The following is a 139,171-nucleotide window of genomic DNA, read 5'->3' on the forward strand; positions in this document are numbered from 1 at the left end:
ATAATTGCATTGAGCCCCGAATACTGAATTACATCCCTAACTTTGTGCGGAGGGTCACCCGACCCCAAATTTTAAATACTCCGCAATACATTTAATAATAACACAATTTATACAATAACAATACAACAATCACATACACTTAAAAAGTAAGCTGCTGAAACCAGCTTTTTACATACATGGTGGCATTTGTTTCTAATTGAGAAGGGAGATCACTGCGTAGGGAATTGACATATGTAATATGCTTTCGAGTACATAATGAACCAGTTCAGGGATCACCTTTTTGATTCACCAAGAAGATACAAAGCTTTGAATGTAGCAGCAAAAAATATAGACATCAACAGCACGTATAGGACGCATCACATTTAACTAAACATACGTACAAAACATCGGACATCGTCTATTAAGATATTGTTCGTCGATGACATAGCCTAATAATGTTATACAACAGAAATGGAACACAATCTACTTTGTGTTGGTGTATGTAATTTAACCATGCGCCTCTTAACAGGGTTATCATTATAAAATGAGGCCGTTGAGCGTATCCCTGTTACCACAAATTTAAAACAGATTGTAAGCATTAAAACTGACACAGCTAACTTCTTACAGCGACTATCAATCAATAAGTAAAATCAATGTTTACAAAGACTGTACGCATTGAAATTGACACAGTTAACTTGTTACAGCGGCAATCAATCAATAAGTTACAGCTTTGTTTACAAAGAAATGTACGCTGCTTTTATCCTTAAGTTACATGTATGTTTACAGAAACTTTATGCAGCCAATTTGACAGACGTAGCACTAAGAAATGAGGCCCGGCTAAGCCATATCAATCATGTGTGTCGCCACAGGAAAGATATCCGAGAGGCCTTTTCACTCGGCGAGATGTGGGCGTCACCCCGTAATTCCATCGCCTTTTGTGTTGTCCCCAAAGCGGGCTGTACCTATTGGAAGCGTATATTTCGGTATTTTTAATTCGTATTATACTGTAGGTTAAAACTGTTTAAACTCATTACTTTCGTTACTGGTTTAAATCTTTAGAAGATTCTTTATAACAAATAACATTGCATTTTGATAACGCACCCTTCCGTTTTAAGAAGTCATATTAACGTTTCACAATCATACCTGTTATGACTGGCTTTTAACATAATGGACATCGACCGTATAATACTAGATGTGATACATAAGGCGTATTTTGATTCGTTGTGCATGCATATTTATGATGCGTTCATTCGATTAGTTTGAAATATAAAACATTGCATGTATTATTACAGGTTTGTTGAGAAAGATAACTTAGCCACTGACGATATACTTCCGAGTGATATTGACAGAGTTCGGGTCCATTATGAAATGTTGTCATCCGTAGTCAAAGTCCATCTAGAGAATACCGAGGAGGAAAATAATATATTTCCTGCTTTGAAGTTCATGTACACACGAGATCCATATGAGCGATTGTGGTCTTCTTATTTGGATAAATATTACCTACCAGATTTTTGGAACATGGCCACAAAAATTGCCAAATCGTTACGACCTAATTCAACGTCAATAAAATGCGGAAATGACGTCACATTTGCAGAACTGCTAGAATACATTGTCAACAACAGACATTTTACTGACAGCGAAAGACGTGTGAATGAACATTTTCAGCCGACGGTGTTTAGTTGCAACCCTTGCAAATATCCATTTGACATTATCGGTAAAGCAGAAACCTTTGCAAAGGACGAGGGTTTGATTCTCGCTAGTGCACGGTTGCTGGGTGAGGTTAGTGAAGGAAAACAATCCGACCGAATATTGACAGAAGTTAATTCTTTAGTTGACTATAACCTTGATTTCAAAGATTGGCTTGGTATAGACATGCCAGACGAATGTTTCAGCTTTATCGACGTCAGCAGACGGCTGTGGAAAGTATTTCAGTTAAACGGCTACATCGGAGATGAAGTTCACTTTCCGGAAAAGCAGTTTGAACATTTAAAAGATAAAGCTTCATACAAAAACGAATTGAAATTCATCATTTTTGAACTACGCAAGAAGGCGGGCATGGAGATGCTTAATAAGTGGAAGCAACAAAAACAGAGATCTATGCATGAGGCATATAAAACACTGCCTGCTTCTTTGCTCGAAAAGTTTACTACAATGTTTTCCTATGACTTTGACTTATTCCAGTACGAAAGACACCCTAACTGGCTCCGAAAATAACATGTTAAATATAGTCTGTTTGTCATTTATGAAGCACCTAGTTAATCAAATGTTTATTTTGTATTGTTTATCTAAATAAATACTGTTTAAACCAATATTGAATCTAAAATATAAACATGGGTCTTTAAGGTTATAATTATATTGTATGGGGTTACCCTAAATTCGCACTAGTATAATGTACTTGACATGAATATATATGGTCACCAGCTTTAACAATATGCTCAGTTTCAACTTGGTGTGAGCTCTGCGAACTAGTTCAGTTTGGCTCTCAGGTGACCGACTCAACCCTGATTTTAACTAGACAATTATGTAGTCTGCACCAATTCTATCGAAGAATTGAAACAAAAGCTTGTACGTTTTATTGTTTTATTATACTAGTATAAGCGGAACAACATTCGATTGAGTATAATTATTCATACAGTGATAATATCCATTTAATTAATAATGTGTATTACGATCGCTAAAACTACTTCGCTGATGCTAACGGTCCGTAAATACCGTGAAATTTACGCGATTTTAATACCGTCTGACATGGCCAATCTAAGCGAGATAACACACACAACTCACCCTACTTGTTCATTATTGTTATCTACCTTTGGTTATCTTAAATACATATATACTCTGTTAATGTAATATAAAAATTGAGCGTTTATAAAAATGATTTATACAAGTCTATTTTAATTATATCCTTACTCAGTATTTATTTTATCCTCTCACTTGAATACAAATCGGTCCAATAACAAGGTGCCCTATAAAATAGTTTACCACTTGATGTTTTATCTACAGTCAGTTGGTCATGTGACCGCGAAAATGGATTTTAGTTCATAAAGTCCCATCACTCTGCATAATAATGACACAAGCAAAAAAAATGGACAGAAAATCTACATGTGCATTTACCCCACCCACAAATGCTGAAAACTTTGCAGCATTCAACGATAGCAAATACCATTTATGTGGTAAATGACAAAATCTCACAACAGAAATGTATGATATTTTATGTCTTGAATTGATATTGACGCATTTAAATGCAATTAGTTTAACTATAAACGTATTGAATAAAATTGAAAAGTTTTGATAACTATTTTGGGCACATCTAAATATAGGTACCTAGTGTGCCGAAGTCAACAGGGTAATCGTCTCCCTTTTTGAAAAAAGGTTAATTTTAAGGTAAATTATCGTATTTTGATAAACAAAGTAACAAGATAAATAGAATACTAGATAAGTACCATGGATGAAGAAATTTTATTTGGCTCGGCTACGGCATTTATCGGGTTCGCTTACGAATATTTTAAAATTTCATACAATCTTTATCATTCACGATTGTATGAAATTTTAAATAATTTGATATGTAAAAATTAACGACCCAAAGTGGATTATTTGTTTTATTATGTGTATCATAGTGTACTAGAACACATTTTTCATGATTCTAAGTCCAAGAAAATACTCTAGGGACCAAATCGCTCGAATCAGGTAGCTCGATTGGCCAAAAATGCAGTCCAAATACCAAGTAACTGTGATATAAGTTATGTCAATATGCAATGAGAAACGAAGGTATATTGTGTCCAATTCACACATTTATACCATCATTCAAATAGCAAAAAGGATAAAAAATAAATTATCATATAATGAATAATAAACCGTGGTAAACACACGAATTTCAAGCCCTTACAGACAAACACCCAATTTATTTTACAATAAGTGAGAAATATAATAATGAATATAACATAGGTATATCATGACAGTATACCCTCGCTTTGATGTTAATTTCGATGTCATAACCAGTTTATATTCGGTGACATAATAAGTGCTTCCAGTGGCGATCTTATTAATATTAATCCATGATCACTTTTATTTCAAAAAGAGATATATCAGTGATAATTGTCCAGTTTAGTAGTATCAGAGTCCTCCATGATCGATAATGAATGGTCTCAAAGTATGGGTTAAAATTTGAAGCTCGCTCCAATCTAGCAAAAATACTAAAGTCATTTCTTAATTTCAGTTCATTTTTCTACTTAACCGTATGGTATGATTCAAGATTACTTATCTTTCACTCTTTTCAAAGTATATAATATTGTGCATTATGTTGATAAATATCATTGCTTACTATCCTACGGAACGATATACTAAAATAACGTATCTATGAAGGAATGAGGGAATGCGCCTTTAAAAAAGTAAATCATGTAACATTTTAAATCATTCCATGCGTTTTTTGGTAAAATAAGTTGAGATTGAGATTGGAAATTGGCTCAAGTATTTTTGTATATTTTTGTAATATTGAGGGCTGTAGGATGCTATTTTTGTAAAACACAGGGTCAAGGTCAACGTCATTGACCATATTTAAAACAAATCCATGTTCACGCTGTAACTTTATTATAAAGAAACAAAAGGCGTTACAAGAGTTCAACGCCAAGCTCTCGAAATGAACTTCTTCTACGCCTCACGTTTCTCCAGGAAAGCGTGCAGTTTGGTACCTTCATATGCCACGCATCATAGTAAACTGCCATACAAACCTTTATAAATATTACAACGACCGTAAGTTTGCGCGATGTTAGGGAATCCCAATGAATTGTTCCTGAGAGACATACCAGTTTGGTTTAAAAAGTTCGGTTGGATAGATTACCATCCTCATAAGAGATCAATCTGTTTGTCTCAAGTTTTATTTCTGTAATGAACCGTTGAAATTACCTCTAATGACCACATCCCTATGCAGCGTTCAGTCTTCGCAAATGTTAACGACCTTTCTACATTAAGGCCATTTAAAAATGTATTGTAAGTCGAGGAGAATACTTGAAATGGCATTAGAATCGGAGAGTTAATTGTTGTATATACCTATTGATGGTATTACGATAGCAATGCAATTCCTCAAATTGCATTTAAATGGCAAAACTTATTGGTATAATTGTTTTATCTATCATATATTATGCATACTGTCAATGCAATCTTGTTCAACGTGTTCAAAGAAATATACTATCATATCTTAAGTGAGTTTAAAAACGCATCATCAATAAGTAAAAGCTTAGAATAAACAATGAAAAATAGGAGCTTTAAGAACGTGCGCCTCAATGTTCGGTCTTAGATTCGGGCTTTTCTTTGAGAGGGATGGACACGTGTCTTTGGGTTTGGTCTTTGACCTACCTGATTTGTCCGACAACAGTTTTTGGTATAACGACCAGGAAAGCAAAACATGAAGTGATCAATGTAGCCGACCTCAGCGATAAGTGTATACCGGAGTGTGCCATACAGTTGCTCGATTACAACTTTATTGGTACTCGAATACAGAGCGACTCGCAACATGGATCCGTTTGTATATGTGAGGGATTCAGGGACGTATACACAACAACACATGCACTTTTGGTGAAAACGAAAGGGAAAATTGTGTTCCAACCACCGGTAAATATCGGACTTAATATATTTCTTTAATGATTTAAAACTGCACTCTCACAAATATATCGTTTTGACAACTTTTTTTTATTCTTTGAATGAGTCAATTCTTGCATAGATGTCTGGAAAGAAGGAATATAAGATTGTTGACAAAAGATAGCAATTGATCACATTTTAGTTCCAAAATCAATGGGGTTTTTTCATCAAAAGGCGATACTAACGGTTTAAGAAAAATAAACTTTTAGACAGTTTTACCTATCATTTGAGACTCGTTCTATTGTGAATGATATAATATGACTGAATTGAAGGCATTGATGCCCAAATAGCCAATCCAAAGACAACTTTTAAAAGTGTCAAAATTGACAATCTGTGAGAGTGCAGCTTGAAAGGCTTGTGTACTGTATTTAAAGTAAACATTTTGTATTCACCAAACTACCTTACAACTTCAATCATTAGTGATAAAGTTTAAATGCTTTTTCAATTCATTTTTAAAAAAAGAATCAGGACGATAGCTTCCTTCATGTACATGTGTATTGACTACGCATCTGTTTAGACATTCATACACTGTATTTGTAAGTTCATGTTTTTATTGCAACATATTTAAGGAGCACCATATAAGTTTTAATGCATTTCAATGTTTGACTCATTAAAGAATTGAAACGGGGGCATTCATACGACCTTGAATGCCCCGCTCAAAATGGCAATTCCGTAAAGCGCGTTAGTAATGATATCGTTACGCAGAAAATATTTTTGTTATTGTTTCTTGTATTTTTATATTTATTTTATCTTTAAACAATTAAAAGGCAATCTGTTTCACATCTTTCATTTAATGACAGCTCATGTCTATTTTTTTAAAGAATTTACTTATACTCGAAAAGTCATTGCGTGAAAAGGTAAGTAAAACATTTATTGTATTTTGACATTTTGCGTTACCTAATTAAAATTCAAGACAGTCCAACTGTTATTCTTTTGTGATTTTACTATATAAATTTTAAAGTTTACCTTCACTCCAGCTGTATAGCTGTATTCCGGTCACACTCGAGTTTCACGACGATGAGTAAACTTACACCAACAACCACGCGTTTTGCCAAAAAAACAACAAACAAACGCGTCGCCGACCTTTTTAGCGAGGCAGCCACAAATACTTTTCCCGCCAAACGTAAAAGCTCTTATAATAATAATAATAGCAATAATAATACGGCTAAGACTAACAAACCATGGTTCGGGCCTCAGTGTAGGAACAAACGAGTTGTTTACAACCGAGCAAAAAGGCAATATAATATTGATAAATCGAAGAATAATAGAATGTTACTCAACCGTAAAAGTAAAGATTATAAACGTACGATGAAGTTCTATATTGGGCGATACAAATTTAATAAGGCCAATACCTTAAGGAATATGCAGAAATCCCAGCCAAAAACATACTGGTCTTACCTTAAAAACATTGAAAAGAAAGTTAATGGCGAAACGCCTAGTATTGAGGATTTTCAAGACTTTTTCAAAAATCTTAACACCACCAACGGTGCCGAAAACCCAGATATCATAACTATTAATATTGATAATGACGAAGAGACACTAACTTCACCTTTAACTTCCTTAGAAATCAAAAATATGATCAATAAATGCAATAATGGCAAAGTTTCTAGTCCATCTGATAATATATGTAACGAATATATAAAGTCAACTAAACAAATACTTTTACCTATATATGTACAATTCTTTAATTGCATTCTTAATACCGGATTTTTTCCGAAATCATGGGCAGAAGGTTACATTATACCAATTTACAAACAAAAGGGATTAACAAAATCTCCTGAAAACTATCGTCCGATAACAATTTTAAGTTGCTAAGGAAAATTATTTACAGCTGTGCTTAACGAACGGTTAACTAAATTTTCGGATAAGTACAGACTTATTTCTGAAAATCAAGCAGGTTTCCGGAAAAATCATTCCACCTCGGGCCATATTTTTACCTTACACTTTTTAACAGAATTATTAAGATAACAGAAACAAAAGCTATTTGTTGGGTACGTCGATTTTAAACGTTGTTTTGACTCCATCCCTAGAATTGAATTATTCCAAAAATTAATTTCAATGGGCATAGACGGCAAGATTCTTAGAATTGTGCGAAATATGTACTCAAACATCAAATCTTGCGTTCAACTAAATGGAAATAGCTCCGCAACCTTTTCTTGTAACATAGGCTTACGCCAAGGAGAAAATCTTTCTCCTTTACTTTTCTCCTATTATTTAAATGTTTTGTACGAATTTCTGGAAACTAGGAATAATGATGGAGTAACGATTAAGTATTTAGTAGAAGATTTAACGAACTATTTAAAAATTATTGTCCTTTTGTACGCCGATGATACAATTATACTGGCCAGATCACAAAACGATTTTCAGAAATGCCTTAGTGATTTTAACGAATATTGTCAGCATTGGAAGCTCGAGGCCAACATAAACAAAACAAAGGTCATGATATTTGGGGCGAACAGAAGATCGTGGAGACATTATAGATTTACACTGAACAGCGAAGAGCTAGAAATGGTTGATAACTATAAGTATTTAGGAATGGTATTTAGCCCAACTGGGAAATTTAATAAAGCCAAAAAATATTTAGCCCAACAAGCAAAAAAGGCTCTTCATTTCCTATACAGAAGAATTAATAAACTTGACTTACCAATTGATCTTCAACTTAAACTATTTAATCATAATATTGTTCCTATATTAACTTACTCTTGTGAACTCCTAGGATTTGAGAATACTGAAATTTATGAAAAAAATCATCTAGATTTTTTAAGGAAAATAACAAATTCAAGGAAAAGTACACCTGCATATATGTTATATGGCGAGCTTGGCAGAGAACCGCTTAAAATTACAATTCAAAATAGAATGATTGCTTATTGGAGCAAACTAGTACTATTCGAGGACTTATATGCATCAATTGTTTACCCCTCGATGGGACAAAGTAACCTAAATTGTAAATGGCTTAATTATATAAAGTTTATTTTTGACTCCACTGGTAATTCAAATTTGTTCGAAAATCAAATAAACTTAAATGTTAAGTTCACAAGTTATAGTATAACGAAAATATTAAAAGACCAGTACTTACAATTTTGGCACAAAAAATGAGATCGTCCAATAAAGGAATATTTTATAATAGCTTTAAGCAAACGATTACCCAAGAGAAGTATTTAACTATCATTCCACTAAATCATGCTTTAAATTTATACAAACTTAGATCATGTAATTTTAAATTTCCAGTTGAAACTTTAGCATGGCAAGGAATAGAATACGCGCACAAGCAGTGTCCGCTCTGTCAGTCAGACATTGACGACAGCTACCATTACATATTAACGTGCACAATTTTCCAGGATCAAAGAAATAGCTTCATTTCACGATATTATTGGCAGCATCCAAATATGATAAAATATAGCGAGCTCCTAAGTACAAGTAATAAAAAAAAACTCTCGTTAATCTGTCAAAGTTCGCCAGATATCTGATGAATCACGTGAAATTTTAACAATTATTAATTACTCGACTTCTTCTTACCTCCAGGCTTATATTCCAAATCACCCAGCGATCATTATCTCTACAAAGTCCATTATTCATAACTAGTTAAATCTAAATAATCTCATATTAAATTTGTAGCAAGTCCAACACCACTTACACCATTCATAAATTTCTGCACGTGCTTTTTGTACCGTTAGCCAACGAAACGAGGCGAATTTCCATTCATAAAATATCCCGAATTTAAGGGACTTGTTTTTACTACAGATCTGTAAGTATACATGCCAAATTTTAAGCTGTACAACTTTGTATTACATTGATTTCCTTTATCATGCCTGTTAGCGATTTGTCACTGTACCCGATGGTAAAATTGCCTCAATTGTTATTTTCCGTCATGTTGTTTACCCAATTGCCTGTATATGTTATTACATGTCTGTTGTAACGATATGTTACCGTGACAAAATAAAAAGTGAATGTGTGTGTGTGTGTGTGTCAACGCGGGAAATTGCGGCGATATATTCCGCGGTAGCCAACTCGGTGGTGTGCGTTATCGCCGCGTTCTTCTCAGCTAACGCGTACGACCTCCGAAAATACGCACGCGGCGTGTCGCCGCGATATGCAAGCACATTTGTATTTCAGCAGGTAAAGGTGGAACAAGATAGATGTAGCGTCTTAATACTTTCACAGTTGCAACGCATATTTTTAAGGGATCAAACTACGTTTTGAGTTCGAACCAAGATTGTTAGATAACGAATCGAGTTTGTATGGGTATAATAAAGCTGACTATAATAATATGTGTAGGACGGAAACAAAGAAAACACCTTCAGAAAACTGACAGCCACCTTAATTATCGTTAATTTACACTTCGCATCGCAGCGTATCGCGGTAGGGCAACGCGGTGGAACGCGGTGAAAGAACGCGGTGGACATTATGCTTCACTCAACGCATGTAGTTAAAATTAGATCAAGAGATAAACGTCCGCAGTAAGGACAAATCGCGGCAATGTGCGAAATGTGCAAAAATAGCATGGTTGGTTTCCAGGATCAAAGAAAAAGCTTCATTTCACGATATTATTGGCAGCATCCAAATATGATAAAGTATAGCGAGCTCCTAAGTACAAGTAATAAAATAGTTCTCGTTAATCTGTCAAAGTTCGCAAGATATTTAATGAATCACGTGAAATTTTAACAATTATTAATTACTCTAATTCTTCTTACCTCCAGACTTAAATTCCAAATCACGCAGCGATCATTATCTCAACAAGGTCCACTATTCATAACTAGATAAATCTAAATAATCTCATATTAAATTTGTAGCCAAGTCCAAGACCACTAACACTATTTATAAATTTCTGCACGTGCTTTTTGTACTGTTAGCCAATGAAACTAGGCGAATTTCCATTCATAAAATATCCCGAGGCAAGTTTAAGGGACTTGTTTTTACTACAGATAAGTTTGCAGATCAACAAGTAGTATACATGCAAACTTCATAAGCTGTACAACTTTGTATTACATTGATTTCCTTTATCATGCCTGTTAGCGATTTGTCACTGTACCCGATGGTAAAATTGCCTCAATTGTTATTTTCCGTCATGTTGTTTACCCAATTGCCTGTATATGTCCATGTCTGTTGTAACGATACGTTACCGTGACAAAATAAAAAGTGAATGTGTGTGTGTGTGTGCGTGCGTGCGTGCGTGCGTGCGTGTGTGATAGTACAATCAAATTAAATATAGTTTTTGAGAGTAAGCAAAGCCGGAAAAAAGCAAACAATTCGTGTGCTGCCAATTCGTTTTTCCATCATTTCTACTCATTTGCTTGAATAAACAATAAGTCTATCCGAATTTTTATCAGACAAAAATGTAAAGAAATACAAATATGCCACGTTGTATGTATCCTTGTCAGCACTGAATAAAAAACGCAGCTCGTCTTCACTGGTCGCGCTTGCCTTCCTTTCAAATTTAAAAATTATACTGTTTGAACGGGTCAATACATTGTGATTGCATAATTCATACTGCACTGTGTCCATTTCGATTTAAAAGCGAAAATTAAATACATGTGATCGTTCCACAGGCAATTGCCGCAAAACCGATAATCGCCGAGTCATAAAGATAATCGTGGAATCCTTATACAAATGTGTTACTCTATATTCTAACATATTTATTACTTGTCTCTGTACACACTAGTTTTATCATTACGTTTCAAATTGCAGTGTGAAATGCGCATGCATGTACCGTTTGCATAATAAGTAGGTCGCCGAAATCACTACGCCGGTGATTCGTCGGGGGCATTCATGCGAACATGGTCGTCACTATTTTTAAACAACTTACTATAAAAAACGGTAGGGTCGGCACCTTTTTCGTAGGTAGGATCGGGATACCCCAACCAAATGTAGTTTTTGCCTAACCTATAATTGGCCTCTTTAAAACAATTAATTGCACTAAAGTCTACATTACCTTATTTTAACTTCCATCTACGACTTTTAACTTTTAATTTTTCACCAGGAAATTGCAGACCTAAATTCAACAGTTATACTAAAGGCTCCATCGGCATATCTGTCCTCACATGATATTAACATTACAGTGGAGGTCATGAGCAGCAACCCATTCAACCACGGGTAAATTTTATCTTGCTTGGTTTAAATACATTTCAAGTATTCTGTCTTTATTCTTTTTCAAACTTTATTTTTAAATCAACGTTATTTCCTGGGATTTCAGCAACAGTTTATCTCAATAGAGTCTGCTCCCTTGGCAAAACATATATGCAGTACAAGTATCATCTTAAAAGGCAAATAAAACTGTGTTAAATGTATGTGTTATCTGCGGTAGAGTTCATTACACTTTTGATGTACGAGCACCGCATAGATGCCGTGTACAAATTATTTCATTTAGAAAAATGTATGCCAAAGAAATTTGAAGGATTTCGTAAAATGTACAACGACTTTGAATAAAGACTTTAACACATGTTTTTGTCCGAATGATATATAAGTAATGTTATCAAATATATATATATATATATATATTATATATTTATATATATATTGCTATAGGAATCATTAATTATATTTGTTTGGAAACATTGTAAATAAAGGTCCTTGACATGTTCATGTTTTCTACTTGTTGTGCTTGTAAGACTATAGAAGAATGATGTTGGTACAACCGAACCCCTTTGGCTCGAGCTAGCTTGGCTCGAATTCCTTGTTGACTCAAGCTAAATGTAAGGAACTGATTGCTTTATACTGAAGGAAAATCTTCCCGCTTTGCTCGTACTTCCTGGCCTCGAGGAGTTTTCGCCGGTCCATGTGAGTTCGAGCCAACGTGGTTTCGACTGTACTTTTATGCATTATTCTTGCTTTATTTCAGATTCAACATAGAACAAATCTGCGAGGTTAATATCACGTATTTTACCAATCTAACGTTCGGCTTGTTAAACGGCACTGTGCTCCACGATAATACGTTTCCGGTATCCGACGGCCATGGTGTAAAACAAACAATATCTATTTCCAGAGACACAAACTCGAATGTAAGTGAACAAAACTGAGGTAATCAATGCCTGTTAATGATACTTAGTGGAAAACGATTGACACAGATCATACTGTATTTGATATAATGATACAGTAGGTCACACTATATCGAATATAATTGACATATGTTTAAAAAAGGTCACACTATGTGGGATATGATTGACATAGGTCACACTATGTGGAATATGATTGACATAGGTTTCACTATGTGGATTATGATTAACATAGGTCACACTGTGTACGATATGATTGACATAGGTCACAGTGCTTGGAATATGAATGACATTGGTCACACTGTGTGGAACATGATTGACATATGTCACACTGTGTGGAATATAATTGACATAGGTCACACTTTGTGGAATATGATTGACATTGGTCACACTATGTGGAATATGATTGACATAGGTCACACTATGTGGAATATGATTGACATAGGTCACACTATGTGGTAAATATTTGACATAGGTCCCACTATGTGGGATATAATTGACATAGGTCACACTATGTTGGATATGATTGACATAGGTCACACTATGTGGGATATGATTGACATGTGTTCACACTATGTGGGATATGATTGACATAGGTCACACTATGTTGGATATGATTGACATAGGTCACACTGTGTTGGATATGATTGACATAGGTCACACTATGTGGGATATGATTGACATATGTCACACTTTGTGGAATATGATTGTCATATGTTACACTGCTTGGAATATGAATGACATTGGTCACACTGTGTGGAACATGATTGACATATGTCACACTGTGTGGAATATAATTGACATAGGTCACACTTTGTGGAATATGATTGACATTGGTCACACTATGTGGAATATGACTGACATAGGTCACACTGCGTGGAATATAATTGACATAGGTCACACTATGTGGGATATGATTGACATAGGTCACACTATATGGAATATAATTGACATAGGTCACACTGCGTGGGATATGATTGTCATATGTCACACTTTGTGGAATATGATTGGCATAGGTCTCATCGTATTGGATACGATTGACATAGGTCACACGATGTGGAATATTTTTACATATATTAAGCTATTAGTTTACACAAATAGTTACGTTGTTCGAACTGTTTACAGATAGAATAGAAAGGTCCATTGACACTTGGATTACGATATTAGAGAAACAAAATAAAAGTGTGAATATAAGTATGAAAAATCCCGAGGTCCAAAAGATGCTTTATTAAAAAGAAATATATAGGAATCAACAACAAATTTTACTCGACAACTTTATACTAATGAGGTAGATAGTTGGACGGAGCATTGCTTTTGCAAACACTATCTGAGCCATTGTCGGACATTTTTTAGCTTTTCGACCGGGAAATATCTGGAGAAACAATGAATTATTTTTTAAAAAAGTCACCTGAAGAAAGTTAAGCTATTGTTTTTATAACAAATGTGATGCAAGCATTTTCGAAGCAAAAATAATCAATTTTATTTAGTGAAAAATCGCCGATTTAATCGGTTTATACTAAATGTCTTATTACCTCCCTTTTTCCAGTTGAAGATAATTTATCTTTTCAGTTGAACTATATTATGAGAATAACCGTGTAAGAATAATTGTTTTTTTTTCGAAATAGTATTTAAATCGATACCTTCTTTGTTATAAAATAGAAATCATTAGTATATAAAGCAACATAGTTTTTTTAATGCCGTTAGAAAGTCACATGACATGCAAATTTCGTGATGGCATTCTGCACGCTAAATTATATGATACGGTCTGATTTGTGGCTTTTTTGTTATAACGATAAATGCATTTATTTATCAAAGAGGAAGTTAACAAATGTAAAAAAATGTTTAGAGAAGACATTTGAATAAATATACAAAAAAGAAAGCTACATGACTAAAACATACTGGAACTTTTACTGTATTGTATGGGAGTTCATGTGTGTGTGCGTGCGTGCGTGCGTGCGTGCGTGCGTGCGTGCGCGTGCGTGTATGTGTGCGCGTGCACATGAGCGCGTGTGTGTGTGTGTGTCTTGACAAATGTCTTTGTGGTGCATATGTTCACAAAAACAGTATCTTCAGTTTATCATGCATCGACCACAGCCGATATTCTCAAATGTTATTTTCATTTTTGTATATTTTAAGAGTAATGCTAATTGCAATACTTTTACTCGTATAACCACCGTTTAATTTATCATTGCCTTTACAGATGTTCGTTGCTGGAATTAAAGTGACCGACGACCTAGAGAGAGTGTGTGGATCAGACTTTGTGGTACTTTCTGTTCAGCAAAACTACGATCTTGAAGTTCTTGTTCATAGTCTCAGTTTTGAAAATTTTGAGGAATGGTAAAATTGAAATTATAAGATCTAAGAACGCCGAAGCTTTCACCTTTATGTCACCGTCACGACTTTGGCTACAATTTCGCACGATAAAAAAGGTGGTGATTGCGGATCCGGATGAATTGGAATAAAGCCATTACCAATGTTACGTTGACCAATTTCTTAATTTTAGCATTTGTTTTCAATTTTTTACTTGTCTGTGTTACATTGTTTAACGACATATTATCTTGAACGTGTTCGATAAACAGTCATTTCACATTTTTCACTCTGGAAATGGCCATTTGACTTTGAACTCTCACTTGAGCATTTCTCCTCCAATCTTTACCAAATTTAGTAGCAATGTTTTAAGACGAACACCAGGGACCCGCGAAAATACTTAAAGCCTCGGAAATTTTTGCTCAAACTCGCTTGGCTCGAATTCCTTGTTAGCTCGAACTAAATGTAAAGGACCGAATTCTTTTTGCTGAAGGTAAGCCTTCCCGCTTGGCTCAATTTTTTCGAGGCTCGAGGTAAATTCGCCGGGCCCTGCGAATTCGAGCCTATGGGTTTCGGCTGTACCTGAGTCCAATTTATAATTTTAGAGTTAATACTGAAATACACATGCACAGTTTGTGATCTAGAAAACTATGCAGGAGATATCTTTATAAACAAAATGCATAGGAGAATGTGTTTTTAAAATAGTAATACATGAGAAATTTTGAGTAATTTTATGTTGATTATGTTATTAAATGAGTTGAACTTGAGAATGGGAAATGAATGAGTATTTTCGTGATATTGAGGCCAGGTGTGTTTTAAAGTGGATGTATTACAACCCGGCATTATTTCATATGATGTGTATTATAAATATTTGGTGAAATTCGTAAACAGTATAATCATACTGTCAGAAAACATTCTTTTGTTCGTGGTATATAGTTTTTATAAGAAGCGTGCGTTAGTTTGTGCGTGTGTGTGTGCGTGCGTGCGTGTTTGCGTGCGTGCATGCATACGTGCGTGCGTGCATGCGTTCGTTCGTGTGTGTGTGCGTGTGTGTGTGTTGTAATTGTTGTATCATTATATGCATATATAAACGCTTGTGATATACCTGTTTATGTTTCAAACAAATATCTATTTTAACTTCCTTTAAACTAGTAGATATGCATGAGTTTATTAAGTGTTATTCATTTTTCATTATTATTCTACTATTCCTAACAGCAATAACGTGACAAATTTATTAAACTAATTCTAAAAATAATGACTTGATACATTAATTCTACTATTGTTTACACTAATGACTTTATTTATTATTCCAATATTGCATACAATACTGAGGTGATTTAATTATTCTACTATTGCTTACACTAATGACTTTATTTATTATTCCAATATTGCATACAATACTGAGGTGATTTAATTATTCTACTATTGCTTACACTAATGACTTTATTTATTATTCCAAGATTGCTTACACTACTAAGTTAGTTTAATTGTTCTAATATTGCTAACACTTGTGACTTAATTCATTTATTTTGCTATTGATGACACATTTTTAAATCGTTCAAGTAAATGTTTTTCAAGCTAGTAACCACATTCAGATCTCTCAGCAATTTCGTTGTTGTTCTTGTCGTTGTTGTTGTTATTATTAGTATTATTGTAGCTTATGAATATTGTTGTATTCTATTGTTTCTATGGCATCATAAATAAGGCCTTATCATAAGATGAAGATTGTTTCGATACTTAAGCATTGGTATAATCCAACGTAAGACTTGATCCTTTACTAAAATATAAAGAATGAATAATCCATTATTAAGTAATTTGACAAAAACTCAAACTGGTTGTTATCACTCATGTTTATATCGTGTTTATTTGCATAGACTCATTTCAAGCTGAACTCTCACTGATTGACCGTTTTAACAACTTTTTTTGTCTATACAATGAAAGAGCCATATTCTGCGAAAATGTCTGGAAACCGGTGATATAAGACTTCTGGTAAAAGCTCATATTGTTGTCATAATAATTACGCTCGAAAAGTAACATTGTATGGCTAAAAGCGTACTATCGCCTTATGAACAATGAAAAATCGGCATTTTTCTAAACAATTGAGATTTGTTTTATTGAAAGGTATCTTATATTATTGAGTTGAAGACATTGATGCCCAAATCAGCTGATTCTAAGTTCAAAAATGAAAAAGTCGTCAACTCGGACAATCTGTAACAGTGCAGCTTAAAAGGCCAAAGTCATCACATTGTTGCATTATGTAATTGAACCTTTTTAAGTCATACTACATAGCAAAAATGAGTGTTTTGTTTCAAAGAATTGGACGAAATTGTAACACCGTCTGGTACGGACAAACTTAGAACTATGCGGTTTTGATCACTCAAAAACTTAATGTTGTTGTTGTTGTTGATATTTCTGTATATTAAATTGCTATGACATGATTTTTTTTCTTATTCTAGTGATTAATTTGCCAATTGTTCAGAACTTTGTTAAACAGTTTTTTTGTAACTTTTAAATGCGAAATATTGTATGATGTGTTCATATATTTCATTCAACAGCTTAAACAGTTGTCTAACTTTTCGTAAGACTTATTGCAGATCTCATGTGTGTCCGTTTGTTTTTCAACGTAAAACACGTTTCATAAGCTAACAATAATGAGTTCAAAACTTTAAAGTGGCACTTTGATTTAAAACATGTATAGCAAACAAAACTTTTGAGTGATAAACCTTTAACTATTTACTGAATAATGCATTTATGGAAAAATTCTAATTACTGATAACAAGATTGTAACCATGTATTTAATAACTGAAAACGCACGGATATTAAATGACTGGTGGGACCTTAAATATTCTCTCTGATTAACTTTCGTCTCATAAGGTAGAGATACCTGCTGCACTTTCTTTCAGACAAACACTGTATCCTTCATAAGAACCATCGTTTCGATATGAATTAATCCCTTTCGGTAAATTAAAACACTTGTATTAATTGTGGTACATCTTATCAGGGATTATGAGTGCATCTTTAACAGCATTCTGAACAACTGATCCAATCCAATGTTCGACTTGGCCCTTTAGGAGACAAGGAAGATTGAATAATCCATAACAGTCGAACCCCGTTGGCTCGAACTCTTTTGGCTTGAATTCCTTGTTTGCTTGAAATCGTTTGGCTTAAATTCCTCGTTGGCTCGAATTCTTTTGGCTTGAATTCCTTGTTTGCTTGAAATCGTTTGGCTTGGATTCCTCGTTGGCTCGAACTCTTTTGGCTTGAATTCCTTGTTTGCTTGAAATCGTTTGGCTTGGATTCCTCGTTGGCTCGAACTCATTTGGCTTGAATTCCTTGTTTGCTTGAAATCGTTTGGCTTGAATTCCTCGTTGGCTCGAACTCTTTTGGCTTGAATTCCTTGTTTGCTTGAAATCGTTTGGCTTGAATTCCTCGTTGGCTCGAACTCTTTTGGCTTGAATTCCTTGTTTGCTTGAAATCGTTTGGCTTGAATTCCTCGTCGGCTCGAACTCATTTGGCTTGAATTCCTTGTTTGCTTGAAATCGTTTGGCTTGGATTCCTCGTTGGCTCGAACTCATTTGGCTTGAATTCCTTGTTTGCTTGAAATCGTTTGGCTTGGATTCCTCGTTGGCTCGAACTCTTTTGGCTTGAATTCCTTGTTTGCTTGAAATCGTTTGGCTTGAATTCCTCGTCGGCTCGAACACATTTGGCTTGAATTCCTTGTTTGCTTGAAATCGTTTGGCTTGGATTCCTCGTTGGCTCGAACTCATTTGGCTTGAATTCCTTGTTTGCTTGAAATCGTTTGGCTTGGATTCCTCGTTGGCTCGAACTCTTTTGGCTTGAATTCCTTGTTTGCTTGAAATCGTTTGGCTTGGATTCCTCGTTGGCTCGAACTCATTTGGCTTGAATTCCTTGTTTGCTTGAAATCGTTTGGCTTGGATTCCTCGTTGGCTCGAACTCTTTTGGCTTGAATTCCTTGTTTGCTTGAAATCGTTTGGCTTGGATTCCTCGTTGGCTCGAACTCATTTGGCTTGAATTCCTTGTTTGCTTGAAATCGTTTGGCTTGGATTCCTCGTTGGCTCGAACTCTTTTGGCTTGAATTCCTTGTTTGCTTGAAATCGTTTGGCTTGAATTCCTCGTTGGCTCGAACTCATTTGGCTTGAATTCCTTGTTTGCTTGAAATCGTTTGGCTTGGATTCCTCGTTGGCTCGAACTCATTTGGCTTGAATTCCTTGTTTGCTTGAAATCGTTTGGCTTGGATTCCTCGTTGGCTCGAACTCTTTTGGCTTGAATTCCTTGTTTGCTTGAAATCGTTTGGCTTGGATTCCTCGTTGGCTCGAACTCATTTGGCTTGAATTCCTTGTTTGCTTGAAATCGTTTGGCTTGGATTCCTCGTTGGCTCGAACTCTTTTGGCTTGAATTCCTTGTTTGCTTGAAATCGTTTGGCTTGGATTCCTCGTTGGCTCGAATTCTTTTGGCTTGAATTCCTTGTTTGCTTGAAATCGTTTGGCTTGGATTCCTCGTTGGCTCGAATTCTTTTGGCTTGAATTCCTTGTTTGCTTGAAATCGTTTGGCTTGGATTCCTCGTTGGCTCGAACTCATTTGGCTTGAATTCCTTGTTTGCTTGAAATCGTTTGGCTTGGATTCCTCGTTGGCTCGAACTCTTTTGGCTTGAATTCCTTGTTTGCTTGAAATCGTTTGGCTTGAATTCCTCGTCGGCTCGAACTCATTTGGCTTGAATTCCTTGTTTGCTTGAAATCGTTTGGCTTGGATTCCTCGTTGGCTCGAACTCATTTGGCTTGAATTCCTTGTTTGCTTGAAATCGTTTGGCTTGGATTCCTCGTTGGCTCGAACTCTTTTGGCTTGAATTCCTTGTTTGCTTGAAATCGTTTGGCTTGAATTCCTCGTTGGCTCGAACTCATTTGGCTTGAATTCCTTGTTTGCTTGAAATCGTTTGGCTTGGATTCCTCGTTGGCTCGAACTCATTTGGCTTGAATTCCTTGTTTGCTTGAAATCGTTTGGCTTGGATTCCTCGTTGGCTCGAACTCTTTTGGCTTGAATTCCTTGTTTGCTTGAAATCGTTTGGCTTGGATTCCTCGTTGGCTCGAACTCATTTGGCTTGAATTCCTTGTTTGCTTGAAATCGTTTGGCTTGAATTCCTCGTTGGCTCGAACTCATTTGGCTTGAATTCCTTGTTTGCTTGAAATCGTTTGGCTTGAATTCCTCGTTGGCTCGAACTCTTTTGGCTTGAATTCCTTGTTTGCTTGAAATCGTTTGGCTTGAATTCCTCGTTGGCTCGAACTCATTTGGTTTGAATTCCTTGTTTGCTTGAAATCGTTTGGCTTGGATTCCTCGTTGGCTCGAATTCTTTTGGCTTGAATTCCTCGTTGGCTCGAGCTTTATGTAACTGACCCGTTTCTTTTAACTGAAGGTAAGCATTTCTGCTTGGCTCGAATTTTCCTAGGCTCGAGGTAATTTTGTCGGACCATGGGAGTTAGAGCCAACGGGGTTCGACGGTATTAAGTACATTGAGGAACACCAAAACACTGGTTTCATTCACTCATGTTTTTATCATGTTTATTCGCACGTATTCGTTTCAGTGCCCTAATCATCACTTCGTTGCAATTTGTCATTTAGCCATTTCAATGCATTCGGAACACCTCGGTTCTTTTCCATCGAAAAAACCTGATGTATGCCAGTACATCAGAAAAGGTTGTTCGTAAAATTTAATGTTATTACTTAAATGTAGTGTGGTGACATGTATTTTGTATTGCTTTGTTTAAATTTATTGCCAGTGAAGTGTATTATTGCATAAATAATTTAGATTCCCAAGAGTAAAGTCGTAAAGAATATTTTCTCAATTCATATTTCAATGCGTTCAATTTGCAGCGAAATTAAATGGAAAGTTTTCAGACATTGTAAACCGTCCATATACATCCGCGGTATTTTTCGATGGAAAATGGCCGAGGCGTTCCGAATGATTAAAATGTTTTTGAGCAAAATTGTGTGTATTCTTTTAATAAATAGAAATGTTACGGACACACTGAGTATGCTGCAGTATTGATCACTTGCAGCTTACTATAAGGAGAATATAATGATAATTTACGTCAATGGCTTATATCACGTCGATCCAGTATTAGGACTAGTAGTAAGAGCTGCTCCGGGGAGTGTCGGGGTTGGCGATAGTAACATCTTCATGACTTATATAACGTCGATCCATTAATAGGACTAGTAGTAAGAGCTGCTCCGTGGAGTGTCGGGCTGGGCGATAGTAACATCTTCATGACTTATAAAACGTCGATCCAGTAATAGGACTAGTAGTAAGAGCTGCTCCGGGGAGTGTCGGGGTGGGCGATAGTAACATCTTCATGACTTATATAACGTCGATCGAGTAATAGGACTAGTAGTAAGAGCTGCTCCGGGGAGTGTCGGGGTGGGCGATAGTAACATCTTCATGACTAATATCACGTCGATCAGTAATAGGACTAGTTGTAAGAGCTGATCCGGGGAGTGTCGGGGTGGGCGATAGTAACATCTTCATGACTTATATCACGTCGATCAGTAAAAAGACTAGTAATAAGAGCTGTTCCGGGGAGTGTCGGGGCGGGCGATAGTAACATCTTCATGACTTATATCACGTCGATCAGTAATAGGACTAGTAGTAAGAGCTGATCCGGGGAGTGTCGGGGTGGGCGATAGTAACATCTTCATGACTTATATCACGTCGATCAGTAATAGGACTAGTAGTAAGAGCTTCTCCGGGAAGTGTCGGGGTGGGCGATAGTAACATCTTCATGACTTATATCACGTCGATCCAGTAATAGGACTAGTAGTAAGAGCTGCTCAGGGGAGTGTCGGGGTGGGCGATAGTAACATCTTCATGACTTATTTAACGTCGATCAGTAATAAGACTAGTAGTAAGAGCTGCTCCGGGAAGTGTCGGGGCGGGCGATAGTAACATCTTTATGACTTATATAACGTCGATCCAGTAATAAGACTAGTAGTAAGAGCTGCTCCGGAGAGTGTCGGGGCGGGCGATAGTAACATCTTCATGACTTATAAAACGTCGATCCAGTAATAGGACTAGTAGTAAGAGCTGATCCGGGGAGTGTCGGGGTGGGCGATAGTAACATCTTTATGACTTATAAAACGTCGATCCAGTAATAGGAGTAGTAGTAAGAGCTGCTCCGGGGAGTGTCGGGGCGGGCGATAGTAACATCTTCATGACTTACATAACGTCGATCCAGTAATAGGACTAGTAGTAAGAGCTGCTCCGGGGAGTGTCGGGGCGGGCGATAGTAACATCTTTATTACTTATAAAACGTCGATCCAGTAATAGGACTAGTAGTAAGAGCTGCTCCGGGGAGTGTCGGGGTGGGCGATAGTAACATCTTCATGACTTATAAAACGTCGATCCAGTAATAGGACTAGTAGTAAGAGCTGCTCCGGGGAGTGTCGGGGCGGGCGATAGTAACATCTTCATGACTTACATAACGTCGATCCAGTAATAGGACTAGTAGTAAGAGCTGCTCCGGGGAGTGTCGGGGTGGGCGATAGTAACATCTTCATGGCTTATATCACGTCGATCCAGTAATAGGAGTAGTAGTAAGAGCTGCTCCGGGGAGTGTCGGGGCGGGCGATAATAACATCTTCATGACTTATATAACGTCGATCAGTAAAAAGACTAGTAGTAAGAGCTTCTCCGGGGAGTGTCGGGGCGGGCGAAAGTAACATCTTCATGACTTACATAACGTCGATCAGTAATAAGACTAGTAGTAAGAGCTGCTCCGGGGAGTGTCGGGTTGGGCGATAGTGACATCTTCATGAACTACATTCAAATAAAGTTAACACACACTTTTGTATTCATGTTCTACACAAGCTATGACATAAACATTCGTTTTGACGTTGGCCTTCTCGTATCTAGTGTGTTTTGTTATTTCCTAACCAGTGTGTGAAGTTGTCGTAACAGCAGGATAGCCTTACAGCAGAACATGTTCCGAGCAGAGCAAATTGTTTTCGGACCGGACAAGTGTTTATTCCAGGGCGGTTGTTTCCTTGAATAACCGATTGGTTTCTCCACAAACCTTAAATTGATTAGTCACCGGGTGTCGTACCGCAACACCCGAATTCTAGCGGTTTATGGTACTCACTAGAGTGGAAAGAAGCGCACAGCTGGTGCCGAGCTCAGTACGATACCCGAATTCCGGCACTTTCGGTACTCACTGGAATGAAACTACTCGCAAAGTTGGTGCCGAGATAAGTACGAAACCCGAATTCTGGCAGTTTCTGGTACTCACTAGAGTGGAAATACTTGCAAAGGTGATGCCGATATGAGTACAAAAACCGAATTCCGGCAGTTTCTGGTACTCATTGGAATGAAAAGACTCGCAAAGTTGGTGCCGAGATGAGTACGAAACTCTCACAGTTCGTTCCGAGATGAGTACGAAACCCGAATTCCAGCAATTTCTGGTACGCACTAGAATGAAAAGACTCGCAAAGTTGGTGCCGAGATGAGTACGAAACTCTCACAATTCGTTCCGAGATAAGTACGAAACCCGAATTCCAGCAATTTCTGGTACGCACTAGAATGAAAAGACTCGCAAAGTTGGTGCCGAGATGAGTACGAAACTCTCACAATTCGTTCCGAGATAAGTACGAAACCCGAATTCCAGCAATTTCTGGTACGCACTAGAATGAAAAGACTCGCAAAGTTGGTGCCGAGATGAGTACGAAACCCGAATTCCGGCACGTTCTTGTATTTATTAGGGTGAATTAGGCGGAGAACAAGCTAGCAGTTGTCATTCAGGGCACGTACATCCACCTAGGAAGACTCGCTAACCCTTTTGAAGTACTTTTCATACTTGGACGTGGAATGCATGAACAGGACTTTAGTCTCAGTCTTGTACTCACTAGAGTCAGGTCGGCGGAGAATAACATACCAGGTGTCATAGAAAAATCGTACACCAGCATGGAAAAACTCTTTAACCCGTTTGAGCCACTTCAAACATGGCCAATAATTTTACAAAACCCGAACACTGGCTACATCGGGTATTAATTTCAGTGAAGTAAGCTGTGTCTTAGAGAACACGTACACCTCCAACCATATATATCAAGGTTTATTTCCACATCCAATAAGCCATGCGGCGTATATCCAACTATGTATTTGCAAACATAGTCACTGGTCGAAAACGAAAGAGTGTCTAGGACTTTTAACATGATGACATTCAAATGAATATACAAATAATTATACAGTCACCACGCAAAGAAATATTCTTTATTCAAATTATACTCGTGCATAGTTGGACGTATACAAGACCCGAATTCAGGCTGTTGTGTCTGGTACTTTCTATTTAGATATATATACGTGAAGTACCACCTCTCAAATATCATAGAGGAAACGCCAGCCTTACATTATAGGTCACTTCCTCTTCCCTCTAGGGCCAAATCTAGTACTGTTATTTTGTTATCAGGAAACCTTTCTTTGAGAGTAAGATCTAAACAATAAAGATGTTTGAACCCGAAGCCTTTTAGGAGTACCAATCAATACAATTAAGTTATAAAGTGTAACGCACTATAGTGAATAAAGATATGTGCATAATTATAAATGCAACATCTGCTTAAAAATAGTAAAATATAACTTTAAATCAATTATTTCTTTGACTCCTCTCATGTATTAAGAAATATGCAAGTGTACTCGGATGTACCAAACATTACTTGATCACTGAACACAATGGAATCATGAGCGCTGCCTTCTGAAATTAACAACATGAATTTGACCATTTTGTCATTTTTAATGGTCGTAGATAAATAATAAATAATGCTTACATTCTTGTTAACGAAAGAAAACAAATCAAATTATACTCATTAGCATTGTCACCTAATTTGATAAGGATTGGACAAGAAATGCTTGAATATGAGACAAGAGTTAAAGTTCATTTGATCAAATTTTGCAAATTTAAGGGCCCTAACTCTAGAGTAAATAGTCTGATTAGGAAGTTGATCGAAATTGTTGAATCATTTTGGCCTTAAACATGTGAACCCTTAGTAGAAAATAATGTGTAAAAATGGACGCAGTGAATGAGGTTAATGTTTAAAATAAAGTGCGATAATTCCATAGTTAATAATATGATTCGACTATTGGTCAATCTCAGTGTGGTATTTTGACCATTAATATTGTAACACATTTTGGAAACGTTTGGGTAATAAATGTTTAAGTAAGAAAGCGGAAAATATGACTTGGTACAATTTTGACAAGTCAAGCACCATAACCCTCGAATATATCGTTCGATCTCTCTGTTAATCAAACGCGGTCCTGATATTATGCCAGTTAACATTGTGATCAAGTTTGATAAAGATTGGATTGTCAATGCGTGAGAGCGGATGATAACGCGGATGACGACGAAGAAGCTGCCACCGGACAACATGATCTCTATATGTTTGCCATGCTTCATAAAAAAAACTAATAATGATGTAGTCCGGGATTGGGATCAAGTCAATGACTTTCAATAATTGCCAGACATAGTAATTTAAAATATGTTTCTTTTAACCATTCTCCCAGCATCACATTATTTGTAAATGTTGTTCATAAGTTCATGCGTTATTTTGGTCATTAATGACACGCCTTGAGGACTCACTTTGAACCCACAAGTCCAAAATGATATTACATCGTGTTTGTGAAACAAGTACTTGCTACTTCAAGAGTATTTTCTGTCGAAAGTCACCAATAGCGAAGAGATACGATGGGGCCACTAGAAAGCAGGCATTACTCGCAGGGCTTGTATTGATGACCGTATTTCCGGGCTGATCAAGGTTAGTTGATTCATGAATAAACAAAGGGCATATTGGAGTTTGACCCTCATTCTGATAGACCAAAAACAGAAACACGGGGTTTGATTTGAAACACTAAAGCATTTCAAGTTGGTAATTTAAATAAAACAATACCAATTCCAGTTAACTTGTCTAAGTACTTGGTCTCAAAGTGGTGAAGAGGCAGGAGCACCAAGAAGGGATTGGACAGGTGCTCGAGCGGCTCTGGTGTGATGAACCTGAACCTAACTTTAAAAGAGACTAGACACCAGATGGTACACTTGCAAGGAAAAAAAGAAAATTGTTAAAAACGTACTTAAAAACAACATCGTTGTGTACATTGAATCTAACTTAATGATGTATCGCATCGCTAACAACAAAAGATCTTACGCAGTTATTGCGCATTTTTCTAATTCGAAATTTACTAGGGTTGTCTACCACGTAAATCCCAGGAAGTTAGAAACTATCGTCGGTTTATTTATCTGTACTCATAAACAGATATGATTTAAACTGGGAAACCACATTATTCACTATTTTAAACGGGGAAACAAAGATGAGACAACTACATGAGTGTTGCGTTTATTATGTAAGGATGTAAAGGGATGGGTTTTTTTGCCCTCTACTAGCTGCTGGGGTCTGCACCAAGGATTTATTAAATAAAACAGATAAGCTAAAATGACCTTTTCTGAGTGTATCACAAATGAAAAATATAGCTTAAAATAACACTGCCTGTTAAATGTAAGGTCGTTGATTACAGGGTGATAACAGAGTAGAGTGTGTTAACAGAAATACGATATACATGTTATGTTATTTAAATAACATTGGTTGGTTTGTTTTATCTATTTCTTTAAACACAAACTCCAACAATGCACGTAGACAAACAGTCAATAAAACAAATATAATTATCTGGTTATGTAGAATAACAGTGTGTGTTTTGTAAATTTTAGTCAAAACCAAATTTTACAAATTACAATTTGAGAAAGCATTGACATTAAGGTAATATCAAAACGGAAGATCAGTCTATGTAGACCAATCTGAACGCGTTTGAATAATAATAAAAAGAAATACAATAACATAAAAAGACAAACTAAAGCATATGAAATCTAATCAAAATCGAGTGGTACATAGCTACTTAAATTTGAACACTTCCTGGTTACACAATGCAAACATCTTTCCTAAAATTACAAGCAAATACCACAAAGCCTCTTATCATTGTTGGTTGGAGTGCATCTGAAACAATCCCTATAGCAAGTTCTTTTCAACTTAACTTTTTTCCTCAAAACACCTCCAAATGTTTATGCCTTATGTAATAAAATATTGAACTTTAAGTTTTGAACGGACTAGTTTTTCATCAGACATCCCCTTAAGGCATCCGACCCAAACATACGCTTGTTCTCTGAAAGCCTAAATTAACCTGGTCAATGATACCTTAATAGTATGGTGTCAGCAGGTATCTAAAATTCACATATATGTGAGTCGAATACCTTTAGCTCCAGAAAAAGGTCATTTTGACCGTGGGTTTAAACTGTGGGTTTATTTTCAAAGGCATTTGCAACTTACTATAGTACAATAAATCATCAGGAACAGAACAATACTCAAATTACAAAAGAAAATAACAAAAATATTCAATGTTAATGTTTCATAACAGAATATCGTTATGTCCGTATAATTGTATACTCTTTCACATGAAGATTTTAAAAGTAATGACATTACATACTAATCCAGTTGTCTGGAAAATAGTCCGTTTTGTTCAAATCTCTATCAAGGGAAGAACCTTTGGTTGGCCACGCGGAGAAATACACTGTTATTCCACCGGAGAGCCAAGCGCCCCACCAACCAAATGACCCGATTGTAACAATCACGTGATCACAACACACCATAAGTGCAAAGTCCAAGACATCGGTTTGAAATGGGGAGAAGAACACGTCTGGTCCTGATGTATTGTTTTTGCACCATTTCATGTCGTCACTAATTATCACAAAGTTGACCCTTCTGTTGTTAAACCGATTTCTGAAGTAGTCCATTGACCTTTTGAGATACGCCGGATCCGAGGGGGTATTCCCACGTTTTATTGTCACCTTCTGAAGCATGTCTCCTCTTCTAACATGTACGCAAACGTTCACAGCATCTGTAATGAACACCGAGAAGGTTATTAGGATTTTTTGAAACCATGGTATGACATAGAGAATACTAGGTTAGTGCCGGCAAAACGGAGGAATGTATCGGGTGAGCCGAGGGCAACAGCTTATCTACAAACAATCATGTATACTATGTAGAATAAAACAGGACGGCTGTTTCTTCAAACGGTTAGAATACTGAAATGATTTATCTTATATTGCGGAATTAAAGCTATAATACATAAAGTAGGTCATGTTCTTTTATTGAAAATATTGCGTGCATATAATTGACAATAGATAAACTTCACATGATCAACAAACCTAATAAAACAAAATTTACACGGCACCTTGTAATTGGATTGAGTTGTATGCAAGTGAAAAGAAAAAGACGAATTTTGATGCAATACATTAAAGACACGCCTGAATAGATTTAATTGTGAATATATATATTTATCAAAATTTGAATTAGGGTTAACATGCATATCGGAAATTTCCTGTTGAATGACCGGAGGGTGGACGATCGTCAATATTCGCCAAGAGGGGATCCTGAATTTCAATATTCTACATTCCATCTCAGTCTCGCTCTGAGATTGACCTTTAAATATAACTTTGGAAAAACAAAACCAAAAAGTTGAAATGTTTGTGCAACTATGAAATATTAGTGTCTACATTTAAGATATAAGCCTTAATAAGACAACTAGGGAAACATCGGGTAACATCGACATATATCGCCACTCGCCGTAATAGATCGCGACAAACATCGGACGTATTCGGCCTGTACCGGATGTTGCTTCTTTTTAGAAACAGAAGGTATTTCCCCGCTATTCATAGGCCAATAATGAAATTTCTACATCGTAAAATTTGGAAACTCGGTGATGTTTTTCTTGTGAATATACGTTTAAAATAAATAAACACTAAAAGTCCACGTTGACAGTTGATTACGATACATCTAACAATTTGAGTCATTTCAGTAAAACATGGATTATAAGTGAATTATACGCGTAAGAGAAGGTTTTCTGTCGAAAAATCAAAATGTCAACAATCATCATGATCATGGGACTGGAATATTCAGATATTCGTGTCCAAGCGTTATGAATGTAAGTAGACATTGAGCAGTTTTTACGTTTATGTGTTCAAAAACGTTAGTGTTTTAATTTATTTTTAGAATTCTTAAGTCATTTTTATTAGCTAAATGTTTAGACAGCATGTTCATATTTTTACATGTACTTTAATATTTACATGTTTAAAATTTTACATGTACTTATGTACATTATTTATGTTTATGAGTATCTCATCTTTAATTTGATTATTTTATGTTAGAAAAATATTAGACTTAAAATTTTGTTTAGTATCATTTTAAGCGTTTTTGTACGTGACTAATTTCTAAGATACCAAGATACATGTACATACCCGTTATTTGTTTACATAATGCATATTTTTAAAGTTAACCAGTGGGAAAAAGTTGTGCGTGGTTTGGGGCTCGAACCCATAACTGCTTGGACACTAGCAAAACTCATTTTGCTTGGTGTAGGTCTCGCCAAAACTCCAGACTGTCTGGAATCCTAATCAACCATATGCACAACAGTTACATATTCGTGCCTACCACCCATTACCCTTGGCTTAAACAGATATTAGTGCAGAATGTATAATACTTGTGCATTCGGATTTTACGGTGGTAGTTTCTGCTGGTTGATGATCAGAAGTCTAATTTATTTCAGGCAGGAAAATGACTGAATATTACAAAGTCAACAACACTGGGTCATAAAGAACATTAAATGTTGGATCCTTTAAAGCCGATTTGACAGCAATGTCTATGCACAAGGCAGTCGCTTCTGATAAAGATGATGTGAGTATTTTATATAAACCATATTTGATTTGTTTTTTGTTGTTTTTTTAACACACTATATTGAATAATAAAGTGGTGTTGGTGGTGTTGGTGGTGATGGTGGTGATGGTGGTGGGGATGATGATGATGATGATGATGATGATGATGATGATGATGATGATGATTTTCATTTTACTAGTATATAAGTATCAGCTTGCTTTTCAAAACAATGTCGAGAAATATTTAACTGCTTATATTTTATTTTGTATATGTATGCCAGTATATTTATATATAATAATTGGTTTGAAAGGCTTCAAAGTACAACCATTTCCTTTACAGCTCTTAACATTCTGATCGGTAACTGAAGGGGCATGAAAACCAAATCAGCATTGACTCAGCATTGAGAAGTTATCATCTGTGCACACTCTACAAGTACAAACGCATGGGAACAGACAGAATTTCAAATGTTGAAGAGTGAAGAATTATTGTGAAAAAATCTAAATGTTAGAATAGCAATGACAACATAAAACAGATGGTCAAACACATAGAGATCAAATTACCCACAGAGATTGTTTACAAGTGAAGAATTATTGTGAAAAAAATCTAAATGTTAGAATAGCAATGACAACATAAAACAGATGGTCAAACACATAGAGATCAAATTATCCACAGAGATTGTTTACATGTTATAATATTAAAATTAGATTTGTTGAGAACTTTCACTTTGGCATACTTGGAGGTTCATTTCCGCCCGCTTAGTGTTCTTGTTTCTTCACATATTGTAGTTTAAAAGTACACTCATTTTTTAAACTCTGTATTCTGAGTTAATATTATAAGTAAAATGCAATTCTTTGAAAGAGTATATTTTATTAATAAGTCCAATTAAGCTTAAGAATTTTTTACAAGAAAATGATTGTTTTTAAGCATTTAATTAGCTAAACAAATGTATGGTTACATGACATTACGTATATTTTCTTCAAAACTGGACGGTAAACTATCATTAATTATCTCTTAAATTGTTCCATAGACATCATAGATAATATTTAAAATGATTTTACCAGCTTGCCTTATATTTAACTATTTTTTTTATAATTTTATGAAACTGCTATACATGTTCAAACATCGAAACACTGCTCTGTTCCGAAGAGGCACAAGATGAATCAAAATGAAAAATAACTTTTTTAATTCAAAATCTTCAAAATTTGGATAAAAGTCCAATAGTATACCCTGATTATAACTTTGTTGATGGTTAAAGCTTTTATAAAAGTGTGTAATACATGGCTAATACCTTAAGCACAATAAAAACAGAAAAAAATGAAGTTGATAACCGTAATGAGAATTATAAATAACAAATGACAATAATGATGTAAATTGCTAGAATATAGTTTCTTGTTCTTATACAATGTACTTTCTTTTATTGGGAATCAGCATTCTATGACGGTTAATTGAATTCCGTCCAGTATTTTTCAAGTTATGCTTCAGACAAAACTAAAACAATGTGCAATTACTCTGTTATTGGCTGAAATATAGTTATAGTTATTGAGCAATGCACCGACTCTGTATAAAGTTAAATTAAATACCATCCAGTTACTTTCAAGTTATGCTCCAGATTTGAAAAAAGAAGGGTAACAAATCCATGATTGTCATGAATATAGTTATGGTTCGTGTACAGTGTACATACTTTGCACTTTACAATTGTATGAAGTTTACTTCAATTCCATCAATTGTTATTATGTTATGCTCCGGACATGTAAAAATAACAAGGAAAATAACTCTGTATTTTTAATGGAGCTATTGTTCTCGAACAGTGCTCTTCATCCCATTATGTTCTCTGTTTTAAGTAGTTTAATTAAATAACATTCAGTGGGTTTCAAGTTATGCTCCGGACAAGGAAAATTGTGTGTCTTCGTTTGTCGGGTGTATAATAATGTATTACAAATTTTTAAAATTTACCTTGCTGTATATATGTATTTATCATTGGAATTTATAATGTTAAATACGGTAGTGCGTTTATATTTGATATGGCACTTTGGGTTATAAAGTTTTACATTTTCCTTGTGGAAATTGCTAGTATTTGATAACTTAACACACTGGGTGTTGTACACATGGCTATTAAAATTATGTTTTTTAATTTAATTGCACAAAGAATATAAAGGTGTTTGTTCTGTCTTAATAACATATATAAATTGGACCTGTTACAATAAACAACGTACGATTGCGAAGATTTTTCTTGTTGAGGACTATGAGTGGCAATGATTTGTATTCATACACTCAATGCAAAGAGTGTTTACAGACATGAGGAAATTATCGATTGCAAGCACATAATGAATTAAAAGCAGCACGTTGGGTTTCAATTTACACAATAAAGTGTATGACAAGGTCATAGAGTACAGGCCATCGAGTAGCTCCTATCTAAGCCTATTGTGATATTGATTTGATAAAACTACTTCTCCTCACATAATACGTAATTGTCTAATTAATTGTTGATTTAAATAATTGATTCCTTCTTTAACAGGTGATGTTGGTATCCGGTCGTTGAGTGCTTGAAAATAATTTATAAGTGTATGTGTTATTTTGGGGATAATTCTTCATTGTTTTCAAGTTGATGCGTGCTCTAATTTGGCTTATATAATCTTTTTTAGTAATAATTGATTAATGATGAGACAAGTCTAAGATTATGGCCATTATCATTTGTTAAAAGCCCACAAAAGACTCGAGTTCCAGTGAACTCTTGTCTCCTTCCAAGGCGGTAATTCAATCATTACAAGGTAAAACAATTTCGATGAGAGTATAGTTTGTTTGTGGTGTTTGTATTTGTGTATGTGGTGTCAGTTTGTTTTTGGTGTTTTTATTTGTGTATGTGATGTAAATATATTTGTGTCTATAGTTCATTGTCGTTCGTAACTTGGCTTGTGTCCCTAAACAGTTTTTTTTTAATTTTCGACTACTTGGCTTAGCTCTGTTTTTTATTATATTTTTATATAGGTTGAAAACGCACAAATCTAGCATTCAACTGTTAAGGGTGGTCAAACTCATTTGAAGAGTAAAATAAAACAAACAAAAGATGACCACTATTCACAGTATTCCAATTACCAAAAGCAAGGCATAAATAAAATTACCCTACGCCAATCCAAGGGTGTGTGTGTAAGGTTTAATGATACTAGCACTCGGGCAAGACCCATTCGGCGAATGCTTCATATAAGGTTATTGGAGCAAAGTGCACAGACAAAATGGAATCCCGGATAAAACTGCCCTATTTCTTTATCTTGCAGAAGTGTATATCAATATCACACGAGGCCCACAATTTATAGAAGACGATTAGTATTTTTATTGGTATGATAGGGAATGGAATGTTCGACCCCTGGATTGAAATTCAAGTGTGTTATCACTTTACCATTGGCTGCCTTAAAATCAACCAGCTCATTTATACCCTACCACTTCGGTAGTGCTCTGGTTTCAGTTCAGCGAACTGCTTCAAGGTTGATCGCTGAATGCCTTATGTGTATTTAATAAGGCTTAGCTATTCAAATGAACAAGTATTTCAGTCGATCATTTATCATTTCAAAGCTTCGTTTACATGCCAGTAAGATGTTCACAAAACCGTGACCGACACTGTATACGGCTGTAGGCGCGACAAGCGTGAACTTACTTTTTTCTGTATTAAAATAGAAATCAGAAATCATGCTTTACTCATTTGACTTTTATTATCAAAAGAAAATAATATGCGTTTGAATTATATACAGATGAAAAAATATTAGCCTGAATACTTTTATTTATAGCTAGGTATTCACAAATTCAACAGTATAAAAGCGTCTAAATATCGCCGATATTTATATTCATCTGTACCTGAATCATATGCATGTTTTGGTTTTGATGAAAAGAAAAGATAAACGCGTATAATTTTCAAGCAGAAGTGAAGTGTTGTTTTCTAAAAAAATCCTGAATATTTATTTTCAAAAGGCAAAAACCTTTAACAAATAAATGCCTATCGTTTGACTGTGGACTGTTGCTATGATGACAGAAAAATGCCGCTTGTTCAAGCATTTTCTATTTTCGGGTCGTTCTGTTCAAAGAATTATTTCTTACATGATACTCAATGTCTATGGAATTTGACCAGATGATGTCGATGATGTAGAAGACAGCCTTAACTTCACAATGTTTCGTTGTTTGGTTTGAAATTATGTATGAAAGTTTTTTGGACCAAAAACTGACAAAAAACAAGTCCAAAACATGATATACACGAACAACTGGATCAGACAAAAAAATGTTAGCCTACTTTGATATGAAAATTATGTGTTTTCAAGTTATTCTCAAGCTTGACTTTAGATATGAAAAACAACAACAAATGAATAAACTTCTTAGTTATTTAGTTTAATGTAGCATAGTGAAAGTTAGGTACCTGGTGACGATATGTTTCTAAGGAATCCTTTAGCTTTATCCGTATATTCGGCCTTTAGAGTAAACATCTGCCGCACTTCATTTGTCGCATTAGCAAAATATCTCCAACTCTGGCGAAATCCACCTAACGTCCAATTGCGAGATGTGTCCAACGTTTCAACCACCGTTTGGTACTCATGCCTTTCTTCCTTAACCAGAATGGAATTTGTTGCCGGGAACCTATAATATATGTGTGGCAATTCAAACCACTTGAATATTCTATGGTTATTAAACGTCGTCCGAGGTAAAAATCCATGTCTCTTGGCCACTCCAATTAAAGCTGCGATTTTAAACAAGAGGTTCCCAGCGCCTCCCTGCGGATCATTTAACGTAAGATATGTATTGCAAGTTCTATTCTTACGAGTAATGTTTCGATTTGCATCAATCATATCATGCAATACTCTACTATCTTCTTGTCCACTGTTTTTCCTTATCTGGTGGTTAGCATACTTTGCCCAGAATATTTCAAAACAATCATCGCCATAGGCATAGGTAGAGTAATTTCTTGGCTTGCTCATTGTGTTATTTCCTTGTTGGTTTATTGTACCATTCAGTGTAAACATATTTTCTTGAAAAAGGTATATAAAACATATGGTTACCAATATTATTAACATGCAGTATTTTCGCCAATGGTTCTTTTTTCCGCTCGTATCCGTCACTTCCTGCATCATTTTCAGTCTTCTCACATGTACTGATAAGTTGTTCCTATCACTATTTCTTGTCGATACGGCCACCTATGGTTATCGTCCCCTGAAGTTAATACAGCGATGCTCGTCTGAAATATATACAATAGTCTAAAAATTATTTTGAAGATGTATTTGAAGGAAGGTTTCATTTTAAACTAAATACAATTTACAAATACTCGTTTTTAAAAAATAGCGGTTGATGGTAAAAATAATTTACATATGTCTTAAAACATTGCTTGTGGCTTGTTTATTTGTATTGTTTATATTGTGCAGGTTCTTGTGTGGCTTAAAGAAGTCGCACTGTCCATCGTATAGATATGAATGTTACATTCTGCTAAAACTGCCGTTGTGGCTATTTGCGTAAAAAAGTCTGAGGATAGAGGCCATGACCAGGTCATGGTCACTATTTCTACCAAATTTTAAGACTATAAGACTACCTCTTCTGGAAATGAATTTTTGAAAGTAAGACAACCTTGATGTTTGGCACACTGATCGCAAAATATGTAGCAGGGGCGGGTCCAGGAGTTGACGTTAGAGAAGTTGTAAGTGTTTAACTTTCGGCCCTCCCCCCGAACCGAAATTTCTTAGGTTTAAAGAGTTGGCAAAAGGATTTTGGGGTTCTCCCCTAAGAAAATTCTTACAATTGCTAGTCTTAAATGGTGCATTTTTAACTATTGTATTACGTTTTATCTTTTATATTGTAATAAAATGTAAATTTGGACTCAATATTTATGTGACAAACTACAGAAACTAGCTCAGTAGCCAAAAGTTTAAACATTAACCCCGTTTAATGGCACAAAGTAAACGCCAAATACATAGAACACAAAAACAAAAAGTCACAAACAAGAAACGTGGAACAACAGCACAAAACTCGACAAACAACGCAGTGCATATTTACTATAAACAAAAAAACTAGGTATGTTTATCAAGGAGCGTAAGGTAACGCCTTGGAACGGTCAGAAAAATGTAAATACTGGCATCTAAAGCGCATTGTTTATATGGAGTGCAAATCACCTTTTAAGTTAAACCTGCCGGTTATTCATTTCCCCTTCCCCTCTTTAAGTCAAACACGTTTATAACGTATTATGTTTGCAACAATGTTTTAAGGTATTAGCCACGTAATACACACTTTTATAAAGCTTTAACCACCAACATAGTTATAATCATGGTACACTATGGAACTTTTATCCAATTACATATTTTTTTAACGTGAATTAAAAAGTTATTTGTGGCTACAAAAAAGCGATAAGTAGCTATTTTGTCTATATTTGAAAAAGTATCACAGTATCAGAGATTAAAAAATAAGCACAGCTTCTGGTCAAGTAAACTTCAATTAACCGAAAACTTAAGTTCAAATGAAAATTGTATTGGAAAAAAATGAAAAAAAATCCTTTTGATTGGTCTTTTCGGAACAGAGTAGTTTTTCGATTTTTGAAAATATATAACAGTTTTATTAAATTCACCAAATAGTTAAAATTTAAGGCCAGCTGGTCAAATCATTTTTAATATTTTCTATGATGTCTATTGAACAATTAATAAGACAATTTATGATAGTTAACCGTCCAATTTTAACGAATATATATATATATATATATATATATATATATATATATATATATATATATATATATATATATATATATATATATAATGTCATGTAACCATACATTTCTATAGCTAACAAAACGCTTAAAATCAACGTTATTCTTATAGAAAATGATAAAGCTTAGTTGGACTTATTCATTAAATGTACTCTTTCAAATAAATGCATTTTACTTATGTATTAGCTCAGAATGCAGTGTTTATAAAAGTGTACATTTAACTTAAAATATGTGAAAAAACAAAAACAATAGAGCGGGCGGAAATACCCCTCCAACAATGCCAAAGTAAAAATTCTCGACTATGTTATAATAACATATAAAAATATGTTTGACATTCTGTTATCATATGTCATTGGAATTCTAACATTTAGATTTTTTACACAATAATTCTTCACTCTTCAACATTTGAAGTTTGGCTTTTTCCCATGCGTTTGTTTTTGCAGAGTATGCACAGATGATAACTAATCAATGCTAAGTTAATACTGATTTGGTTTTCATTCCCCTTAAGTACATTATTCATCAAGAATGTTTTCTTGTAAAGGAAAAAAAAGTTGTACTTTAAAACATTTCTTACTAATTTGTATAGATAATTTTACTGGCATACATATACAAAATAAAATATAAACAGTAATATTTCGCCATTTTATTTTAAAAAACAAGCTGATACAATTTAGTTTGATAATGTTTATCTAAGCTGTTCTACTGATGAAATTTATCGTTACATCAACTCCATCACCATGATCACCACCACCAACACCCCGACCACCACATAAACATGTAGTTGTTGTGCATACGGTTGATAAGGAGTCAAGACAGTCTGGTGTTTTGACCGAATTCGCAAGACCTACATCAAGCAAATGAGTTTTGTTAGTGTCCAAGCATTTGTGGGTTCGAGCCCCTAACTACTCACAGGTTAACTGTGGAAATATGCATTTTGCAAACAAATAACAGATATATACATGTATGATGGTATATTAGAGATATGTTGAGTACCAAAACACATAAAATGATAATAAACAGTAATTAAGTTTAACATTTTTCTTAGATAAAATAATCCAGATAAAGTGTACTTACTCATACACATAAATTATGTAGATATGTACATGTAAAAATATGTAACATGTACATATGTACATGTAAAAATATGAACATGCTTTTCAAACATTTAGCTAATAGAAATGATTTAAGACTTACAAAGATGAATTAAAACACATATGTTTTTTTAAATCACGTACAAAACGACCCTAGGTCTACTTAAATTTATAATTTATTATACCTTTTCTTACGCGTAGATTTCGCTAGTAATCCATTTTACTGTTATAAATCAATTTGTTAGATGTATCGTAATCAATTGTCAGCGTGCCGTTTTAGTGTTTATTTAATTTTAACGAATATTCGTGAGAGAAAAAACCGAGTTTCCAAATGCTTCGATGTAGAAATGTTTCTAAATGTCGATGTACCTTAACCCACACATTATAAATAGAAACGACTGTCTATCGCGTTAACAGGCTAAACAAATTTATAATGTGTTTGGTATTGATTTTAAATAAAAGAGTCACTTTAAGCAAGTAGAGCAATTACATCATGACTTTACGAGTTATCATCTAGTTTGCCTTTCAGATGAATACATGGCTTCATATCCAGATTAACTCCTATATTTCTGACAGCCGCCCCCCACCTCCCCTCTCACAACCTTACCTAATAAGTTATTAGGAGTGGCAACGAGTACCTGAGTTCTCAATCGACCGTCCGAGTACTCGAGTATTCACTTCTCGAGAGTCGAGTACTCGGAAAATAATGTTTAAAATTCACAAAATACAGACGATGAAACAGTACTGGCAAGAAAACAATGTACGGTTCCTTTAAACCCCCTCTATTTACACAATTGACGCTATTTTGATAGTTTTAACGCGATGCTCTCCCCTCGTTAATTTTAGCTCACTTGAAATACATGCTTTGCATACATATTTGTGTAAGGAACATTTTTAAGTAAATATGATATCATTTAATGATTATTCATTTACCCTCCAGCAAAGTCTCATTTATTTGATTTTATTTTCAACGGATAATGAGTTTCTGCATTAATATCTTCATTCTGCAAAATGCAGAATGTTAGTAAATTTACTAATTGAGTTTGACGTAAACGCCAAAGACACAACACAAAATCAAAGAATCACAAACAAGAAACATGGAACGACAGTACATAACTCCTCAACAGCACAGTGCATACATACTATATAAAACAAATAGGTATGTTTACCAAGGATTGTTAGGTACCGCCTTGGAACGGTCAGTAAAATGTAAATTTACTTGGGGTTTAAACCAGTTTGTGTGCACAACCTCACTCTGATCCCAGCAATCCCGAATAAAGAAAAGAAAAACGTAAATGGTCAATCTTATCAAAGTATGCATGAACTTGAAGAAACATTAACTCCGATTATTGGCACATGGTAAACGCAAAAGGTAAAGAACACACAAACAAACCAGAAACATGGAACAACAGCACAAAACATCACTACCAACTCTTAGAAAATGAGGTCTGCAAGTCAAGGTGCGTACCCCATTGGAATGCAAATTGTTTGCTTACATAAACATTTACCGAATTTTAGAAAAGAATTATTAAGTACAAAATTTAAATTTCAATAACATCTGTGCATGTCCAATATATATGTTTATCTGAGAGATCATTGGTAAAAAAGGCTTTTTTATCATTAACCATGCCATATACGTAGTTTTCTCCCTCGCAAAAGTATTTTCGATAAGAGGAGTTAATTTGTTTGTAACTTAAGATTGTGGAATATATGTATATAGCGTTGAAAAGTCATAAGTATTATGCGCTGAGACCTTATATCGTCTCCTTTCAAAAGCATTAACTAAATCTAAAGAATTATTGATAGACCAAAAGAGATTAATTCCAGAATTCTCATTAACTTTGCTTCGGTATTTTTCACATGAAACTAAATAGCAGTTAAGCAGGATGTTAGTAAAATTGAAATTTGTTAAGTAGAACAAGAAATGGAATTAAAAATAAATCGTGATTTATACGGATTTTTATGTACCCAGTGTATTGTAGGAATGTTTTTATTATCATCATTCAACATAACTTGAAATTTAGCATTATAATCAATATGCTTTTTAATAACACTTTCTTCATTGAGTTGGCTAGGAATGTAAGTTCAAGAAAATTGTAACTCCTCAATGATAGTATTTACATAATATAAACGTCAAACTATGATTACATCATTAGCTGCTTTGTCAGCTGGTACAAAAAACAGTGTATATTTTATGTAGGGAATTGATATCCATGATCAGCTTCGGAGTTATCGAAATAGACTTTGGGCGGAGGGCCATTGGATTATTGCTGAAAAACTGTATTTAACACTCACAAACCAGAAACATGGAACAACAGCACAACTTAAAGGTAACATTATACTGTTTGTGTTTATTATACCAATCTTGGATAACATAAGACTATGTTTCATTGTGTTTGTATTTATTTACTTTTGACTTGTACATATTATTGCTACATGTTTATTTATGGTAAATTAAATGTTTCAATACAATAAGATACATTCAGATTCTGAAAAAAATCTGATTCCTAAAAATTAAATAACAGTTGTTGTGAGAGTATACCGTCGGATTAGGACCCCAATTTGCAATTTGCACTGATTTCAATAAGCGAGATTTTGATAGCGGTCTATCTCCTTCACAATTATATTGTTTACCAATTAGGTTTTACCAGACGATGCACGAGCCAATTAGGAGGGACATTTACGAGCATTGATTCGTTAATGAGCGTATTTTTGCAAAGATAGTCACAATTGATTGGTGAATATCTTTAATTTTGAATTATGAATATTCATGATGTTAACAACAATATTAAAATATGAGGAATTAGAAATAATATGTTGTAGAGTAAACAGCTGAACACATATCACAATAGATTGTGTTAGGTATGCACCTCGCAAAGTCCACGGCGAGAATTATAAGCAGCCGACAGAAAATCGGATAAATATACGCGGTTGGTGTCGAGAGAGCATTACGTAGTGCTAGCTTTTCGTATGTGCTGTTTTATTATTATTTGGTTACGTGCTCTTTGTATTTTGAAAAAAAACTATTTCAACAGTCTACGGGTTCTACAGAATATCATTCCTCACTGTAGCTTTTGTTGTACAAGTTTCGTTTTAAAATTCATTTTGCATAGTGCACAAATAAAAATTCCACATATCTTTTTGTCACAAGACTTCCTCTAACATTCCCAATTCATTGACTTTACAAGACAAAACTATTGAATATTTCAATGTTTAATAGTAATTTGTAAGATAGCGCTTGGACAATGATGTTACAAACACATACAAACACATGCAATACAAGCATTTAACAATACATTCTCGTCCAAAGTCAATATACTCAATAATGCTCAATGTATTTGCATTATAAACCATTTCAACATCAATGCATCTGATTGTGTCTGTTAAAAAGTTATATTCATAGTGTTCATAACTAGAGTCCAACGCTTAATGACCGATATACACCAATATCGATGGACTGACCACTTTTCCTATCATAACAAGTTTGTAAATACCAATGAAATTATCATACAGAGGAATTTCCCGCCTGATTCATTACATTCAAACGTCGAAAATACAATTCCTAAAGCTTTTAACAAACTTTTATTACTTGTACCAACACATATTTGCCAAGGTTTCTCTCCAGTGTATATATATTTGACCACCGAACATTCGATTTCCCTTTCCAACATGCTTTGCCTGGTCAACGACTGTTATTTCATCTGCTAGTAAAATAACTAACCTAAAGGGAATAGACACTATGCAGATGGTTTCAACATCGGCAAATACAGTATTTCCTCAAAACAAGCCTATGCATACCAATACGAGCTAGCATGAGGCATATTATACACCATTTTACATGATTAAAAGTATATCTTTGCGCTATCTCTGCTGAGTTTACCCGTTTACAATAGCGCATAGAGATTTCCCAGTTAATAGTATATACATTTAGCATGTGAAACTCATGTGATTAGTACAGATACATAAACCGACGCTATTTTTAAATTTAGCGGGTTTGTTGTGGAATATAAAACCAGTAAATTTCGAATTGGAAATACGCAAAAATTGCGAAAAATACATGTGTTGTAAGCGATCTGATCAGGAAGTATTAGATTTCGTGCGTTCTACACAACTATCTGAAATTAATGTAAGTGTTTATCAATTTTCATCTCTTGTCTAGTCCCTTTAACAAAATTAATAGAGTCCTTATTACATCACAACACAAACGAAATAAAGCATGAACATCACATTTCACACGTTCACACGCAATGCATTTGACTCAAACAGAGTACCATGCTCGTTCAATTACGCGGAACGTTATTAAAATAAAATTAACAAACGTATTTGACACTGTCTTGAAAGGCATTGTAGAAATACTCTGATATAGATTATAACAAATCATATTCGGTCTCAATAAGAAAATGAGCCGTTATCCAGAATTGTAAACAGAGTTCAATGTTGGTATATTTAACATGAATTACAGGAAACTTTTCAAAGTAATCAAGGCCTTCGAGTTGGACAATACAAAAGTCTACATCTGTACTACCCTTTACGGAAACAGAAATAATGGAATTCAATGTGCAACTGTTAAATCAACAACTTTGCGTTCTTTTGAAACATGTATCCCTGTAATTTAATATCCAAGATAACCACATCAACACATCTCGACAAATAAATATAACACCGCCATTTTGAATCGGATAGAAATTGGTTATCAAATGATCAAAGAAGAAATAGACTTCATAATATATAGACGATTTTTTCAGGAGGTAAAATAACAGACACATATAAGCACTACTTTCAAACGTAAAATACCTCCCCGATTTGCCTACAACTAATATTGAAATATTCATTTGACAAAATTTGGCTACCTAAAATAAGTGACTAAGCTTTAACTGAAACATGTAGATTATTAGCCAAAGCACAAGCCGCTCTAAATATATAAATAATATTTACATACAAGATATATAATTTATGTTCCATCCATTATTATTCCATAATCCATATGACCAGTTACTAATTCGTTTTAATCAAATATATTTAGAATGCATTTTTACCTTAAACTAGTACAAATATAGACGTAGCCTACCCTTAACGAACAGTGCGTAACTCGATCGATACGGCAAACAAACCCATGAAAGCACTATCGCAGTCAATAATAAACGTGTCTGCTTAACATGCTCACGTTTACAGGCTTTGTACACATATTAAACAGGGTTTATCTGCAATGAGTTAAACAATACTTGCTTGAACTGATCTAACAGCCTTTGTTTGAAGGTTACCTGAAAATATTTCAATTTTATGTAAATTGGGTTATTCAAGATATCTGAGAAATCTACATTGCCTATAATTTCTTAGCTTTAGATGCCCAGTTACCTTAACCTTGAGCAATACCATCCCATCCTACGATACCTGGGCCCGTATTCACGTACGTGTCTTAGCCTCAAATGTAGACTTAGGACTCAAGACTCAGACTTTGGGCTGTAAAACGGTATTCACTAATGTTTCTGAGATCAAAGTTTGAGTTCAAAGTCTGAGCCTGAGTCTCAAATGTTGAGTCTATAATTTAGAAGCTTTGCAACCTTCAAAGATGGCGGCTGGACATAGAGCTATCGTTAGAGATCGTATGTTTCTGAGGCAAGTGCCACGTCCTCGTGTTTTTCGCGATAGGAGTAACCCTCTGGAGGACCTAAGGGAAGAGGAGATATTTGCTCGTTATCGTTTCCGGCCGGATACGATCTACTTCATTGTTGATTTATGCCAGGCAGCTGCCCGGGACACAGGCAGATGTTTCGCCATACCTTTGGTGTTGTGCGTTTTAAGCTATCTGCGATTTTTGGCCACAGGAGCTTTCCAGTTGACTGTCGGTGACACTGTCAACCTGAGCCAGCCCACAGTTAGCAGAGTTTGCCGCCAGGTTGGACAGGTGCTTTCTGCTCTTGCAGACCAGTATATCAGCTTCCCCTCCGGTGATCGTGTCCGTCAAGTGAAGCAGCAGTTCGGTGCCATGGCTGGTATGTAATATCCACTAAATATTCACTTCTTAAGCTTAAACTTTAAAGGAATTACTCAGCTAAAAAATGTTGTTTACGTCACCTCCATGAAGGAGAGTATTCCTAGTGGGACGTAAACCTTGTACCCTGTTATGTAGGTTAACCTAAAAATAGCTCACCTATAGTCTTTTTCACTCTTTCTGTCATGAATACATGTATGTTTATGTTTACCTGGTTTTATGTATACATGTATGAAGTAAGCAATGATAAAAAAGTCTTGACAAGTGATTTTTAAGCATGACAATAACTGATATAAATGAAATTGTGTCTGTTTGACATATTCCTTCATTTCAATGCAAATGTTACTGTTGATATACTGTAAATATTTTAGTAAAATAAGTTATAATGACATGTACAAGGAGTTCTACATGTATTTCATCAGTATTGAAAGAATTAACTAATATATAAAATATTGATAAATGATCCAATTCCTCATTTGATGTAAAAGTCTGAGTGTGAATTTCAATACATTACAGTTTTACTATGTTTTTTCAGGAGCCATTGATAGTAACAGATGGTATACAGTTCCTCTTTTCTGAACACCTAAGACTGGGGCCAATAACAAAAAAATCTTACTTAGTCTAAAGTTATACATGATCATGTTTCAGGCTTTCCCAACGTTGTCGGGGTAATTGATTGCACCCATGTTTCGATAAAGAAGCCATCGGCCAATCCAGAGGATTACATTGGGAGGAAAGGAATTCCTACAATAAATGTGCAGGTAAAATGAATTTAATTGAATTGAATGTTATCCATTTTCCAAGATGTTGAAGTCATTTACCATAACCATCTTAATCCTTGAGTTTGTACTCAATTATAAAGGTATATTTAACATAACATTTATTGAACTGATTTGAATTATATGTAATTTAGCATTTTTGAAATCACAAATATCAAACTGTGTATATTTCAGGCTGTATGTGATGCCTCATATAGGATTACATCAGCAGTAGTGATGTGGCCAGGGAGGACACACGATGCACGAATCTGGCGCCAATGTGCACTCCGAAGGAGGTTTGAAGACGGTATGACCATGTTGTATATGCCTTAATCAATGGATACATTGGTACTGTTAAATGAAACCATATGCCTCCTGTCTAGTTATAGCATGCATTCATTAACATTTCAGACTTTGCATAAAATGACAAACTATCAAAATCAGTTCCAATTAAACAGAGACATCTGTTTTTTTTTCATATAACTGATATGTAATGTTCATAACATATGAATAATATGAGTTGAATTTGATATATATCAACTAAAAAAAATACATAGAGTCATTGTTGTATATATGTATATGAAGTCATGCAGTCAAAACACAGGGAAAGCTATCAATAAGAAGTATATACATTTGCCTCTATAAAATGATCATTATGAAAATAATCATTAATATAAATTAACAGTGTCAATCATAAAGAGGATACTTTCTCAAACTCCAGATGAACATTGTGAATTATAAATGAATGAGAACTGTGTAGCAATTGGATATTTGAAAAGTAACAAGCAATACCCTTAACTTAATTGTCTGATGACTTTATGGAACCATACATTTTATAAATTTGATATGTATAAACTATATAGCAAACTACAAACCTTATGTCCTTAATAAATAATTACTTCAGCAAACTTTACAAAGAATATTTCATTGGACATGGATGAACAATGATGTGTAACATATATATGAAATGTCATCATCAAACTTAGTGGCATAACATATATGGTTTAAAAACTTTAATAGCACATGAATTTCAGGGCATTACTTAATACAACAAGTACATTTTGACTTGATCAAAAATAAAGTCACCTAAGCCAATCATACATGCAATTCAAGAATGTACAAAGCTTTAAATATTTGAAGATTGATGTAGGATCTCAAAAGTAAGTTTGAAGAAGTTAGCTTAAACAAGTACATCACCTTCAAATATACAATGAAAAATACAGGGACAAGCCTAAAATGTTTCAAAGACAATCTAACAGTGTGCTTGTTACTTTCAAATATCCAATGAATTGGTTGAGCAGAATTATTTATTAAAAGTAAAGGAATCTACAAAAGGATTTCCTGAATGAAACTCAATGGAAGACCTTTGTAAATAATAACTTTTGGCAGCATCAGCCATTTCCTTCAATGAAATAAGTGCATTTTTTTGTTCTAATAATAGGTCCATCTGGAGCTTGATTTTTTTGGTCTCCTCCCTAATTCTGACATTGTCAAGCGATAGGTTTTCTGCAGTTAATTCATTTATTGTGGACTGCTCCGTGGTGACAATTTTTCTTTTTGCTGAAAAACAACAAAAAACATATTTTTATTTTATACTCGACTAAATACATATAATGTTAGTATAGCTATCACATTTATCATTTACTTCAATCATACATTATTCTAAAACAAAATCACTATATGCTGCTTGATAAATTATAGAAAAGATGTTATATCCGCTTTTCTTACAATTATGATATCAAAGCGTAACACTTTCTATTAAACAATTTTCAATAGGTTCTTTACATGAAAATACTTCATTTGGTGCCAATTTGGTGTACAATCCCTTGAAAGCAATCAACACGTACAGGAGTGTTAAGCATTTCCTAATAGTTCAAGAAGTTGAACTTAACAGTATTCATGAACACTAGATTCTTCACAAGGAAATATATTGGCAAAATAAGAACACTGGCATATCAATACAGTCTATGCATGAAACACCTTATATGTTATTGCTAAAAATAATATCAGATAAGACCTTTTCGAATTTGAGTTAATTTTAGATCTACCACAGCAGATGGTACAAGCACAGGAAGCGTTTGCATAAAAAGATCTGTCATAAACTATGACACAAAAAAAGTCTCATTTAATCTTTACTTAAATGAAATTACCTTTCCCGGTCTTTTGTCTGCACGACTTCAATGGACCTGAAAGATATGAAAAAGTTAATTTGTTATGTCGACTATATTTAAGCTGTACTCTCACTCATATACTGACTGTTTTAAAAACTTTTTTATTTCTTGTCTCAGAAAGATAAAAATTTGACGTGAAATATCTGCAAACAAGTAAAAAAATATTGCTGACAAAACATCAACTTGCAAGAAAAGTCTGGCAATTTGAGCGCATAAAAATAGACCGAAGTAAAACCATGTCAAAGCAAGGTGAACTTAAATCATTGTGGAAACCAAAAATTGAGAATTTTATTGAATTTAATTCTTGAATAATGCCTAATAAAACAGATATTATTATATTGAGTAGGATGCCAAAGAAATTGCTGGGAAATTAAACAAGGTGTGTTGGAAAACCGGCGCTTGGGTGAGTAGTATAGCTCTCCATATTCTTCACATAGCCGAGCTAAAACTGAATGCCATCAGACAAAATTGTGTGATTCTATCAACGTAGCTCATATGATAATGTATGACAACATTTTTTTTATGTACCAGACAACATTGCACGCATACATTCAGCCTTCCTGCAATACATAACACATTAATGAAAGTGAAAGGGTTTACGGAATTGAATTGCTTCTATTGATTTAATGTTGGAATAAGGAAAAGAATGAAATATTTTACCTCCTGATGTTTCTGGGATAGTGGCCTCAGACGTTGGCTCATCTGCCAAGATCATTGAGGCCGGTTTCGAGGCCCGAAAAATTTGTTCAAGGTCTGCAATAATAAAAATCATCTCGAAAGTTTGGCATGGCACGCTGGATTGTTATTTCAACAATGGAAAACTCGTACAACTTCTACCAGTATACATAATGTGATTTGATTTTGTATTTATTATTCAAAGTCATAACAATTTCAACCAAAATATGAACACCTTTAAAATTAAAAACTTGTTTCAGTCATCAAAATTAGACTTTTGGATGAACAAGCCCGAACTATTGTTTTATTGCATGATAAATAAAATTCAGAATTTGAGCAAGCCCGGAAGACATTTTACCAGAGATGAGGGCTTGCTGTTTACTGTCGATCAATTTGACATGAATATACAGTGCATATCAAACATTAGACTGATAAAGCTTTTACAAAACATATGTGAATGAAGGATAAAACATATGTGAATGAAGGATAAATACCATCTGAATCAAATCCTCCGCCAATGCCCGTGACAACTTCGTGTGTGGCAAGATGGTCTGCCACACACGACTCTGCCACGGACAATACAGCTGATGGGCCCCCTCCTGTTGGTGGATGCCGCAGCCCACTGACTTTGTTGATGGCTAAACGAAACAAAGATAATATGCAAGAAAATGTACTTTTCTGTCATCTTTTCACACCTGACTGAATCAACAATTAAAGCAACCAAACATCTAGAAATATTTTGTTTTAGTTAATGACGTTAGTGACTGACACAGTGAGACTTGACACAATGAGATGCATATAATCATATACATGTATACTTTCAGTAACTTCTGCAATTTTTCGTTGCAAATCTTTTAGATTGTTTCTGCCTCTATGAACTAGTAGCATGGTAAACATATTTTACTTACAACGTCCTTTTACATTTTGAAATTTCTTCCGGCATTGTTCCGAAGAACGTGGAGCTGTAAATTCACTGAAATATAACAACATGAGGTGTTTTACTTTTAATTATTTTAACTTCAGTAATTCTTACAAAGTTGAATGTCCACTGGTAATTGTTTCAATGTATATTGCATTCTTATAAAAGTTTAAATATTTTTTTTATGGATGATTTTCATTCAATTGCCAAATCAATAACAAGTTTATACCATTATTACAATGTTGATAAATGTATATTATAAATTAGTACAGTATGTTTCAGTGGAACAATAATGTGGCAGTAATACAGCTATGCATGGCCATGTTACGTAACTGTTATTTATAATAAAATTGTTGAAAACTGTGTTTAATACCGCATGCAAAATATTATCCTTATGAACAATTATCCTTCATGCCATGCTGTATCAAAAAGAAATAACAACAAAAACACATGTACAAATAAGGCATAAAGTCTGTTTCAACTATCAAACGTACTGGCTTACAACAGTGGCAATCTCTTGCCACTTTGCCCGGCGTTTAGTTGAAATTTTTTCAACCCCACACCCTCTCATCTCTCCGAAGAGAAGATCCCAATTTTCACGTACGAGGCAGCAGAGTCTTACCTCTGCTGCCTCTGTCCATGGGGGACTTTTTTTGTTAAGAAACCCTAAAAGAATAACAACGTTATAATATCTAAACTTTCTAGTCCATTGCTAAGGTATCTACGTAAAAAAGAGTTCTCAATGAGAAATTATTCAGTATATGATCAGCATGTAAATTACTTTTTTAACGAAATGCATGATATCAGTATCAATAATTTATAATAAAAAACATGTAAACAATATACCTGTCGAGTCCATTATCCGTCTGTCAGTGATGTAACGGCGCGTGCGAGCACCTGCTGACGTAATCATGGAAAAATACCGCTTGCATCATCGACATAAAGTATTCTCAGCTGAGTCTGAGTCTAAAATCGTTAGTGAATACCAAAATCAAAATAGTCTCAGCATAGCCTGAGTCTGAGACTGAGACTGAGTCTGAGTTTGAGTCAATAAAAAATGTACGTGAATACGGGCCCTGTTATAGACAGTCGTTCTTAAATATTTAGTCCATCGATCTTTAAATGTGCTCATAGTTTTAAATTCGGGATACTATTACATGTGTATGCCTTTGATGTGTGTGTGTATTGCATTGTGCGATAGTTCTAACGATGGAAGTTTTCTTTATGAGTTGGCAATGTTTGCTTCAAGTCCTAGTTTATTGACAATCTCGAATAACTGTTTGTACATCATTATCATCTTAAGTAATTGCATCACTCCGCAAGGAGTATACTCGGTAAGGTATTACTATTTTTGTTTTCTTGTGTTTGGTTGATTGTTAACAGTCTCTTGTGTTAAAGCTGCACTCTCACAGATTAAACGTTTAGACAACTGTTTTATTTTTTGTCTTGGAACGAGCAGTTTGTTGCATAAATATCTGAAAACCAGTGATAAAAGGCTTTTGACAAAAGATCAGATCGCAGATTTTCATATTTCCTCTCCAAAATTGATGTTTTATGCATTTTTCTTAAACAGTTAGTAACGGTTTAAGCCATAAAACATTAAATTTGGAATGGAAATATGCGATCTGTTCTTTTGTCAATAGTCTTTCATCACTGGATTGCAGATATTTACGCAAAGATTTGCTAATTCCAGAACAAAAAAAAAAAGTTGGAAAAACGGTAAATTTGTGAGAGTGCAGCTTTAAAAATCTTATTTGTACATGTGCACATGTAAATACATTTCGATACAAGTAAATATTTTAATTCTGTCTAAATATTTGTGTGAGATTATAAGTATCCTGCATGGCCGAGAGTGTAAGATAGGTTTATCCCAACCCGGGCGTAGGGTGTTTTGCGCGAGGGTTGGGTTGACCTTATCTTACACGAGCGGCTATGGTAGACGCCTTTTCTCCTACCTCGGTTAAACAAAATAAAGAAAAATGTATTTTGGAACTCTTTTGTGCGTAATGAAAATAAATGCGTATAAATATGTGATATTCCGTGGTTGTCATGGATAAGTGCACAGTGATTCAGATTATGTTAATAGCCAAATCGTTCTTTAAATGGTTCTGAGTAGAGTGCACCATTATTTCTTGAATGGAGTGTAAAAACGTTTTTATAGTGCCTTTTTAAGCGAGAAATAGTTAATTATGATTCTATATATTGCCACAAGACAAGGTTTCCATGATGCTACAGACGATGGACTTCAACAAGGGAGGTCATTGTGTGATGACAATAGAAATGAGTTCCATATTGGTGCTTGTTTTATCTTTGCCCGTGGACAAGATAAGAATTCTAGCATGGTCAAATTGTTGGATCTGTTTATCTGAGGTTGGAGAAAATGATTGTATTATTATTATTATTATTAGTCTACTGTATATCCATCATATATCTGCAAGCTATCTATACGGTAGTTTTCCTTTCCGCTGACGTTACATCATAACAAGTATCACAGAGTGACGGCATGAGAAAACGTTTGTTATTTAAATAAACCGTTTTATATCTAAACTTGTATCATGATTATGTCAAATCAATAAATAATATTACACAATCGTCACAATTTCTGATTTGGATCGACTCTCATCATTTTTTGCAGATTTTGAATTTACTCGGGTAGTACCTTGAGATCTCCGAGTTGACAATATTTTATGCTAGTCGAATTCAACCCCCGACATGAGAAGCATAATCATTTCGCCATATTATTCTAGACTTTTGCAGACGGCGAGTTTCGGATACTTACCCGCGTTTAATTACTACCAGCTTGGGAAAAGCGGCTTTACCAACAACTGTGGTGATAGTAATGCTAATAAAAAACATGCAATTCACAACATTAGATAATGATAATGACTTAAACTGTGCCGTAATGCTCCCGGATAAAATTGTCATAAAACATATCATGAAGCTCACTAAAATGGCCTGTATCTAGGAGGTGCACACAACTAGCCAGGAAAAGGGCTGTTTTGGCGTCGTTGCTGGGATGATGAGTATTCTCAGAAAATATCCATTTGCAAAATTAAAAGAAATTAACGACATCCGTTTCACGCACAAAAGGGAAATGTGGTTCAAAATATACAATTCCCTATCAAGTGAAATATTCTGAACACCGTTATGTGACATCTGCTAGTAAAACAATTCTCTTTGTTAACTTATGCAACCTAGACTTAAGTTTCACAAATAAATATTTTGATTTATTTTCGCGCATACAATTTTCAAATTAATTATGCAAATATTAAAAAAGTCGTTTTCGTTTAAGGTATAAATGTTTGACTCATGACAAAACTGAGAGCATGTATTTGGAAATATCAACTCATGGCTCGGATTTTTGTTCAGTGCGCCAAGGCTAAATGTACCTTGCATAACTATCTAACGTCTTTACTATTTTGCAAATGAGCTTAGCGTTTCAAGTTTTTGAATCATTGAATGATAGTGGTTTTATCTCTGCCCTAATTCATCAAGTGAGTTTCAAATAATGTGCAACATTTATAGCCTGTCAATTAACGTCGCAAAATGAAGAAACCGACTACTGGCATCATATATTTGGCTTATACGTATATGTATCACCTATATTGTGCCCACAAATGTAACAAGTGACACACAAGTAAGCATCAGCACATTATGTTACAAATTACAAACTAGAGATTGCTTTTTTGTAAAAAGCGCTTGTCTCCCCTTTTGTGTGGTCGTAGCTGAGAAAAAATAAAAGACAGACATGAAATTTGTAATTTTGGACTGCAGACGAACCAACAGTGAAGTTTGGTTTATTCACCCGTATTAAATAGTGAAGAGAAGAAAGTGTTGTTGATTAATCTTGGGAAATGTAAACGAATTGTATTTGTATTGTATTGTATAAACTTCCAGGGCGCAAGTGTTATTCAATTTATGATCGGAAACCATTTTTCAGCTTAAGGTCATCGTGACCTTGACCTTTGACCTACTGGTCACAAAATCAATAGGGGTCATCTACTTGACCAACTTGCATACCAAGTATTAAGTTCTTGGGTGCAAGCGGTCTTTAGTTACTGAGCGGTAACCGTTTCTTCACCTCAAGGTCACGGCGACCTTGACCTTTGACCTACTGATCTCAAAATCAAGAGGGGTCATCAACTAGTCATGAACAACTTGCATACCAAGTATGAAGTTCCTGGGTGCAAGCTTTATTTAGTTACTGAGCGGAAACCATTTCTTCACCTCAAGGTCACGGTGACCTTGACCTTTGACCTACATATCTCAAAATCAAAAGGAATCATTTACTAGTCATGACCAACTAGCATACCAAGTATGAAATTCCTGGGTATACGCGTTCTTTAGTTATTGAGCAGAAGTCATTTTTAAGCTTAAGGTCACTGCCAACATATCGTTTTTTACCTGAAGGTAACCGCGACCTTGAACTTTTTGATCTCAAAATCAATAGGGGTCATCTAATAGTCATGAACAACTAGCATACCAAGTATGAAGTTCCTGGCCACAAAGGATCTTTAGTTATTGAGCGGAAACCGTTTTTTTCACCTCAGGTTACCGCGACCTTGACCCTTGACCTACTGATTACAAAATCAATAGGAATCATCTTCTAGACATGAGCAAGCAGCATACCAAGTATGAAGTTCGTGGGTCTAAGCGTTCTATAATTATTGAGCGGAAACGAAGTGTGACGTACAGACTGACGGACTGACGGACTGACGGACAGGGCAAAAACAATATGTCTTCCCATGAATTGGGGAGACATAACTAGCAATCATGAACACGAGTGAGTAGGCCTCCGAGACGTTACACACTGACAAAATATGCAGCACCATACGCGATTGGTTACATAATCATGTAACACCATACACGATGGGCAGCATAATCATGTAACACATAACGTATTTATTTAACAGCATACACGATTGGCAGGATAATTATGTAACACGTAACATACTTAAAAACTGGTAGCATAATTATATGAAAACATGTTTAACAGTGTAGTTTTCATAGTAATCAATATTTGAAAAATAAGGAAGTCCGATTAATCATTAACAATATGCAATACTATTAATTATCAGTCAAGGTCCTACCAATAAACCTTAACCCTCGTCTTTCCCACGCTAGACATTTTAGTGGTTTAAGGTTAACGCTTGAGTTGAAAGATCATCTTTCTTTTACATTATGTGGCTCAATAAATGTTTTGTAAATAGAACAGATTTACCCATTCATGTATACCGCCATCTCAGTGTCATGTTACATTATGGTTATTATACTTTGCGTGGATCATATTTTAGAGTATGGTATAAGTCGCACTGGTTAGAAAACTGGGTGACTGAACAAGATTAAATCTAATTACACTTTGTGTCCTTAAAGGTACTCGCTCTTGCTTTTGAAAATGCATTTTTGTGGGTTTTGGTGACAAATCACTGGGAGTGTTAAAACTAAGTTACCAAAAGCTGAAACCTGTTAAGGAAATGTTGATATTTGCTCAAATATCGTCTTTTGAGGCCTTAATAATCATTAGCGTTAACAATGCTTAAATAATCACATAATTACAACTTTGTTGTTGCGTGATTGGTTGATTACCATTATCACGTGATGATATTAATGTATTCTTAAGAGGTAAAAATGTCAAATACTTTTATAAAAGTCCTGGTTGCTTTGTGGTTTAAGCATCGGTTTTCTTTTCTTTTTTTACATTACCAGCGTGGGCTCGCAACACACTGAAACCAAAATATTTTGTAAACTAAAACTGTTTTTCTGCAAATTCGATATTATCGAGTAAAATAAGGACAACATAAGTGTTTTTGAATGAATAACATGTACCCGGAAAACTCATAATTGTTCCAGAAACATGAATGGGTACCATTAAAGGCAGAGTTGCAATGTGCTTAATACTCGCTTTAGTACGAAAGAAAACGTATGCAATAACAATCAATGTTTCACGCAAAGGAATAAAATTATTGTTTGTATAACAGAACCTGGGATTTTAACAACAAAAAGGGTAGCATATAATTATCTTATCGTCTGTCCGCCCGTCCGTCCGTCCCCACGGTTTCCGATCATTATCTGAGGAACGCTTGGCCCAGGGTTCTAAAGCTTTGAAGGCAGGTTGGTCATGACCAGCAGATAAAGCCTTTTGAGTTTGAGGTCAGTTGGTAGAAGGTCATTGTCGTGGTTAACTTAAGATTACTTTCAGCTAAAAGTAGTTTCCGGTCAGTATAATATGAAGAACACTGTGGCCCAAGGACCTCAAACTTCGTATGCAGGTTGGTCAAAAACATCAGATGAATCCTATATCTTTCGAGGTCAGTGGGTCAAAAGTCAAGGTCGTTGTGACCGTAAACTGAAAATACGCAGTTACCTCAATAATTTAAAACACCTAGGCAAAGTGACCTTGAATTTGATAGAGGCCCTTTAAACATAGCCAGCACCCTAACTATTCAGACGTCAATTCGTCAAGAGTCAAGGTCGTGCGTGGTGACCTTGAGCTGAAAAGCCAAATTCATTCAGTTACTTAAGAATGCTTGTATCCAGGTACCCCAATCATGGTATGCTGGCAAATTGCAGCTGCTTCCTTTTAGGCATGATTCAAAACATTCGCGGCATCTTTGAGGCATTGCATCAAAATTAGTCTTGTTGATGCATGAAATACATCCCGTACACCATTCATTAATTTCCTTGTTATATCGCCCTCTCCCCCAAGGGCCCGAGTTTTAGTTTAGAATGATTTTGAGGACACCACATAGACTTTGACAAAACATGTGAGCTAAAATGACAATTCCTGAGTGCAGCCTAACTACTGTTTGAAATACAACGACTATATGAAATTATATGGTAGAGGCGGGGGGGGGGGGGGGGGGGGGGGGGGGTGCAGAGGCGGTCGGGTTTACAGAAATACAATATTAATATACAAGCACCGTAATCAAAGTTACCTTTTTGTTCAAGTTAGCTATATTTCTGAACACAAAATCGAACAAAAGAATAAAATAAGCATGCAAGGAACCAGATATCATTTTGAGAATTGCAGTTTTACGTTGTTTTAGTTTTTGTTGTTAAAAACAAAATTCTAATACACAGACTGAGTTATTAATGAAATCTTAAAAACCGTCAAAAGACCATCAACATATAATGATATTTCTGATTTCAAAGGTGTTGCTAGACTCTTATAAAATTAATAATACGAATGAATGAAATGCAAATGAAAGGAAAACATGAACTGTAAGGCTATGTATATAAATTCACCATATTCTATAGGAAAAAACAATCAAAACATATACATTTGCAGTAACAAAACAAACCAAAAACAATTAAAATATTATCAAAATTAAGAGATAATACGATGTATATGTTTATATTGTTCAGTTTATTTAATTTTTGCACACGATGGTATTTTACAGTTACAAACATTATTCGCTCATTTCACCATATTGCCTTCAGAGATACGAACAATGATGTGGCTGTTTATGAAAATAACGATGCATACATGTAGAACAAATGTTGAGATCTCTCCATATACGTACACATGCCCTGAGATTAATTTAAGCGCAAACATGATGCCTTTGTTGATTATGTATAACATTTTTTAAACCAATGCCAAACTGCACATACAAATGCACATGGGTATGGAATTCATTTCTTCAATATGACAATGAAAAACAGAAGCAGAAAGAATACAATAATACAGTGAATTTTACAAAACCTGAGTGAGTTCTTTGGAATGATCTCAGGGTTGCTTGGCAACTTAACCATGCATACGTAATGTAAACACGAGTCTTTTGTGATCATACTAACATTTACTATACTATACACTAAAAGTGCATCAAGTATTTCAAGAGTTGTTAAAAAATACGTAATTGCATATAAAGAACATTACAGTAATTCTTTCTCAACCATGCTGTAAATAGAACGACCAGATATAGTTCATTACTACGGAAAAACATAGTCCCGAAATAAAATCGGCCACGAGGAGAAATACACTGTTATTTCGTCAGACAACCAAGCTCCCCACCAACCAAACGTCCCGATTGTAACGATCACGTGATCACAACACACCATTAGCGCAAAATCCAAGACACCAGTTTGAAATGGAGAGTAGAATACGTCAGATCCGAATAAATTGTTTTTGCACCATTTCATGCCATCACTTATTATCACAAAGTCCAATGTTCTGTTGTTAAACTGATTTCTGAAATAGTTCATCGACCTTTTTAGATACGCCGGATCCGTGGGGAGATTCCCGACTTAAATGCAGGCTTACTGTAACATGTCTCCTCTTTTGACATGTACGCAGACGTTCACAGCATCTGTCATAAACACAAAGATGTTCGTTTGAAATATTTGGGATTTACATCATGGCCTTTTGCTCTTGCAATTATATTTAAAGGACAAACAGACAGACAGACGGACATACAGACAGGGAATGTATTGACTTGCACAAAGAACATCGTCACGACACATACATTTAATGATATAATATGTTAACGTGTATGAGCAATGATAAAAACAAACAATAAGAAATATACATTACAACATACAAATATGTAGAAAAAATCAACAGTCAATGAGAAGGTGAACATGGCTTGTAAATGTAATTAAGTATTGACAAGTGGTAAGCTTGATCTTATTTTAAGAGATTCTTTAACAAAGATACATACTTTAATAGGTTCTGTTCCGTTAAAATATAGTTGGATTTAATAACTGGATATACTTAATCTCTGACAGCTTTAAAAACTTGTATTTAATTATATATTTCCTGCATACAAAATATGGTATTCTACCTGCAGAACACAACATGTGATAGTCCACCACTTACAGAGCACAAAACATGGTATTCTACCAATTGCAGAGAACAAAACGTGGTAGTTTACCACTTGCAGAGCACACAACGTGGTATTCAAACACTTGTAGAACACAAAACGTGGTATTTCACCACTGGTAGTACACAAAACGTGGCATTTCACCACTTGCGGAGCACAAAACGTGGTATTTTCCCACTTACAGAGCACAAAACGTTGTATTCCACTATTTGCAGAGAACATAGCGTTGTATTCCACCTCTTCCAAAGCCCAATATGTAGTATTTCACCTCTTGCAGAGCACAAAATGTGATATTCTACCACCCACTTGCAGAGCACAAAACGTGGTATTCCAACTCTTGCAGGGCACATAACGTGGTATTCTACCACTTGCAGAGCACAAAACGTGGTAGTTTTCCTCTTGGTGAGCATATAACGTGGTATTCCACCATTGCAGAGCACAATACGAATGCCTTCATTATTTAAGCAAGTAAACTACACATGAGCTATTAACTATACATAAATATACATACATGGATGTATTATCTGTCAAAACTAAACATATGATGTAATACCTAAACGTAGTAAAAGAAAAACATAACAAGTAAACTATTCATGAATGCATTTACTGAAGGTATTTATATGATAATCAGCAAGCAGTAAATTTTACAATTAAAACATTCACGAGATCCATACCCGATGATTTATGTACTTTTCCTTCTCAACAAGGGATTATCTCAAAAGATGCATTACCTGTCAAAACTAAACCTTTGATAATATTTTAACGTAGCACAAAATTTAATAAACATTCGAATAATAAATCAAATTACAAAAATGGCTTGCACTGTAACGAGTAGATTGACACAACTGGCATAGCTTTTGATGTTGTGTCTATTCAAATAAAAGTCCAATATCAACTAATAGCAGCATCTTAAAATATTTATTGATATTACACAAGCATAAGACAACGACAGTTTTTACAACTTTAAAGGGCCTCTAGTCCTGTCCATCTTAGCCAACTATCACTAAAGGGCCTCTAGCCCTGGCTATCTAAGCAATCGAACCCTTGGATCAATGTCGAGAGATCACCTTACTGCGACGGTCAAGCAGTTACATCACAGGAGTCGTAGCATGACGATGGCAGCTGTAGCATTTGCAACAGGAGAATACACAACGGCACTGGGAGACTAAACAACACCGGTTGAATAGAAAAAAAGCAGATTGCAGCGATAGGTTATGGCAACGTCGACTCATATAAAGACGAGCAGACATTACCTCAATTGGAAGGACAGAAAGTGATCGACGACGAGTTCGATAGTAAGGGTGGGAGGTGTGTACAAAACAGTACCATAGGCGATGAAGTGTGGTCACATCGTCGAAAGGAATGAACAAAGCCAACGGGGGCATGATTAAACAACGGCGATGAAAGGGGTCACAGCTGTAAATGAGATATCTATTAACAGCGAAGGGAAGGATGGTTTATGTCGACGGTAGCTGAAATATCGACGAGAGGAGCAGACATTTCAACGATAAGAAATATAGAGACTAGAAACAAAGGCGATGTTAGGGCAGTGAGAGAGATGTATCCGACATATTTTATTTTAAATGGCCAAACTAAGACGAACAAATGTAAATTGTTTTCTGTATTCGAAATTACTTTTGACGGTACAATGAACATTCGTTTTCCAAAATGATTGAAGACGCCAGTGTTTGGCAAGTGAGCAGTTTGCCTTTTATTGGGTCAACATTTTCGGACTATTTTTTCAAAGTTCATTTGGGTCAAGTGGCCCTAAAATGTTTTTAGCGCTGTGGCCATAGAGCCAAAATAATTTGATCTGTGGTCAATTCATCTTCGGATACCCCCAATACACACTACGCTATGCTTCGTTGTGTACCGTGGGCAATTTGGCTGAACAATATTCTGGCGAATACGGGAGTTGAACCGGGTCCGCCTTCTCAGTATAATATTATTTGGCAGTAGTCAAGACCACACGGCCACGGAGTCTAATGACACTGCTAAATTATTGAACTATATTTTAGTTTAAAATGCAAATTCATTGGAATAAGAGATGTCTCTCTTGCCTCATGCACAATTATTAAAACGAGATTTTGTCAATAAATTTTCCTACAGTATGTATGAAGTGTAACGGAAGAAAGTTCCTTGGTTGCCAATGATGTGGTCAATTGGGCCCGGATATTTATATAATATGTACATGAAAGGGGAGTCCTCAAACACTTACTTAAGGTGTCATCGTTTAAAAACGACTTGTGAAACCCAGCAACAAGTCATGTCTAAGAATGTGTCATGGACCGAACTCAGTGCGTATCAGGGAAAAGAGGTTAAGGTTTTGGAAGAAAATGGAAATAAATTGGTTTTGGTAAACTTTATTATTAACATACTACATTTTAAGTATAACTAGATAATATGTTTTCTAGCTTAACAGGAGGTGATATGTTTCCAAGAATTTTTCTAGCTTTAAAATAAATATAACATACTAAATGTTTGATACTGATTAGATCTTTCCGAGGAGTTCTCAAGCTTAAAAATAGATATAACAAAGTGAATATTACATTCCTGCCGATGATATGTTTCCAAGGAATTCTTTAGCCTTATCCGTGTATTCGGACTTCAACGTAAACATCTGCCGCACTTCATTTGTTGCATTAGCGAAATATTTCCAACTGTGGCGGTATCCACCTAGCGTCCAATTGCGAGATGTGTCCAATGTCTCAACCATCGTTTGGTACTCATGCCTTTCTTCCTTAACCTGTATGGATTAGTTGCCGGGAACTTGGCATATATTGGTGGCAATTCAAACCACTTGAATACTCGATGATGATTAAACGTCGTCCGGGGTATGAACCCGCGTCTCAATGCTACTCCAATTAAAGCTGCGATTTTATACATTGGGGTTCCCAGCGCCTCTCTGCGGATCGTTCAACGTTAGATATGAATGGCAATGTTCATTCACTTCCACATCGTTTCGTTGTACATTTGTCGCATTATAAAATATTTTACTTTCTTCGTGTGCAAAGTTTTTCCCTTTTTGATTGCTAGCGTACTTTGCCCAGAATATTTTAAAACAATCATCTGCCTCGGAAACCGTGGAATAAGTCCTTGTCTTGGACGTCGAGTTAGTCCGTCGTTGATTCATTGTATCAAGCAATTTAATTTTATCTGCTTTAGAAATTAAGTATATAACTTGAACAGTTACCACAAGTCCTATGAATACGTATACTCCTCGGTAATTCATTTTATTTTTGAAAGAATTGCCAAAGCTTTGACCAATGCTGACATACAGTTTTATTTTTTAATGCACGTTATGGTCAAAAGCGTTCTCTAATTGCAAATAGTGTATGCCCACTTGATAGAAACAAATATGTTTTAGTACGTTTTATTATGTCCATGTCTTTAACTTAATAAAAGTGCGCCTTAAAGTTATACCAAGCTTTCGTAGGGTTTGATAATGATTTTTATATCACGTATTTTTATATATTACTTTATATTCCTTCAAATGTGGCATGGACGGGCACCTGGGTACAGGCAAGCTAGATACGTTCTGTCGAGTACTCAAGTACAATGTTGGTACCCGGTACCCGATCAATACAGCAATGAATCATACAATAAAGCAATAAAAATAACACTCATGTATTTAGCAAACACAAACATAGACGGTATTTCCTCTTTTCCTTACTTAACCGATCAAAATAATCAATGCTGACCACTTTTCAATTCTATAAAACACATAAATCTTGTGGTGTCGTGATATGGCCCTTCAAACTTATTCATGACGTTGAAGGTCCCTAGCATGGTGCATGCAACCCTTTATGGTCTAATAAATAAACAGAAAAAACAATGAACACAGTATTGCAAAGAAAAACAAACTTCATTCAATGGTTCAAAATGAAATATTAGAACTAAAGTGAAGCATTTTTCGTTTACTATCTCCCTTTATTATATGCTCTCAAGTAGTTTATAGAGATTTCAATTAAAACAATGATATTTCAGGGTTTCAAACAGTGAAAATATCAATTTCGTTTTTTTTCCCCACTGTCTCGAAATTTAAGCACGTTCTCTCTATAAAAATAATGTTTGTTCGGTTGTAAGATAGCAATTTAATTATTTCATCTCGTAAACACCATAGTATTACAGAACCTTGGATTTTTATACCAAAAAGGGTAGCATATAGTAATCTGATCGTCTGTCAGTCCATCCGTCCGACCCCATGTTTTCAGATCATTATTTGGGAAACGCTTATGCCTAGGGTCTTAAGCTTTGTAGGCAGGTTGGTCTTGGCCAGCAGATATTTTTATTTTTTATTTTGAAGTCAGTTGGTCGAAGGTCAATGTCTTGGTGACCTGAAGATTACCTAAAGCTGAAAATTGGTTTCCGGTCAGTATATGAAGAACACAATGGCACAAGAACCTAAAACTTCGTAGGCAGGTTGGTCATACATAACCAGCAGATGAACCCTATTTATTAGATTTCTGTGGGTCTAAAATCAAGGTCGTTGTGACCGTAAACTGAAAATACGCAGTTCAATTCATGAGCGCAGCATATCTATAGCTTGAAATACAACGACTATTAAATGAAATAATATGGTGGGGGGGGGGATAGAGTCGGTCGGGTTTACAGAAATACAATATTAATATACAAACACCGTAATCTAAGCAACTTATTTTTATTCAAGTAAGGTACATCTATGAACACAAAATCGAACAAATAACAATATAAGCAGGCAAGGAAGCAAATATCATAATTTAGAATTTCATTTTGACGTTGTTGTAGTTTTTGCTGTTATTTTAATTAATGGTCAAAACAAAATTCTTCTTATACACAGATTGAGTTATCAATGAAATATTACAAACGGCCAAACGACCATAACCTTTTAATGGTATTTCTAATTGCAAAGGTGTTGCTAGTCTCTTATAAAATGAATAATACAAGTGAATACAATGCAAATGAAAGGAAAACATGAAAGGTAAGGCTGTGTATATAAATGCACCATAATCTAAAGGAAAAAAATCAACATTTGCAATCAAAAGATACGCATTTGAACAAAACAAACGAAAAGCAATTGAAATATTATCAAAATTTAGAGATAAATGGTGATGAATTTTAATAGTTCCTGATTACAAAAACTAAATCAACCAAGCAATTTCAAAAGATGGATACATTGTTGATTTGTAACCCTTCCAATTCGTAGTGCACTTGTTTGAGCTAAGTTATTATCATGTGTTTCGCTCTAAAAACACACAAATGTATGAATGGACAAATGCATTGTGCTTGAAAAATATTGAACCTTGAAATGACATTAAACTTGCCGATAACAATTTGAAAACATTAACTGTATAAACATTCAATATATGCGTATAGGTATATTCAGGCGGTTAAAAGTCAGTGGGACTAAGGTATTAATCTGATATGATAATAACCTCAAAGCACGCATGAAACACATCCAGGAAACAATTATACAGACGGATGCTTCCTCATATCATGCGACAATTTCAATACGGCTGGACATATCTAAGACCCGGTATTTTTCCATTACACGTTGTTTTTTTCCACCAGCAGTGTACACTCAATGTTTAATTTTAAACGTTTATATTGATCAGTTCATGTAGATATTGCACACAATTGCATTTCACAGTTGCAAACATTATTCGCACAGTGCTTCATATTGCCTCCAATTATGAAGATACGAACAATGATGTGGCAGTTCATGAAAATAACGATGCATACATGTAGTAAGAAATGTTGAGATCTCTCCATATACGTGTACATGCCCTGAGATTAATTTACCCTTTAAGTTTTGTGTTCCTTTTTGATTGCAGTGCAAACATTGCAAGCCCGGAACCAAATCGCAAAACATTTACCGCAAACTCCTTAAATAAGCCTTTAAGCGACCTGCTCATATTTTTTTTACCAAAATATTGTTTCACAGTAATACATCTGAAACACTGATATTATAATTAGTTTAGTGTTTAATACAGATATTACAGAATAAAATACAATACAATTATAAAAAAATACCTGGTTTAAGTGAGGAGTGGACCCACGCCGGTACATTCGAGAAAAAATAGAAAACTGACAACAAACCGCTTGCCCACAAGTACTTTTACGTAATCTGAGGGATATTTCAATATTTTAACCTTTTGTTTGAAAGCGTTACTTATATTCTATTCGTCGACAATATAATAATTTAAGCACATATTAACATTTGTTGAAAGGTTGTGGCGTCAGTATCTTAGTTTCAGCACTCTTTATGTTTTTTCACACGTTATTTCGTTATAAAACTGTGAATTTTTCAAAAAATGAGGGAGTTCTTTGGAGTGATCTCAGGGTTGCTTGGCAACTTAACCATGCATACGCATTAATGTTAACACGCGTCCTTTGTGATGATACTAATACTATCATAGCATGTATGAAACGCTTACATCTTGTAAAATCTAGAAATACCTTCTTTATAAAAAAAACACATCCAACGCCAACAAACAATACAGCTTCAAACATAATGGCATAAGAACAAGGCACACTTGGTGTCTATATTTCATGTTGTTTTTTTAAAGCATATCAACATTCTATCTTCAAATTCAGCAGAAACGTTTGTGCGTTTCACAATCTGCAGAACAAATGTTGTTGTTTTTTTCATTATTAAAATTGTCCTTTTTATCATTCAATCTTTTTAAGATTTTTGCAATTTTCTAAAATTACCGTACAAGTATAATTGTTTTCAGTAAATTTGAAGATATTGGCCTTATTTCACATGCGTGTCGTGTCTTTGACATATGTACTAAGTTTCAATGAAATAACAGGTTTAAACTTACGTTGACTTTTTTTGCAAACTGACACTATGCCTATTGCAATGTTTCATATTCATGAATGTAGTATAATACCTTTGTCCAATACACCTGATTCGTTCTGTGTTTTATTCATTATCGTTCTTTCTAAACAACTAACATCACCTCGATTGGTACGTTTTGCTTTTTAAGAAAAAGGGTGTGTACGATTATTTATTTACAATGCTTCTGGATGGTAGCCTCATTGAAAGGTATTGTTAGGTTACGTTCAAAAAGTAATTAGGCTTCCAGACTATTCTAAGTGTGTGTTTGCGTCAAATAAAGAAATAGGCTGTATGAAAACAGTTGGGCTGGTTAAAGTGTGTGGAGTCCGAACTTAAACCAGCCAACAAACGCTCATATCTCCGATAATTACATCAATCACGCATTTCATTATTTAAATTTATACCAAAAAATTACTATTTCTTTCAAGAATTGTTCAACAATACGTAATTGCATTTAAGTAAACCTTAAGTAATTATTTCTTCCCATGCTGTAATTAGAACGACCAGACATGTTTTATTGCTACGGAAAAATAGTCCTTAAATAAAATCACTTCTAAAATTACACTGAAATGATAATGACAAAAATACAATGAAATAATTATATATTAACTTACAATAGTACGCTATTTATATAAATACGCGATGATTTGTGATCTGAATATGTTGCCTTGATCTGAAAATATTAACTATGTCGAAAGGCTGTTCATTAAAGGAATGGAAGATGAGGTGTAAATATTAAAAACAAATCGGCGAATGAAATTATAAACCAATCCAGCTGTCTGGAAAATAGTCCGTTTTGTTCAAATCCTTATCAAGAGAGGAGCCTTTGGCCGGCCACGCGGAGAAATACACTGTTATTCCACCGGAGAGCCAAGCTCCCCACCAACCGAATGTCCCCATTGTAACGATCGCATGATCACAACACACCATGAGTGCAAAGTCCAAGACATCGGTTTGAAATGGGGAGTAGAATACGTCAGATCCGAATATATTCTTTTCGCACCATTTCATGTCATCACTAATTATCACAAAATTTACGGTTCTGTTGTTAAACCGATTTCTGAAGTAGTCCATCGACCTGTTAAGATATGCCGGATCCGTTGGGAGATTCCCGCGTTTTATGGTGACCTCCTGTAACATGTCTCCTCTTCTGACATGTACGCAGACATTCACAGCATCTGTAATAAACACATATATGTTCGTTAGAAATGTTTAGGATTACTTTCATGGCAGACAATTTACTTGTACATAGCACATCGCATACGACGTAGCATGACGATGATAGTTGTAGCATTTGCAACAGGAGTTTACACAACGGCGCCGGGAGACTAAACTACACCGGTAACGGTTGAATAGAGAAAATGATTGCAGCGATAGGTTGACTCATATAACGACGAAAGGAGCAGAGATTAACTCAATTTCGAAGGACAGAAACTGATCAACGATGAGATGGATAGTAACGGTGGGAGGTGCGTACAAAAATTACTAACGTCGATGAAGTGTGGTCACATCGTCGAAAGGAATGAACAAAGGTAACGGGAGGGGCATGATTAAACAACGACGATGAAACGGGTCACAACGGTACATGAGATTTATTTCAACAGCGAAGGGGGGATGATTTATGTCGACGGTAGCTGATATATCGACGAGAGGAGCACACATTACAACGATAAGAAATATAGAAACTACAAACTAAGGCGATATGTGGGCAGTAACGGTGAGAGGGATGTAACCGACGTTTTCTAGTTTAAAAGACCAGACAAAGACGAACAAATGTAAATATATAGTTTTCTGTATTCAAAATTAATTTTGATGGTTCAACGAACATTCGTTTTCCATAATTATTTAAAAAATCAAGGAAAACCTGACACGTGATTTTGCAAATTTTAGGTCCCATTAAAAACTTTACATTTGTTGAATTTAATATAAAACAGTATATAACGTACCAGGAAATGATATGTTTGCAAAGAATTCTTTAACTAAGCATAAAATATAATTTCGGTAACTCATGCTGTGTAACCGATGCTATCAACAAGTGAAATGTAATTTGTTCTTAGTCGATAGTCAACGTACGGTCAACTCGCATAAGTTGTATAATGCTCTTCACAATTTCCATTGGTCAATTAAAATCTCGTTATACAAACATTGATCCCTTGTGATAAAGCGTTCTTTCAACTCAAGTAACTGTCAATACAATATGTGCTAAACATTATGGAATTAAGTGTATTGCCAGTTAAAAAACCTACCCTATCACCCTACATATTTAAGGAACACGAACTGTACGCTCCGTATACAAACATTTGCACAAAACGCATTTAATAATTATTGTTTGATGTTAAAAGTTGCTCTCTTCTGTTGTGATGTTCGAATATTTCAGTAAATGTCATTACCATTGCTCTAAATGACGCTAAACCAGAAAAGCGGGCGAGTCAGAGCAGAAAGTAAGGCGCCTTACCACCATAAGATATCGCCAGACGAATACACCGAAGAATCATAGTCCGGCGAGGCTCCCATAGACTATATGAACAAATGTGCTTTTTGTCTATTAAACAGAATGTGCGATTCTCATGATATCTTGCTCTTATGCCAAGGTTTTTGTACGTTTACCACCACGACAATCCGCGTTTTACTACCAATGCCATACTTGTATTTGTAAGCACTCGGCAGCACCCTTTTTATCCTAATTTTAAGCAAATTTATTATAAAAAGTTTAATGTTGGTCCGAAGATTGCTTTACCGTGACGGTATTCACTTAAATGTGCTAAAGAATAATTTCTTGTAATTGATATTTGATACTGATTTGCATACTTGCTGAGCTGAAATAAACTGTATTGTTAAATTGCTGCAAGAAATGATTGTAGTGCCATAATTGATTGCTTATTTTCAACCCCGAGGCTTTAGGGCAGGTCGCTATGGAAGACGCCAAAGGTTGGCCGGTGAGAAGTTGGCCATAAATCGGATCAACATTTTCGGACTATTATTTTCAAAATTCATTATTGCACTGTGTACATTGGGCCAAATTAAGTTGACCTATGGCCAATTTGGCCCAGGTATGTATATGCAATATACGTGAAAGAGGAGTTGCCAAACAATCATTTAAAAATGTCATCGTTTAAAAACGACTTGTGAAACCCAGCGGTGTGTTCCAACTTCCCCAGCCATTAATCTTTCCTATAGAAATTGGCGCATAGCGTCCTGTATGCAGAGTACGCAGATGCGTACACATCGTCTCAAAAATAGAAGAAAAAATGAAAAGTTCAATTCTGCAATACAAAATGACCTCTCCATGAAGAAGGATGGGTAAAATAGAATAGTTGATTTGTTAATTTCATATTAAAATTGTAAAACTATAAACTGAATTGCACCATTTCAAAACTTGTTTACATTATCTACGCGTCGTCTTATTTTTCATGAGTATACGACGTGTAACTACTCAATTATAGTTTTGATTATAAATATATGTGTCTGCCTTGAAAACTTTCTATATCGTGATGTTCTGAAAATGGCTGAAATAAAATCGAACGCTCCACCATATCCCAACTTTTTTCAAGATGATGTTGTCAGTGACGAGGTCAGGTATTGGTCCTTAAAAAGCAGTAGAAAGATAATCAGTTGCCCAACTTTTGAGCTGCAAATTAGGGAAACAGATTCAGTCTCTGAATCACAAGACTGATTTACACAAATCACTCACATACGCAATGTCAACTTGACATTAACTTTTGCTTTTCAGACTCATTGGATAAAACTCAGGGCGGTAATTAACAGCCTCACTGGTTCATGTCAAACAGTTGGTTGAGATATTCCACAAGCAAGGATAGTGAGTATTGTGGGTCTTGTCGGGTTGTTGGTCCACAAGGTGGGTATTCGCAAGAAAAGGCGCTCGGGGTATCGCCAATCAACGGCTGGAGCAATTTAGTTGGTTACAAGACACAAGGCGACACCAAAGTTCGTTTCTTGCAACAAAATAACTTTAATAACATCAATATTTCACAAGGTAAAGAAAACGACATCTTAGCTAAATTGTCTGACGGGCATAAGACTGTTTTAACTACAAAAATACAGATACTGAAATGTATCAAAATCTCCATTATTCTTTGTGGAAACCGAGGAATAGCATTGAGAGGTCGTGGAGAAGATGGTTGAAGCATCGTTAGCTTGTTTTAGTATAGAAAAAGGGATAGTAGGCTTTTACGTCACCAGTTGGTAAAGAAGGAAACCGAAAATAAGTTCACGTCCCCTGAAATTCAGAACGAGCTAATACAAATGTGTGGATAAATGATTGCTGAAGATATTGTGAGAGAGTGTAACAAAGGCAAATTTTTGGATTTATTCCAGACGAGGCTACATAATTTAGCACAATACAACAAATGGAATGATATGCTCGTTTCTACGATATAGGACAATGCTTCACCAGGGAAGTATTTTTGGGTTTCGCTTGATGCGGCGCAACAACAATAGAGACCCTCTCAGATAAGTTTCTGCAGAATCTGACTAAAAAGGGCAGTGTGATACAAAACATGAGAGAACACGGATATGATGGCGCGACGAATATGAGTGTGAAGTAAAAGGGTGTGCAGATCCGTGTAACACAGATAATCCCAGATGCTGTCTTTTCTCACTGCAAGGCACAGAGCCTAAACCTCTGTAATGCTGACACCTGCAAAGAACCACTAGTGCGGAATGTTATGGACACAATAAAGACGAAAGCATTTGCCTTTGTTTTTTTATTCAGCAAAGGGGATGGCAGCTTTCAATGATGCGAGGGGATAAATGGACAGACGAAGGAACATAAGCACGTAGTGTGAGACACAAAGGGCATCTCGGAAAGACGTTTTATTCACTTTGAAGTACTTCTTCACAACTGCATGCACAGCACTGTCAACCTTTGTAGAGAGACGGGGGCGCGAAAGCAAGGTCTTACCTGGCATTAATCAACAAATTGACTTTATAATAACTCTAGTGGCCACCGAACACGTCTTGTCGGGCCTGATTACCTTAACTGCCGTATTACGAAAGAATGACAGCGATCTTTTCGTCGCAGTAGAGGAGTCGTAAACCTCATAATCAATGAAGAAAGTAATGACCCAGCAATATGGGACGCACTCTTAAGTTCAATAAAAATTGCCCAACACAATGCCTTGAGCCATCTTTTCAAAGACAATGTCACCACTGGAATATAGACCAAATGACCCTAGTTCCAACTGGAGATAAACATGTTTATGCCATTCATTTATCACCTGTCTACAGAATTGGATGAACGCCTTCTTAACGCTGAAACACGCTACACGGCGCAGTATCTGCTCCCGAAGCGACTAAACAAGCTGTCAGAAGCTATTCTAGACTTTATCTTTGATTCATACAGCCGTTATCTCCAGCTCACGAAGATGATGTTTCACAGAGAAGTTCAAAGATGGAGAACAAGGTATAAATGTTCTTTGTAACTTGCATACGCGCTTGTCAATATTTAACGAACGATCAGTCTGCATTTTACTATAATCAATCAAAACGTGTGTACTGTTAAATATGTATTGTAGCGGTGGTGCAATAATGCTGTAGTCTCAGTATTTTTTTAAATTTTACCTGTGTATCATGTAATTGGCCTGTTATAATAGTACTTACAGCCAAAAGTGTTGAAAGAAAAAAATCTTCCCATACAAAACTCTGAATATTTACATAACCATCCTATTTTATCATTAAGTATTTACATCACAACGCCGACTTTTTAAAACTTTTTTAATAATTAATGATATAGATATATTTATATTTGCCAAAATACGAGAGACACTTTGTTTCCAGATCGGTCAATGCTGATGAGGCACAAAAGCCATTCGATTTGTCTGACACAATCAGGGCCGATCAATAAGACCTTTATCCAGCCATTTAAAGTGTTGTGCTGGGTGATCTTTCAGTGTCATGAGGAGAGTTAAAACCTACGAACGCAACACGATGTCGGATGATCACCAGTAGATTGTTTTGTATGCATCATTTTAAATAAAGATCATCTTATCTTATCTGATCTTATGTACATGTATATAAAGAGAAGCAACTTGACAGTGAACTTGTGTTGGATAATAAAACGCAAAAATAAACAGAAAACTAGCGCTTGTTGTCAAGTGACTGTTTCATTGTGTCCCTAATGAAGAATACTTATAGTATCCGTTGCGATAAGTACCGTGTCTGTAGTGGCTACATGTTGAATGATGATGTTATACATAATCATGCTGTATATGTATATTATGAATGCTGAGGACACTGACCCTCTTTTTATACTATGTTAAAAAATGACTTACAGTTAGTAAGTTTGTTTTTCTGAGTTTCCAACTGTTGATTACCAAACATTGCATTTATTAGGACTCATGATTCTTGTTTTCAGAATAATTTGCAATTACTTTTGAATGAATGTTTTCGACATTTTGTATTTTATCTATACACACTTAAAGATTTGTTTTTTGATTGTATAGATATGGATTGCAAACAAATGACAAACTTATAGTTATATTCTTCAATTTTAAAGTATGCATTTCAAACAGAGTGAAACAAGATATCTGCAATAAAAAAATAATTAGTATTATATATTTCCAAAGCATTTTCTAGCTTAACAATCAATTAAACATACTTTATTTTACAAACCTGGTGGTGATATGTTTCCAAGGAACTTTCCACTTTTAAATTAAGTATAACATACTTAATGTTTAATACCTGGTGATTATATCTTTCCGAGGAATTATCTAGCTTGAAAATAGATTTAACAAAGTGAATATTACATACCTGGAGATGATATGTTTCCAAGGAATTCTTCAGCCTTATCCGTGTATTCGGACTTCAAAGTAAACATCTGCCGCACTTCATACGTCGCATTAGCAAAATATCTCCAACTCTGGCGAAATCCACCTAACGTCCAATTGCGAGATGTGTCCAACGTTTCAATCACCGTTTGGTACGCATGCCTTTCTTCCTTAACCAGAATGGAATTAGTTGCCCGGAGCTTGTTATATATTGGCGGCAATTCAAACCACTTGAATATTCGATGGTCATTAAATGTCGTCCGAGGTAAAATTCCGTGTCTCTTGGCCACTCCAATTAAAGCTGCGATTTTAAACATGACGTTCCCAGCGCCTCCTTGCGGATCTTTTAACGTAAGATATGCATTGCAAGTTCTATTATCACGCGTTATGTGTTGTTGAACATCAGTCGTATTGTTAAATATTTCACTTCCTTGGTGTGCAAAGGTTTTTCCTAATTGATTTGCAGCGTACTTTGCCCAGAATATTTCAAAACAATCCGAGTTAGTCCGTCGTTGAATCATTGTATCATACAATGTTATTATATCTTCTTTAAATATTAAGTATATAACTTGAACAGTTACCAAAATTCCTATTAATACGTATGCTCCTCGGTAATTCATCTTATTTCCTGTAATGAAAAAAACCCAAAGCTTTGACAAATGCTGGCATACATTTTTTTTAATATATACGTTAGCTTAATTTGAGTAGATATGGTCAAAAAAGTTATCTAATTGCAAATAGCGTATACCCACTTTATCGAAACAAGTAATGAAAAACGTTTGAATTTTTTTTTTTTTTCCATATCATTAAAGCTGCACTCTCACAGATTTAAAGTTTTGACAATTGTTCTATTTTTTGCCTTGGAACGAGCCATTTTTGCAAAAATCCATGGAAACCAGTTATATCAGACTGCTGACAAAAAATAATCGCAGATTTTTGGTAACGGTTTAAGCCATACAACATTTATTTTCGAACTAAAATAAGAATATTGCGATCTGATCTTTCCTAAGAAATCTTTTATCGTTGGTTTGCAGATTTTTACGCAAAAATTTGCTCTTTCCAAGACAAAAAATAAAGCTTTCAAGAGTTTGTTAATGATTTTTTTCTTAAATCACGTATTTTTATTTATCACTTTGTATTCCTGCAAAATATGGCATGGACGGATACCTTGGTTCCAGCACGCTACATACGTTCTGTCACGTACTCTGTATAATGTTGGCACCCGGTACCCGATCAATACAGCAATGAATCATGCAAATATGCAATATAAACAACACTTTTATTTAATTCATTCCATGTAATTAGCAAACATGAACCTAGACGCAATTTCCTTTATATCTTCCTTAAACGATCAAAACAATCAAAATCCTGTCCACTTGTCTCATTACAAATAAATCCCATAACTCTTGCTGATATCATTTAAAATGTTGTGGCTCTTGAAACTTATTTATGAGTACTTGAATATGGAAAAGCATTAATGTAAAATTTGAAAGTTTGTTAATGGCATGTTTTAAAGGGACTATACACCAGTTTTTTTTTACATAAAACTAATACCGTTGAGAACAACGCATTGAATCTGACTTACTTAAGGAATAAACTGCGGGGTTGGTGTCATTATCGGGGTATGAACGCAATTGGGTTGGTCAATGTGTGTGAGTCCGAAGGAAATATTTCTTCTTCTTTTTTACTTTTTTTTTTTTTTTTGCGAAGATATCATATATTTTGCTTTAGGAATGGCTCCGATAGTCTGACCCGTGGGCGCTATAATAAAAGGCCTGATAGATATAAGCTTGATGCCATCTTTTGAATATATCAGATATATTTAACCGAGTATTATATAGAAAATACTTCACCAAGGAGGATTTCTCCCATACCCGACTACTAATGACTATCCGATTACTACTCAAGTTTATTTTTTTGAAAATGGGTTGAGTGACAAAAGAAGCAAAACTTACTTTTTTTTAGTTTTCTACTCTTACTACAAACTTATTTTTAATCTGGCTAATTTTGTATTATTTGTATGCAAAGTGTACATTTTAAATCGTTAAGTTTTGTTGTTTTTCTGCAGAATTGGTTGTGGTACTATTGTTTAATACTTAAATGGCACTTCCAACTAAACGAAAGCTGTCCCTTAACGACATCGAATGTGTAGCAAACCATATAGAAACATACTTTATCAATTCTTTGAAAATATCATAACAATTAACTACTTACTCTCCAATTTTATCAATAGCATCAAATGTAAACACTATTGACTACGGAAAAAAATTCAGTGGCTAAATTATATCAAAGGGGAGTAACTGCTCAGATATTTTTTAATTACCAACAAGTAAATTTGCAGATAATCTCACAGTCAAAGTTTACGTTACATGTGCATACTATAAAAAGTAATAATTTAAAAAAACAACAACACAGTTTTGTTAATTGTATTCTATCTTTTTTTAAATGTTATATATTATGGTGGATCTGACCAACTATAAATAATTATGCAAACTTATCCCAAGTATTCTTCTAAATATGGTCGCCACCTTGGCTTTTCCATGCTAACCTATGGCCAACAAATTATGAATCATAAACATTGTATACAACTCTTATAATATGTGTCTAGTATAACAATTTAATGTAAGAATACTAAACAAATAGTTGAAAATAGTAGATCTTTAGTAGAAAAAGGGCAGTGTTAGGTACAGCTGTGTAGCAAACATATAGAAACATTCTTTATCAATCTATGAAAATATCATAAAAACTACTTACTTACTATCCAGTTATATCAACAGCATCAAATGTTAACACTACTGACTAACAGAAGATTTCATGACAAGAAATCCTATCCAATTTTCGATTAAGAAGGAAACCCCTATATGCCTGCATATACCTGGATTTTGCAGCATGCATGCAGGATGCTATGGTTTATAGGGCTGACTTGGTTCTCCATGCGATTTCTCTCAGTTATCTGCTAACAGTTATTTCATTGAAATTTAAGGGCCATTACATCCATAATGTCATACATTGCAGGGGACCAATATTTTTCGGAACAATCTTTCTGTAGTGCATGATTCTAAGGTTTTACGCCTCACCTCATTTTGCTTATCTCGACACTTGTTAAACCTAATCAAAAATCTCCTTGACAATAGTATTTTACTATCTAAACCACGCACTTGAGTTATGTTTAAAGATAGAAAACATCAAACACAAAATGTACTTCATGTAACTATATTTCTTAACCCCGCAACATCTATATGCAGCATCTATATATTTTGATATAGCGCCTTAAATTTAAAGCTGCACTCTCACAGATTGAACGTTTTTAACAACTTTTTTTTATTTTTTGTTTTGTTTTGGAACGAATCAATATTTGCGAAAATCCATGGAAACCAGTTATATAAGACTGCTGACAAACTTTAAATCAGATCGAAGATATTTATATTTAAGTTTAAAAACTGATGTATTATGCATTTATGCAGCTTTAACAACTTGATTACGGTATTGTTGTATAAGAGGCTATTAGGATTTGGCCGGCGTAAGGATGTATTTTGACCCAAACAGCAGCACGACCCCAAGCCATTATTATAAAGAAAAAGTGGCCAACGGGTCAAACGTATCGACTACCGGCTCATAATATTATGACTCCTGTACATGAAGAAAAATGATACTGGGGAGTTGCATCATCATCATCATCATCATCATCATCATCATCATCATCTTCATTATCGGTGGTGGTGGTGGTTGTGGTGGTGGCGGTGTTGTTGTGGCGGTGGTGATGACATTGGTAATAGCAGTAGCAGTAGTGGTATTATCAAAAGCAATTGCTGCAGTATTACCAGCTGCATTACTAAGACTTAGAGTACACGTATTGAATTACCAAACATGTTGACCTAATGTATTTATTTAAACTACAATATAACACAGTCGGTTCTGGTCGGCGGAGTTATATACCTATTTACAGTAACGATCGTGGGGAGTCATGTTATTACCTAGGGTGATGGGGGGGGTCAATATTTTACAGAAAAGGAGTCACTCAAGGACAACGACCACGGTTGTCATTTATGTGGCTCAAAATATGTTTGCATTTGCAATGATAAATCGCAATCTGCGAAACTGCTTTTAAAACGAATCAGAATGTGTTTATGATGCTGTGAACAAAATTGAAGTATAAAATTCAACATTCGGAGATTCAGTTTCGCCAATATGATAGATTTTTTGTTTGTATTTTTAAGCGTATACTTAGGAATTCAATATTTTTACAGTGAAAAACGAAGCTTTTAAAATGAATAATTTGTTATAAAACTTGAAACCAAATAAATCTGACATTGTTAAATTAATATCCATATGCTTAGTGAAGCATATGCCTAAATATTATTTGACCTATGAAACGGCCGGCCATAAAAAATTCAATAAAGGTTACATTTACCTTCCAGATAAAACGGTCGTTTAAGCATACCATTTCCATTACCATCTGTCATATGCATACATGCCATATTTTTCGGAGACCATTCAGGGGTATTTGTTCAGAAAGGCTGAAAATTCAGGGGGATTTTGGTAGTATTCAGGGGTACTTTTGAGCAAATTTGGCGAAATTTCAAAGTATTTTAAGACGCAAGTACGCCATTTTTAAATGCTCCCCAGGGGATTTTGTCTAGAATTCCAGGGGATTTGGGTCACATACCAGGGGATTTTCATCATCGCCATGTAGCCCTATGGCGCACGTACCAATTCACCTTGTTTACCCCTTTTCCAGCACTTAGACTATATCTTTATGAGACACGGCCATATTGCATAATAAAAGCTTTGTTATTCTGAAGTTCTGTTATTTTCGAAGTTTCGAGAAATTGGGGCCAGAGAGTTGGGATCTCTTATCATAAAAGTACTTGGGGTTTATCTATAAGTTTATCTTTATTTGTTTAATTGTTAAGTTTCCTTAAGTTAATGCATACTTTGATAAGATTGACTCTTTGCGTTTTATCTTTATTTAGTATTGTTGGGATAAGAGTGAGGTTTGTGCACTTAAACTGGTTTAAATCCCCAGTAATTTTACATATTACTGACCGTTCCAAGGCAATACCTAACAATCCTTGATAAACATACCTAGTTTTTTTATATAGTATGTATGCACTGTGCTGCTAATGGATTTTTGTGCTGTTCTTCCATGTTTCTTGGTTTTGATTCTATGTTATACGTATTTTGCGTTTACCCATTAATCTGGTTTATGTTCAAACGTTTTGCTACTGAGCTTGTTTCTGTAGTTTTTTGAATAAATATTGAGGACGAAACACATTTAGCGTTACCAAACTGATACTAAGTAACATTGTTATACACGGTCCTTATTTTCTTTTGTTACATTTATAACTCATAAAGCAGCGTATTAGTTGATTGCCGTAACACATAATCGTCATCTGATTGTGATATCATTGTTCGAGATTCCGTTAACATTAAACGGTGCTGCTATAATTTTGCAACTTTTACTACTGTAACACCATTTTAAATAAAACAAAGGTCAGGCTATGTCCCGTAAAGAGCCCCACCTTCGTTTTATTACCGAAGTATGATAGGGTGATAAGTTTCATCCCCTGTATGTGCACCCACCCCTGTAGTGCAAAACATTCATTTTAGGAACTTTTACAAACAAACTAGAACAGGAAAACATTGTCTCACCTATTCCATTGTATTATTGAAATCAATGTGTCACGGACACTCCAACTGTTGGTAATTTTAAACCTGATGGATATAATTTGCTTATTTGTTTTTGGTGCAACTTCTTAATGCTGCACTTTCACCGATTGATAGTTTTTATATATTTTTTTTTAGTTTTTGTCTCAGAATCAGCTGATTTTGGTGTCAATGCCTTTAATTCAGACATATAAGGTAACTCACTATAGAACGTATTGCAATTATTTGGAAAATTACCGAACATTTTAATTTTTGACCTTAAGCTTTAGTAACGCTTTAAGCCATTAAATATTCGAACGGATAAATGACATACTGCGAATTGATGTTTTGTCAGATCTTGTATTACTGGTTTCCAGACATTTACACAAAAATTGGCTTATTCGAGACAAGAAATCAGCTAGAGTACAGCTTTTAATGTTAAGAAAGGAATTTAATTCAACTCAAAATCGTAATGTTTTGTATAAAAGCTGATCATATAGAGTTCACATATTAACAAAATAGAATATGCGAAAACTTTGCCTTTACATAACTACTGATGCATGTTCAGAACTTGTTAATTGATAATCACAGATTTAAGTATAATCTTAAGCTAAATTAATTTACAACATAGTAACGTTTTCACGGTTATTGATACTAATGTCTAAGTGAGAAAATATTCCTTTTTTCAAGCGCAACAGCATCTCAAGTGGGCCTATGAAAACACTGTATTTTTTCAGCACAGAGACGTGTGATATACTAATGTACAACTTCGGAAACAATAAACACTTCAAAATACTGTGAAAAAATGGCGATATGAAGCAATCGCTCGTAATTATTGGATAAAACAAGGAGCAAAATTGATGCTACGAGAGTCGAATCTACAACACAAATGGTAGGTCAAAATGTCAATGTAAATTAAATGTTTTTGAATGGATATGTGCTTGTTTTTGTAAACTGCTGTGATATTTTTGTAATTACTTTATTGCGTTCTTTACTTTGTGTGTTTCATCCAGATGTGTCGGCCACTAGACACCGTTTGATAAGAATTATATGCATATATATTACAAAAGCGTTCTGAAATGTTATGCTTTACCATTTAACTTTTTATCATGTATTTGATTGTATAGCCGTGTTGTTTTTTTTACTTTTCAGGACTAGTTGGTATATTAACACTGGATTGAACAGCAAATAAACGCGTGCCCATAACAAGCTTACGACTCGTTAACATCACTCCATACGGACCAAGCTCAAGTGTCGGGACTCTGCCGTCATATGACATACTTACTTCTACATAAGTGTTCGAGATGATTTTGGCATGAGATTGTGAATTGTGTGATATATTATTTGTGTCTTAAAGTTTTAAAAATGAATATACTAATTTGTCGCAGATATTATGCGTTCGATATGAGGAAAGTATGAGCGAATATAACACCAACAGTGCTGGGACATGAAAACGTAGAACGGTACATATATATCAGGCTTTTAAGGGACTCTCTGGTGCTGGTTGGCACCAAAATGCAAAATCATTAAATCAACATTGCAACCCATACTTTGGTTAAGCTTAAGTACTCAGTCAAGAGGAATTAAAGTTGCACACTTAATCTCAGCATCAAGAATATCTCAGAATAAGGCTGGATTGACAGACCTCAAATGGAAAAAATATTTATATATGTTGGAACAAGTTAAATGGATGTAAAAGATTATTGTAAAAGGACTATCTTGTATTTGATATAGGGGTCGGCCATTTATTAGTATGCACTAAAATGCATATTCAACATTGAACCCCATATTTTGGTACAACTCATCGTTAATCACGAGGAATGAAATGTGCGCACTCATGCTTTATTTCAGCAACCGGAATATCTTAGAATAGGGCTGGAATTAAACGGACCCAAAGTGGATAAACTCTTTATACACATCAAGTTAAATGGATGCAAAAGACTGTAGTAAAAGGACTCTCTTGTGTTTGATATAGGGGTCGACCATTTGGGTTTGCACTAAAATGCATATCCATTAAATCAACATTGAAACCAATATTTGGGAACAGTTTTAGTACTCCCTAATTAAACGGATAAGACAGTGGCACACGCATGCTTAATTTCAGTATCCGGAATATCTCAGAATATGACTGGAATTAGACGGATCCAAAGTGGAAAAACTCAAAAATTGTGTATCAAGCTAAATGGATGCACATTAAACACATTATTGTAAAAGGATTTTATGGGTTTGATATAGGGGTCTACCATTTCAATGGGGGTCTTTTTCACAACCATTTGAAATGGGTTAGAAATTTCTTCATTTGGGTGAAAAATTATAATTCATTGGGGCATTGAGGTTTGTACAAAGGTGTTTCCGTCTGTGGCTGTAAAATAATAATCTAGCAGATATATTTATAAAAAAAAAAGATTTTGAAAGTGAAATCGGTCATTAGGTCTTTTAAAGTATACATAAAAATACATTACCAAACTTATAAAGTTCAAATACATTGTCTCTTTTCAAAAAAGTCATATAAATCCAGCAAGAGTTAATTGCAGCTCTATGTCACCTATTAACAGCTTCGGTCAAATGCTTTGAATATTTGTTTACAGAATGAAATAAGATGAGTTACCGCGGAATGTACGCGTCAATAATATTGTTGGCGTTTGTTTATGTTATATACATTTTTAAAGAAGATATGTTTATATTGTATGATGCAATTTATCAGCGACAGACTAACTCAAACATATCAATGTGCAACCACCGGAATTATTTTCAAAGGACCAATTGTTGTTTTAAAATATTCTGGGCAAAGTACGCTTACCAACAAATAAAGAAACACCATGCACAAGAAGAACTTGAAGTGATGAATCATACGACTGTTGCACATCGAAACATTACGCGTGAGAACAGAACTTGCAATACATTTCTTACGTTGAATGATCCGCAAGGAGGCGCTGGGAACGTCATGTTTAAAATCGCAGCTTTAATTGGAGTGGCCAAGAGACACGGGTTCTTACCTCGGACGACATTTGATAACCATCGAATATTCAAGTGGTTTCAATTGCCACCAATATATGACAAGTTCCCGGCAACAAATTCCATTCTGGTTAAGGAAGAAAGGCATGAGTACCAAACGGTGATTGAAACTTTGGACACATCTCGCAATTGGACGTTAGGTGGATTTCGCCAGAGTTGGAGATATTTTGCTTATGCGAGAAATGAAGTACGGCAGATGTTCACGTTAAAGACCGAATATACGGATAAAGCTAAAGGATTCCTTAGAAACATATCATCTCAGGGTAACTAGTATTTAGAATGTTGTATTGAATCTTTAAGTGACACTCTTATTCAAAATCGATACATACACGTGTATAACAAACATAATTTTGACTGTTGAACCTTTAACTAGTTACTAAATAATTCATTTATTGAAAATCATTAATTACTGATAACAAGATGGTAACCGTGTATTTATTAGCTGAAAACGCAGAAATATTAAATGATTGGTGGATTCTAAAAGATTAACTGTGATCTACTTTTATACCGTCTCATAAGGTCGTAATACCGTGTTTCTATACCTTTCTTTCAAATTTAACACGGTATCCTTCATAAGAACCATTGTATTGGACATTTATTCATCCTTTTGGGTATATTAAAACAATTGAATTTATTGTGGTAAATCTTACTTGGGAATATGAGTGCATCTTAAAGCTAGAAAAAGGTTACGGAATCATTTCATTTCAAGATAAAGATTCAGGCGAAAATGTTTAAAATTGTCGTGGAGCTGCTAAAATTCGTTACGATTGTTTTCAAAACGCTTTCCAACCGTAGCACAAACGTAGCGCAATAGGGGATAGTCGTAAGTGCGACAAGTATACGGTATTTGTGGCCTATCGTTAGATGATCGTAGTCGATCGTTGCTTTATTATTTCAGTTTGAATGAAGATGACAATTTACGATGTAATACGGATTATAACAAATATTTGAACAATCGTTTTGAATCATTCCTAATCATACATAAACAGCTTTTATTTATATAACCTTGTAAAATTGTTACAATCGCCGTATGGTAATCGTCAAAATTTGTACACAAAAATCAAACATTCACAATTGACGTTGAGGGGTCGGGGAAGGGTATAGCGAAAACCGTTACACTAAGCCAGGCTTGTGTTTGACAATTTGTCAAGTAAAACATACGATTTATATAAATAGTAGATGCTCCTTTCCCAAATATTTCTAACGAATATTTATGTGTTTATTACAGATGCTGTGAACGTCTGCGTACATGTCAGAAGAGGAGACATGCTACAGGAGGTCACCATAAAACGCGGGAATCTCCCAACAGATCCGGCGTATCTCAAAAGGTCGATGGACTTCTTTAGAAATCGGTTTAACAACAGAACAGTCAACTTTGTGATAATTAGTGATGACATGAAATGGTGCAAAATCAGTACATCAGGACCAGACGTGTTCTACTCCCCATTTCAAACCGATGTCTTGGACTTTGCACTCATGGTGTGTTGTGATCACGTGATTGTTACTATTGGGACATTTGGTTGGTGGGGGGCTTGGCTCTCCGGTGGAATAACAGTGTATTACTCCGCGTGGCCTACCAAAGGTTCTTCTCTTGATAGAGATTTGAACACATCGGACTATTTTCCAGACAATTGGATAGGTCTATAGTTCCATTTATTAAAAAACAACAGCTCAAAATAGTAAAAAACTATACGGACATTACGAAAGAAGATTTGACATTATATTCACCCTTTAATTACGAAACATTGCATATTATGGTTATTTCCCTTTGCATTTTATTCATTGCTTTGTTCCTGTATAAAACATTGTAAAAGCCTTTGCAAAAACACACACAATGCAGATTTACACTTCACTACATATCCGACCCACAAATACGTTAATTATATATATATATATATATATATATATATATATATATATATATATATATATATATATATGTCGTGGTCAATCGTAGGATTACTCTTGGCCATACAGGCCAGAATTATACATAAACTAAACCCTTTTCATAAACATTGTTGCCAAGCAGAAATTGTCTAGAGGACATACATTTACTATTATACAATGATATTATTAAAATGAGTTTTGGCAAGACATGCATGATATTATTCATATAGGGACATTGTTTTACATAAGGTTTATATGCATTTGTTGTTAAAATCAGTTTTTTTAAAGACCCATTTGAGATGATGTTGCGCTAGAAAAATGAAATATTTTCTCTCTAAAACACATATCTATCAATTACCATATAAAGGTCAAAACGATGCTAAGGAGAGAAATTCATTTAGCTTAAAGTTTTACATAAATCCGTGATTATAAATTTGAACGGTTCTGAAAAAACGATAAATTAAGGAAAGGCATAGGTCTGTCATACAGTTTCTTTTTTGTTGATATATTAACTCGATATGATCAGTTTTAATAAAAAAAGACCCTCTTTTGAGTTAAATTTTTGCAACTTTTTTATCATTAAAAGCTGCGATCTAACGGATTTTTTGTCTTGAAATGAGCCAGTTTTTGTGTAAATGTCTTGAAACCAGTAATACAAGATCTGATATCGCAGTGTTTCATATTTACATTCGAAAATTGATGCTGCATGGCTAAAAGCGGTACTAAAGCTAAAACAATGAATTTTTCGTCAGTTTTCCAAATAATTGAGATATATTCTATTGTGAGTTCTGTTTAATATGACTGAATTGAGGGCATTGCTACCAAAAAAGCTAAATCTTGGACAAAAACTAAAAAAAGTAAAAACTGTCAATCTGTGAGAGTGCATCTTCTATATGTTGAACAAAAGATCAAAAGGTAAATAATAAAGTATACACAATGAATGTTATTAAAAATTGGTTTAAACATCACCAACAGTTATATTGTTCGTGACAAATAATTGGCATAAGCAAATTCGTAATGGACAGGTTTTCTTGGTTTGAAAGAAATATAAGCGAGATATAAAAGGCCTTTGATCGAGTTTTCCACTGCGGCTTTATTTTTAAACCTTAAAGAGTATGCAATTACCGGTAATGGAATCATCTGGATATCCAATTACTTACAAAATCGAAACCAATGAGTGTTTGTTGGAACATCTTTTGCTCGGTTTAATCTCATCACAGCAGGTGAACTACATGGTTCTATAATGTGCCCTTATCTCTTTTTCATATACGTCATTGTCATAGTTAACGCACTAAAAAGCACAACTAATTATATTTTCCAGGATGATAATTCCCTTGCTGTCTCATCAGCTAGCATAGATCCTATGGATAACTCTATAAAGGCTGATATTCAAACCATTTCTGACTGTTCAAAACAATTGCTTGTTCAATTCAACCTATCAACGACTCAAGCAATGTTTTTCGCACTGTCAAATAAACTGCTTTCACATCTTGTATAGGATTAAACAGCTCTTACTTATTTTGACAAACGCAAACACTTAGGGGTCACTCTAGGGGTTCTGACGGAATCTGGTATAAACATATTGAAAATATTAAGACTTCTGCAAAAAGGGTCTTGGTTCATTAAGCTTTTTGATTTTAAACTTCGTCGAAGAACTGTCAATAATATTTATATTTCCTACATAAGTCCAATCCTCGAATATGATTCAGTAGTATTGGTTAATTGTTCTGAATATGAAAATAGAAACACTCGAGAAACTTCAATATGAGGCAGCAAGAAATGTTACAGATTTTACATGATCAGTGTCAATTGCAAACTTTATTTAACAACGTGTTTGGATTTTCTTATCAGATCGAAGATAAGTACAAAATCTCATCCCAGTGTATAAAAGTAATTGTAGAGAACTGCCATCTTACCTAACACAAATATTTGAAAGAAAATGATTAAAACCCATACAATCTATGAAACAGTGAAAATCTAGTAACTTTTGATATGAGATTAGAAATTTGCAGTTGTTCAACAATTCCTTCTGCCATTTCATTGTGGAAGAAACTCGATGTAAGACACAAAACACTGGCCATCACTCTCGTCTACCAAGCGACATTTACAACAAAGGTTGAAACGACCTGATGTTTTATCTGCATTTGTCTTTGCAGAACGCCGCTGGTCGGTTTATAAGAAATTAGTGCATCGATCTTAATTCAGACTTGTTTAATAATCACCTCAGAGTCTCTCCGTTATGTGGTCAATGTAATGATGAAGAAAATGACAAACACTATTTCTTCAACTGCTCCGTTATTTGCAGTCGAAAGGCAATACTGTTTCAGAAAAGTAGAAAAGTTCAACCTCTGAGCACTAAATAACTACTTTTCGGATCTTAAAATCTCCATAATGATGATACGGTTGTAATATTTACGGAAGTATTTCACTATATAAAGTACAGTTATCGTTTCTTTAACATTCCACAGAAAGCACAAGGAACACTCCACTGTTTTCTTCTAAACTTCTACTTTTTTCAATTATTATTTATTGCATGACACGATCTGTTATTTAAAAACCACTATTCTCGTATTTACAGATCACATTATTCTTATATATATTTATATGAACACTACATTATGCATTAAATATTACATCTGGTTTTATATTTTATTTGACAACGTCAACATTGTGGTTTTCATGTGACGTTTTGAGAAAGGGCCGTAACTGATGTTGGAAAAACTCTTGGCCCAATCCGTTTGCATGTTCTTTTGTATATGAACGTTAGTTGTGTACATTGCACTGATTCTGTTTCTTTGTTGTTTGCGTCATCATATATTGTGTAAATATATCGCCATGCAATAAATACTAGCTCATCATTATTACTTTACTTTAATGATAAAAACAAAAACGTCTAAGCTTTAGGTACAGATAAAAGTATAAAAGTCTTCATATGTGTTTTTCCTTCTAATTAGCTACGTGGCCATAAACTCCCTGGTTGAAATATCGCTAATTGTTTTATCTGTACGTATATCTTTACTGCTTGCTTCATCATATATTGTGTTAATGTAATGCAATGCAATAAGATGTTTAAATCAAGGGAGGAAACACATCCTCCCGTGTCGTGAGACACGAAATCAGAACTGCGAAAGGTAAGAGTACATGGACAAATGGTGATAATCGACTCTGTTATGCACCAGTCAATTGTAACCACGGCCCCTCAGGTCCGGGGGTATACCGGGGATATCCGAGATAATGGGCCGTGTTTTTACCTTCCAGGTGGTCGCGCAGTGCTACGTGAATGCAGGTGGTTTTGTCTTCGCGCCCAAAATAGCGGGGAATGGGCTATCCTATGGTCCCTGTGGTGTGGGGGCATTTGGCAGGGATTTTACCAGCAGTTCGTCTACGCAGGGCGGAGATTTTAACCGGGCTTGGCTGGACCGAAAGTTAAAGTCCCCGCTAATCCCTGGGGGCAGTTGTTACAATTGACTGGTGCATTACACAAAGGCGTATAGTTCTTCAATGTTTTCATGTCGTCTGCTTCTAAGCATCAGTGGTTAGGCCTCACTTTGTTTATGACGTAATTTCTGGTTGAGAACTGCACATGTGCGCTTTCGATTGAATGATGTCAATGACGTGGTAATTAATTTTATTATACCTCACTTCTATCGAACATATGGTAAAAACACCAGGGCAATATTTTCGACTATCACCCCGCACTATCACCCTCTGCCGCACTATCACCCTCTGACGTCATGAAATTGAAAATACGCTACAAATACGCCGCCATGTTGGATTTGTATGTGAAAAATTATGATTAATATAAAACTGGCATTGCAACCTTAAAATGCACTAATTATCCTCACTTCTATAGAACATATGCAATTGGCAATACGGTACAAATACGGGATTTACTGATAGTATTTTACTTAAAGCCTGTATCACCTGAGCGCTTTGTTTACCAGCCGACAATTCTTGCCAAAATGGCAGCAAGATTTGCAGCTGTCAGTGAAAATGGTATTTTTAGTCTTTAAAATACTACAGTTTTTGTTCGGTATAATAAAATAGATATTGACTGACTTGAGGGTGACAGTGATTATTGTCAACCTTCAGAAAAACTGTCAACCTCGGCTTCACCTCGGTCGACGGTATTAACCTCAGGTTGACAATATGCACTGTCACCCTCAAGGCAGTCAATATTTATATAATGTTATACTTATTTTCTAAGTATTTTCTAAAAAGAAACACATTATATTAAAATGCAATTTTAAGGTTTCGAAACACCAAATTTCAGAAAAAGATTGAAGTCTAATTACAAACTAAGTAAGGACTTTTCGGACAACTCATTGGACTGTTAATACTGATTAAATACTGTCTTACTTGATTCCAGGATTTATAAATAGTGCATTATCATATTGGACTCATTTTACTTTAATGATAAAAACAACAAGAAAAAAACCCGCATAGGTACGGACAAAAAAGATAATAATTATTATAAGCCTTTATAAATGTTGATTTTCTATTTGATAGCTACGTGGTCACTAATTCTCAAGTTAAAATAGCGCCCAAATATCGCTTTTGATTTTTATTTGTAGCTATATCACATGCAGTTTTTGGATTTGATCGTGAAAGTCAAATAAATTTAACATGGTAATGCTTTGAAATAAAAATAAAACTCGAACACCACTGAAACCAAATAAAAAAATTATACTATAATTCTATTTTTTCTGCAATTTCGAAATCATAGAATTAAATAATGATAAAATTAGTGTTTTCAAAAGCATTTCTAGGAAAGCTTTTTTTTTATTCAAAAACATGAGTACTGTGTCAATTCTTCTAGTCGTATAACCTCCGTTATTTGAATATAATTGTGTTTGCGGTTTAACATATTTCTGGTCGATAATTGATGATTTATGACTCAAAGTGTTACTAACGCTTTAAGAAAATTGAAATTTTCGGCTGCCTATCCAACAATGCACATATGTCCTATTTTGAGTTATATGAAATGAATGCATTCAAGCATATCAGCTGATTCTGATACAGAAATTTACAAAATGTCAAAATTGTCAATCTGTGAAAATGTAGCTTTAAAGTGTGTAGCTTGCTCTAATTTCTCTGTTGCGTTGGATGGCCGTTCACACAACATAGTGTCAACCGCAAACATATTTATAAACAAATGTACTACTTTCTTATTTTGAATTATTCTCCGAAACGGGACAGACATATCTTATAATGGCTTGAACATTTACTTTTAATATGGTTCAAGATAATACATTCATTTGTTTCTGTTAACGTAAAAAAATATATGGAAATGAACGATTATATACGAACGGTTGTGGTAATGACCTTTCATAATCATGGTTAGTGCCGTGTGATTTTTGCGGCTTTTATGTAAGCCGCAGTGCATGAGGAATAGTTGTTGACCTCCGCGAAAGCTCAGTGATTGAGCGTTCGCTTCGGGTGTGAATGGTCGCGGGTTAAAATCTGGGCCCCGTTAAGTGTCTGCAGTGAGTGTGAAGAAGAGCGATACGTCTCCCAGATAATCAGATATTGCGTAAATGTTGTTCGATTCAGAGTGGAATGATTAAATGCTAACTATATTAGTGTTTGGCACGAAATGCCTTTATACTAGCCTGTGCAAGCTTCTGAAAAACCGCTCAACAAAACATTGTCAAGACTATGACTTAATTTGGCGGTTGTTTTCGTCAGTAGCTTCCTAAGTGTATCAATGTGAATCTCACTAGTGATCCATTCACCAGAGACCCTTTAAGCTGCACTCTCACAGATTTTCAGACTGTATTAACACTTGTTTTGTCTCAGAATCGGCTGATTTAGTCACCAACGCCTTAAAATCAGTCATGTTATATAAATCACAATATAACACATATCAATTGTTTGGTAAAATGCCGAAAATTGCATTTTTTATAAAGCGTTAGTAATGCTGTTAGCCATAAAACATTAATTTTCGAACGTAAATATGATAAACTGGTATCTGATCTTTTGTCAACAGTTTGATATCACTGGTTTTCAGACATTTAAGCAAACATTGGCTCATCAAAGGCAAAACATATAAAATGTGTCAAATCGATAACTCTGTGAGGGTGCAGCTTTAAGAAAAACGGTTTTACAATAAAAGAAACGTGTAATTAAAAAAAGTTTAACTCTAATACAGGCTTGAGCAATATGCAGAGATCCGATTTCGTGGGGGAGCTTCTATTGTTGACATAATGATATCGCAAGGTCAGCACATAAAGAATCTTATACAGGTGGCTGACACTTCCCACGGAGGCTGGTAAACAGGCAACGAATATGATAAGCCTGTTTTGGGCTCTAATAGTGAAAAGCAACTTACAAAAAACAAATGTGAATAAATAATTGTTATATAGTTAAAATAATGTTAAACGTGATTTTTCTTGATTATTGCAAAGACAATAACTCTTGACATAATCGAACTTAGCCGATATTTATGGCCATACGTTAACATTGTGTCCAAATTCTAGTAAGATTGGTTTAGAAAATGTGGATGCTACAGGGGTAAGGAACTAAAAGTGGAGGCCAACTACGGACGGCGGACTAAAGGCGATCCGTAACGCTCGCCTTTTATCATTTCTCGGACAGGTGAGCTGAAGATATGTTAGATATTACGATTTCTGCACTAGACAAAGACAATTTTCAAAATTCAATTCATTTGCATTAGCAGTGATATCTCGGTCAGAAATCACAGAGAACTGTAACCAGATAACGTGCGCTGAACTTCAAATCACCAAACCTCTCAGGATTGGTTCAATGTGCCATTGGGAATATGAGTATTATGTTTTAAAAACAACAACACACTTATCTTGCCTAAATTACATTCTTTTCCATTATCTATCTTGCCTTTTTATCTCAGAATAACAAATCCTGGGGTTTTCAACCCAAATGCCACAACGCACCGTATTAGAATTATAGTTTAATAGATCTTGTTACGTAATCAAAAGTATGGATTTTTAAAGGAACATAGTCAAAATAAGATATATAAATTTTATAAAAAAAATATTACAATAATAATATTTTGAAAGCTTTAAACGTCGATGTTTCTTGTAAACTGTTTCACGTTAACTTCAAATTACTGCACTTCATGGCGTGGTCGTCTGTCAACACTTATGCAGCACTGTTTGATGAATTGTATATAAAGAAATACAACAAATCTAGTAGCCTTCTCGTTACCGGATTCTGCACGTACCCTTGGGATTGAAGTTTCGACCCGCCTTACACATTCTCAAGTTATAAACCAATCAGATCAAACACACAATCACGTCACTGATTTTATTAAAGATATTTCATTAACATTTGTAATAAACCGATTGAGACCTGGCCATACAAAATGTGACCACATGTTTCTCTCCCTCATAAAAATTCTAAAACCTTTGTCATATAACAGTCTAAATGAGTATAACTCGTCAGCAGCAGGAAGTGGATGGCTGCCCCACAACTTTCCTCCAGGCCTATCGGAAATGTAGTGTGTTTCCATGGAGATCTGTTTGACGTCATCAAGAGCCCCGGAAGAGACCATCTGTGGAATTGTGTACCACTCATCCCCTTCTACGTCAATTTTTAATATGTCGATAGGCCTCTGAAAACACAAATACCAAACATATTAAAGTGACTCGCTCTTTTTGGAGCAAAAATATTTTTTCCCGGTAGTGCATCTGAAAAAAACTTAGTTGATGATTATTTTACTATACGATAGCGAAATTGCAGGAAAAAATACAGTTTAAGCATAAAGAGTATTTTGGTTTTAGTGGGGTTCGAACCCACGCCGGTAAAGTCACGAAAACCTGTTAAGGATACATTGATAACATCAAGTTATTATGTCAATCAACCTATTACGCAACACCACAGCCGTAATTAATTTTGTGAAAATTGTGGCTTCAAAGACGATATTTGAGCAATATCAACATTTGCTGAAGGGCTCCAGCTTTTTGTATTTTTGTTTGAACACTCCTTATAATTTGCCACACTTGATTTCGTAATTAAAAAAGTGCATTTTACAATTCATGAGCTTTAAAGGGGCTGCGAGGTGTTCGAAAATGGGGATTCAAACATGAAGGTTTTACAATGACAAATTGAACACTGAAATATTTCTCCTTTAAAACAATCGGGCTACCGTCTTGGAACGGTCAGTGAAATAACTTGGGGTTAAAGTAATGACCCTGTCCCCAATATCTCGAAACTTTTTATGCTAAACAGGCTAAGTAGCTTAGCAAATATACATTGTATCTAAATTTCATCTTGATAAAAATGAAAGATGTTCTATTATTATTATTATTATTATCATAAACATATTTCGTATTCAACGGCTTAGAATGCATACAGAGGTAAATATAACGCTAATTACGGAAAACAAATAATGAGCTTTAAGCTTAATCGTATTTATCAGGGACTTAATTACATTAAACTTATTTATTTTACAACGCTAGTGAAAAAAGTTATTACAACATTATATAAATCACTCTCGATGGCACGATTTTACGCGATAGTGTGGACTTGCGTTGTTGGGGAAACCGGAGTACCAGGAGAAAACCCACTTGTCCGGCTAGGTGACCACAAACCACACTCACTTTTATTCTTGTGATACCGTTTGAAGTGTATTCTTGGGAGTTTAAAAGGAAGATGTAACACTTATACCTAAAGCAATATTGGAAAGCCTTAAAATATTTAAAACAAATCATGTTCAGTCATGTTTATTGTTTTCTTATACTCAGATGAATGCATGGCTTAGAAAAACGGGAACAGGAAAATCGTTCCAACACTAATTTGTTCCATTCGAATCCATTCGTTCAATTCGTATCGCTTTTGGAGAAGTTGTCCCTGTATTCCATATGAAATGATTTAAAAAGCATGATAGTGAAAACAAAGTCAGTATGTCTTATTATAGGACTGTTTATTTTAAATGCAGTGTTATGTATTTTTTTAAACTGCAGAATGGTTCAAATACCGTATCCTTATCGTTGGTATTGTTGTTATATATCATAATAAATGGACGACTTCCCTCCAAATATTGTACACGATTTGATAGTGGTACGACCTCTTGGTTGTACGAGTTATCTTGTTTATAAGAAAAAACTATGCCACTCGGACTGAAACTTACATCTGTATGATTCAGCTCCTTTCTGATGACGTCCAGTGTTTTGATATCCCATCCTTTGTTGTTGACAAAGTTTTCTCCACCTAGTCCCCAGTTGAAGAACCAAATTTGGTCGGTTACCCGAAAACTGCTTTTCTTCATACTGAAATAAAACGGATAAATACTGTATACCAAGATTTATAAAATGTGGTTTAATGTTGTATATCTTGGTCCATGAAGGTTGCAATCGGAACACATCGGCCATTATTCAACAAATCAATCGGACCACCATAGTCATTATCCAACTGATCAACATTGACACCTCGTCACTATCCAACAGATCAAATAGAACACGTCGGTCATTATCCAACAGATCTATCGGAACACCTCGACCATTATACAACATATCAGTCGGAACAACTCGGCCATTATCGCACAGATCAATCGGAACACCTCGGCCACTATCCAACAGATCAATTAGAACACCTCGGTCATTATCAAACAGATCAATCGGAACACCTCGGTCATCATCCAACAGATCAACCGGAAAACCTCGGCCACTATCTTACAGATCAATTATAACACCTCGGTCATTGTCCAACAGATCAATCGGAACAACTCGGTCAGTATCCATCTGATCAACCGGAAGACCTCGGCCACTATCCAACAGATCAATTAGAACACCTCGGTCATTATCCAACAGATCAATCGGACCACCTCGGTCCTTATCCGACTGATCAACCGGAACACCTTGATCACTATCTAACATATCAATAAGAACACCTCGGTCATTATCAAACAGATCAATAAGAACACCTCGGTCATTATCAAACATATCAATCAGAACACCTCAGTCGTTATCCAATACACCAATCGGAACACCTCGGCCATTTTCCAACAATAATGACCTCGGGTCTTTGGAAATAGTTCATCATATCGGCGCCCATATTGAAAACGTGCTGTGTTGTGTGAAATGTGTTTTAACCGTCAAGGGACAATATTTAAGGGAGGAGAAGCAGTGACATTGTTCCGGTCTTGAAAGAGCATTTCCAAGTTTCTCCAAAATGCAATTAAAACACGAATCAAAACCGTTCATTTTAGTACACTGTTAACGTAATGATCTAGTTGTATTTAGTTTTATGATAATTGAGTTTATCACCTGCAGGCACATCACAGTAGCGTATATATTGAAGCTTATATTTATTTACGAGGTTTATCCCGAATGCTGGAGAGATGTTTCGATTGGGCAAAACTGTATCGATCAATATCGGCTGCTGAATTATTATCAATTTCTGCCTTGTTTTTCTCTTTTGTTGTTGTTGTTTCTTTTATTTATTTATTTATTTATTTATTTATTTATTTATTTATTTATTTATTTATTTATTTATTTATTTATTTATTTATTCATTCATTCATTCATTCATTCATTCATTCATTCATCCATCCATCCATCCATCCATCCATCCATCCATCCATCCATCCATCCATCCATTTATTTATTTATTTATTTATTCATTCATTCATTCATTCATTCATTCATTCATTCATTCATTCATTCATTCATTCATTCATTCATTCATTCATTCATTTATTTATTTATTTCCGTTTTCTGTACATAAATTCTTTAAAATTAAGCCAAACTTATATAGGTTCAAATACAGTAGCAAACTGTTTTGTTTTGTCTTCCTGGTACATCGCAGCGTATATACCGAAAGCAGTGAATCAAATCGCTAACATTGGCCGCAAACAACTTTTCTCAAAGCAGGGCTGATTTCACGAAGCTAAAAATATGCTTCTTCCACTTTCATATTCCGCTTCAAAGTAGAATTAAAGTGCATATTTGATAACATTGTAAGAGGTTGAAGCCTGTGAGTATAAGACCCCAGTGCAAATACCACCCTTATCACATTCTTGTCCACGGTGGGTTTTATACACGTCATAGCAGATAGGCAATCATAAAGGCTTAAGTATTAAAAAATCAACATTCGCGGGTGTTTAAAAGGTCCACCATCCACTCATGAGGTTGTATTCTAAGCCAGTTAGATGACATCAATCAAACTCTTAATCATTAAGATTTTAATTCATCTCATCTATCAATTACCTAGAATACATTAAGCCTTCTGTCTTAGTGGCAAGACGTTCAATTTACGGGGATGATACTTTTACACTGTACAGCACCATAGACTCTTCTGTGCGCTAGCGAAATTGGGTATTATGGATATCCCAATGTTCGGGAAAACTCAAGATCGGGTAACATCATGCCGGCATAAATGATCTGAGGTGGAAAGATAACATCAAACAGGAATTAGTGATAGCCAATGGAACGGTGATCTTTATGTTGGTTGTATTGGTATCCATTTTAATACCATTTCACTATGATATACGTATGGACATCCCTCGAAAGATAATATCTAGATCAGAAACGCTACGAAAAGTCTGCAAAACAAAAATCAGCGTTACAGGCCTAATTAGCTTATTTAATTTAGTCAAATTAATTGGTTCACCATTAAATTGATTTTTGTAAATAACTAAAATGTTGTTTTTAAATAATGAAAAATGTTCACAAAGCTTATCAGATAGCTAAAATTAGACATTTCACGCTTCTAATATCGTAATTTATTTATAACGAAAGTTAATTACAACTTTTGAACACGATTCTTTCATTTGATAGATCCTCGTTTTATTAATTCCTATTCTAGTTTGATTATTATTTGTTTTCATTTAAGCTCCTACAGAAAGAATAAACTAAAAAAATAAAAATTATAGACATAAGAAAACGGTTTGAGGGGGGATGAAGACAGACAAGCTACCAGCCAAACTAAAATTTGTGAAGACATCATTTTTTAGTATTTCACAATCACTTTAGTTTAAACTTTATTTATTTGACAAATAGCATACAAACATACATACGTTATATGTATAGAAATGAAATACATGACGATATGTTCGAGGATTAGAAAACAAGAAATAACTTATATTAATTCTGCTCCTCTACTTAGATAAAGTGCATAAGAAACAGATGAGACATGGCATATGCTACGTTGACAATGATTATAATTGATATATTTTGTCTTTTTAATATTATCTAAAAATGATAAAAAATGAAAATTGTTGGTCGCACACCGATTATGGGACAGGCGTGATCACCCCGATACGCCAGGGAGGGTTGGTCTTCGTGTATTGTTTGTTGCTGCTCATTGCTAACCGAACCACCTAGAGGCAGTTATGTATGATTGCACAAGTGAAAATATTACTTTGTTTTGTTCAAATGAAAGAGTTTCGTTTCCATAGAGGAGGTTTTGATAAATAGGTGCACATGGCATAGTGCTCAAGAAGCGGCGTCGAATGTTTACAAGCAGTGGACAATAAAGTAAGGAGTGTTCGGCAGTTTCAACGATTCCGCAATGAAACAAAGGGGAATCGACTATTGATCTTCGATGGAGGTCATAGTTAAGTTCTGTCTATAATGCCATACCGCCTCCAGAGAATGGAAGATGTTTTTAAATAACAAGAGATTTTCAGCATGTGTAGTTCTGACTCCTCCTAAAAAATAGTTTGGGCTTACCTTGGAGTTGTAAAATACTCATTGTAAAATATCCAAACATAATATATTTTATCAATTTTGTTTTGATCTTCAAAATCGTTCAATGCATGAAATCTGCACTATATCAAATGCAAGACTACATAGAGGTGCGTATGCGTCAAATGATTGTTACTATTCAACAGCTCAATTAAAACCTCTCGGTCACTTTCCAACAGATAAACCGGAACAACTCGGCCGCTATCCAACAGATCAACCGGAAAACCTCGGCCACTATCCAACAGCTCAATTAGAACACCTCGGTCATTGTCCAACAGATCAATTCGAACAATTCGGCCATTATCCAACATATCAATCGGAACAATTCGGCCATTCCAACAGATCAATCGGAACAACTCGGCCACTATCCAACAGATCAATCGGAACAACTCGGCCATTATCCAACAGATCAATCGGAACAACTCGGCCTTTATCCAACAGATCAATCGGAACAACTCGGGCATTATCCAACAGCTCAATGAGAACACCTCGGTCATTATACAACATATCAACCGGAACACCTCGGCCACTATCCAACAGTTAAATTAAAACACCTCGGTCATTATACAACAGATCAATCGGAACACCGCGGCCACTATCCAACAGATAAATTCGAACACCTCCGTCATTATACAACAGATCAATCGGAACAACTAGGCCATTATCCAACAAAGATGACCTCGGTAACAATACTAGTCTTTGAAAATTAACATTTCCAAGTTTTTCCAAAACGCAATTAAGACACTAACTGTACGTAACCAAACAATTATATTTTTGCTTTTTTTAATGTGATAATTGGGGAATATTGAAAACATGTTGTATTGTGCGATATTTGATATCAACCGTCAACGGACAATACTAAAGGGAGGAGAAGTTGTGGCATTGTACCAGTATAAAAAGAACATTTCCAAGTTTCTCCAAACGCAAGTAAAACACGAATCAAAACCATTGTATTACACTGTTAACATATCATACGGTTGTATTAAGCGTACTGATAATTGAGTTGATCATCTGCAGCCACATTACAATAACGTGTATATTGAAGCCAACTATTTACGAGGTTTATTCCGAATGCATGATATTTCGATTGGAGTTGTTATGATTAGACAAAACTGTATCGATCAATATCGGCTGACCGCGGATTGCTGAATTATTATCAATATCGGCTGACCGCGGACTGCTGAATTATTATCAATATCGGCTGACCGCGGACTGCTGAATTATTATCAATATCGGCTGACCGCGGACTGCTGAATTATTATCAATGTCGGCTGACCGCGGACTGCTGAATTATTATCAATATCGGCTGACCGCGGACTGCTGTATCAATATCGGTTGACCGCGGACTGCTGAATTATTATCAATATCGGTCTTGGTTCTTGATTTATTTTATTTTTTCTGAACATAAATTCTTCAAGCCAAACTTATATAGGTCCAAATACGCTTGCAAACTGTTTTGTTTTGTATTCCTGTTACATCGCAGCATATATAGCGAAAGCGCTAAATTTACTCAATACAAGGTTGATTACATGCAGCTTAAAATGATTCTTCAGTTCTATATGATAATCCGATTGAAACCAGAATTGAAGTGCATATCTAATAAAATTGTAAAAAAATGAAGCCTGTCAGTATAACAGCCCAGTGCAAATACCACTAATACATTTGCAATCAAATAGCAGATAGGCATTCATAAAGAACTAGGCTTAAGTATTAAAAACAAAAACATTCGCGGGTGTTTAAAAGGTCCATCCCTCTGCCACTCATAAAGTTGTATTCTAAGCCAGTTAGATGACATGAAATAAATCATTAGGATTAAGAAGGGCTCGTTCGCTAACTATTATCTAGAATGCATGAAGCCTTCTGTCTTCGTGGCAAGACGTTCAATTTAAGGGGATAATATTTTTACACTGTACAGCACCATAGACTCTTCTGTGCTCGAGTATAATTGATTTCCCAATATTCGGGGGAACACAAGTTGAGGTAACAGGTATCCGTGATGCCGTTATAAATGATCTGAGGTGGAAAGATAACATCAAAGACGAATAAGTGATAGTCAATGGAACGGTGATCTTTATGTTTGCTGTATTGTTATCCTTTTTAACACCATTTTAGTATGATAAACGTATGAACATCCCTCTAAAGATTATAAGTATCTTCCATGGCCGAGAGTGTAAGATAGGTTCATCCCGACCCGAGCGTAGGGTGCTTTGTGGAAACGAGGTTTACCGAGTTTCCGCAAAACATCCTGCGCGAGGGTTGGGATGAACCTATCTTATACGAGCGGCTATGGTAGATGCTTTTTCTCCCACCTCAGTTAAACGAAATTAAGTAGGAATGTATTTTTTGGTTAAACTCTTTTGGTTGTAGCAAAAATAAATGCGTATGGATATGAGATTATTCATGGTTGTCAGGGATATGCGCGCAATGATTCAGGTTATGTTAATAGTCAAATCGGTCTTTAAATAGTTCTGAAGAGAGTGAAGCATTATTTCTTGAAAGGTGCGTGAAACCTTTTTTATGGTGACATTTGAAGCGAGAAATAATAAGTTAGCATTCCAAATATTGCCACAAGACAAGGTTTCAACGATTCTACAGACGACAGTCGTCAACAAGGGAGGTAAATACAATGTGATGACCATTAAAAAGGAATTCCATATGGGTACTTGTTTTATCTTTGCCCGTGGGCAAGATAAGAATTTCTAGCATGGTTAAATTATTGGATCTACTTATCTGAGTGGGAGAAAATAATTATCTAGACCAGAAAAGCTACGAAAATTTTGCAAAAAAATCCTCGTTACAGCTAGGCCTAATCAGCTTATTTCATTTAGTCAAATTAAGTGGTTCAACATAAAATGCTTTTCGTGAATGACTTAAATGTAACATTTATAAATTTACTACTAAAACTACAAGGAAAACGATAAAAAACATGAAATATTTCAACATATATATGTGATTTTATTACAAAATCACACGCACTATAGTTTTGCTGCCGACACGCTTTAGTTACGCGCCTGCCACGCCATTATTATGCGCCTGTCACGCCATGGTTATGTGCTGAACAGGTTCTTGTTATGTGCCTGACATGTCTTAGTTGTGAGTCTGACATGTATTGGTTAGTACTGACATGTTTTAGTTGTGTGACTGACATGTCTTGGATGTAAGCCTCATATGTCTGAGTTATGTGCCTGACATGTCTTAGTAATGTGCTTCCATGTCTTAGTAGTTTGTTTGACATGTCTTGGTTATAGGCCTTACAAATCGTGGTAATATGCTGTACATGTCCTTCTTATGTGCCAGACATGTCTTAGTAATGCGCCTGACACATCACCTGACAAAATCACACGCACTATAGTTTTGCTGCCGACACGCTTTAGTTACGCGCCTGCCACGCCATTATTATGCGCCTGTCACGCCATGGTTATGTGCTGAACAGGTTCTTGTCACGTCTAAGTTGTGTGCCTGACATGAGTTGGTTGTGTACCTGACATGTTTTAGTTATGTGACTGACATGTCTTAGTTGTGTGCCTGACATATTTTAGATTTGTGACTGACATGTCTTGGATGTGAGCCTGATTTGTCTTACTTATGTGCCTGACATATCTTAGTTTTGTGACTGACATGTCTTTGTTGTGTGTCTGACATGTCTTACTTGTGTGACTGAAATGTCTGAGATGTGTGCCTGACATGTCTTAGTTGTGTGACTGACATGTCTGGGTTGTGTGCCTTACATGTCTGAGTTATGTGGCTGACATGTCTTAGTTGTGTACCTGGCATGTCTTAGTTATGTGTCTGACATGTCTTAGTTATGTGTCTGACATGTCTTAGTTATGTACCTAAAATGTCTTAGTTATGTGTCTGACATGTCTTAGTTATGTACCTAAAATGTCTTAGTTATGTGTCTGACATGTCTTAGTTATGCACCTGAAATGTTTTAGTTATGTACCTGAAATGTCTTAGTTGTGTGCCTGACATGTCTTGGTTATGTGCCTGACATGTCTTAGTTATGTGTCTGACATGTCTTAGTTATGTAACTAAAATGTTTGAGTTATGTGCCTAAAATGTTTTAGTTATGTGCCTAAAATGTTTTAGTTATGTGCCTAAAATGTTGTAGTTGTGTGCCTGACATGTCTTAGTTGTGTGCCTGACATGTCTTAGTTATGTGTCTGACATGTCTTAGTTGTGTGCCTGACATGTCTTAGTTGTGTGCCTGACATGTCTTAGTTATGTGTTTGACATGTCTTAGTTGTGTACTTGACATGTCTTAGTTATGTACCTGAAGTGTTTTAGTTGTGTGCCTGACATGTCTTAGTTATGTGTCTGAAATGTCTTAGTTATTTGCCTGACATGTCTTAGTTGTGTGCCTGACATGTCTTAGTTTTGTTACTGACATGTCTTAGTTGCTTACCTGACATGTCTTAGTTATGTGTCTGACATGTTTTTGCTATGTGCCTGAAATGTTTCAGTTATGTACTTGACATGTCTTAGTTATGTACCTGAAGTGTTTTAGTTGTGTGCCTGACATGTCTTAGTTATGTGTCTGAAATGTCTTAGTTATTTGCCTGACATGTCTTAGTTGTGTGCCTGACATGTCTTAGTTTTGTTACTGACATGTCTTAGTTGCTTACCTGACATGTCTTAGTTATGTGTCTGACATGTTTTTGCTATGCGCCTGAAATGTTTCAGTTATGTACCTGACATGTCTTAGTTGTGTGTCTGACATGTTTTTGCTATGTGCCTGAAATGTCTTAGTTATGTACCTGACATGTCTTAGTTATGTGTCTGACATGTCTTAGTTATGTACCTGACATGTCTTAGTTATGTGTCTGAAATGTTTTAGTTATGTTCCTGACATGTCTTAGTTATATGTCTGAAATGCCTTAGTTGTGGGTCTGAAATGTCTTAGTTGTGTGCCTGAAATGTCTTAGTTGTGTTCCTGAGATGTCTTAGATGTGTGCCTGAAAAGTCTTAGTTGTGTACCTGACATGGCTTAGTTGTGTGCCTGAAATGTCTTAGTTGTGTGCCTGAAATGTCTTAGTTGTGTACCTGACATGGCTTAGTTGTGTGCCTGAAATGTCTTAGTTGTGTGCCTGAAATGTCTTAGTTGTGTGCCTTACATGTTATGTGCCTGACATGTCTTGGTGATGTGCCTGACATGTCTTAGTTAAGTGCCTGACTTGTCTTGGTGATGTGCCTGACATGTCTTTGTGATGTGCCTGACATGGCTTTGTGATGTGCCTGACATGTCGTGGTGGTGTACCTGACATGTCTTTGTGATGTGCCTGACATGTCTTTGTGATGTGCCTGACATGTCTTTGTTGTGTGCCTGACATGTCGTGGTGGTGTACCTGACATGTCTTTGTGGTGTGCCTGACATGTCTTAGTATTGTGCCAGTCAGCCACTTTGTGTTGGATTATGCTGCTTTCTTACTAAATTTTAGTTGAAATTAAGGCAAAGGTTTGATACTTTGTTTTGTCAAATGAGTGGTTATACAATGTTATCTTTTTAACATTATAACAATGCATCTCCTAAAAGCAGCAAATATACACGAACAAGCCTAGTAACCAAAATATATCGTGTTCTCTTTTAATCGAACAAAGATAACTGACCAAAGTGAAACAACCTAAAAGAGGCGCCCAAACACGGTTTGAAAAGGGAGAAAAAACACGTGACTTCAAAGGCGTTCTCACATGGGTCACCACGGGTCACAACCGTTGAAACAAACAAGAAAATGACTGTAATTTCTAATTTACTGTTTTAACAGAAAATATATGAAAATATTTCTGTGCCTATAAATTATGATGTTATTTTCTGCTTTTTTACGTGTGGAATATTTTAGAGATGCTGGTATTTCAAGGAAGCAATCTTTGGCCAAAATTCCAGCATCCCAACAGCAAAATACAGCGGTTAAGGAAAGGGAAACGGTTTAATGACTACGCTATTCTGTCAATTTAGTCGATGGAGAAAATATCATTTTTGTCCAATGGGAAGGTAGTACCCTTCAACTTTACCAAAATATTTACTTCAGTAAATCAGCAGTCAAATTTTACTGATTTTAATCAGGTGAATCGGTAGATATAAACAGTGGCTGAACCACTAATGCACCAGTCAATTGTAACCACGTCCCCAGGTCCAGGGAATAGCGGAGACTTTGACTCTCGGTCCAGTCAACCCGCGGGGACAAACTGCTGGCATAATCCCTGCCAAAAGCCCCGCACCCAAGGGGCATCCTAGTTCAGGCCCATTCCACTCGATTTTCGGCGCGAAAACAAAACCACCGCAGTCTCTCGGTAAAAGGTAAAAACACGGCCCATTTCCTGCGCTATCCCCGGTATACCCTCGGGTCTAGGGGGGTAAGGCGTGGTTACAATTGACTGGTGCATTAGTGGGTAATTTACACAAAAATATGTAGACCGCTTAAAAGTGAAAAAAATAGTATGTATTTACATAAAATAAATGGTTATGCACTAACAACTTTTAACTATTACAAAGTGTCATTGCAACTCTTTTTAAGACCACCATATGCTTGAATATGCAGGTTAAGGGAAATAATAGTGAGGTTTGGGATAGTGGCACTTTAATCCATTAACGATAACGAATGCCTAATGTCAAACATGCCGATGCTCTACCACCGCAAGCTGTCAGATAAGAGCATATAATACAAGGGCACTTAAATTTATCATCAGATACAAAAAAATGTTAAACTTAACGAACTGAATTAAGTTTAAACTTTACAATTGAAAAGGCATACGAACTAATGCAATAATATACGCATATACCTCACCTCGTACATGAATGACGCTATCTGATTGGCCTAGATCGGTAACGTGCACGACGTGTCTGCATGCTTTATACCACCCCTGTAATTTTCACCGCAGAAGACTAACCAAAAAAGTGACCGAATAATTCGATTACTTTTGTAACTTAAACAAAAAATGCCTACCAAGCTAAATCCTCGTTTCGCACTTTCTTTTGAAGTTTGTGCAACACATACATAGGGAAGCTAACTTATGTTTAACTCATTTGACTGTACAGATCAAAACAAAACAAAATTATGATTTGTGTACAGATTAAAATGTATTAGCTGTATTTTGGTGCCTTTTTCGGGGGAAATTATAGCCATGTAGCTATTGATAAAAACAAATCATTTATAAAATTTATAAGGTCATTTATTTTTCCATCGTAAGTCAAATTAGTTAAAATAAGTATTAATTGGAAATACGAAAATGATAAATTTGCATCTACCTACAGTCGAAACCCGTTGGCTCGATTCCGCTTGACTAGATTTTCTCTTTGGCTCAAACTTTATGTAAAGGACCGAATTTTTTGTTATCAATGTAAGCATTCCCGCTTGGCTCGATATTTGCGAGGCTCGAGGTATATTGGCCAGTCAATGGGATATCGAGCCAACGGGCTTCGACAGTATATTGTAACCCTTTAAAACCTTCGAAGACACCTTTATGGTATCAAGTTTCCGAGTCTATCAAATATGTATCTTATGTCACAAGTCATGACAAAAAGTTTTGATAAAATACATGTTTTAAACAATATTAAGAAGGAGACTAGTCTGAGACAATGGCAATTCACATCAGAATAGAATTACTCATCAGTACATTACATGCCATAATTAATTGCACTTATTATTCAATCTACTTAGCATTATTTAAACTTGTGACATAAGATATTGGAGGAGCCATTTATAATAGGATGTACGTCAACAAAATTCAAGCATAATTAACGTTATCAATTTACGTAACTTTTTATACAGTATAGTATTACCTAAAGCTTGCAAAACGATCCGATCCGATTTTCATTTTCACATGTCATGGGCTGTCATTATAAGTCTTTATTTGTGGTGAACCCTACTTTACGATTAGTATCATTTGAACATTTATTGCTTTCTAAATGCACATATGTAATCTAATTGAGCGAAAGTAAATTATGGATAAAACTACGGCAGTTTGTATATTTTGTCCTTATTTCAACTGAAATCGTAACTTTAATGTCGGTGTTTTAAACTTTCAAGCTCAACTCAGCTTTCAATGTCAACAAGGTCAACTCAGCGGTTATGGTCAACTTAGTGGCAATGGTCAACTTAGCGGTTTTGGTCAACTCAGCGGTTATGGTCAATTCAGCGGTTATGGTCAACATAGAAGTTATCTTCAACTGAGTGGTTATGGTCAACTCAGCGGTTATGTTCAACACAGCGTCCCAGGGCAACAAGGTTATCACAGCGGTCATGGTCAACTCAGTGGGTACGGTCAACTCAGCGGTTATGGTCAACTCAGTGGTTATGGTCAACTCAACGGTTATGGTCAACTCAGCGGTTATGGTCAACTCAGCGTTCAAGGGCAACAAGGTTACCTCAGAGGTTATGGTCAAACCAGTGGTTATGGTCAACTCAGCGGATATGGTCAACTCAACAGTTATGGTCAACTCAGTGGTTATGGTCAACTCAACGGGTATGGTCAACTCAGCTTTCAAAGTCACAGTAACAAGGTAAACTCAGTGGTTATGGTCAACTCAGCGGATATGGTCAACTCAACGGTTATGGTCAACTCAGTGGTTATGGTCAACTCAACGGGTATGGTCAACTCAGCGTTCAAAGTCACAGTAACAAGGTAAACTCAGTGGTTATGGTCAACTCAGAGGCTATGGTCAACACAGCGGTTCTGGTCAACACAGCGGTTACTGTCAACGCAGTGGTTACGGTCAACTCAGCGGTTATGGTCAACTCAGTGGTTATGGTCAATTCAGAGGTTATGGTCAACACAGGGGTTCTGGTCAACACAGCGGTTACGGTCAACGCAGTGGTTACGGTCAACTCAGCGGTTATGGTCAACTCAGCGGTTATGGTCAACTCAGCGTTCACGGGCAACAAGGTTATCTCAGCGGTTATTATCAACTCAGCGTTCAAAGTTAGCAAGGTCAAATCAGTGCTTATGGTCAACTCAGTGGTTATGGTCAACTCAACGGGTATGGTCAACACAGCGGTTATGGTGAACTCAGCGTTCAAAGTGAACAAGGTCAACTCAGTTGTTATGGTCAATTCAGCGCTTATGGTCAACTCAGTGGTTGTGGTCAATTCAGCATTTATGGTCAACTCAGCGGTTATGGTCAAATCAGTGGTTATGGTCAACACAGCGATTATGGTGAACTCAGCGGTTATGGTCAACTCAACGGTTATGGTCAACTCAGCGGTTATTGTCAACTCAGAATCATTGGCAATATTTTTAACGGTAAACTATTTACAGCACAGAGGTCTTGATAACAACATTCAAACCTCAAAAAACCTCAAATTACAGTCAATCTCGAAGTCGTAAGTAATTCGTCGATATATCGAACATTCGATAAAACCGAAAAACTTTACCCAAATATTCGAAAAAAAGTTCGACATAACCGGAACATCGAGATGACAGACTTCGATTTAGCGAAAAAACATGATTTATGAAGCTTATTCCGTTTGATCATGAAGTAAGTTGTTTACCTTTAGTAAAAAATAAAATTGAAAGTGTTATACATACCTAATTTCCATAGTTTTACTGTGTATATCAATAATTATGTTGTATATAAATTGTGATATATGTTTTAACTCACATATTGATTTTGTATATTTCAATATTTATATTCTTTTCACAAATTTCCTTGTAAGATATGTTTAAGTTTCATATTTGTTGTCTTTTATTCTATCTTTTATATTTATTAACCCTATGTATATGTAATAAATACGTAAAATCAATGGGAAATAATTGAATCGTGCATGTTTTATGCTTCAATTGAAATCAATACGGTCTACTAAAAGCCCGATTAAAATATAATCTACGGTTGGTGCCAGACATGTTTTTGTTGTTATTATTACAACTTTATTAAAGTATACAAAACATACATGACATTTTTCAACATTAATATGTCATTCACCACATATATGTAGTGTTGCCCTACATTATCAGCAAATCATGAGCGCTAGATTTTTAAAATGTTTTGTTTCTTATTTTTGAAGAATCGTGACTTATTTGTGAAGACGACTCTTTGGCGATAAAAATGCCGCGTCAGATGTAAACAAGGCTATTTTCCAACCTGTACACATATATGCATCTAGTGCAAAAACAAAACGCTTTAAGCGCTAACACATACCGATTACGAACATTCCCACAATCTCTGAGTACTTGTTTAATCGTATTTTATTGTAAATAATAAACACACGTGGTATACATATATTCGACAAACAATATTATTGTATTGTACTCTGAGTACTGTGATTGCCTACACCCCCACACCTTCCTTTTCTTCCTCTATTTCTCTCCTATCATTACTATCAGTCACCCCACAACCACCGTGTATTTCTCAATCCACTTTTGTAAGAAATTATATATCTATAATTATAGCATCCTATCATAAAATGGCGTAATACACATAGTGTACCATTTATTTTTGTATATTTCTATCTCATCGTACCAGCAGTATTGTATAAAACATTTCCTGACATATTTTTTAAATATTTGTACTCACCATATCTCTAACAATAAAAACAAAAAGACTTGGTAAAACAATTATGGCTAATTATCAAGTCTGTGATTTACTCACTGTTTATGCATTTCATCTCTCCTTATCTTGTATGTATGTTATGCATTTCTGTAGCTTAAACGCTTATTTACTTTGTTCAATATTTGCTGCAATAAATACTGGTTAAACCAAGACGACTCTTCAGGATTTAGTAAATTGTTTTTACTGCGCATGCGCATATAGCCACGCCTACTGTTTGCATACGCAAAGGCGCAATTTCAGTGTCAACTATGATTTGGTGGAACTTGCAATGTCATGATTGACAGGTCTTTTTGACAGGCGCATGGCTTAATTTTAAAGCTAATGCAATTTGGGAGGGGCTAACACTAAGTCGGTTAGAATTTATTAAGTTATTTCTTCGTGAATAAGAAACCACGGTCGCTGCGCTCCGCTTCCTTAGGTTTCTTATTCACGAAAAAAATACCTAATAAACTCTAACCTATACATAAATATATCGAATATTACAAAGTCTGCCACGATATACCTTATTGGCTGCCTTATAATGATAAACCAATTGAATAAAACTGGTTATTAATTCTTTGGTTAGGTCTAGCCTACACTTTATGTACTGATTGGCCAATATTCATCCAATAATAACTATCAACCAATCAAATCATTTCACTGTCCAAACTGGCCAAAAGATAACCTGTGGGAAAAAAGCCATGTTTATTGTGCATTTTACAATAGCATTCATGCAGATTTTTCTCTTGCCTGTTAGGTTTTGAAATTGGAATGTGACGCTTTAAGCTGCAATCTCACAGATTTACAGTTTTGACAACTGCTATTTTTTTGCCTGGGAATGAGCAATGTTTTGCGTAAATATCTGCAAACCACTAATATAAGACTGCTGACAAAAGATCAGATCGCAGATTTTCATTTTTATGTTCGAAAACTAATGTGTTATGGCTTAAACCGTTACTAAATGCAGCTTTAACATTTGGAAAGCCTCTGCTTACCTCGGATCAAAGCAGAATACATCACACCCAAACATTCTGTTGACGTCTTTATCAAAGTCGAACTGGTTATTGATTCTGCAATGAAATGTTCAATGAAGATAAAAGCAGAAACAGGATAAAAACATTTATTTACCGGAACATCATCGACCCATGAGGCCGAATATCGATGTAAATTTGGCTGCAAAACAACCATGTTTATCAATCGAAACAACAAACAATACACAGTAAAAACTCGCATTGTCGAACTCTGTTATTTCAATGTTCTGGCAATGACGAACAATGTTCAAATGTGTTCGGTTTTATAATAGTTATACTTTTTTTAAATGCGGTTTTATCGAAGGTTCGTTATTTCGAAATATTTCCCGTGGTCCCAACGACTTCGACATAGCAAGTTTTGATTGTATTCAAATTATATATACGATATTTATGTCGATTTGTTCAACTTAGGTCTAACAAGTTATGTCGATATACTATTTGACACGTCGAAATAGCGTGTTCAAGTAGTTTTATCGTCAACAGTAAAGTCGGCGAATCAAGAAAATAAGTAAATGAATCGACATACAGACAACATTTCGTGATATGCCGACATTATTACATGTTCATATCAGGTGTAAATACGTTATACGCTTCCGTACGATTAGAACAGTCCATTTGTGGAAAAGTTTTCATTGCTGTGTAGGAAAAAACATGTTTGTGATTTCTACTCTAGTACTGGCTCGGATTCCGATCGAACGCGACCTTCGTTTGACCTGAGACGTACTGTGGTCACCAGGTTTTGGCGTCAATAATTTCCCATATACGTTACAATTTATGGGAAACTTGGTAAGCAAATATCTACGCATGCGCACACTTACCCAAACGAGTACACTAAACATGGTGGCTTTGGTTTGTATTGTTCATCAATACAGATTTCTTTTCCTCCGTCCTTCAGACTTCCGACCCGAATCACATCTTTACACAACACTTGTAGTCTGTTGATGTACCTAAACATAAATATATAGAGGCTACTTGTACGTTTCTCTGTGAGATCAAACCAAAAATCACCGAGTGAATACCAAAAGCTTTAATTCACAAAATGATTTTCTACGATCTTTCAAGGAAACTATTTTTTATTTATTTAATTATATGTCAAACAAGGAGGTAAAACGACAATTTATTGTATTTTTCTCTCCGAAAAGCACGTACAGTTGCATGCGGACGTTAGTCAGTGTGTGTATACCAAGTGATAAATGACGTCATATATGCTACGTCGGATGGCAATTTTTGCTTTAAATGAAGAGTTAAAATAACGATAACTTTTCGTTTACTACACCATTTAAAATGAAACAAAGCGCAGTCTATGCCGCTTGGAGTCCTGCCTTCGTTTTATTACCGAAGTTTAAGGTGATTAGTTTCCTCAAACACATCGACAAACATGTTTCCAAAATTATGTTTTGACAGTACTCCGTCAGACGGCTGTTTTGTGAAAAGGTTTATCGAAGTGTTTTAATAAACTAAACTCTCAATCAAATTCTTGTAAAAGACCAAAGGCGGGGTTCCGTAAGCGGCGTAAGGCTGTGCTATATTTCATTTAAAATGCTGAAGAAATAGTGAAGTTATCTTTGTTTAAAGTCTTCATTCGAAGCAAAGAGTTGCCTTCCGACGTAGCATTTATATTGTTATTTATCACGTGATATACACAGACTGTTAGTTATTGCGCAAATGACGTACAACTGTGCTAAACGTTCAAAACAGTGAAAAGTCAAATTATCAAATATATTTCCCTAATACTTCTGTATAAAACAAAGGAGAATATACAATAAAACGTTCCATTCTAAAAATAGATCCAGGTATTACGAAGATGCGATGGAGATACATGGTACGTTCCTTTTTGACTAAGGATGTAATCAAAAGTATATTACAACATTGTATCGCTATCGTGTGTTTCTTGGGTATTTAGAAGCATTAGCATTTCAAGTATGCCCTTTAAAAGATTGGTATATGCATACGTCCAGTAGATGCTCATCAAATTCTGGTCTGACATCTGTTTAAGAGTCTCCAGATCGGGGATCATGTAATCCTCGGGCTCCTTGTTGACGGGCTGGCCATTAAGCGCCTGAAACAAAAAATTCTATCAAGTATTTAAGACTAAAAACGTCAGTTCTTGCTTCTTCTACAAATATAACAACATGTTCATGAAAAGTAACGCGCATTGATTTTTTTTATTTTTTTTGGTATGCGCACAAAGCTATTTGAAAGAAAACAGTTTTGAAATTAGAAAAATCCGTTTACACACACAGCCATCAATTAAGTGTGGTCGTATTGGGTATTTTATCAATGCTTCTGAAGTTACACGTGCAAATCTTTTTCCTTTTCGGACATCGGTAAGCCAACTTCATTCATTAATTTTAATGGCAACTGAAATCAGTTCGCTAAATGCTCATTTTCAAAGTTAACCTCTGAGGAAAGGTTGTGCGTGGTTTGGGGCTTGAATCCACGAATGCTGGGACACTAGCAAAACTCATTGGCTTGGTGAAGGTCTCGCCATTTCTGTCGAAACCCCGTACTGTATTGAATCATTATTAGCACAACAACTACATATTAATGCCTTCCACCCCTCACCCTTTGCTAACTCGGATATTAGTGCAAAATGTATAATATTTGTGCAATTGGATTTTTACGGTGGTAGTTTTTGCTGGTTGACAATCAGAAGTCTTATTTCTTTCAGGCAGGATAATGACTGAATATTAAAAATCATCAACAGGTAATGAAGAATTCCAGCCTGCATTAAATACTATGTTAAATCCTTTAGAGCGGATTCGACAGCCATGTCTATCCACATGGCTGCCGGTTCTGATGGAGATTATACACATATAAGTATCTTCCATGGCCGAGGGTGTAAGATTATAAGTATCTTCCATGGCCGAGAGGGTAAGATCCCGACCCGAGCGTAGGGTGTTTTGCGGAAACGAGGATTACCGAGTTTCCGCAAAACACCCTGCGCGAGGGTCGGGATAAACCTATCTAACACGAGCGGCTATGGTGGATGCTTTTTCTCCCACCTCAGTTAAACAGAATTGTGTAAAAATGTATTTTTGCTGGAACTCTTTTGTGCGTAGTGAAAATAAATGCGTATGGATATTTGATAATTCGTGGTTGTCATGGATATGCTCGCAGTGATTCAGGTTATGTTACTAGTCAAATCGGTCTTTAAATAGTTCGGAGGAAAGTGGAGCATTATTTCTTAAAATATGCGTGAAAACTTTTTTATGGTGACATTTGAAGCGATAAATAGTTAATTAGCATTCTAAATATCGCCACAAGACAAGGTTTCTATGATGCTACAGACGACTGTCTTCAACAAGGGAGGTAATTACAATGTGGCGACAATTAAAAAGGAGTTCCATACGGGCATTTTATCTTCGCCTGTGGGCAAGATAAGAATTTCTAGCATGGTTAAATTATTGGATCTACTTATCTGAGGTGGGAGAAAGATTCATTCCGACCCAAGCGTAGAGTGTTTCGCGGTAACGATGTTTACCGAGTTTCCGCTAAATACCCATACGCGAGGGTTGGACTGATCCTATCTTACACGAGCGGCTATGGTAGATGCCTTTTCTCCATAGTTCTGAGGAGAGTGCAGCATTATTTCTTGAACGGAGCGTGAAAAAATAAGGTGCCATTTGAAGCGAGGAATAATTATTTTGGATTTTAAATATTGCCACAAGACAAGGTTTCCATGATGCTACAGACGACGGTCTACAACAAGGGAGGGAATTGTGTGATGGTGGTGGCCATGATGATGATGATGATGATGATGATGATGATGATGATGATGATGATGATGTTACAGTATGTGTATACCACGTGATAAATTGCGTCATAAATGCTACGTCGGAAGGCAATATTTTGATTTGAGAAAGACTTTAAACAAGGATAACTTCACTATTTCTTCACCATCTTAAATGAAACATAGCGCGGTCTACGCCGATTATGGAGTCCTGCATTCGGTCTTTTACCAGAGTTTGATTGAGAGTTTAGTTTCTTAAACACTTCGACAAACCTTTACACTCAAAGTTTCAAAGTTCTAAATAAACACAGAGTTTAAATCTTACATACTGTGCATATAAAACATCAATGAAATTGACTATAAAACATGTTTACGTGTATAAACTACACTTTTAATCAAAGATACATTGAATATCACTCAGCAAGACATTTGTTTAGCTTTAAGGGTATGCTAAAGCAAAAGTGAATACAGAACACTTAAAAACTGACCAATATTAAATTGAAAAAAAAGAGAAGGCGAATTTTACGCATTGAAATACACAAAAATTACAATACATTACATTTTCTAAACATTGTTTCAGTTATTTCAATATTGGAAAATGTCAATAAAGTGAAATAATTACCAATTTTGTAAATAAGGAAGTAACATTTTATGAAGACATTTGAGCTTTAATATTGTGAAAACAATTCCTGAAAAACTATAAACCAAACTAGACCTGGATTTGAGTTTTAATAACCTTTACCATGCAGGGTCCTAGTTGAGTGTAACCCGATCCATGCTAAGTCCGGATATTTTCGGACGGGGATATTTACCATGGGATGTTCACCAAATCCATTTGAAATTCAACTCTTGCAGCAAATTACCACATCAGTACATAAAAATCACATAGCAAAATAATAAATCTAGCATGTTACTTAACTTTATGTACTAATGATAGTAACAGAGAAATCCATAATTATGTATCGGATGTTTTCATCTTCTCCCAACTCCGCAATTTTGTGTACACATTCGTTCACAGGGCATCTATACTTCATGCTTGTTTATTTTTCATTTTAAAGAGTATTCCTTGGTTACAACAACAACTCTCATTCATAGTGAAATATCAAGTTCATTACAAATTGAAATGGACTTATTCAAAATAGTTTTCCGTATTGTTTTATCTAAATGTTTTGCACACAACTCCTGGCATTAGTAAATGTCATTGACAGATGTGTTCAACTCTTTCATTGTTTTTACATTACTATTAACCCAAACATGAATAAACATGTAATCTAGAATAAACACAAGCTTAACATTGACCCAATGACAAGTATTTCCAAACCATTTTGTGATTTAAATCCATAAACACCACCGACCGAGCCTGTGAAACTAGGTCACCGGTGTCAACTTAGAAATTTTACTTTCGATTTCACCACTCACACTTAGTGCACTGTTATTTAATGTTTAACCATAAAATGTTATAAAAATGTTTTTCTCACACATAATTTACAGATATTTGTGTCTACTAATTCGATGGCAGCCGCTGACACTTTTATTTTTTATCTATAAACAACAATATTTTCATGACCTAAATTGGCGGGGAAAAACAACAATCATGTGACAGTTATTGTTTGTGTCGGCTGTTAAATTTGCCAATGTTTATTTGCTATTGTTTTTTTTTAACAACTCCTGTATATTTTAATTAATTATTTCATGCAAAAAATGACTGCTATCGTAAATTCCGCCATTGCCAACGGCGGTGCCATAACAGTTAACTGGCTCACATGCTATCACTATTAATTGGCGAATACGGCTACGGAACAACAAACCAGTCGAGATCTACTGCATTCGTACTCTTATCTGTTCGTTTTTCTTTCGCACCAAAATCAATACGATCGGGAAAATAATTTTGAAAAAAAAAGTGAAATTCATTTTTTATTTTTTTTTGTACTTTTCGGAAAATTAGACCCGCCGGTTTTGTAAACCAATTTATATAAAAGTAGTGGCCTAACAATATACATGAAAGGTATTGATCTTGTTATTGGTTGTATTGTGCCTGCAGGTCCCGTAAAATATAGATCAACATTTTTAAAAGTGTAAGTTTATTATATTTTAAATATATTGGTACCAGAAGTGTTTTAATTTTACGTTTTAAAGTGATTTCAAGTGGTTGATCTTTTCCCGCGTTATTGTGACGTCATTTGAAAAAAGTGTTTCCGGTTATAGTCGGGTCGTTCTATTTACAGAATGGGTAAGAACGGATTACTGAAAGGTTTTCTTAAATGAAATGAAGTATTTTTTTAACAATTCTTGAATGAAATAATGAACTATTGGTGTAAATATAAGGAATGAATTGCGGGGTTGATGTCATTATCGGGGTATGAACGCAATTGGGGTGGTCAATGCGTGTGGAGTCCGAAGGACTCCACGCGTACTTTGACCAACCCAATTGCGTTCATGTCATTATCGGGGTATGAACGCAATTGGGGTGGTCAATGCGTGTGGAGTCCGAAGGACTCCACGCGTACTTTGACCAACCCAATTGCGTTCATATCCCCGATAATGACATCAACCCCGCAATTCATTCCTTAAATAAATTCTGTATCTCTTATCTGCCTTAATCTTACGCTGTATCCAGTAGATAATTGGTCAATGCGTGTGGAGTCCGAAGGACTCCACGCGTACTTTGACCAACCCAATTGCGTTCATATCCCCGATAATGACATCAACCCCGCAATTCATTCCTTAAATAAATTCTGTATCTCTTATCTGCCTTAATCTTACGCTGTATCCAGTAGATAAATAAGTGCTAAACTAGCGTATCTTAACGCTATCTGCACTGAGAGGAGAAATCGATAGAGACCGTCGTTACCCTGATAAGCTCCAAAGTTGGCAATGTTTAATATTCCAAAAATGGATGAAAAAATGTCGAAAACAATGATTCTCATGAAGGATACCGAGTTGAACTTTAAAGAAACGAGCATAAAAGTCGGTGTTTCTACCTTGTAAAAGTATCGTAAACCACAATAAATATTTTAAACATTCACATATCATTTAATATTTTTGCGCATTCTGCTATTAAATACACGGTTAAAATATTGTTATCAGTATTAATAGTTTCTATAAATGCATTATTTAGTAAGTAGTTGAAGGTATATCAGTCAAAATTTATTCTTGTAATACACGCGTCTTGGTTTTGAAGAAGAGTTTTCCTTTAACTTATCTCCAAAAGAAAAACTTCAAACGTTACGTATAAAACAGACAAACCAATGTTAACACTGAGGTATAAAGACCGTGACTAGCCATGTAAACGTTTCTGACATGTGCAGCTGTCTATCTCTTGTGTTGGTCACCTTTTTAAGAGAGATAACTAAGAGCACCTGTCATTACACTGTCATACAGCATACATGTTAATTACATTTGACAAACGATGACTTAAAAATCTTCTTTCGTATCGCAATATCGATATTCTTGTTTCATACATCTCTTTGTACTTTATATCCGTTATTGGTTTGCAAAGGGGAAACTTTTTTAAATGTGTTAAATAGATCCTTAATTACAAATTAATAAACTTAAATCAAAGAAAAAGTTGGCCGGTATTTCTAATAAACATCTTCAGTCATTTCCTAACTGAAATAATTTTCCAATGATAAGCATCTGACTGTTCATATAATATAACCACTTATATCTAAACTATATAACTTTATTTCATTAATTGTAAGTAATATACACGCTTTTATGTCACAACACTCGTTCTTTTCTAATATAACCATGTTTTTTTTAGAAATTCGTCTCAAGATAAAAAAAATGGCTTTCTTTATGTTCTATGATAAACGACTTATTTTTTCAAATATAACACAGCGTAAAAAAGTACATTTGTTATCTGCATAACCCTTGAAAAAATAAAAAAAAATAATAAAGAAATCTAGCCCTTTAATACAGAACATGCGTGATTTCATTATCAGATTTCATCAATTTAGCTTATATTAATCGTTATAAACTACTGCCAAAACTGTTTCCCAATAAAACTTACGTAATTTTCATTCCGAAGAGTATATGGTAGTTCATAGTTTTTAAAATATAATCCAAGTCCAAACAACAATACTACAGAAATGCACAATATAAACACTACCCGTGAACTCATCTGCCTCATAGTTTCTAAACACTGTCACATTATCACGATAGCCTACATTGAAATAGACTGGGTTTACGACGTGTTTGTATGTATTAATCATCACGAAATTTATCGTCATCACATTGAGTCGATTGTTCTGATTTATTCTGACGGTTAACAACGTTTTTACCTGTTGCTACCATGGACGTTTATAACTCAGTATTTTTACAAGATTTTAAGTAATCTGCTTATGGTTTGTATAATGCACTTTTTTATACCGGGAAAACTAATTTTTGGTCCAAAAACATGAACCAGTAACTTTAAGACAACTGTTGCAGTTTTATTTGTTTTATTTAAATATGTAAGTAAAACATGATATACTTGACCATTAAAAAAGGTTAACGTTTGATCTCATTAGAAAATATGATAAAGTTTGAATCAATCGGCCCACAAAAATTATTTTTAACAACAAAAATACGAATAATGATGTAAAATAATGCCAAATTTATTCCCTGTCATTGAACGATATCGTATGCTCTCGTTTATTTCTACGTACTTTGCGTACCTTTAAAGTGACACTCTTATTCAAATTAATATATATACGCATGTATAACAAACACAAATTAAGAGTAATAAACCTGTAACTACTTACTCACTCATGCATTTATGGAAAATGTTAATTAATGATTATAGTATTGTAACCTTGTATTTAATAGATAAAAAGGCAACAATATTTAATTACTGGTGAATGTAAAAGATTTACTCGGATCTTTTTATCGTTTCATAATGTGGAAATACCGTGTTTTCTGCACATTATTAACAAATTAATCTCGGTATTCTTCATAAGTACCATTGTTTTTTTACATTTATTCACCCCGTTTGGTATATCATAACAATTGTATTAATTGTGGTAAATCTGGGAGTATGAGTGCATCTTTAAAGCTGCACTCTTACAGATTGAACGTTTTGACAAGTTATTTATTTTTTGTCATAGAGCGATCACTTTTTTGCGTAAATATCTGCATAAAAACTGCTGACTAAAGATCTGATCGCAGATTTTCATATTTTCGTTCCAAAGTTGATGGTGTATGCATTTTTCTTAAACCGCTAGTAACTGTTTATGCCATAAAACACAAATTTTGAATGGAAATATGAAAATCTGCGATATGACGGCAAATTTATGAGAGTGCAGCTTTAAAACGTTCATACCTGTTGAAAAAGAATACAAACGCAAATTCATTCATTCTATTTTCCACTTTTATTTTTCATTTTTTACATGTAACCTTCTTGCATTTGCATTTTGCTAGTAAAGCTTTCCCTCTGCGCGCATACAAGTTTTATATAATAAAACTGCATCAACTTTTTGATTTTTTAAATCTTAATTTCTCGAAATGTATTAGAAAAAATGGTATGACCGGTCTAAACCTGAAAGATAACGACTACTTTATCAGTGTTTAAACAAGGTCAAAGCAAACATTTCATAAAGGCCCACATAGCTGTTGAAGCTGTTACAAGATAATATTGGAGATTAATGATCTTATGGCGGAAAGGTAGAACTATAATTACGAACTAAGCAATAAATGTGATTTGTGATGTGCTTGATGTCGTTGAAATATCCATTGATGATTCTTCACTATTGTACGCATATTGTTTAAATAATTCTCAAATCTGGCGAAGGATCACCTGAGGTTTAAACTTCTTTACCCTCATGCATGCCTTCAGTTTGTTTGTTTGTTTATTTGTTTGTTAAAAATACTCATAGCACAGTGAAATTGATTCAATGCATTTTTATACCAGTTAATTGCTTTAACCTCTTATAAAAGCTATATATTATATATATTTAAACCAAATAATAGAAGATGATACTTAGCAAAACTTGAGTTGAACATACATAAACTGCTGAAACGCCACCATCACACTTTCAAAGAATGTGTTGTGGAAAAAAGGGAAGTAACTCCGATTGACGTAATACTTACCACGCACATTTTATCGAAACTGGATTATTGTGATTAAAGTGGTAAAGGGTATATTATATAATGACCCTCATATTTTGTTTGGTTTGATATTCTGACACATGTGTCATTGCCGTACTGGTAAATGATTGTTTTGGTCTAGTATAATCTATATTAGCTATATTTGGTGACTTTGTATGATCATTAGAAATACTATAGTGCCAACTTATACGGTAGCTCAAGTGCCCTGTTCTATTTGTGTTTAATCTTAAACCGAATTGAAGCACGATATCGATACTTATGTTAGTATTTAAACATTCCAGAACCACAGGGACACGTATTACTACTCCTAATTTAAATTTAGCTACATTTGTAGTATAACTAGATGCCAAGACCCTACATCTATCATCGGCAGATCGAAATATCATTTTTAACAGTTGATGAATTAATGCGTACACGGGCGTTTCAACCGCAGAGCTTTTAGGACTGCGGTGATTAACGACCTAATTAACATTACCAATCTGCTCTAAAAGCCGGCTCCGGCGCTGCGTTCTGCATACTAAATAGCTTTCTAAAAGCAGCGCTGTAATAAATATGCATACTATGTTGCGCGGTTAATATAGTGCGAATAAGCTGCCTTTTTGCGTCTTTACCAGATTAAAAGCAAAACCGTTATTATTTTAATATCGACGGGTAACGAAATATAAAAATCAGAATAGGCAAATAGTTTCAAAGTGAACGAGTACTGAATCAAAAATAATACATAGGGGATTTTATGATAGGACGCTTTTCTGGTGACCTGTATCACGTCGAGTTCGGTGTGTAAACACGGATACATGTTTACTCACCAAACGGGACGTGATGCAGGTCACCAGAAAATCTTGTTATCGTAATAGTCCATTTATTATATATCTGCCCATTTAATTATTTCTTTTTTTTCGGTTTAAATTTGATTTTAATTTACCGCCATCTGTCAAATGTGCGTATGAATTCGAATGTGTTGCGTAGTTTTTTTTTGTAATGAAGTCAAGGGAGGCTACTACAGCGAAACGAAGTGAGAAGTTACAGAATTCACATTATTGAGCAAAATAAGTACAAAATATTTTGTGTTTTAGCAAATTAACAAATTGCTAATACGAAAACAACTACTAAATGTCACAGCACAAAAACAACAACAACAAAAAACGGTACTTATTTTATGAGTATACACTAATCGTCATTTCCTGTAGACGTAACGCGGCCATTTTTAACAAGGTAAATATTCGTTGGATTTTTTGATGATCATAATATGCAGAATTGAGGGAAGTTCGTGCGTCAATCGCTATTTCTATCGATAACGCGAAATCGCCTTCTTCTTATTGGCGAGCTGCTCATATGCATGATAATAAAAATGGATAATGCAACAATTTATGAAGTTCGAAATGGCAAACAACTAGTTCACTGAAGTAGCTGTCTAGATGGATTTGAAGTGTTCTGTGCTTCGTGCTTATCCTCATGGTTCTTTGAAGAACATGAGAACCATATTCCTGAATATGTACTTGCTTCTGGAGCGTTAGTAAATTTAGATTATTTTATGTTTTTAAAAGTTGACAGGTTTTACCATTTTTGTCACGCTATTTTTAGCAACGCGGAAGTAGTTCAGAGGCTACGCACGGTACTCGCATGATACGGAATCAGAAAACGACAGTATGGTGTTACGGGGTTTTTTCAATACGGCGTGCTGTATTTTCACTGTTGGATATGGAAAAGGAAATTGATAGGCATATTATACAGGTATATATCAGAGTTCACATTTGGCCGCGCCTTTGGAACTGGGACCTAGACACCATCTGTTTAAATAGAATCTGAGTTATCGAATTTGGACAGGTTTAGGTTTATTGCCCTTAAATAATGCATATTTATAAACCACTGATATAATTTTTTCTCTTTTGTCCAAGAGTGACATAGGCTGAGGGCACATTAAGATTCATCAATACTTGTTTTAAGTCTTCATTTAAAAAAAAAATGTTGCCTTCCGACGTAGCAAATATGACGTAATTTATCACGTGGTTAATGGCCAAATTACACCCAATCGGAAGTGACTACTTAGGGTAACATGCGTTATTTCTCTTTATTAACACATGACAGTTGATCGAAGTATGGTTATACAATATCAGACCACTGGTTGTTTTTATTTTTTATAGGTTTTAAAGTTGAATTGTTTGTGATTTAAAAAAACATGCTGAACATGCTGGATTTATTTGGTCTTATTTTTATTGTTTTTACCTTTTTATCACATTGTTTGTACTTCTACGCGGTATTGCGTACCATTCTCGTATATACTGTGAATATGTTCAACCAATTAATTTTTTTCTGATTAGAAAGGTAACTTGTTCTGATGCTGTTTAATGTTTAGCACACAATGGAAAATATCTCGCACTATTATGGTATTGTGGATCGTAAAACACTAGAAACCAGTGTTATTCAGCGTTAAAATTGGTCAGCTACGAAGTATTTACGAAATTTATTTAATGGTGTTTAACCTATTAAGTTAATTACCCAGCCCCATGTGACAATGCTATACACTGGCTCTAACCAGGGTTGCACTCTGTCTGTAAACTATCCCCCCAAATCATAATATGACTAACAACCATATCGGAACACTTGCCGAGTAAGCAAGGTCCGAGTGCGAGTATAACTTAGCTAACACACCACCAATATTAACATGTGGCGGATCCGTGTCCTAGTGGAAACACACTTGACTATCAATCCAGGGGTCGCAGGTTCGAATCCCCGTCGCATCACTAAAAATACTAATCGTCTTCCGGGAGGGACGTTAAATTGAGGTCCCGTGTGACAGTGCTATACACTGATGCACATTAAAGAACCAGGGAAGCACTAAACAGGATTACGTCTGTGCACTATGCTCCAAAAACCTAAAATGACAAACAATATTAACGGAGCACTCGGCTATCTGCTCAACAACCCGCATGTATACATGCGTTTAAGAGGTCAATAGATTAGCATAGAAAATGGTTAGTGTCTTAAATAAGAACAAACGGATCTATTTCGAAACACTACATGGCAGGAGAAAAGCGCGAAAAGCGCAATCATCCGTTAAATGCAGCTGGTCGGCTATATTGTTTTAAACATTTATATGAAAAACAGTTTTAGAATATTCATGAATCAAAGGTATAAATCAGTATGTGTTGTAATAAACAGTTGCAAGTATTTATTCATATCATTATTAAGAGTCTGCATCGAATGAGTGTCATAATGATTGCATAAATTGAGGTCAAGAGTCATGGAATGCGTTATTCATAATTTCATTCAAATCAGTATACTGCTTTTCATTATCCGGTGGTTTATAGAGATTTATCGGTGAAATAAAGATGGTATTTCACTGTTGCCAAGATCAAACACAAAGGGTTGGGACACAATTTCAACGACGTCATTTCCGAAATGACGTTCCTTTTACGTACAATTTCGCGAACGTTTTTGATAATTTTGAGCTTTTTGGTATATTATAAAAAGAAAAATTGTTCGTTTCAGTGTAAGATCACAAAATATTTCATCCCGTGAACACTAAAGGTAAATATAAAGCTTTTGGTGTTCACGGGGTGAAATATAAATCGATCTTACACTGGCACAGACAATTATCCCCTGATGTATTCATTTTGCATATGTAAGCTGAAGAAGCCAAATATGCTATGAAATAAATTGATACTACTGAATTGCACAGTTTCAGTAGATTTTCTTTCTCAATAAATATGTCTATTATAAAAAGTTTGTTACTTTCATTTCAACCACTTTCCTTTCCCTGTGTTGTCCCTAGGGATTTAAGAAAAGTAATACAATACCATTCCATTCCTTTTTAACAAGGTCAACAATAAAACCAAACAATGTTGATCTTTTTGCAATTTGAGTGGTTTTAAGGTGTGGAATCACGTGATATTGAATTCTAAGCATATAAAAGACTATTCTATTTTCTGCTTCTACATGATTGTGTGATTTTTTTAGAATTGCTTGTACATGTAATTTAATGATGCAATCATTGGCCAACATGTCAGCGTAAGAACGTTCTACCAAATTCCGCCAAGTTGAAATTTCGTCGGCATTTAGTTACATTATGTGTGTCCGTTAACTGTCGTGTATTACTGCATTCTTTAATTTAAGTTTGGAACAAATACTTTAGCCTAGGAAAAAAATACGTTTGACAATGAAACGCAGTTTTATTTTTTTTATTTTAAATTTAAATCAATCAAAGAAACTACAAAGAAATACAGAAATGACTTATTTTTATATCAAAAGCATAAAGAAAAAAGTCAATATTTCAGTATACGCACTCACTTTTTGGTAGTTACTAAAATGTAACCGTATACGTATTTGACATGGACATTAAAAAAGATCACTGAGGGTTTGAACGTAGCTTGTCAAGTGGAGGTGTGTATGTGTGTGTGTGTGTGTGCGTGCGTGCGTGCGTGCGTGCGTGCGTGCGCGTGCGTGCTTGTATATGTGTCTATAGTTCATTATTGTTTGGACCCTTGCCTTGTGCCCTTTAAAAGAGTTTACTTTTGAATTTTCGATTTCCGGACTGTCTCTTCAGTTTTTATTGTCTTAATGTCCTCCTTCTTATTGCCTTTGCGTCATTTTATTCATTCTTTTCAATTATTTTTCATCAGTAAAAACTTATGAATTAACCAATTAAGGGTCGATTATGTTTACGAATCTTAGTTGTAACTTCTATTAACTTCACAAATAGCAACACATTTTCGATTGATTTCATTTCAGTAATTATATTACCATGGTCTTCCTTGTGTTTAGCTATTGCATTAACAGAACTACCACACTCGGATAATACACAAAATGAAACAAACAAGAGTAGTCCAAAAATGAACATAGCTCCTGTATATTATGCATTTCAATTGACTACTTATCTGTTTTTAAATGGGACTTTATTTTACTTTACTAGACTTCGACTATAATAGTTATTCAGAATTCAGTAGGTAAATATGCAAAGTACGTGAAGTTAGCGGCCTAGCGGCGTGAAGTTAGCGGCCTAGCGGCCTGGCGGCGTGAAGTTAGCGGCCTAGCGGCGTGAAGTTGGCGGCCTTCTCTATTTCCAAGCAATTGCTAATGCGTTTTTTAATTAAAACTATGATAAATCAAAGTTTTTTTATTCATATAGTTACATAGCGGCCTTAAATTGTTTTCTATTCAGAACATTTTTCTATACGTTTTAATTTAAACAATTATAAATTAACTGTTTTATGCACAAGTTATCACTCTGAAGCGTTTTTAACTTTTTTTCAAAGAAGTCGATTAAGCACTTCAACGGCCTAGCGGCCTAGCGGCGTGAAATTAGCGGCCTGGCGGCTTAGCCGCCTAAAATTGAATCCTATTTCAAAGCATGTATACATGCATTTTCTACTAAAACAATGACATATTAACTGTTTTTATGCACACATTAACATATTGAAGCAATTTTCAAAAACGTCGATAAAACAGTCAGCTAATTCAAAGCATTAAACATGCCTGTTCTTCTAAAACAATGATATATTTACTGTTTTTATGCACAGATTATAACTCTGAAGCGTTTTTCAACTTTTTTTCAAATTAGTCGATCGAGCACATCAGCGGCCTAGCGGCGTGAAGTTAGCGGCCTAAAATGCTATCCTATTTCAAAGCATGTATACATGCATTTTTTTCTAAAACAATGATATATATTAACTGGTTTATGGACAGATATCACTCTGAGGCGATTATCAACATTTTTTTTCTTCAAAAAGTCGAACAAGCAGTCAGCTTTTCAAAGCATGTGAATATGCCTCTCCTTCTATTTTTTTTATATATATTTTCTGTTTTATGCCCAAATTATCACTCATAAGCAATCATAAATTATTTTTTTTAAAAATGTCGATCGAGCACTTCAGTCTGGTATTTGACATAAAAGCAGCGCAATAAAGCTTGATGCGAAACATTTTATTTGTATTTCAATGAATGATCAAGTTCAATTAAAAAGAGTTAAACACAATAAAGCCACTACTTTTATATAAATTGGTTTACAAAACCGGCGGGTCTAATTTTCCGAAAAGTACAAAAAAAAAAAAAAATGAATTTCACTTTTTTTTTCAAAATTATTTTCCCGACCGTATTGATTTTGGTGCAAAAGAAAAACGAACAGATAAGAGTACGAATGCAGTAGATCTCGACTGGTTTGTTGTTCCGTAGCCGTATTCGCCAATTTATAGTGATAGCATGTGAGCCAGTTAACTGTTATGGCACCGCCGTTGGCAATGGCGGAATTTACGATAGCAGTCATTCTTTGCATGAAATAATTAATTAAAATATACAGGAGTTGTTAAAAAAACAATAGCAAATAAACATTGGCAAATTTAACAGCCGACACAAACAATAACTGTCACATGATTGTTGTTTTTCCCCGCCAATTTAGGTCATGAAAATATTGTTGTTTATAGATAAATAAAAGTGTCAGCGGCTGCCATCGAATTAGTAGACACAAATATCTGTAAATTATGTGTGAGAAAAACATTTTTTATAACATTTTATGGTTAAACATTAAATAACAGTGCACTAAGTGTGAGTGGTGAAATCGAAAGTAAAATTTCTAAGTTGACACCGGTGACCTAGTTTCACAGGCTCGGTCGGTGGTGTTTATGGATTTTAAATCACAAAATGGTTTGGAAATACTTGTCATTGGGTCAATGTTAAGCTTGTGTTTATTCTAGATTACATGTTTATTCATGTTTGGGTTAATAGTAATGTAAAAACAATGAAAGAGTTGAACACATCTGTCAATGACATTTACTAATGCCAGGAGTTGTGTGCAAAACATTTAGATAAAACAACACGGAAAACTATTTTGAATAAGTCCATTTCAATTTGTAATGAACTTGATATTTCACTATAAATGAGAGTTGTTGTTGTAACCAAGGAATACTCTTTAAAATGAAAAATAAACAAGCATGAAGTATAGATGCCCTGTGAACGCATGTATACACAAAATTGCGGAGTTGGGAGAAGATGAAAACATCCGATACATAATTATGGATTTCTCTGTTACTATCATTGGTACATAAAGTTAAGTAACATGCTAGACTTATTATTTTGCTATGTGATTTTTATGTACTGATGTGGTAATTTGCTGCAAGATTTGAATTTCAAATGGATTTGGTGAACATCCCATGGTAAATATCCCCGTCCGAAAATATCCGGACTTAGCATGGATCGGGTTACACACAACTAGGACCCCGCATGGTAAAGGTTATTAAAACTCAAATCTAGGTCTAGTTTGGTTTATAGTTTTTCAGGAATTGTTTTCACAATATTAAAGCTCAAATGTCTTCATAAAATGTTACTTCCTTATTTACAAAATTGGTAATTATTTCACTTTATTGACATTTTCCAATATTGAAATAACTGAAACAATGTTTAGAAAATGTAATGTATTGTAATTTTTGTGTATTTCAATGCGTAAAATTCGCCTTCTCTTTTTTTTCAATTTAATATTGGTCAGTTTTTAAGTGTTCTGTATTCACTTTTGCTTTAGCATACCCTTAAAGCTAAACAAATGTCTTGCTGAGTGATATTCAATGTATCTTTGATTAAAAGTGTAGTTTATACACGTAAACATGTTTTATAGTCAATTTCATTGATGTTTTATATGCACAGTATGTAAGATTTAAACTCTGTGTTTATTTAGAACTTTGAAACTTTGAGTGTATTAAAAGTAAAACATGCATTAATAGCAGTTTAAAAAATTAAAATGTCAAGTAAATGATATAAATGTTCAATGTTTTTATGTTGTTCTCTGATTTTCACCCTTAGATAGTATGTGTTGTGACTGTTTTCCTTTCTTTTTTTTCGACCACCCGTTGGACATTTTTTCAAAAAATTATTGTAAACCTAAAAATAAAAAAGGAGTGGCCTAATGCATTAAACAAAATTAAAATTGCATCAATCGATATTGTGCATCTTCAGCCGTACGTTCATTATCACTCTGTGTCTTTTTGATCAGGTGTTTATATGACATTAAACTGGGCTTGACCGACAGCGATGCAGGAAAAACCTATTTACCATGGCTGGTTCTCAATAAGAAGTCATAATAACAAGGCTTGAACAACATTCCAGCATACGTATCGATGTTTGAAGGTCGACTAAACACGACTACGACCTGATTTACATGATAAATACTTGAGGCCGACTGAAAAATGGTATTGGTGCTGATTAGCTTTTTTATGTTATATCAATGGCACAGAAAAAATATATAAGATCGGGACAGATTTTAAAGGTTGACCAGACTACAAGTTGCCTATCTCACTTTTCTGAAAATTGCAAGAGGCTAGTATTTCCCTTTCTTGAGATATGTTTGGAAATATGCTCCAAAATTGGCTATTTTTTAGCGTTATGCAGTCCCATTTGAAAAAAAAAATATCAAGAGAATGAAGAATACTCTAAATTTCAATAAGTAATGGTTCATCAATTGATACCGATTTATACAGACATGTGTCCCGCACATTTTGCTGATTTAATTTTTGAAATCGGTCATACATTATGGATTTTATGAGTATAATACAATCAGCAATGGTTTGTTTAAACATATGCTCATTGTTATAACCCAATAATCGGTAGAAAATGAAAGAAAATTGAACTTTCATTGACATTAACCAAACAGTTATTTGTTATGGTAAGTATAAAAAACATTAATGATTTTGGGCTAGTACAGGTTAAGGCATGAACAACAGTTCTTGCAAAATACATAAATTTAAAATTTTGTAGTGGCTGTAACCATTAAAAGTTTATGTTGCAATATTTTCATTGTTTCTCAATACAAAAGTATAAATCCCACATTGGCTAATGTGTAGTCATGTAATGTCCAGGTTTGCCAAAAATCATAGTTCTATCAATTTACATCATTGAAAATTACTACTTTGAAAAAGTTACAGACACTACACAAAGAGGTATAGAAATGGAAGAATAAATCATTGCTCTTTTTGTCACTATTATTTTGTTTTACAGTATAGAAAGTTCTTTCTTTTATGGTGCAATGTTGCATCATACATTGAACTACTGAATTAAGTGCAAAAATATGATGCAATAACTCTTGTATAATGAAACAGTGCATCATCCTTGTGGCATTGCTTATCAGAATTATTCACTGAAGCACAATGTAACCTGTATATTTATCCAGAAAAGTTTACCACTTGCTTTTTGTGTTCCTTACCATGGTACGACCCTAGGAAATGGGGAGAAAGCATGAAAAAAGCCCTGGTGATGACTCAGGTATGTTTATATTGTTCTGACAATGCTACACTATAATCTGTAGTGTCTGTAACCAATATCCCCTTATTTTTAGTGAATGACCATTTCCCTCATATGAGTATGAAATGAAAAGTTAATGTGTTTCCTTCTACAATACTGTTGTATAAGGCACAATACTGGGACATTCCAGGCTAAATTTTAAAATAAAGAATGTAGATAAAAGTGTTATATTTCCAAGATTTCTTACAACTGGCACAATTTCCAATACTCTCTTTTAATACAGACTGTAAAAAGAGTGTTTTTGCAATAACTATTATGAGATCAGTAAATTCGGCAACAAAATTATGACAATTTCATGAGGTCTGACAAAATATAGGATTTCTAGTTCTTATGGTTACAGACACTACACAGTCTATGCATTAAATGGATTATTCTATATGACATTGAAGAGCTTGTGAAATCAGTTTAAAAGCTTAAATATTGACCAAATACACAGTCTGAAGCTACATGTTTCTTTATCAGACACCTTATTTTTTTGCTTATAAATACATTGAAGAGGACACATGAACAATATGCTTTAAAATATCTAAATTTGCATTTTCATACCTAAACCCATATAAGCTTGCGGAAATCAAAACACTGGAAGCACAGTTCAAACAAGCAAAGATGAGCAGAAAGTGAAAGATAGAAGGGAGAAGACTAGGCTCAAAGTACAAGCATGGAGGAAAAGCAGAGAGAAAACAAAGCAAAATATGATGAGCTGAAAAAAGTCGATAGGGAAAGGAGACAGGAGGCAATACTACGTAAACGGCAGCAAGCTCTATCCAATCATTCAACAAGAACTTAGAAAGAAAGAAACGCGAGGAAATGAAAAAGTATCGTCAGAAAAAGAAAGAAAAGGCAGCCATTTCATTACCAGATCCCAAAACTGCTGAAATCAATAAGAGAAAGATGGAGAAAAAGAAAGAAGCTGTGAAAAGAACCAAAGCATGGAGAATGCGCATCGAGCTGAAGGATAGTACAAAACAAGGAATAAGTAATCCAGACAATAAAGAAAAGAGACATGCTGCGTCACCTGAAGTACTGCCTAAAGAGTTACCTAAAACAACTTAAATTAAACAAAGTGAAAGAAGTGTTACCTACAATACCAAGGAGTAAAGCTGCAACCATTACTAAACTTATTGAATGTCCATCAACATCAGAGGTTCTCGGTACGAAAGAGATAGTTATGACATCAGACTGCAGGAAAAAAACTTGAAATGATAGAAACAATTTTAGAATCTATGACAGAGAGCATTTCAGAAGAGAAAACAGGAAAAAGTGGTGAGAAGAAACATGCATAAAGCATTATCTGTGACTCAGTATTAAGGAAATATAAAAAAACACAGATTAAGTATTTCAAGGTATCAGTTAAAGCTAAAACGTAGATCAACATACTGGGAAAAGAAGCAAAGACAACGAAGAAGGGATTAACTTGACTCATGCATAAAATATTCTGTGAAGAGTTTCTTTCTGAGTGCAGAAATCAGTAGAGAGGTGCCAAACAAACGTGAAACTGTGAAAGTGAGAAATGAAGGCGAGAGAGGAATACTACAAAAACATGTTATGACAATGACACTAAAAGGAGCCTACAATGAGTACAAGTCAAGAAATCCTACTCACAAAATACTTCATTTTCAAAATTGAAACCAGTGAATGTTAAGAAAGTTTCTGAAACAAGCAGGAGATCATGCTTATGTCAGAAATGCTGCAATGTGGCTCTGAAAGTAGAGGCATTAAGTAACATGAAGAAGTTAGTGAAAGATAAAGACACTTTGAATGACATTTCAACAGACAAGAAAAGCTTGAGTGATGCTACATTTTGTAAGTACGAAACCAACCCAGACATTCAATGTTTAAGAAGAGAATGTCCGCAATGTGGAGTGAAATGTCTACGAAATTACCTAAAACCAGTAATAGAAAAATGTAAAGATGGAGTAGTGTCATGGCATCAACTAGAGAATGTGGAAATTGCAAAAGATGACAAAATGGAACGTTGCGTCTCCTGTGTGCCTAAAGAAGCAGACATTAAAACATTCATGACAAGTTTAGAGAACGATATGCAAAATTATCCGAAGCACATATTTAGGGCCACATGGCAACAACAACAGATGGGAATTTATGTCGACAAAATCAGTGAGGGTTCTATTGCTATGGTCATGTACTTTAGTGAAAATTATGGGTGTGTCTTCCAAAGTGAAGTACAGTCAGGATTCTTCGACCGAAATCAAGTAACGATACATCCCATTATGTGATACTACAGGGAAAAGCAGGAAGAAGAAGAATTTAAGGTGAACCATGCCATTATTGGCATAAGCGAAGACACAAAGCATAATGCTGAAATAGCAATCACTTTTGAAAACAAGGCCATAGAAGTTCTTGGGATGAAAGGGTGTTAAAATAGAAGAGATTCATGAGTGGACAGATGGATGTGAGAAAAAAGCCATCGGCAACACGAAACTTTTTTGAAACATCTCACGGAAAGAATGTGTGTGATGGTCTCGGTGCAACCGTGAAAATTGCATGCTACAGAGTTGAGTCAGCAACAGAAAGGTAATTGGTTGTGCAAAAGATGTGTATGATTTCTGTACACAGAAACTGAAAATGGAAAAACAGATAAAGACGCAAGCACAATTTCAAGACGAGAATTCATCCTTGTTTCTGGAGCAAAAAGGAAAAGAGATGAAACAGATGTGCAGACACTTGTAGGTATAAGAAAATTGCATGCTGTAAAGTCAGTAGGCAAGGATTATGAACTGAGCACAAGAAACGTAAGCTGTTATTGTGAGAAATGTATAGAAGGTAGTGGAGTTTGCAACTTCTGCGAACATGTTAATGCCTGGGAGACAAGAAAGTTAGTAATAATCAAAGACAATTCAAGCCAGGAAAGAAATTAGACGAGCAAGCAAAATGAACAGAACAAAGAAACATCAGAAAAGCTTCCAAAGAAGAGTCACGTCTGTCGTTTGCCCCATGTATATTTGATTAATATGATGATGACATACTTATTTAAAGATGGAAATGGCCAATATTACAACGACCCACGTACATGGTACTTGAACGATACTCACACTTCCCCGTCTCTCCCGAAAACCAATTCAAATTTTCCGAAAAATCGAGTACCCCATCGGAAGGTTGTCCGAGTACTCGAGTACCAGTTTTACTACTCGTTACCATCCCTAATATCTTATATAATAATATCTACATATCTTTTGCTTCAATGCTGAGTTACGTATTTCCTATTCCATATCTAATAAATTATTAATTAATGTACCAAAATGAGAAAAAAATACCCATAAGCAATGAATGTGTATGAAGAAGATGTTATCAATAAACGATAAGCGCATTCAACTATTCCGCCCTGTCTCGCGGCTACGTGTTTATAATTTATACAAGTAGTGTAATAACATGCAAAAACGTGCAATATACGTGCATTATATTTTGAAAGCCCCATGAAGTCTTATTTTGTAGTTTTTAAGAATGGAACATTGTATAAATGCTTCCATCGACTTCATGTTATCACAGATAACATTGTTTCCTAATATGTAGACTAGGCCCCAAAAAATGTGTGGTTAAGGTTACATCTTGCCAAGAAACATGTAGGGTTGGTAGGTTTCTTAAAGATATTTTTATATTATTTGGCTTTATGTAAGAACGTTATTGTCATTATAGGGTCAGGGCGTTAAAGAAATTGAAGTTAATCAGTAATTATCACTAAAAACCGTTTTAAACCACATATTAAAACACACATTATATTGACCAAGGAACAATAAAAACGTTAGGGTTGGCGCCTAATTTTTAGTAAGGGTCGTGTAACCCAAACCAGAAGTATTCTTTTTATGCTCAACACTAAATTGTAGTCAATAATTAATTGAAACCAATTAAGGTATGTGTGCATATTACTTTAATAACAAAATACATATAAATCATTTGGCTACATGAAATAAAACCGCACCCTGCTCTACATTTTGTTTAAAGATTCAATAGCGAAAATCGTGACTGAAAATTATATTTATAAAGTGTTTGCTAACTGTAAATTTTGTGTGAACATAACAGTCAAGACCCCATTTCCTTTCAGGCCCCCAACAAGATTGTTTGTTTAGGGTAACCTTCCCAAAATGTTTTTGTAGGGTAGGTAGGGATTTTTTTTTTCAAAATCTGTCGTAAGTTCAGAGTGTTTCCTTGCACATGGCAGTCTTTCCTACATTACTGTCATTGCCTGACTTTGTTTTATCATATAAACAATAATTCTGATAGTCCAATTCGCATTTATCCGCCCTTCGTAACTCTCTATTCGCTAACGAATATTTTTTTGCTCAGAAACGGAAAAAAAATAGTTAGGGTCGGCGATTTTTTATAGGTAGGGTCGGGTTACCCAAAACAGACATATTTTTTTAGGCCTCATGTATGTACATGCAAATTGGCGAACAATTTCATAAGTTCAAAAAGGAAAGCTTTATCACTGTGAACGTACAAAGATATCGAAGCCAAACGCGACTTAAGGGAAGAGAAAACATACAGTTGAGGAGATTTCTTTGTTCAAAGATCACACAATCCGCGATGGGACAATAAAATATTTGCTTGCCTATCTGTTTGTCTAACGGTCAAGCAGGTCTGTCTGTCTGTCAGACAGGTCTATATGTCTGTTGTTTCATGATTAATTAAAACATATATGACGATTGATATGAAAATATATGAGATTTAAAACCCATTTAACACAGTCTTAAATCACGCGTGTTTTAACTTTTGTTCACAGATCACTGATTTCAAAATTGTAAAATATGGGACAACAAAAGAAACGTTCACAATGCTATGTACCTTAAAGGAACCCCTATAAATAAGTCAGACGACCCAGTCAACTCTTGAGTTGTATAGAGAAACACGGCGAATTCACGTCAGATCACAGTACGATGGACGCTAACGCGTGCTGACGTTATTTACTAGGTGACCTACGTTGACCTGATGTGAACGTTAGGGCGGCATCTTATTATGACACTATCTAGCCTATACTCGCCCTTGTAACATAATAATCAAAGTGCTGAAAGCACTGATGGACTAGGGCTTCATTTAGGGGAATGTTGACAACCATGTTCTAAGCATTGACAAAATCGGCTCACATCACAAGGGGTCACTGTTTGATGGGCTAGCTTAAACTTTAGACTAAAACTGCTTGCAAGCTGCAAAGGAAATTTGAAAAATCTAGTTAAGTGTGCGTAGAGTGAGGGAGGGGGGGGGGGCTAAAGCGTTAAATCAGATAAAGTCAGTTCTTTTGAATTTCTCAAAGTCGTTAAATCAGACTTGTACAAATTAATTCACGTGGTTGGCACACATACTTCTTTAATTTGATCAAATCCTTTTATATCAAAGGTCTGTTATTTACAGTTTCAGAGAAGATTTTCAATGATGTAATAATATACTATATAGAAAACCTGTCACCTCTTTTTCAGGGGAGCTTTAAACCACAGGGCCATACAATGAACAATCTTTGTGAAAGACATCTACATTGTACTCCTATGTCAGACGGCATACACAATGCTATTAGGAAGTAGTTTTTGTTTAAAAAGTGAAGAATTATTTTCTCCCTCTTAATTTGTGCTTGGTATTCAATTCATATAACATGTTACCATGATAACTTTTGTACATAGCAAAGCAAGTTGAGTAGACTAAGATGAGATGAATATCGTTTTTAAAGTATGAAATATTGAAATATCTTTTAAATACTTTGACCATCAAATTTCATACCATGGTGTCAGCATTTCATCACACTGCTAGTGAGAATGGAATACCAAATATAATTTTATTCTTTATTATATACGCATCATCAATCCACATGCAATACATATCACAAAATACTTTAACCCATATTCCGCTTCAGTGCAATACGGCCATATACCACTCTTGTGACGTCACGTCATAAAAAGAATGTTGTGCAATATTAAATTGACGTCATTCAAGCAATGAGTGCATCCTTAAAATGAAATTTAATATGCAAATATGTTGCTTCTAAGTGATCTTATCAGTAATGTATATAATAAAAAGGGTTATAAGTACTGCGTTTTGATCCGGATATGGCCGAATGTCATAATTGATTCCGGTAGTTTTTTGTAGATTTTGATTTTACTCGGCTTGTGCCTTGTGAAATCCGAATCTGCAAAAAATCTATTTGAGTCGAATACAACCTCCTGGATCAAAACGCAGTACTTATAACCCTACTATGTACAAAACCTGTTACCCCGTGGACAGAGCATCTTTACATACAAGATGCTTAAGGAAGTAGTTTGGAAAAATTAAGAATTATTTTCTCTGTCTTAATTTGTATGCATTAGATAACTCAATAAATGCAGCAGTTGGCCATTCTTGTATTGTCCTCTGTCACTGTCCTGCTATCTCAATAGATGCAAAAGGCTGTAGGTTCATGATTCTCCTGGTCCAATATGTCATACAGAAAGAAGATGTTGAATGTAGAATCAAGAAGCTCTCTTTTCAGGCACTCCAAATTGAATAGTACCGTAACGTTTTAAGTGCCAAGATTTTGTTGGATTCCTAGGCAACAGGTATCAGGTGTTGCAGTACATTTGGCAAATACTTTTCACCCGTCCTTGTAAATCTAAAACAGCTTTCATTTCGCAAAAGTAGTTCATATAACTATATTAATGTTGCTAAATCAGAGTTTGAATAATTCTGAAAACTAGATGTGCCTTTAATTGCAGCAATTTGAACTCTAACTCATAATGTCAATCAAGCTGGTTATGCAATACTGCAGATTGTTTTATTTACTTGAATAAACAAACAGTTCTTGCGTTGGAAAGTACAATGTATTAACATGCATTATTCTTGCCCTGACTCCATCCAAGCCTTAAATCTTAGATCAACATGTACTTGGGGCTATGTGTAATATCAATGAGAACTATAAATTATGTTCAATTTAGTGCCATTTATGATAATTCATTCCACATACAAAAACACTAACATGTTCTTTAAAACCAATATCCTATGTTATGATAAAACCACTGCCAAGTTGGTAATTTGAAAAGACAAGAAATTATATCTGGTCAGGGTTTGACATAGTCTTTCTAGACAGCTGGACTTGTTTTGCAGTTACTTTGAAAATCTTCAAAGGCTAAACTGAACAAGACTGGAGCAAAAAACTCACAATACCAAAAGGGTTTTAAAGACTTACGAGATCATTCTCACATTACCTATACCATCAGTTCTTATCTTCAAACTTAAGTCAACATAATAATTTAAGTTTTGCATAAATATGCAATGAATAAAACATATTGCAATAAGTGCCAATAACATAGCAATCAAGTATGATCACTATAGGCCTAAACATGAGATTTCAACATTTTCCTGATAAACAATAAATAATTTTACTTAACAATTTTCTCATTATTTACACAAGCTGAAGAAATGGTCTCATTTTGAATACTTCACATATTTCATGGCTTTCATCATTCAAACTAACATTTTGCTTGTTATTTCAATTTTCAATGATTTTGTAAACATTCATAAATGATGGTTAAAATGAACATTCATGCAAATCATGCCTATCAAAAGCACCTGACTGACCAATCAGTATCCAATTTTGGCACGGCTTATTGGTGGTTCATTGAAATGAACCATGACCTCCCACAATCTGCACTGATCAACAGTAGTTAATGAATTGTTTCAATTGTTCTTATTTTCAGAAACTTAGAAAACAACTGCAATGAATAAAATTTATTCCTCATCACTGAGAGAAAGTTTAGAAAAATGAACGAAGCCGAGTTACACCTAGTAGGATATCAAATCCTACAAATGTGTTCATCATTTTATATATCCGTATTTAGTAAATGTTAAATTTTTGGAAGTCTAAAAAGTTTCATTTTTTGTATATCAAAGAACATTTGTGTATATAATTTTGATGATATTTTGTGATTCATTTAATTTCATTCTTATTTCATTTAGTGTTCACTCCCAAGCTTTCTTGTTCACATTTAAGTGCAAGAAAAGTCAGTTAATTACGATCTGAATAAATTCATTATAATGTAAGGTCATATAAAGGATATATTGTGCTTTTTAAAAATAACATTTTTTTCATCTTTTAAAATTATGTCAAATGCAGTGCATTGAAATTTTATTATGAGTTTAAAGCTGCACTCTCACACATTGAACTTGTTGACAACTTTTATTTTTTGTCTTGGAACGAGCCAATTTTTGCGAAAATCCATGTAAACCAGTTATATAAGACTGCTGACCAAAATGTAGATGGCAGATTTTATATTTAAGTTAAAAAAAATGATGTTTTTAAGCATTATTCTTAAACTGTTAGTAACGTTTTAAGCAATACAACATTAATTTTCGAACGGTAATATGACAAACTATGAGCTGATTGTTTGTCAGCAATCTGATATCATTGTTTGAAGATGTTAACACAAAAATTTGCTCTTTCCAAGACAAAAAGAAAGTTGTAAAAACGGTTAACCTGTGAGAATGCAGCTTTAAACTATGACAGGAATAATTCAAGGAAATGATTTTTTTGTGATTTCTAGCATTAAAATTGTCTGAATCGCATGAAAATTTATAAATTATGTAAGGTATTCTCACATTAGTCACACTTTTTGAACTTTGTGCTGTCTTCTTTTTGTTTGTCTCAAATTAATACAGTATTGGCTTCACCTGTTGTTTATGAAAGGGACTGTACACCAGATTGGCACTAAAAAAGTTTTTTTTCCTGTAACAAATTTAAGGACATTTTTTTAATAAAATATTTTACTCTTTGATATCGTTATTGTAAATAAAATAACAAAATGAAAAAAATGCAGTGAAGTGTCGTATCTACTATTCTATGAAGACTAACTCGCTAATATCATGTAATAACATCAACGGCAGATCACACATAAGGAATGAATTCTACTCGGTAGGCATACCTAGTAATCTTTTTTTTAATGTAAAAACACGAAATAACTGCTATTAATAAATGATTTGTAAACTATGGGGATCATCAGTTAGTAAGTTTCAATGCATTAATTGTACACATCGATACCAAGTTTATGTCAATTTTCAACAATTTTCTTTAAATTTTCCTTTTTCATCATTAACTGAGTACAGCCCCTTTAAACTGTACCTTATAATGTCTGTGCCTTATCAAATATTTAATAGTAATAGTCTACAACAAAGATTTTTTTTAAAATATCCAGGTTTCAAATTGCATTGTGTATGTGATTGGAAAGGTAATCTTGAAAGCTCACTTAGTATAATTTTTACAAATAACATTCACCCTGCAAGGTACTCATGTTTGGATGATACATAAAGATTTGCACAGTCATTTATGTATACTTGCATTTATTGATACAGGATACCTTTTTTCAAATCTTTGATTTAGATTGCAAAGTATAACTTATATCAATAAATATATATTCTTAACTTTATCTGAATACACAAGCTAATGCATCAGTCAATTGTAACCATGCCCCACAACCCGGTCCCGGAATAGTGGGGACTTTTACTTCCTGTCCAGCCAACCCCAGCTAAAATCCCCGCCCTGCAGTGATAATCTGATGGTAAAGTCCCCACCAAATGCCCCCCGCGCTTAAGGGACATTAGGTTAAGCCCCATCCACACTGTATTTTCCGGAAAGACCCGGCACTGCGGGAACACCTGAAAGGTAAAAACATGGGCCATTTCGCCGGCTATCCCCGGTATACCCCCGGATGTGGGAGCCGTGGTTACAATTGCTGGTGCATAATGATCCATAGTGATCCAATCTCATGCCAAGATGATTTCTGGTCTGACATCACGAGGTTATTTATTCTTAAGCATAAAAGCCTGGACAGCATTTGACAAAGACTGTTGTAAGGTTAAATCTTCATTTAATTAATCAGTTGACTTGTGGCGTTTATGGAACAAAATTAAAATCAAAATATTCAATAAGTCAACAAGTCAACTGATAAATTAATACCCCCGAGGGGGCCGTGGTAACAATTGACTGGTGCATTATAAGAGAGGAAATCAAAATTGAACATTCAAGATTGTTTTATCAATGGCGATGGCTTATCACCATATCATTTAACAAACTGTATAAAGTAGTTTTGTACGTACACTGAGAGTGGCTCCAAGACTTTTCTATGCACATAGGTAAACAATCATCTTATTCACAGATGCTGTGCACATATTCATACATTTGGCTTCATTTAGAATGAAACTTCATAAATAAATATGCACATATTTGATATATTCTCCATTTTGCAATTGAAATCACATGATTTTTTCAAACGAACTTGTATTGCTTGAAAATTTACGTGTCAGATTAAAAATGCTACCCACGGTAAGATGAAAATAAATCCGTTTGATAGTGGTAATCATTCAATTTCGGCTATATTGATAAATTTCCTCAATGAAACACTATGAAATTCACATCATCAGCATCCGGAAGTAGAGATAACATACATGTCTTAATCATTCGACCGCTCTGATCAGAGTAAATGAGGTCAATAAGTAGACTGGTACCCTGATTTACTTTTCCTCAGAAATATAAAGTTATACAGGTACGCGGCATATGGTTTTTATTTAACATTAATAGTATTTTAACAATAAATACCAAAAATCATGTTGTATTTAAAAAAAGTGCTAAGTGCCATGCGATGATTAGTTAAAAAAACTTTGTATCGAAAAAAAATATCACGGAAACATGCAAATTATGTCGAAAAAAAAGAACAGGGAAGAATACCAACATTCTATACATAGGATGACAATACTTATTTAAACCAACTTTCCTGGTTGTTTTCTACTTAGACCGCACGTTTTATTCGCTTTGCGTATGAATTCACAAGACATTTCGAATGCGCGACGGGCATCGCGGTTAGCTGATACTGGTTTCATTTCGGATAAAAGAGAAAGAGGATACCAGTCTATAAAGACAGAGCATTGAACGGAAAAATTTCGATGCGTACTTTTCCAATATGTTCATATTCTTATTGCATATAATCTGACCGTATGCAAGAACATTCATGTAGTTAACCCGATTAACTCACTCGCTACGTATGAATTTCTTGTGCTTCATTAAAAGAACAAACAGTTAGCTTGAATTGTTAGGAGAACTATTTTTATTGGACGTTTTCATTGTTATCAGTTCTGGTACTACTTTGATTATTCAAATTCGCTAACCGCAATCCAATCAAAATACAGCGTATGAATACATTACGTCAGTGAACCCCCAGATGTGGCTTGAGAATGCAGATAGCGTGTTCATGGCTATGGACTAGGCCAAAAACTGTTCGCATCATGTGATTTTTATGCACATGTTTAGTCAGGATATCTTATAAAGACGTTTCTATGGCGTTTTAGCTTAACAGTTATAGAAGGGTATTACACCCTCTTCTTTTTCGGTAGCACTCGTCTAACCTTGTTGGCTTTCTTTAATCAAATATTCCCTTAGTTTTGTTTATAAGCTTATCATATGGATATACATACGTAAACATTTAATATATCTGGCAGTTGAAACCAAAATCTACTTAAATTAAACACATTTCTTATATTTTTTTGTCAAATTTACTGCTGTTAAGTTCTTCACATCCCGCTACAGCGTGGCCTTTTCACCTTTTGCATCCTGTTCCTTTTCTCCAGTACTCTGCTCCTTTTCACCTTTAGCATCCTGTCCCTTTTCTCCAGTACCGCGCCCCTTTTCTCCAGCATCATGTCCCATTTCTCCAGTACCCTGCTCCTTTTCTCCAGCAGCCTGTCCCTTTTCTGCAGTACCCTGCCCCTTTTCACACCCGGCTTAAAACCTGGTTTTCATCAAGATATATATTACAATTATGTGCGCTATCCCAATATCACCAAGTACAGGCGTAACTTTACGCTGTATTTTTTTTAAAAAGCTGTCTTTGCCTTACCCCATCTGTTTGTGTTTTGCAATCGGCCGAAAATTCGTACCAGACGAAAGTAAGTACAGTCGGCCAATGGGAAAAGGGATAAAGTCGGTCGAATTTAAGGAAAATCAGCCGACAATTAAGTAGTGCCGGTCGAAAGTAAGTACAATCGGCCGAAAAGTAATTATCATTAATAAAGTAAAGAATATTTTAACATATTTATACAACTCTGTAAACTGAAGTTTATTAACCAAAAGATGTTTAAGTTATGGAGTTCGCAAATCAATTTTGTTTAAACTTCTTAGCCTTTTCTTTCTTGTGATCACAGCGAATTACAGTATCAGATGTTTACAAATTCTTTTCACAAGTATTTTCTTCAAATCGTGACAATATTGTACAATCACATTACATAAAAAACAAAATACAATTTTACGGTGCATGGCTTTATGCACTTGCTATAATTTTCAAATGTATGCGTGGGTTTAAAATGTTTTAAGAGTATTCTGCTTTTAATTAAATATACGGATGAAAAGGTCTAAATTACAGCACACTATATTAGTCGACGCCCAGAAGGGCGCCGATTATATTTGATATTACTTTAGATTATATAACCTTAAATTATAATAGCCCTGTTGATCATTTTTTATTTTATTTTAAATATCAACTCAATCATAACAACTCGGCCTTCTCCGAGATAAAAACAGGCCGAGGTGTACCGATTGATATCCGCCCAAATAGATGAAGGTTACACGGTACTATTACAATATCATATATTTATGTTTGTAAACCTCCTACGCAGTAATCTCCCTTGGTGGCAGCATAAAAACCGAGTTGAATGAACATCAGATAAGTCCCTCTTGATGTATAGTATTTTTATCCCCGTTCTATATACTCATATGAGTAAAATGTGTTACAAAAACTTATGCAAGCAAGGAATTCACATAACATACCGGTACAAATAAAAGGTGAATTTCATGCTATTGAAATCTATGTATTAGACCATTGACTCTATTTCTTCCGAAGAAACGTATGTATATTTTTGTTATAATTTAGTTTTAACCGGAGGATTATCTTGGGAGAAAAAACAACAACAGAATATCTATAATTCCGGGTTAAACTATTGTAACAATATTATAAACCATAATGCCCTTCGAGCATATGTACACTCAACATATTTTTTTTATTATCATTGAAATAATAACCATTTTTGGTTATCTGCATGCACGTTTTTCTTCTAATTCCATTGCGCCGACTTGATGCTATGCATCAACCTTTTGAGCCTTAGGCTTAGTAAAGTGTAGGGTCATAGTTAGATGAATTAAGATGCTAAAATGTCATCGTATGTTAAAGCTGCACTCTCACAGATTGAACGTTTTTTCTTTCTTTTTTTCTTTTTTTTGTCTTGGAAGGAGCAGTTTTTTGCAAAAATATCTGAAAACCAGTGATAAAAGACTGATGACAAAAAATTAGATCGCAGATTTTCATATTTCCTCTCCAAAATTGATGTTTTATGCATTTTTCTTAAACCGTTAGTAACGGTTAAAGCCATAAAACATTAAATTTGGAATGGAAATATGAAAATCTGCGATTTGATCTTTTGTCAACAGTCTTTCAACACTGGTTTGCAGATATTTACGCAAACATTTGCTAATTCCAAGACAAGAAAATAAAAAAAAGTTGGAAAAACAGAATACATATTGTCTCATTTTTTATGTCAAATTCTGATTATACTATTACATATTCGTAACAAATATGTGCGGGTTTGCTTTGCTAGATGTGCTTAACTTATATCCTAAAAAATCTCTCACAAGTTTGAAAAATAAAACTACACATAATATACCCTACATTATTCGATAAACAAGGCCAGATCTGAACAGGAAGAATAGATTGCCATTGAAATATATTCCAGCAATCTTGCGGTATCTTGCGCAATAATAATCTTGTATTTCAAGGCATCAGAAAACAGCATCACAGGTGAAATAAACGCGTTAGAAAGAAACGCCCACGAACAAAAACAACAGTTGTGGCTATAAATCGAAAATAGCGTTCAAAGAGCGAACGATCAGAGCCAAAAATAACAAGAAAAAAGGCAATAAGTATTTAATCGTTATGACGCACGAAAAGAACGTAAAACGTCCTTTTATATATAGCGCTAATTCACAGCATCAATGCTTGTCCAAATAGGGGACGGCTGGTATTTGAGGACTTCATAGGAAATTAAGGTACCGCCAATCGGGTACTATATTTAGCCGGGTCCGCCACTCGTGTACTTTATTCAGCTGGGTCCGCCACTCGGGTACTATATTTAGCCGAACTATATTTGGCCGGGTCCGCCACTCGGGTACTATATTTGGCCGGGCCCGCCACTCGGGTACTATATTTAGCCAAACTATATTTGGCCGGGTCCGCCACTCGGGTACTATATTTGGCCGGGTCCGCCACTCGGGTACTATATTTAGCCGAACTATATTTGGCCGGGACTGCCACTCGGGAACTATATTCAGCCGAACTATATTTGGCCGGAACCGCCACTCGGGTACTATATTTAGCCGAACTATATTTGGCCGGGTCCGCCACTCGGGAACTATATTTAGCCGAACTATATTTTGCCGGGTCCGCCACTCGGGTACTATATTTGGCCGGGTTAGCCACTCGGGTACTATATTTGGCCGGGTCCGCCACTCGGGAATTATATTTGGCCGAGTCCGCCACTCGGGTACTATATTTAGCCGGGACCGCCACTCGGGTACTATATTCAGCCGGGTCCGCCGCTCGGGTACTTTATTTAGCCGGGTCTGCCGCTCGGGTACTATATTCAGCCGGGTCCGCCACTCGGGTACTATATTCAGCCGGGTCTGCCACTCGGGTACTATATTTAGCCGGGTCCGCCACTCGGGTACTATATTTAGCCGGGACCGCCACTCGGATACTATATTCAGCCGGGTCCGCCACTCGGGTACTATATTTAGCCGGGTCTGCCACTCGGGTACTATATTTAGCCGGGACCGCCACTCGGATACTATATTCAGCCGGGTCCGCCACTCGGGTACTATATTTAGCCGGGTCC

At 35.1% G+C, this 139,171-nt stretch overlaps 8 protein-coding genes and 1 long non-coding RNA gene across 15 annotated transcripts; 4 read left to right on the forward strand and 5 right to left on the reverse strand.

Moving 5' to 3' along the window:
• The first annotated feature begins 1,497 nt into the window (after positions 1-1,497).
• On the forward strand, positions 1,498-2,193 carry LOC128223345 (uncharacterized). Its single transcript, XM_052932624.1, has one exon. The coding sequence runs from the start codon at positions 1,498-1,500 to the stop codon at positions 2,191-2,193; it is 696 nt and encodes a 231-aa protein (XP_052788584.1).
• A 16,604-nt stretch (positions 2,194-18,797) lies between these two features.
• LOC128223346 (uncharacterized) lies at positions 18,798-20,081 on the reverse strand. The gene has a single exon (XM_052932625.1). The coding sequence runs from the start codon at positions 20,079-20,081 to the stop codon at positions 18,798-18,800; it is 1,284 nt and encodes a 427-aa protein (XP_052788585.1).
• Positions 20,082-26,274: 6,193 nt separating this feature from the next.
• Positions 26,275-43,641, reverse strand: LOC128222804 (galactoside alpha-(1,2)-fucosyltransferase 1-like). Of its 6 annotated transcripts, none has more exons than XM_052931926.1 (3): positions 43,247-43,641; positions 34,051-34,863; positions 26,275-27,837 (listed from the first exon to the last, which is right to left on the reverse strand). In XM_052931926.1, the coding sequence occupies exons 2-3, from the start codon at positions 34,757-34,759 to the stop codon at positions 27,419-27,421; spliced, it is 1,128 nt and encodes a 375-aa protein (XP_052787886.1). In that variant the 5' UTR covers positions 34,760-34,863; positions 43,247-43,641; the 3' UTR covers positions 26,275-27,418. The 6 variants fall into 6 exon arrangements, with proteins under 6 accessions (XP_052787886.1, XP_052787890.1, XP_052787889.1 ...); XM_052931930.1 differs by lacking the exon at positions 43,247-43,641 and adding an exon at positions 42,822-43,215; XM_052931929.1 differs by lacking the exon at positions 43,247-43,641 and adding an exon at positions 42,535-42,629.
• LOC128223347 (putative nuclease HARBI1) lies at positions 43,036-44,037 on the forward strand. Its single transcript, XM_052932626.1, has 2 exons — positions 43,036-43,459; positions 43,994-44,037. The coding sequence occupies exons 1-2, from the start codon at positions 43,036-43,038 to the stop codon at positions 44,035-44,037; spliced, it is 468 nt and encodes a 155-aa protein (XP_052788586.1).
• A 69-nt stretch (positions 44,038-44,106) lies between these two features.
• LOC128224500 (uncharacterized) lies at positions 44,107-47,039 on the forward strand. Its single transcript, XR_008259492.1, has 3 exons — positions 44,107-44,219; positions 44,412-44,523; positions 46,734-47,039. It is a non-coding gene; the product is annotated as an uncharacterized LOC128224500 (long non-coding RNA).
• LOC128224499 (uncharacterized) lies at positions 44,200-48,598 on the reverse strand. Of its 2 annotated transcripts, none has more exons than XM_052934349.1 (6): positions 48,476-48,598; positions 47,971-48,035; positions 47,557-47,700; positions 47,048-47,140; positions 46,367-46,402; positions 44,200-45,776 (listed from the first exon to the last, which is right to left on the reverse strand). In XM_052934349.1, exons 1-6 carry the CDS (start codon positions 48,550-48,552, stop codon positions 45,520-45,522), a joined length of 672 nt encoding a protein of 223 aa, XP_052790309.1. In that variant the 5' UTR covers positions 48,553-48,598; the 3' UTR covers positions 44,200-45,519. The 2 variants fall into 2 exon arrangements, with proteins under 2 accessions (XP_052790309.1, XP_052790310.1); XM_052934350.1 differs by lacking the exon at positions 48,476-48,598 and adding an exon at positions 48,355-48,413.
• A 12,846-nt stretch (positions 48,599-61,444) lies between these two features.
• Positions 61,445-71,760, reverse strand: LOC128223139 (galactoside alpha-(1,2)-fucosyltransferase 1-like). The gene is made up of 3 exons (XM_052932421.1): positions 71,576-71,760; positions 70,392-71,036; positions 61,445-64,801 (listed from the first exon to the last, which is right to left on the reverse strand). The coding sequence occupies exons 2-3, from the start codon at positions 71,026-71,028 to the stop codon at positions 64,383-64,385; spliced, it is 1,056 nt and encodes a 351-aa protein (XP_052788381.1). The 5' UTR covers positions 71,029-71,036; positions 71,576-71,760; the 3' UTR covers positions 61,445-64,382.
• Positions 71,761-76,839: 5,079 nt separating this feature from the next.
• Positions 76,840-80,919, forward strand: LOC128224903 (galactoside alpha-(1,2)-fucosyltransferase 2-like). The gene is made up of 3 exons (XM_052934993.1): positions 76,840-76,946; positions 77,207-79,332; positions 80,298-80,919. The coding sequence occupies exons 2-3, from the start codon at positions 78,654-78,656 to the stop codon at positions 80,714-80,716; spliced, it is 1,098 nt and encodes a 365-aa protein (XP_052790953.1). The 5' UTR covers positions 76,840-76,946; positions 77,207-78,653; the 3' UTR covers positions 80,717-80,919.
• Positions 80,920-87,904: 6,985 nt separating this feature from the next.
• Positions 87,905-113,039, reverse strand: LOC128224737 (probable methyltransferase-like protein 24). The gene is made up of 6 exons (XM_052934725.1): positions 112,920-113,039; positions 107,127-107,233; positions 105,993-106,121; positions 105,139-105,213; positions 90,066-90,204; positions 87,905-88,547 (listed from the first exon to the last, which is right to left on the reverse strand). Exons 1-6 carry the CDS (start codon positions 113,037-113,039, stop codon positions 88,227-88,229), a joined length of 891 nt encoding a protein of 296 aa, XP_052790685.1. The 3' UTR covers positions 87,905-88,226.
• Positions 113,040-139,171: the final 26,132 nt, after the last annotated feature.

This window comes from Mya arenaria, chromosome 17 (genome assembly GCF_026914265.1).
Source record: "Mya arenaria isolate MELC-2E11 chromosome 17, ASM2691426v1".
Taxonomy (NCBI): domain Eukaryota; kingdom Metazoa; phylum Mollusca; class Bivalvia; order Myida; family Myidae; genus Mya; species Mya arenaria.

What these genes read in the sequence shown, in the direction of transcription:
- LOC128223345 (XM_052932624.1), top strand. Translation starts at nt 1,498, where the DNA reads ATGGCCACAAAAATTGCCAAATCGTTACGACCTAATTCAACGTCAATA.
- LOC128223346 (XM_052932625.1), bottom strand. Translation starts at nt 20,081, where the DNA reads ATGAGTTCGAGCCAACGAGGAATTCAAGCCAAACGATTTCAAGCAAAC.
- LOC128222804 (XM_052931926.1), bottom strand. Translation starts at nt 34,759, where the DNA reads ATGATGCAGGAAGTGACGGATACGAGCGGAAAAAAGAACCATTGGCGA. An exon ending in TAGAAACATATCGTCACCAG is followed by an intron (nt 27,838 to 34,050) that starts GTACCTAACTTT and finishes TGTTCATTACAG; the next exon opens with ATGCTGTGAACGTTTGCGTA.
- LOC128223347 (XM_052932626.1), top strand. Translation starts at nt 43,036, where the DNA reads ATGGCGGCTGGACATAGAGCTATCGTTAGAGATCGTATGTTTCTGAGG. An exon ending in GCAGTTCGGTGCCATGGCTG is followed by an intron (nt 43,460 to 43,993) that starts GTATGTAATATC and finishes ATGTTTTTTCAG; the next exon opens with GAGCCATTGATAGTAACAGA.
- LOC128224499 (XM_052934349.1), bottom strand. Translation starts at nt 48,552, where the DNA reads ATGAGAGGGTGTGGGGTTGAAAAAATTTCAACTAAACGCCGGGCAAAG. An exon ending in CGGAGGATTTGATTCAGATG is followed by an intron (nt 47,141 to 47,556) that starts GTATTTATCCTT and finishes TTATTATTGCAG; the next exon opens with ACCTTGAACAAATTTTTCGG. An exon ending in CAGACAAAAGACCGGGAAAG is followed by an intron (nt 45,777 to 46,366) that starts GTAATTTCATTT and finishes GTTGTTTTTCAG; the next exon opens with CAAAAAGAAAAATTGTCACC.
- LOC128223139 (XM_052932421.1), bottom strand. Translation starts at nt 71,028, where the DNA reads ATGAATTACCGAGGAGCATACGTATTAATAGGAATTTTGGTAACTGTT. An exon ending in TGGAAACATATCATCTCCAG is followed by an intron (nt 64,802 to 70,391) that starts GTATGTAATATT and finishes TGTTTATTACAG; the next exon opens with ATGCTGTGAATGTCTGCGTA.
- LOC128224903 (XM_052934993.1), top strand. Translation starts at nt 78,654, where the DNA reads ATGAGTTACCGCGGAATGTACGCGTCAATAATATTGTTGGCGTTTGTT. An exon ending in TAGAAACATATCATCTCAGG is followed by an intron (nt 79,333 to 80,297) that starts GTAACTAGTATT and finishes TGTTTATTACAG; the next exon opens with ATGCTGTGAACGTCTGCGTA.
- LOC128224737 (XM_052934725.1), bottom strand. Translation starts at nt 113,039, where the DNA reads ATGAGGCAGATGAGTTCACGGGTAGTGTTTATATTGTGCATTTCTGTA. An exon ending in CTCTTCGGAATGAAAATTAC is followed by an intron (nt 107,234 to 112,919) that starts GTAAGTTTTATT and finishes TTTTTGTTTCAG; the next exon opens with GCGCTTAATGGCCAGCCCGT. An exon ending in GTATTCTGCTTTGATCCGAG is followed by an intron (nt 90,205 to 105,138) that starts GTAAGCAGAGGC and finishes GTTTTATTTCAG; the next exon opens with TATGAAGAAAAGCAGTTTTC.